The sequence below is a fragment of the Amia ocellicauda genome, chromosome 14 (assembly GCF_036373705.1).
Source record: "Amia ocellicauda isolate fAmiCal2 chromosome 14, fAmiCal2.hap1, whole genome shotgun sequence".
Taxonomy (NCBI): domain Eukaryota; kingdom Metazoa; phylum Chordata; class Actinopteri; order Amiiformes; family Amiidae; genus Amia; species Amia ocellicauda.
Window position 1 is genome coordinate 32,150,063 of NC_089863.1, and position 144,179 is coordinate 32,294,241.

Below are 144,179 nucleotides of genomic sequence, written 5' to 3' on the forward strand. Positions count from 1 at the left end.
TCTTACTGGGGATTTAAAGGACTGATATTACAATTACTGTCTGAAAAGATGTATCTTGAGTAAGCGCCGGAAGGAGGTAAAGGACTCTGCTGTTTTGACTTCGGTGGGAAGGTCGTTCCACCATTTAGGGGCCAGGGATGAGAAGGTGACTCCTAGATTTTTAGCGGAAGAAGAAGGAGAGAATGTAGTGGATTCCAAGGGGATCGAGGTGGAAAGATCAGGAGAAGGTGAGGAAGAGTGGGCGAAAAAGAGGAGATCCGATTTGGAGAAGTTGAGCTTGAGGTGGTGCAAGTGCATCCAGGCAGAGACAGCAGACAAACAGGAAGAGATGCAAGAAGAGATGAGAGGGTCAGAAGAGGCAAAAGACAAGAAGATCTGGGCATCATCTGCGTAGAAGTGGTAGGAGAAACCATGGGATGCGATGAGGGGGCCCAGGGAGCAAGTGTACAGAGAGAACAGGAGGGGGCCCAGGATGGAGCCTTGGGGAACACCTGTGAGGAGAGGTTGGGGGGTGTATGTGGAACCTCGCCATGTCACTTGGTAGGTCCGGTCGCTGAGGTAGGAGGAGAACCAGGTGAGAGCAGACCTAGAGATTCCAAGGTCAGCGAGGCATGAGAGGAGGATGGAGTGATCGACAGTGTCAAATGCTGCAGAGAGATCACAGAGGATGAGGACTGAGGAGAGGGAGGCCACTCGAGCACAGCTGAGGGAGTCAGTGACTGCCACGAGAGCCGTCTCAGTGGAGTGGGCTGTGCGGAAGCCGGATTGCAGAGGACCTAGGAGTGAGTGTTGGGACAGAAAAGCAGAGAGCTGACGGTGGACCACCTGCTTGAGAGTCTGAGAGGAAGGGAAGTAGGGAGACAGGGCAGTAGTTCTGAGGAGAGGTAGCATCAAGGGTTGGTTTCTTGAGGAGTAGAATGACAGCAGCTTGTTTAAATGCAGAGGGGAAACAGCCAGAGAGAAGTGAGGAGTTGAGGAAGGAGGAGATGAAGGGGAGTAGATCAGGAGCGGTTGCTTGGAGGAGAGAGGAAATTTCACAGTCCGAGAGAGGTGAGAATGAGGAAAAGGAAGCTTGGTCGGTGGGAGGTTTGGGTGTGATGGAGAGGAGGGGGGACTGTTGAAGAGCTTGTGGATGTCTGCAATCTTGGAGGAGAAGAAGGAGGCAAAATCATCAGCAGTGAGAGATGAGGGAGGAGGAGGGGGAGAGGGGAAAGGAGGGAGGAGAAGGTGGAGTAGAGTTTGCAGGGGTTGTTGACAGTGGATTCAAAGAGTGATTGGAAGTAAGATTTCTGGCTGAGGTGAGTGAGGAGGAGAATGTAGACAGTAGACAGCGGCAGAGGTTGAGGGCAGCTGGGAGTTTGGTCCTTTTCAACTTCTGTTCGGCGGCACGCAGACTAGTTCGGGTTGAGCAGAGAACAGAAGAGATACAAGGCTGAGGAGGGGAGGGACAGGCTGGACAAGATGTGAGAGGAGAGAGAGAGTCAAGGGAGGAGGTGAGTGAGGAGAACAAAGAGGAGGTAGCACAGTTGACAGATAGATGGGAAAAACAGTCAATGGAAGGTAAGAGGGTGAGGGCAGTGGAAGCAAGGGTGGAGGGGGAGGCAGAGCGGAGATTACGGTGGAAGGTGACAGAGGGAGTGGGTGGGGAGGGGAGAGAAAGGGAGAAGGAGATTAACTGTTGGTCTGAGATGTCCATGGATGTCACGGAGAGTGTTGAAGGGGAGCAGCCTCTAGAGAAGATGAGGTCTAGCTGGCGGCCTGCCTTGTGAGTGGGGGGAGACGGGGAGCGAGAGAAGTTAAAGGAGTGAAGGAGAGGAAGAAATCCGGCATGGTGGGAGGGGTTGGAGAGATGGACGTTGAAGTCTCCCAGGAGGATAGTAGGTTAGGACAGTGAGGGGAAGGAGGAGAGAAGAAAGTCAAGTTCATCCAGGAAAGAGGCGAGTGGACTGGGAGGATGGTAGAGAACTAGAAGGAAGAGGTGAGTGGGAGAGGTGAGTTCTACCATGTAGAATTCAAAGCTGTTAGTTGTGCTAGAGGAGAGAAAGGGGGGGACAAAGAAGAGGAGAGAAGGGGAGAGCAGGAGCCCTGTTCCTCCTCCCCGCCCGGTAAGATGAGGGGAGTGGGACAGGACAAATAGAGAGGATAAGGCAGCAGGGGTGGTTGAGTTGTCTGGGGAGATCCATGTCTCGGTGAGTGCGAGGAAATCCAGGGAGTGGTGGGAGGCGAAGGCAAAGATGAAGTTGGCCTTGTTGGAAGCTGAGTGGCAGTTCCACAGGCCTCCAGAGAGTGGAGTAGAGGGGAGGGAGGAGGAGGGGAGAGGCAGGGAGATGAGGTTAGAGGGATTATGGAAGCAATGGAGTGCAGGTGTACGCCGAGAAGACTGAGAGAGCAGGACGGGAATCGGACAGATCGTCATGGCTTATTGCTGTTGCTGTGGGCGTCTCCTCGCAGTCTTCTCCTTGTTGGAGTCCCGCAGCTATTCCCTTTGGAATTGGGGCCCTTCGGAAGGGGGGTGCTGACTTCTGGCACAGAGGTCCAGGGGGCTGTTAAATACTTCACCTGTAACTAATTAGGACAGTGCACACCTGCGTTGCATTGAATGACACAAGGCTGTCACGTAGGACTGCTAATAGCACCATTAATGGCTGCTTTATATCTGAATATAGACAAAGACCATGCTGGACACATGCAGTGTTGGGGTAAAATTGCCCCCTGTGTGTTGTAGGGTTGTGGGTTCAATCCCAGGTGGGGACACTGCTGTTGTACCCTTGAGCAAGGTACTTTACCTAGATTGAAATGCTGTATAAATGGGTAAAATGTAAAAAAATAACGTGATATCTTGTAACAATTATAAGTCATTATAAGGGTGTCTGCTAAGAAATTGAGTAATACAATAATAATAACACAAGAGAAAGTGATACTTACATGGCCAGTGTTCTGAGAGAGTGATGTAGATGTTCAGACTCCTGTTTTGTTCTTTTGTTTAGTTTAGAGATTGCAACAGCACCACCATAATGTTGTCCAGGTTTGAAATAAAGCACAATAATGGCCTTTGACAGTTTCATCTTTTTTAGGAAAAGTATTGAAAAGTATCAAGTATTGAAATTCATGAGGTACCAAACTTTTGGTATCGTGATGTAGCGTTATGTTGGGTGTATTTGGATAAGAGCATTTGGGCTCTGAGCTGAAGCACTGATCTAAAGAAGACCTCTCTCCCCCCAAAGTTATCAGATTTCCTTAGCTCATCAGCTTGGAACTGGTTTGCATCAAAGTGACAGTTTTGGGGAGGATGGCACCGAGAATGGGCCGAATGGTTTAGAGTCCTGCTGTGAAATGTCTGAAGAAAGGGGCCTGTAGGTGATAAAAACTCTTTGAAGTGGATGAGAGCCGAAATCCCGACATAGAGCTACGAACCCAGGCCAACCGGCATTTCCAAAAGATGGCATGGATTAACATCAGTCATAAATCAAGCCCCCCTCCAATAGGACACTGGGGGCTGAAACCGAAATCCAATCTCAAGAAATCAGGGACCAATCACCTATTGATCTGACAGACTATAAGGAACAGCGGACAGTCTTTCTCTCTCTCTCTCTCTCTCTCTCACCTGAACCAGAAATTCGCTGCCACACCTCAACCTGTAGCTCTGTTGCCAGAACCGGAACCAGAAACCAACCAAGTCTTTGCCGGCAACAGAAGAGTTAAACTGGGAGAAGGAGATTGAGCAGTACGAAGAATTCTTTTAAAGGACTTTATTAAATAAAGAACTTTACAGACTGCGCATGCCCGCCTGTGCCCACCTGATCAGTGGAGTTTTACAGCTGGACAATTGACTAAGTCGACTGTATACGAAAGTGTCAGTCATTTAAATAGCTATTTAAGTCTTAAGAAACTTGACCCTTGGAACGAACAGGGTCCTGCTTTCCTCAAAGACTTTGTCTTCAAATAAGTACGGTGAGAGACCCTGCTTGTCAAGAAGATTTTGTGCACAACCTTGGAGCCTTCAAACCAGTGGAAAATCTGTTTGGAAACGACTCTACTTTCGCGAAACCCCAACTTCCAGGTGCATCGACTGAGTGGAAGTTCTTGGACAAAGCCGAACCGGACTGCCTTTGTTCCAAACCACACGGACCTCGTGCCGTGTGCTGTTATCTGAGCCCGAAGACAGAGAGGCCTCTCTGCGACGAAGTTCAGATAAGTTTAACAGTTTGGAGTTCATGATTCATGACATTTGAGAAATCAATTAGAAATGTTAATCTGTGATTCATAACTCTAGAATGTGTAATATCATTTAGTTTTCTTAAATATAAATGTGTGTTGCATTAAACTGTTTTGTTGATAATTTTAGAAATAAAATCTGTCAACGCCGAGAAATATCTTCTCATTCCTGTTTAACTGTTTAGTCTGAAATTGACACAAGTTAATAGACAACAGATTATTGGTGGCCCTGCCTATCCTTAATCATTGAATAATAATCAGTTAAGGGAAATTGTGGTAACAAGTAATGATAGGATCTTTCTCGGCACCTAAACGTAAATGAGACTGATATATATATAACGAGAAGTTACCTGACATAAATACTAACCTGCGTAGGTATTTAATGTCTGACTAATAATACTAACGAGAGACTCACCTTCGTCTTACTAACCGGTATTGTAGTCAATGTGTTTATAACCTTTTTTGTTTAACGATTTGTGTTATCATATGCGATCCCATGGTCTTTGATTTGGTCACGGAAGTGATTTGTCTTTGATTTGTTGATCTAGAGTTGAATTTTAATTAGTTTTTCCCTTTTGTATAATTAGTGTAGTGCTACATTTAGTCTTTGTTTTGAATAAATTTGACAATTTATATCTTTGGAATTGGTGTCTGCGTCCAATTATTACAGAAATTGAGTTCTACAAGATTCCAGGATTCGTGATAAGGTGATACTATAAATTCACTTCTTTAATTGAAATTTTTAAGTGTACCTTACGCTACAGTGACAACACTTCCCCAGACTTGGGGAAATCTATGGGTAGATCCCAAACATGCCATCCATGCAAGATGACCTAAGAATATTTCTGAATTGGAAGCATCCTGCACGGAAGAGTGGGAAAAATTCCCAAATCAAGAATAGAAAGACTGTTAACTGGCTATAACAGGGGAGTCAAGTTTAAAAGAAGAGTTTAAAACCTGTATGCCTCATTTGTAAGGAGAGTTTAGCAGTGATGAAAGAATTCAATATATGGCAGCACTACGAGACTAAACACAAAGAGAAGTATGGGTGTTTGGAGAGAAAGAAAAGTCTACACAAAGTGGCTGAAATTAAAAAAAAGTATTGAACTATAGAAAACCATGTTCAAAAGGGCAAAAACAGAGAGCGATGCTGCCGTTAAAGCAAGTTACATCGTATCCCAATAAACTGCAAAAACGTCAATGTGTTTCCCTGAGGGTGCTTTTTAAAAGAACTGTATGCTTAAAGTCAGCGATGTAGTATCCAGACAAAAAGTATTTGTTTGCAAATGTCAGTCTCTCACGAAATATCATTGCCGAGAGAGTAGATGATTTAGCTGCTAATCTCAAAGACCAGCCAGATGAAAAAGCAAGTCATTTCATTGCACACTCGCCTAGTGTTGATGAGAGCACTGAAATAATGGACACAACCCATTTATCTATTTTTATTAGGGGGGTAAATTCAGATCTAAATGTTAATGAAGAGCTTCTGGATGTTGCAGCAATGCACGACACTACCACAACAAATTATATCTATCAGCAAGTTGAGAGATGCGTGAACCAAATAAAGTTGGCGTGGAAGAAATTAGTCGGTCTGGCTACAGACAGAGCACCTGCGATATGTGTGAAAAAACAGGTCTGGTTGCTAGGATGCAAAAGCTACGGGAGAAAAACTGTCCTGGGACACTGACAACTTATCACTGCATTCTACACCAGGAAGCCTTGTGTGGGAAGGTGCTGATTATGGATCATGTAATGCACACGGTAACAAAAACTGTAAATTAGATCATGGCTAGTGGTTTAAAGCACCGCTAATTCCAGGCATTCATTGAGGAGCTTAACGTTGAATGTGGCGATTTGCCTGATCACACAGAAGTCCGCTGGCTGAGTCAGGGCCTAGTACTGAAAGAGTTTTTTGAGCTATGGGAGAAATCAGATTTGCCCTGGAACACTCTTGGAGGGGGTGGGGAGGGAAGCCTGCATTTTATTGTTTGGAGGGACTGTTGTTCTGCTACTGCTACTGCCATTCAGTCTTGTGGTGTTTCTGCTTTCTACCTATCTATGTTGTTTTTTCCAAAGTCTTATATTCTCTGCACCAAGAATCCAGTACATCTCCTCTCCCGGCCCGGTGCATCAATCGCCCCCCCGTCATAGTTAGTCTCGCCTGACTGTGGGGGGATCTAATTGCATAGTTACCGTTGGAGCAGTGTTGGAGCAATGAACTCGCCAGCTTACTTTGGACGATACTAGTAACGCTCGCTCATTTAAAGAGCTAGCTAGCTAGAGTTAATGTCAGTTACTTTTACCTTAAATCCATTAGGGAATGTTGGAAAGACTATTCAGGTGTTTGGGGAATAACATAACCTATGATGTTTTGAAGGGCAGTGGAAATTGCTTTTGTAGTTACTCCCTTAACTTTACGTTTTTATACATTTTTGCTCCTTCGCCCGGTCCCTTAACAATTAGCCAATCGGTTTGAAATGAGTTTTGAAAATAAGTTTATCCTGGCGTTTTATATGTAGGTTGGTGCTGGACAAGTTATAGTTTAGGTCTACAAAATAGACAGTAATTGTTTATTATTGATATGATTGTGTGCGTGCAGCAAAATGTAAGTATACACGTTCGTTTCTGTTTGGTATAAATTATGGACGCTACATATTGAGAATAGCAATGCTAATCTGTTAGTTAGCCGAGTAATTATCTACTGCCACCATGCGGTCGTAATCCAAACTGCTTGATTTAGAATATATTATTATCGTTATCTATTGTTTACATGTTTATTGAATTGAAGACGGTGTATTATCGATATGTATAATGGTTATAAGTTTATAATGTTGCCTGGAGGATTTGTATTGAAGTCCTTCAGGTTAATTCATGTAACAGGGTTAACCTCCAGGGGGCGTTCTCCTTATTGTGTATAGTGTAAAAAACAGGAAAGAGAACTGACAAGTTCTGCTATGTATGTTTAGTTCCTTTTCCTGTATTCCAAAGGTAAGACCCATTGTAAATAGTCTGATACAATCCAATAAAAAACTTCACATTTATAAACCATCCAGTAATGATGATGATAAATATTGATGTGTAATATTTAAACTGTTGTTATCCAATGCATTTATTTGTGTTCTGTTGTGTTTAGTGTTGTATATATACACTCACCTAAAGGATTATTAGGAACACCTGTTCAATTTCTCATTAATGCAATTATCTAACCAACCAATCACATGGCAGTTGCTTCAATGCATTTAGGGGTGTGGTCCTGGTCAAGACAATCTCCTGAACTCCAAACTGAATGTCTGAATGGGAAAGAAAGGTGATTTAAGCAATTTTGAGCATGGCATGGTTGTTGGTGCCAGACGGGCCGGTCTGAGTATTTCACAATCTGCTCAGTTACTGGGATTTTCACGCACAACCATTTCTAGGGTTTACAAAGAATGGTGTGAAAAGGGAAAAACATCCAGTATGTGGCAGTCCTGTGGGCGAAAATGCCTTGTTGATGCTAGAGGTCAGAGGAGAATGGGCCGACTGATTCAAGCTGATAGAAGAGCAACTTTGACTGAAATAACCACTTGTTACAACCGAGGTATGCAGCAAAGCATTTGTGAAGCCACAACACGTACAACCTTGAGGCGGATGGGCTACAACAGCAGAAGACCCCACCGGGTACCACTCATCTCCACTACAAATAGGAAAAAGAGGCTACAATTTGCACAAGCTCACCAAAATTGGACAGTTGAAGACTGGAAAAATGTTGCCTGGTCTGATGAGTCTCCATTTCTGTTGAGACATTCAGATGGTAGAGTCAGAATTTGGCGTAAACAGAACGAGAACATGGATCCATCATGCCTTGTTACCACTGTGCAGGCTGGTGGTGGTGGTGTAATGGTGTGGGGGATGTTTTCTTGGCACACTTTAGGCCCCTTAGTGCCAATTGGGCATCGTTTAAATGCCACGGCCTACCTGAGCATTGTTTCTGACCATGTCCATCCCTTTATGACCACCATGTACCCATCCTCTGATGGCTACTTCCAGCAGGATAATGCACCATGTCACAAAGGTCGAATCATTTCAAATTGGTTTCTTGAACATGACAATGAGTTCACTGTACTAAACTGGCCCCCACAGTCACCAGATCTCAACCCAATAGAGCATCTTTGGGATGTGGTGGAACGGGAGCTTCGTGCCCTGGATGTGCATCCCACAAATCTCCATCAACTGCAAGATGCTATCCTATCAATATGGGCCAACATTTCTAAAGAATGCTTTCAGCACCTTGTTGAATCAATGCCACGTAGAATTAAGGCAGTTCTGAAGGCAAAAGGGGGTCAAACACAGTATTAGTATGGTGTTCCTAATAATCCTTTAGGTGAGTGTATATATATATGTAGAACCGTCTCGGAAATAAGTGGAGAAGTCGCGGAGACAAAGCAAACAGAACTTTAATCGGGCCGGCTCGGAAGCCCCACGTCAGAAATAATTCCTTCAGTGAGACTTAATGTTTACAAACATGAGTACAACTTTATAGGAAAAATGACGTAACATCTTATGGCCGTTCATCCAATCGGAAGATACAGGTCCGGGTCCGTTTACGATCTGTCCTCCCGTGAAGAGGTGATGGATACAAAAAGCAGATGTCCGTCTTTGATGTGCACTAGGAAGATGCGATCCCACGGTGGTCATTTACCTAGTGTCAATCGCTCATTAACAGAAACATTCCTGCCTATCTTGAGAAACGATTAAGTCATAAACAAATTCACAGCAGACATCTGTAGGCTATTTCAGCACTGTGTAATCTTTCATTACTGACAGGAGATTCTAACAAACCAACCTTGTTGACCCTTTACTTGTCCTGCTAAATCTAATCTGCTCAGTCTGTATACAAACTACTTCTAATGCTAGTATTAATATAAAACATTATATAATTATCACAAAACACTTTCTTCAACATCCTATACAGAGTCTTCAATATATATATATATATATATATATATATATAGAGAGAGAGAGAGAGAGAGAGAGAGAGAGAGAGAGATAGATAGATAGATAGATAACCGATGGTGTCCATGGGAGAAAAAACAAGACGTGGCATTGTTTACATTTTATATTTGAGGTTATTTTGTTTATTAATGCAATAGAAGGTGACAAATTACATTTAAAATATATTGAAATGCACTTAATTGGTGAAAGAAAACTGTTAAGCTTAATGTATTTGTTTTGATTTAATAAGATTGTGAACTGTGTATAAAATGAACAGAAATACTAAGAATTCCTGTTCCTGTATCCCAAAGTTGGAGACAATGATCACACTGAGGACACAAGAACAATAAAGCTTGTTGCTTTTCTTTTCTCCCACATACTGGAGCCTGGGTTGTTTTATTATTAATGGGATAAAATAAATAAATAAACGCAAAGTAAAAGAATATACATATACACAAACAATCTAGTTATTTAGCCTTACAATAAGATTTAACCTTGGTTAAGGTAATGTCTTAGCATCTGGCTGTAGTAAGATAGCATAGATCCATAGGTTTGCATTTATGCTGCATGTAAAGTCATTTGAGTATATTTCTGCTGTCAGAACTGTGTATATTTGTATTAATATTCTTTGTATGGTTATTGGCTATATTGATTATTATATGACTGATTTATGTTATTGTTATTTCTTTGTAGAACCACCCATACATATTAATCAAATTTAATATTACAATTACTGAAGACACCGTTTTGGATACAGTGCTAGTGCTGCAATAAAGGGACACTGTTTGGAATGAATGAGAATAAGTAAGAAAACATAAATCAGTTTTCTTACAGATGCCCTACAACGATCACACCTTTTGAACGATCAGCTATTTAACTCTTTCATCAACCTCCATTACCTACAACATAATTTTGAGAAATACAAGTTTTCTTTCAAGTGTGCTGCACGAACCATCCACTTATTTATACTTCGTTTTATGTCACTTGTTTGCTGCTAGAAAAGCAAGGCGAGTAAGGCTGTAGAACAATGCAACATTATGCGTATTTTTTATTTTGTTTGTTTTTAAAATAAAATCTCAAAGACATAAAGCTATCCAGTTTCTGTGTGAGTCTATGAACACAATAATTGGTGGTGGAATTGGCTACGATGCAAGGGGCACCAGCTAAAATCTTGCCTACGACACTAAATTGGTCAGGGCCGGCCCTGCCTGTGTGTCTTGTAAACAAGGTCACTGTCGCAAGTTCTTACTCTCATGGTACTGTTATAGATACCTAGAAGAACACAGTCTGATAAGAACCAGTTTTCACCCGGGATGTGGGCTTGATACATCCAACAAGGCCCCCTTATATTAAACATTATTTATGAATTACTTTTTCCCCGGTTTAGCCATATACGGGTCTTCCTATCCAGCTGTCAGGCAGAAACCGAGCTTCCACTCATCATGGGACAGACATGTGGGCCCTGTTATCTGTCTCTCCTGTCTGGTCTGCATAAAAGTGCCTGTAATGTGTAACTTCTCTAAGACACCTCCTAATTAAATTCCTCTTGATTGAAAATAAATCTCTCGATTATTTGGACTCTTCAGTGTATGTTTCAGATTAATAAAAACAGGAATTTGAGAGCCTACACAGCGTTATTATTTAATGCACTTAACACTCAGAAGTAAACAAAGGAAACTAATATTAATACATAAAATAAAAAACAGACATCTGATACTGGGATGAGAAAGGTACTGCTACTGGTTGACAGCACACACAGCCACTGTCTCAGCTAGGAGAGACCAAAGAGACCAGCACGGAACTCACACAGGGAGCAGGGGTCATCTGTGAGTGCGCTGGTGTGATTTAAGCGTTCTTTTCTGAGTGAAGCTCTTCCCACACAGGGTGCAGCAGAACGGTTTCTCTCCTGTGTGAGTGCACTGGTGACTATAAAGGTTTGATACATCACTGAAGCTCTTCCCACACAGGGTGCAGCAGTTCGGTTTCTCTCCTGTGTGAGTGCGCTGGTGACTATAAAGGTTTGATACATCATTAAAGCTTCTCCCACACTGGGCACAGCTGTACGGTTTCTCGCCTGTGTGAGTGCGTTGGTGTCTACAAAGGTTTCCTGCCTGAGTGAAACTCTTCCCACACTGGGCGCAGCAAAAAGGTTTCTCTCCTGTGTGAGTGCGCTGGTGGAGTTTAAGTGCTCCCGAATGAATAAAACTCTTCCCACACTCAGTGCAGCAGTACGGTCTCTCTCCTGTGTGAGTGCGCTGGTGGAGTTTAAGATATCCTGACTGACTGAAACTCTTCCCACACTGGAGGCAGCTGTACGGTCTCTTTTCTGTGCAAGATCGCGGATGTCTACTTAAGACTCCTGTGTGAGTATAGCTCCTCGCACTCTGATGCTGGTGAAGCCGTTTTCCATGCTGCAGTGGGAGAGGTGAGGAGGGGGAGCTGGAGGAGCTCTGTGGTCTAGGGGGTCTGGGACGCAGTTGTCTGTGCTTTGACGATGGGTTCTCCCCACTCACTGCACTGGTACTCCCCCCACTAAGGCCCGTCCTCAAAGCAGTGGACCCTAGGTCACACTGTCCAGCTACTGGGAGCTCAGGCCCCAGGTCACACTGTCCAGCTACAGGGAGCTCAGGCCCCAGGTCACACTGTCCAGCTACAGGGAGCTCAGGCCCTGGGTTATACTGTCCAGCTACAGGGAGCTCAGGCCACAGGTCACAGGCACTATCCGTAATATTGTCAATTTTTAGATCACCGAGTGCATCTCTGAAGGGAGTTGCTGTTCTCGGCTCCACCGTGTAAACAGACTCCAGTGTGTCGTACTCTGTTTTGATGTGATCAGGCATCAGACTGGGTCCCCACTCAGATCCCAGAGACTGGGTCCTGCAGAGATCCGCAGTGTGGGTGCAGTCCAGCTCAGGGTCGCTCTTTATGACCTTTGACCCTGTGGTGTCAGATGCCAGTGCCCCGAGTCCCTGTGTTGACCCCTCAGTGTGTGGCTCTGCCATGTTTCCAGACTCCTGTCCCCTGAGCTCCTCCTGACTCCGTCTGCCCCTGGGCTGCTCATTCAGCCCCTGGTTGCCTTCAGTAGCTGTGGGCTCTGTGTCCTGCCTCAGACTGGAGCCCCACTCCTGCTCCCAGTGCTGCTGCTCAATGGGAGCCCTTTCCCCAGAGTCAGGAAGAGCGCTGGCCTCTACAGCTCCTGGGGGAGAGACGACACAGGAGAATAGCACTTGAGAATAGCATCTCTGAAAACTCACACAAATAATGTCATTATATCAGAACATCATTCAGAAGTGCTAATGGTGTTCAGTCAGCATATAAACTAGGAGCATGTATGAAGTCAGACAGTAAAAGCACAGACTGGCACTCGTATGTGGGAAGTCAGTCAAAGGGATTTCAGGATATCTTGAAATATTTAATCTCTAAATACTGTACAGCTGTCTTGGTTTGATTTGTAGATCACTTGATTAGAATGCACATATGCCAAATGCCACTTTACACCCTTTGAATATCTCATGCTAGAATATGGTATTGCTGTATTTGATGAATTACATAATTTGAATCAAGATCTGGACTTGAGTGAGGTTGCTGAATGAAACTGAATAACCTAGTTCTTATGTAGGTCTACAGCAAGGGCTTTTTTGGATAGTGCTGATGCTTTATGGGATGTGTCCAGATAAAATTACTTATACTAGAAGGTCAAACAATATGATTATAACATTTGCTTTTTTGTGATAGGGCCATCATATTGAGGGCTCCTGGAGGTTCCAGTTATCTCTCAAACTCTGGTGGTTCTAGTTGTAGCGTGCCAGGGCGATACCACCTACATGCTAATGCTACATGCAGTATTTTAGGACAAACCATATGCGATTAGTCCTGTTGGGGACTAGTTCCTCTAGCATCTCAGCATAGGAATACCTTGACAGTAATTGTGGGAGGGTCCCTGCTAAATTAAGTCCCCATCATACATGTATGTTTTGGAGTTATTGGTTATCATGGGTGATCACGTAGGTGAACACGTGTGGAGAGGTGAGCTACCGGCAGGGGGGTTGATCCTATGATGTAGTCACACATAGTCGGGGTACATATCTGTGGCATCATCCAGTTGGTGCCCCCCCGTGAGTGGAGCTACACCCAGTCTTGTATCTGGGTTTAATAAAAAAACTGTTTAAGAAAGTGTCGTGAATTATTCCTTTTCCCAACTGCAACCTTACATAGTGATAACTGACAAGCAGCTATGTACATTTATTTCAAGGGATGTGCTTCCCTTTATTACCAATAGGTCTTATTGATTTCCTGTTCACAAGATCTGCCTCAGTTGGTCCTGAGAGTGCCTTGATGGGGATCTGACTGCAATCCACAGCAATGACATTGGGGAACTCTGCCTGATAATGTAGCCTACTTAATAAAAACAATAACGATGGGAATATCTATTCATTCAATTGCATACAACCTAGTAGCAGCAGCTGTGCCAATATTTTCATCATTAATAAACGGCAAAAAAAAGCAAAAAAGTGCACCCCCAGTATATAGTCTGTGTTACTGTCAAAGCATGGCTGCTCTGGGTGCTATGGGCACTGAATGGCTCAAGTTGATTATTCAGTATATTACACCTTACAAACCTAATCTATAGTACTCAAATAGAAAAACATCTGATTGATGCAAAGGACCTTGGTGATCTCTCAGTGCTCATTCCCTAAGAAAAGCTGATCTAATTAAAATTGCTCCTTGATCTATGGGATCTCTAAGGAAGGGTGCTGCCATTTTACAGGGCTATGTCAAGTGCTTTCATGGGTATAAGTTTTTACCAGTTGTTATGCACAGATCCGGCTAACTTTGTCTCTTTTCCACTGGTACATCCGACCCAGAACCAAACCTTAACCTAGATGAGCTGGCCTGGTATGGCCCAGTGTATCTCTACTGCAATACATGCATGATGCTGAAAGATGGTCTTTTCTCCAATGGAGGATTTCAAGAGTGTGTTCTCGTAATTTAGTTTTTTACTAAATTGAAATGAATACCAGATGGCCCATGATTTAATTTCTATAGTATCATATAGGTAGTCATTGTACCCTGATAATATAGGGTATTCCAGCATGCAGTGAAACAGTCAATGTATATAATACATCATATATGAGTCTAGAGTTGGACATTAGTACCAGTACCAGCAATACCTAAATGTAGTGGTTCTTACATTGTGGACTGGCCCAGGAGTGCCAGTATCACCGGGAGACGATCCTGCCATCATTCACTGCACGTGCAGTTTGAAAAACTGAAGCGACCAAATGTTCCTTAACTTGTAAAAAAACAACAAAGCAATGCTACCGATCTGATTTGGGATTATTTTGGTTTCTTGTACACTGAAGAATGCCAGGCAGGTGACCACAAAAAAGCCAAAATGCTGAAAATGTGCAAGATATTCAGGCAAAAGAAAGTAATACATTCAATTTGTTTAAACATTTGACAGATCGACGTTTGGACCTGTTCGCAGAAGTCAAATGGCAGGACTGTAAAATAGGATTAAGCTCTCCATTATTTAAATAACAATAAGAACTAATACACTATTTCCATAGATTTTATTAGAATAGATGGTGCTAGGTGAATAATGTTTTATTCTATAGATTACATACTGTACCACTAGCAGGATCTGGGAAGAAGTTTCAGGAAACAAACCGCCTCGATTATTATTGAAAGAACAGCGGCAACAGCAAGGACAAGATATACACATTAAAACACTACTGTTTTCTGTAGTTTAACTCTGAGCACAATATTAAATCACCTAATGAACCTGCAGCACACAGCACAAGAGCATGGTGTTCAGTTATACAGCACCGTAGCATTTGCAGGACAGAAGTACTACAGAAAAAGTGTTTAGGTTGAGTATACCTGAAAACTATGCAGTTGGAATGCAAAAGAAGCATTCAAATCCACCAAAACAAAAAATAAAGAAAACATAGAAATCCCCTTACAATTTCAGACCATATCAAAATCCCACATGCAGCCAGATTAAACAAAAATGTGAACATGCTCGTGTTTCTTTCAACAAAAAACATAACAAAAAAACTACCACTAGTGAAACAACTGGTGCCTATTTGATAACATTTTGTAAAATTATCTCTCATCTCTCTCATATACATATACACACACACATTTTCCCTTTGATTAAAAAAAAAAAAAAAATGTATAGTGTTTTCCCTTTTTATACATGTAGGGGGGTGATGTGCTAGCAGTAACGTGTGCCAGGGGGTGGAAGGGGGGGTACCAGTAGAAACCGAACAAGACAGAATTACATCACTTAAAAACTACCATTTCACCTACTTTCCATTATTTTTTGAGCAGCGCTTTTAACAAAATAACAAATGTGTATGGCTTCTCACTGCAAGATGATCTTGATTAACATTTAAAATAAGTATCCTAAATATTTTCCATTATTATTTCCCTGAAGGAGAATTCAACTGCATTCTAGTATTAAAAGTGCATGTTTGTGTTGCTCAGATCTGAGTGTATATAGCTATACGCGTTATTTTAATAGAAGTTGAGTATTTAACAATTCACTCCTTGAGAAACTGATTTCTCTACGGATTCCTGACAAATTGTAAGTTCTTTCCCAGGTCCAAGTATATTTAGCCTGGCCCAACGTGGTCTCGTTACATATTTGTACACCGGACCACATGCTTCAATATAAAACACTGGGTTTGGATTTCGAAAAAACAAAATATAATTAATAAGAATTTGGCTGATGCTTTTATCCAAAGCAACTTAAATAGGTACCCATTTATACAGCTGGGGGCATTTTATTGGAGCAATCTGAGTGAAGTACTTCAGTCAAGTGTACAACAGTGTGCCCCCCACCTGGGATTCAACTTGAACAGCAGCATGTGACCACAGGGAACAGTACAAAGAAGAGAGTACATTAATAAAAATACTATCAAAAAGGATTTCACAAGTATATAAAATAGTAAAAGTACAGACATAAGATAAGGCACAATGTAGGCCTACTGCAGGATACACATATTGTTGCTGATTTCCCTTATTGGTGAATCATTGGGGATTGTCGATTGTCATGAAATACACACATTTTTCCATAATCAGAACTGTACTTTCTAAATTGCTTTTGTATGAAGGATCATTTGTGCCAATGTTTGAAAATAGATACACAAATCATTATAACACTAAACTAATAGATACAAATATAAATGCATACAATTCATACCACAATAATGTGTGTGTAACAAGTCTATTTGGGGGAAAACACTGTTTTTATTGTGGCACAAAACTCTGAAGTCTTTCAACATTCAGAATGTGTTAAATTTAACATTAGTTCAAAGTAGTCATTATACTACCACGATGATATTACTGAATACAAAGTCAATTTTATGGGCATGTTCCCACAGATGTATTTTATTTACATTCAGTCAACACAATACAAAACATATCACAAATGTTAATATACATTATATACCATTAACCAAACTATATAGACCAAAATAAAATATATACACACACTGAAAATTTCCAATTTCCATAAATTACCAAATATTAAGTCAAGTCCAGAACACAACTTTATTGATACACAATGCAACTTCCAGTATAACATTACAAAAAGATACAAAATACAAATCCCAACAAGTCAGAGGGAAAACAATGAAATGGAAACAAATTAAATAGCAATAAGTTATACAAGCTCATGGAAGAGGAGAGCCATTAGCATGATTATGTTGGAGACACACAAGCTCACACACAACATTGCCACAACGTTGTACAATGTAAATTACGTAGCCTAGTAATTTAGTTCAGCGGCAGGTAAAATTTGTCAAATTTGCATTGGTTTCACAGGCAACTGGACGTCTCTGTGGACACCAGTGTTGCCAAGTCCGCTTATAATACGTGACTTTGGGCTTCTTTATTTGTTTAAGTCCCTTTATAAAATCACGGGTTGCATTTTTTTGGGCTTGTTTTAAAAATTATGGTTGCTTGTTAGGAAAATTTTAAAAATATTTTTTCCCAGCGCATTGATCGATACTGTCAGTGTCTGCTCACAGCTTCACAATAAAAACAGTGCTGCAGTGTAATTCACCCTCCCATACATCCCCACATGGACCTACCCCACCCCCTCCTGAGTCCTGTCCCTCATTGGAGAAAAATCACATTGAATCCAAGAGATGATGGTTAGCAGACATACAGTGAGGGGAAAAAAGTATTTGATCCCCTGCTGATTTTGTACGTTTGCCCACTGACAAAGAAATGATCAGTCTGTAATTTTAATGGTAGGTGTATTTTAACAGTGAGAGACAAAATAACAACAAACAAATCCAGAAAAACACATTTCAAAAAAGTTATAAATTGATTTGCATGTTAATGAGGGAAATAAGTATTTGACCCCTTCGATCTCAGGAGGGATTTTGTCCCACTCCTCTTTGCAGATCCTCTCCAAGTCATTAAGGTTTCGAGGCTGACGTTTGGCAACTCAAACCTTCAGCTCCCTCCACAGATTTTCTATGGGATTAAGGTCTGGAGACTGGCTAGGCCACTCCAGGACTTTAATGTGCTTCTTCTTGAGCCACTCCTTTGTTGCCTTGGCTGTGTGTTTTGAGTCATTGTCATGCTGGAATACCCATCCACAACCCATTTTCAATGTCCTGGCTGAGGGAAGGAGGTTCTCACCCAAGATTTGACAGTACATGGCCCCGTCCATCGTCCCTTTTATGCGGTGCAGTCCCCTTAGCAGAAAAACACCCACAAAGCATAATGTTTCCACCTCCATGTTTGACGGTGGGGATGGTGTTCTTGGGGTCATTCCTCCTTCTCCAAACACAGCGAGTTGAGTTGATGCCAAAGAGCTCGATTTTGGTCTCATCTGACCACCACACTTTCACCCAGTTCTCCTCTGAATCATTCAGATGTTCACTGTGAAATTCCAGACGGGCCTGTACATGTGCTTTCTTGAGCAGGGGGACCTTGCGGGCACTGCAGGATTTCAGTCCTTCATGGCGTAGTATGTTACCAATTGTTTTCTTGGTGACTATGGTTCCAGCTGCCTTGAGATCATTAACAAGATTCTCCCGTGTAGTTCTGGGTGGATTCCTCACTGTTCTCATGATCATTGAAACTCCACGAGATGAGATCTTGTATGGAGCCCCAGACTGAGGGAGACTGACAGTTATTTTTTGTTTCTACCATTTGCAAATAATCACACCAACTGCTGTCACCTTCTCACCAAGCTGCTTGGCGATGGTCTTGTAGCCCATTCCAACCTTGTGTAGGTCTACAATCTTGTCCCTGACATCCTTGGACAGCTCTTTGGTCTTTGGCCATGGTGGAGAGTTTGGAATCTGATTGATTGATTGCTTCTGTGGACAGGTGTCTTTTATACAGGTAACGAGCTGAGATTAGGAGCACTCCCTTTAAGAGAGTGCTCCTAATCTCAGCTCGTTACCTGTATAAAAGACACGTGGGAGCCAGAAAATTTGCTGATTGATAGGGGATCAAATACTTATTTCACTCAATAACATGCAAATCAATTTATAACTTTTTTGAAATGCGTTTTTCTGGATTTTTTTGTTGTTATTCTGTCTCTCACTGTTAAAATACACCTACCATTAAAATTATAGACTGATCATTTCTTTGTCAGTGGGCAAACGTACAAAATCAGCAGGGGATCAAATACTTTTTTCCCCCCTCACTGTAGATTGACATATGCACATTTTCACAAACAATGCCGCCAACGAAGTGGGCCAAGTATGGCAAAAAGTACAACAAAGACTGGGAACAGGAAAAAGAACTTAAATGGATAGGTGAAGTGGTCAGTGATCAAAGTAAAGCTATGTGCAGGTACTGTAAAGTGGAGATTTGCGCTCACCATGCAGACCTCCTGCAACATGTAAGCACAGACAAACATAAGAGAAATGCCAAGCCATTTTCCTCAGCACGTTTAACAGATGTCTGTTTTACTGTGTCAAAACTGTCGACCACCATTCAAAAGGCTAAGCTTCAGCTACCTAGCTATATTTCTTGCCACACAGCAGTTAGATCAGTGGATCACTTGGGTGAACCCAACCTTTGAAAAGGACTCGAAAATCCATCGGACAAAATGTACAGCACTTATCAACAACGTCATTGACCCCCGCATGTTCAAAGACTTGTTAAAAGATATCGGAGAGTCTCAGTATTCGCTGGTAATCGACGAGAGCACAGATGTTGCTGTAACAAAGCAGTTGTGCGCAGTAGTATGCTACTTCAGTGTCTCATTAAACAAAATAGTTTCAACATTTTTGGGCTTAGTGGATATGCAAGGAGAAACAGCAGAAACAACTGCAACAACACTGACACAGTTTCTCGACTCGGTTTATACTTACCTTCTCAAAAAGAATGAGAAACTAAAACTGCTTAAGTGCATGTGTCATTACATTTAACTTTGTGCCAGCAAACATTGCCTTGGAATCTCGAGTTTTTAATTTCACACTCGCACAACTGGTTTTCTCACAGTGCACTGAGGCACAGAGAATATGCCAAAATTTACCAATTAATCAATCCAGGTGAAATGCCACTATTGCTAGTGCAGCTTTCAGGCACTAGATGGCTCTCCATATATGACTGCTTTGTGCATGTACTAGGGCAGTGGGATGAGCTTAAGTTACATTTCCAGCTGTGCAAAGATGCAAAACAATGCTATGATGCAGATGTGCTCTATCAGATGTACTGTGATCACACTTTACCTGGAGTTTCTTACATGAGTTTTCTAGAATTAACAAGTTGTTCCAGCTCGAAACTGGCAATGGATTCAAAATGCTGGGACTGCCTACAGTCATTTCTTCGTTTTATCTCACAAGTAATCACACCCAGCATTCTTTCAAAAAACAAGGACCAAGTCTAAAGCAATGGTTTACAATTTTAGAAAAGCAAACCTTGACGGTATGAGGCGGCATTTAGAAGATGTAGACTGGAGCACACTGGATACAGATTCAGTTGAAAATGGATGAGTATATTTTAAGAATATACTACTTGAGGCTCAGGAGAAATCTGTATCTAAACTTAGCAAATTGAGGACCAGAAAACATTGGCCAAAATGTTCTAATAGAGGTATGCAAAAAAATATCAAGAGAAATAAAATGTTGTATAGCGCATACAAAAGGGATGGAGACGAATGCAAAGAGGGAAATAGAAAGAAACATAGCTCTTGGAGCTAAAGCTAATGCAAATAGCTTTCTTAAATATTACAACAGCAAGAGGTCAATAAAGGAGGAAGTGAAACGGATGAAGGGCAAAAACGGAAGTATCTTGGAAAACGAGCAAGATGTGGCAAATGTTCTAAATGAGTATTTCACAGGGGTGTTTACAAAAGAAAAGACCGATAACATGCCACAGGTTAACAATCAGTCCAGTCAAATCCTAAGAGAGATCAGGATAAATTAGGAGGATGTACTAAAGGGACTAGCAGAATTAAAAACAAACAAAACACCTGGGCAAGATGGTATATTTCCAACAGTACTTAAAGAAATTAGGGAAATGATTTATAGGCCGCTAACTCAAATACTCCAAATAACACTTAGAACAGGGGATGTGCCAACTGACTGGAAGACAGCAAATGTCATACCAATCCACAAGAAAGGGGACAAAACTGAGCCAGGAAATTACAGACCAATCAGTCTCACCTGCATGACTTGTAAAATGTTGGAAAAAATTATTACAGAAAATAGAGGAGCATCTTAATGAAAAATATATTCTTAAAGATAGTCAACATGGGTTTAGACGAGGCAGATCATGTCTTACTAATTTATTAGAATTTTTTGAACACGCAACTGCAGCTATAGATCAAGTGAAAGCATATGATATGATATACTTAAGATTTCCAGAAAGCTTTTGATAAGGTTACACACAAAAGACTGATCCTCAATTGGAAGCTGTAGGCATTCAGGGTAATATAAGTAGATGGATTATTAACTGGTTTATGTATAGAAAACAGAGGGTGTCGATTAAAGGAGTAGCTTCTAACTGGAGTGAGGTTGTTAGTGGAGTTCCACAGGGATCAGTACTAGGGCTTTTGCTTTTTCTAATCTATATTAATAATCTGGACTCTGGGATAGTTGGCAAACTTGTCAAATTTGCAGATGATACCAAAATTGGTGGCTCAGCAGATACAATCTCGGCAGCACAGGCTATTCAAAGGGATTTAGATAATATTCAGTTGTGGGCTGACACCTGGCAGATTAAATTCAATGTAGACAAGTGCAAGGTAATACATCCAGGTAACAGAAATGTCCACTATAATTGCACTATGGGAGGAATAGAACTAGACCTAGGAGTCTATGAGGACTCCTCACTTTCTCTATCCAAACAATGTGGGGAAGCAATAAAAAAGGCAAACAGAATGCTAGGGTATATTGTCAAAAGTGTAGAATTTAAAACAAGGGAAGTAATTTTCAGACTGTACAATGCACTAGTTAGACCTCATCTGGAATACTGTGTGCAGTTCTGGGCACCACACTTCAAGAAGGATATTGCTGGCAGTTCAGAGGAGAGCAACCAGACATATTCCAGGTCTGAAGGGAATGTCCTACTGAGAGACTGAGGGAACTGAACCTTTTCACCCTGGAACAGAGGAGACTACATTGGGACTTGATCCAGGTCTTCAAAATCACAAAGGGCATAGACCACATCAAACCAGAGGAGCTTTTCCAGATCAGCAGGGACACACGCACCCTGGGACACAAATGGAAATCCTGCGGTTTGTTTTTTAACTATCTTCATCCACATTGTAAACAGCGCTTTAATTCCTGCATCGTCCCAGTTGTTACCTCTAACGCTGGCATTTGTGATTGTACTGCTCAGCTCAATATAATCGCATTTCGGATTGGATAGTAAACAGCTGGTCTGGTATTAAAATGCACTGATTTGAATGGAAACCTGCTCCGATCAAGTTTATATCGTTTTAATGCAATATTCGGATAATTAATAAAGTTATGGTCCCGTTCACAATTTCATAATGCAATTTCCACGTGTAAAATGCATACCGTTACATTTCAGACTTCAATCATACTTAGTACAAGAAAAAAACAATAGCAAGTTTACCAGCTATACACTTTCATTTTAATAGACCGAGTAGTTTGAACTGTTTACATTATAACTCATTACTTAGCCTAGACTTTTATAATATATATATATAAAGATGTGAACTAGCGAAATGTAACTACATTTAAGAATACAGATCGATATGTCATTCAAAAAATATAGAGACAATACTGTGTGTCCTGCAGTGGTGTGAGCTGTTTCGGTGCCTGTGCTTATTCCACGTCTCTCAGACACGCAGTATCTGGGGGCGGGGCTTGAGTTGCGTCACACGATGACGGTTTCCACCGGCCCAGGGCCTGGTGCGTCACAGTTACATTTAGCGCTTTTCCAGCGACATGGTGCCGGTGCTGGAGCCGGAGCCGCTGCTCGGCCTGGGATCCAGCTGATCTTTTTGTGAACCGGCCCGCTTTTCCACCGGTTTTGGAAACCGAACGTTGACGTCACTGGATGTGGGCGTTCCCAAGCACGGAGTAGAAGTGGAGAAACACCGCAATAATAATCAGCACCGAGGCGACTGCGTCTTTAAACCACAATCACAATCAAACTCATTGCAAAAAGCAGAACAAAAAACGCGATATCACATGTAGACAAGCAGAAACGAAAATACAACTATACGAATATGCTAATAAGATCAGCCTTTTATTTTTTTATTAATGCATTAAGGGATTTTATCGCTATTTCAGACACTTTTACTGTATTGAATAAAATACAATATAGAGTTAACATGCATTCGTCACCGCGCACACAGTTCATTATGAATTTACTTTGTATGAGTGGATACATTTTCATTCATTTTGTGGTGTATTTTTACTTTTATTCTTGTTTAAAAAACAATAGGCTAGCCTATTGATTATGAATGCAGCTGATTTGAGGGTATTTGCGGCGCAGTCGTGGGTAGATCAATAAACTGTTGGACGATCTCAGGTGATGTTAATGGTTTTATGGGAAATTGTGCTTATTGATGAAGTCTGTGATGACGGTCCCAAATCACTGTTGGATTGTCCCTGTTGCCAGACACGCAGCAATGCTCTTATGTTTTGACGTCGCCCTGGATAAGAGCGTCTACTAACAAATACATATTATTATTAATAATAATAATAATTATCCATTGTCAGCACTGCTGGCGTGTGAGCACAAAGAGCATCAGTGTAACAGATCTTATTGTGTATTTGATCTTCTCTTACTGTAGAATATGTATGTTTTGTGTAATTCGCCTGTGCTAAGAAAATGAATTTTTTCATAAATTATTAATCATGCGCAAACCAACCCGGGACACATGACTCGTAGGGGCGCTGGATTCGGCGTAACACCGGACCATAGTATTGGGTAGCACAAAATGATAGGCCAAAACACCTTTTCAAAACATCCTACCTGCAGTATATCCTACATGCAGTGTTTATATAGACCTATCGCTAGTGCCTAGCAATATCGGTATAACTAAGACCTAAACGTGTACTGGTATGACCAAAATTTGGCTACTTGGACAACCCGAACCACAACAACTAAATAACAATGACATTAGTTAAATATCATGCTTTAACAATTATAAATATATGCTTTAAAAATTAAGTTTAAACATATTAACCGTTTAACAAAAACAAATGCAGCAAACCAATGCAGTCCAGGTAGCACGGATTTATGGGCGTTCTCCAAAATCCTAGAAAAAATTAAGTAAATACCATGTACGCATGCGCATTAGCATTAAGTAGGAAAACTTGACGAGTAGGATGTTTCGACTGAACACAGGCCCTGAACGGGGTCTTACTGCGCTAGTTTGTCGTTTATGTTGTCATGTAGAAAACTGTACATAAGCATTACCATATTACATGTAGTTCCCGATAATGGGGATTTACCGGTATAATTGAAATTTCGCTTCTTCATGCAGTTTAAACAAAAGTGTATTTTAACAAGTGAAAAACGTTTATCTCGCCGAATTCGACGAGTCTCAGAAGTAAGTATTCTAATACTAATGTTCCTTTGAATATTCACGCCCAACCCCAATAAATCTGTCCCAGTCGCGCAGAACTGCGGAAATCTGCGCTACGCGAACGCGACCAAAGAGCTCAGTTTACTGTGTTGTTGCGGCTTGTTTTCATTACCGACATTGTACAGCGCTCAGCCTTTCTCGTATAGAAGTAAAGACACGAATAAAGCGGCTCAATAATGAAAGGTTACCGGCGGCAGCTCCGCGGCTCTCTCTCTGCGCGCAGCTCCGCTCTGCCCTCCCGGCTCCTCGGCTCTTCACAGGCGGCCCGTCCGCTCCGGAGCTCCAGCCACACACAGCCGCCTCCCCCGCCGCCAGGAGCTCCTGCAGCCTCCGTCTCAGCGCCTCGTTTTCCGCGTCCCTGCGGGTTATCTCCGCTCGGTGCTCCGACACCGTCTCTCCCACCACCTTCCCGATCTCCCACAGGGCGGCTCTCATCAGCCCGGTCAGAGCCGAGGCCAGGCGGGCGTCCAGACACGCAGAGACGGACATTTTCAAATACCCTCTTTCTAACAAAGTCCGCCTATTTCACATGGGAACTTCCGTCTTACCCGAAACGGTGCATTGTGGGATTGTACGGAATTCCGGTGGCGCTTTTCTCCCACCCCAGTGTTGTACACAACCCCCCCAAATTCACCGAAATGCATCTTTAACACTGTACATCAGGGAGCCCCATTTAAACCATTAGCTAAACGTACTGCTCCACTGATAATTAGTTGAGATAACCAGAGCTAGCCAGAGTTACCATATCTGAACATTCAATAAAGAGGACACTCCACAATGTGGCAGTGGGGGCTGGAGGTGTAAACAACAAAGTGTTATGACCTCAAACCAATATTTACATGCAAGATTAATTAGTTTATTCATGTCTGAACACGTTATGAATGTAACGTTCAATCCCTGGAATTTAAATTCAAATAGACATAAAATAGTTAAAATTAAAAAAACACCACTTATTTGTTCAAATAGACATAAAATAGTTAAAATTAAAAAAACACCACTTATTTGTTCAATACATGGTTGTATTGATGAAAAAATGCTTTACCAAGAAAGGAAAAAAATGGTGTGCTAAAACATAACTTAAAACAAAAAAATGAATTGTTCATGGTATTTATTGTTTATGTTGATTGTTCCGTTAATAAATGAGTGTATAAAAAAATATTAACTTTTCAGAAACAACATGATTTGGTAATCTAATACTAACATGAGAACAAAATTTACAAATGAGAGGAGGCCATTTGACCTATTGTGCTCATTTGGTGTCCATTAATAACTATGAGATCCAAGGATCCTATCCAGTCTATTTTTAAATGGTCCCAAATGTTCAGCTTCAACCACATGGCTGGGGAGTTTGTTCCAGATTGTGACAACTCTCTGTGTGAAGAAGTGTCTCCTGTTTTCCATCTAGAATGCCTTGAAGCCCAAATTCCATTTGAGTCCCCGGGTCCGTGTGTTCCTGCTGATCTGGAAAAACCCCTCTGGTGTGATGTGGTCGATGCCTTTCATGATTTTGAAGTATTGAATCAAGTCCCCACATAGTCTCCTCTGTTCAAGAGTGAAAAGGTTCAGTTCCCTCAGTCTCTCCAAGTAGGACATCCCTTCAGACCTGGACTAAGTCTGGTTGCTCTACTCTGAACTGCCTCTAAAGCAGCAATATCTTTCTTGAAGTGTGGAGCCCAGAAGTGCACACAGTATTCCAGATGAGGTCTAAATAGTGCATTGTACAGTCTGAACATTACTTCCCTTATTCTAAATTCTACACTTTTGACAATATGCCCTAACATTCGGTTTGCTTTTTATAATTGCTTCCCCACATTGTTTGGATAGAGAAAGTGAGGAGTCCACATAGACTCCTAGGTCTTTCTCATGCATTACTTCATCTAGTTCTATTCCTCCCATAGTGCAATTATAGTGGACATTTCTGTTACCTGGATGTATTACCTTGCACTTGTCTACATTGAATTTCATCTGCCAGGTGTCAGCCCACAACTGAATATTATCTAAGTCCCTTTGAATAGCCTGTGCTGCCGAGATTGTATCTACTGAGCCACCAATTTTGGTATCATCTGCAAATTTGACAAGTTTGCCAACTATCCCAGAGTCCAGATTATTAATATAGATTAGAAAAAGCAAAGGCCCTAGTACTGATCCCTGTGGAACTCCTCTAACAACCTCACTACAGTTAGAAGCAGTTCCTTCTGACACCCTCTGTTTCCTATACATCAACCAGTTCATAGTCCATCTACTTACATTAACCTGAATGTCTACAGCTTCCAATTTGAGGATCAGTCTTTGGTGTGGAACCTTATCAAAAGCTTTTTGAAAATCTAAGTATATCATATCATATGCTTTCACATGATCTACAGCTGCAGTTGCATCTTCAAAAAATTCTAACAAATTAGTAAAACACAATCTGCCTCATGTAAACCCATGTTGACTATCTCCAAGAAAATGGTTTTCATTAAGATGCTCCTCTGTTTTTTGTATAATCATTTCTTTCACCTGCATTACTTGTAAAATGTTGGGACTGATTGGTCTGTAATTTCCAGGCTCAGATTTGACCCCTTTCTTGTGGATTGGTATGACATTTGCCGTCTTCCAGTCTTTTGGCACATCCCCTCTTCTATGTGTCACTTGGAATATTTTAGTTAGTGGCCTATAAATGATTTCCCTATTTTTTTGAAGTACTGTTAGAAATATACCATCTGGCCCATGTGATTTGTTTGTTTTGAATTCTGCTAGTCCCTGTAGTACCTCCTCCTCATTTATCCTGATCTCTCTTAGGGTTTGACTGGACTGGTTGTTAACCTGTGGCATGGTATCCGTAATTCTGATTGAACACCAACATTCTTGTACCAACGGAGCTCTCAATTACTTAATTGAACTATTTTTCCTAAATCAGAGCCTTTAAATTATTTTTAAGAGTAGGGGTTTTAGATTAAGTATAACATTGTATAAGGAAGTTATCTTATTAAGGAACCAACTTTTTATCAGTTACACAATTTAAAGATTAAAATGTAATAAAGTTACCTACATTAAGGGTTTCAATGCATCTAATGCCAATGCCAATAACCAATAAATACCTTTGGCAACTGCTCATTTAAAATGCTGTGACATTGTACAGATGTCTGATAGTGTGTACTTATTTAATACAAATAATTTGGAAATATATTGAATGCTTACATCATATCCCAGTTTTCTACTACTTTGGTAAATATATGAATTGATAGGTGCTGAAACATTCTTTCACTGAACTTTCTAATCATATAAATTATCATTATAGATTAAAATTATATTATGTATGCGACTCCACACAACATGAATATTACAAATAAATGTTCTTATTAAATAACTTAATAGCTACTTAACTGCCTACCTAGTAGCTATATTACATTTATATACACCTGCCACTGCCATATTTCTGCTGCCATGGTATCTTCTTCTAGTTGGGCTTCACCGCTGGCACTTCAGTTTTCTGCTTGCTACTCGCCATGGAGACGGCCAATCAAACACTTTCCTAGAGCTCTCTGAAGAACTCCCCATCAGTCTCCCCAAGCTTTTGGTACAGCATGAGGAATTTCAGCTACACCCACCCTCTCTCATTCTTAGAGGACCTCCACAATATAGCACCCTGCTGTCCCTCTCTTCTTGTTGCCTGTGGCAAATCAATACATTTTTTCTATGGGTAGCAGTGTGAATTGTATCCCACTTTTTTCACACCAATGTAGTATTATAGGCTTTATGCTACTGGAATTCACCACAAAACTAATAATAGGAGGGAGTCAAAGGTAAATACAACAGATTTATTAACAGAGCAGAACAGCTTTCCCACAAGCAAAACTATTCCTACATCTCTCTCTACTTCTGAACTACTTCTGCACAGCGGGAACAAGGGCACTTCTATACAAGTATTGCGCCCCCCATATCATGCGCCCCTCCTATTCCTGAATGGGGTTAACCCATGACCACAGAAACGCACAATTTTTCACCAACTAACAATAACATCCAACATGAACTACAACTTCAGTCTAACCCGCTATTTATTTTTATCTTAAAAAGCAACAAGTTAACAAGACTTTTGAAGGCTTATGACTAATACAGATAGATACTAAGAAACACAGATTGAGACAGAGACACATAGATGGACAATAAGGATCATGTTACTAAGACTTTCTTAAAAAGCCAAATAAAATAAAAACGAAAACCTGCCAACAGAACAAAATAATACCAATAATGACATATTTGACTTGTAACCTACAAAGTACTAATTTCTGATGACCCTATTTGGCTCTCCGTCCCTCCCCCACTGATGATGATTCCTATTGGGACCACTCTGGTGACTTTTTTCTATCACTACACAACTGCTTATATGCATAACCTTCATGTGAAAATTAGGGCAGGTACATTTTTGGGATGGGAAGTACAATTTCAAGGCACCTGCCCTGCTGGGCAACCAGAATAATTTTCTTTGTATTTGTGCTTCTCAGAAGTGGCCCATGGGATTGGGTTAAATCACTAAATGGCATGTTGCATTCATACAGATTCAAGTGCACCTGCACATCTGTTTTGTCATTCGCAGTTTCATGTCGAGTTGGCAGCAGCTGACCGGCTCCATGCAGAGGGATGCTGTAGTGAGAGACGCTGTACAGTGATATATACACTGGGATGAGAAAGGTGCTGCTACTGGTTGACAGCAAACACAGCCACGGAACTCACACAGGGACCAGGGTTCAGCAGTGAGTGCGCTGGTGTAAATTAAGGGTTCCTTTCTGTCTGAAACTCTTCCCACACTCAATGCAGTAGTAAGGTCTCTCTCCCGTGTGAATGCCCTGGTGACTACAAAGGTTTGATACCCTGGTGAAACTCTTTCCACACTGTGTGCAGCTGTAAGGTCTCTCTCCTGTGTGAGTGCGCTGGTGCATATAAAGGTTTGATACCCTAGTGAAACTCTTCCCACACTGGGTGCAGCAGTATGGTCTCTCTCCTGTGTGAGTGAGCTGGTGACTATAAAGGTTTGATACCCTAGTGAAACTCTTCCCACACTCAATGCAGCAGTACGGTTTCTCTCCTGTGTGAATACGCTGGTGGACTTTAAGATTTCCTGATTGACTGAAACTCTTCCCACACTGGGCACAGCTGTAGCGTTTCTCTCTTGAGTGAACATGCTGATGTCTTGCAAGATCTTTTGAGTTACTGAAACTCTTCCCACACTGGGTGCAGCAGTATGGTCTCTCTTCTGTGCAAGAGTGCGTATGTCTACTTAAGACGCCACTGTGAGAGTAGCTCCTCCCACCATGGAGCTGGCGATGCAGTTTTCCACTCAGTGGGAGAGGTAAGGGGGAGCTGGAGGAGCTCTGTGGTCTAGGTGGTGTGTGACGTAGCCGTCTGCGCTGTGATGGACTCTCCTCTCTCACTGCATTGTCACTCCCCACACTGAGCCCCATCCTCAAGTCAGCAGACTCTGGGTCACACTGTCCAGCTACAGGGAGCTCAGGCCCCAGATCACACTGTCCAGCTACAGGGGGCTCAGGCCACAGATCACAGGCACTGCTTGTAATCTCTGTTTTGAGATGACTGAGTGCATCTCTGAAGGGAGTCTGTGTTATCAGCTCCACTGTGTAAACAGACTCCAGTGTGTCATCCTCTGTTTTGATGTGATCAGACAGCAGACTGGGTCCACACTGTGTTCTGGTAGAGCCCGGCTCAGTACCAGCTGCACTGGGTCCATACTCAGATCCCAGAGACTGGATCCTGCAGAGATCCATGGTTTTGGTGCAGTCCAGTTCAGGGTCACTCTTTATGATCTTTGGCATGACCTTTGACCCTGTGGTGTCAGATCCCAGTCCCTGTGTCAACCCCTCAGTGTGTGGCTCTGCCATGTGGTCAGACTCCTGTCCCCTGAACTCCTCCTCACTCTGTCTGCTGCTGGGCTGCTCACTCAGACCCTGGTTGCCTTCAGTAGCTGTGGGCTCTGTGACCTGCCTCAGACTGGAACCCCACTCCTGCTCCCAGTGCTGCTGCTCAATGGGAGCCCTTTCCCCAGAGTCAGGGAGAGCGCTGGCCTCTACAGCTCCTGGGGGAGAGACAACACAGGAGAGCAGCACTGAGAACAGCAGCACTGAAAACTCACACAATTAATGTGATTCCTACACAAGTTATTATATCAGAACATCATTCGAAAGTGCTAATGAAGTGTCCAGTCAGCAATAAACTGGGAGCATGTATGAAGTCAGATAGTAAGAGCACAGACTGGGAAGTCAAAGGGATTTCAAAATATCTTTAAATATTTCATCTCTAAATACTGTTCACATCTGCAATTTAAACCAAGACAGTTGTTCAAATCATTTAATTAGAATGCACATCAAATACACATATTATTCAAATTCACATATTTCTTGAAAACATAAAATCAGCTGTAATTTAGCATTTTAAGTGCTGAATGCCACTTTGTAATTTGTAATACATTTAAAACCGGCTCAGTGAATTAAAGTGTTTTATTCTAGTAGTTGTGTCAGTTGTAGGGTGATTATTTTACATTTTGAGGCAGTGTAACTCAACACAGTTCAGGCGCGCTCTCCCGATTAGTTACAAGTGAACTATTTACCAGCCTACCAGGACCTCTGCGCCAGCAGTCAGGGCCACACTTATAAAGGGCAGGGACTCTAGCTGTGGGACTCCAGCGAGGAGATGCCGCACATCAACACTTAGGCAGCTATGACAATCACTCCAATTCCTATTTTCTAGGTCTAACACCTTGTTCCTTATACTCCTCCTGGCATTGAGTTACAAACATTTCAGGACTGTCCTAGAAGCAGTTTCCCTTAGTTTTCTTTCCTTAGTGGAACATCTCCCATTGTCAGAGCTTCAGTAGTTTCACAACACCGATATGCTTGGGGGCGGGCGAATGCGATTTTATTTGATTTGGCTTATTCTCCTGGCTACGGGAATCAACCCCAAATTTTACAGGGACTGAGCCAAGGAACCCAGTCCCTAGTTTAACAGATACTCAATTACCCTGCACACACGCTCTCCCAATTCATTAGCCCGCCTTCTGTTTAGATGTAGACTTTGATCTGCTATTAGTAGGAGGACTCTTCTGTTTTACTGTTCAATCAAATAGTAGAACTAGTTACTACACTCACAACTACAAAATAAAGGTAATTATTTATAAATACATAAGACGAAAATAATAAATATTTAAAAGAATGATGTGCAAATGACATTGCAAAATTATTATTTGTTATAAAGTTTCCGAGTTAAAATCCCGCCTCTGACACGGGTGGTTTCTTAAATTCTTAACATGGATCTAGTACCACTATTACTAGTCACTTTACTACTCAGTACATGTAGTTTAGTAGTTGAAAATTACACATGTAAACGGCATTAATCGCATATATCCTTAAATGCCCACATTATAGAAGTGCAAGATTTCGAGGTAAAGTAAGTTGGATGTTTCATCAACCTTGTATTTTATGCTAACAATAATGCACAAAGCTTTATCTCTATCTTGTGGGTCTGTTGTGCACTGTTAGGTACTTTACATCGTGTTGTAATCCTACCTTTAAAACACTTATATTCACGGCTTGCTGGCTTCATCAGTGACATGAAAAACCAGTCGGGTAAGATCATTAAAAGAAGTGACCTCCAGTAGTGTACGTAGTGGTAGAATAAAAAGGAGCGGGTACTGCACGCACAGTTTATATGTGAATTGTTACGTTAATAAACGGCCTTTATTACTTATTCTCAACATGTTATTTCAGACCGATAACGTTATTTCAAATACATCGAGCAAGGAAATATTTTTAATACATTAATAGTTTTAAATATTTATACTTGAGAAACCTTGGATTAAGAGTGCCGGCGCTCCGCCCGGCTCCACTACACCCCTGTCAGAGGCGGTTCCGTAACAGATAAAGTGCCGGTCGTAGCGGCACAGTGGTCTGGTGCGCTCCGACAGCATTACAGACCTGGTCACCTCTGTAACGATCACAACATCCATTCTCTCTCTAAAATAACATCTGGACCATACTGAACGAATGAGCAGACTGGATTCATGCATGTGCGTGTTGCAATCGGTACATATTTACAAATACAGAAATCAAGCTTCTTTCAGCCTGATATGCTCTTACAGTAAACGTAATGGCAATCTCTGTCATAGGTGAAGGCCTTAAATGTGTATTTCCAAAAAACATTACAATTCAGTCAAACTCTTGAAACCAAGTCAGTTTTGACCTGAAACAACTGCAACTATTGTGAACTTGTGTTTGTAGGCATGTGTAAAGCAGTTTTTAAGCCCTTTAAATTTAAGATATTGCATAACTATACAAATCAAGCTTCTTTCAGCCTGATATGCTCTTACAGCATACTTAATGGCAATGTCTATAATAGATCATGGCCTAACATGTGTATTTCCAAATAACATTACAATTCAGTCAAACTCTTGAAACCAAGAATAAAAAAAGTGCATCATACAATGAATACATAATTTAAATGTTGCAGTATTGATACAGTGCAGTAAAATGCATGAATCACATTCAATCACGCATTAAGTTTCAGGATTATAATGCTAAAGTACATTTAAAAACCCAATTAAAATCACAATCTATCCCCAAAACAAACTCCCACAGATTCTCCAACAGCCCTGCAGTTACGTACAAGAAGTAGAAGTTTGTTCAGTTGGCTGCATTAGTATCCCTTCCATATTGTTTTGTTTGCACTTGCACTCAATCATTACCAATGCCTTTTTTACAACGTATATTTACTTAATATCGCCTGTTTTTACATTTTGTAAAATAACTAAAACTGATAGATGAATATACATTGTGTGGCACTTATGTTTTTAGAAAAAAATAATGCACTATCAATCTAGCGTGAGTACGAGTGTGCACAAATGACATTTATTTGAGAATGTACAGCTTTCTTTTGCCAACTTTATGAAGTTTTTAAACTGTTGGAGTGTTAGTTTAGACAACTGATGGATGGGCTTGCAAAAACAAAACGCAGATAGTCGCTCACTTGCCTTGCCAACCCATATGTGTGCCACAGGTTCGCCATACCTGCTCTAATGTATAGAACATGAACATTTTTATATTTGAGTGAAATTGCTCATATACCTTGGTTTTTGTTATAATGTATAGAACATGCATACTTTAATTTTTCCTTTATTCTCCCTTGTTCTATTTTTTTAAATATACAATGTTTGATTTGTGGTTGTTATTTATGATGAAAATCAATGTAATCAAATCCTGAATTCAGTGCATATTTTTCTATTTTTCTGACAGGCAGAGATTTGAGGGATCCATGCTACAAAATGTCTGTTTTGGATACTAACAAAAAGGTAAATATCGGCAGATATATCGTCAATTGGGAAATTTATCTTCCCAATTATCTTTATCTGTCGGGCTTTATAAACAATTATTGCTTACAGTTAATATCCGAGTGTGTTGAAAACTTGCCGACCACGTAGTTAACAGGACCCCGGTGCAGTGCCGTGACATATTATAAAACATAAAATAAAATAATGGAGGACAATAATCGGAGCAGTAACAGACGATTTTATTAATTAATTATTTTTTATCAACAACAGGATGGTGTTTCAAGGTTGTGAACGGTGTGCAGGTCTATTGTACAACAGTTCCGCAGTGACCATGAAGGCAAACAACATTTAGTTAACGTGTGCCCATTTACTAGTTAAATGAATGAATACATAAATACAGCAGATCTGCGTTTCCCACTAAAACATTAAGGACTGCTTTCATAAATGCGTCCATAAATCCATAAACGTCATGACTGAAACGTGCACATTTAAAATTATAACCTGCTATATTGTATATGCTGTTACTGTATGATTAATCCTGCAACGTGTGCATTTTGTTTCAACTGCAGCAGACGCTCGTAACAGGGCAAGTAAGTAAATTAATAATATGGCAATAATGTTGTTTGCAGTTACCAATCTGTAGTAAGAGTAATAAGTTAATGCAGTCAAGTTGTGCCATTTAAAAGACTTATCTAGCACATATCTTGATGATTACAATAATACTAAATAGCAAATATTTATTTTTATTGTTGTATATGGAAAGGTTATCTTACGGTACGATAATGCTTCTCTGAATAAAATGTCAATATTGGTTAGCTACATTGATTAGTTCTTACCAGTATTTCTGTATAAACATGTATTTATTACACCAATCATGTAAAGCAGAAATAATAAGACGTCCACAAAAGTCCTTTAAGGTTAACATGTTTCATGAAAGTAAAATACATACTTTTTTTTTTTCGTTTGTAAAACAAAAAAACACATGATTCCTGTTCGAGATTTTAAACTACAAGGGGGAGTTTATTTCGTTAAATGGATAACCTGTAATAAATAAATACAGGATTGTCTTTTAAATCTATACACTAGTGGCCAGTGTGACGTTCAGGTTTGAACCTTCAAAGGTTCGGAACACTTTACCGAACGAAGGTAAAAATGTACCCTTCGGGGATATGACCTAAAAATAATATCTCGATATTTTTAGAAGTTTGGGCGATACACCATATATATCTTGATATTTCTTGTTTTTCTCCAAACAAGCTACAAAATAAGACCAAAGACATTCAAACAACAAGTTTTACATTCTTGGAGATAGTCAACATGGGTTTAGACGAGGCAGATCATGTCTTACTAATTTATTCTAATTTTTCAAACACGCAACTGGAGCTGTAAATCAGGTGAAAGCATATAATGATATGATACACTTAGATTTTCAAAAAGCTTTTGATAAGGTTCCATACCAAAGACTGATCATCAAATTGGAAGCTGTAGGCATTCAGGGTAATGTAAGTAGCAGGATTATGAACTGGTTGATGTATAGGAAACAGAGGGTGTCGATTAGAGGAGTCACTTCTAACTGGAGTGAGGTTGTTAGTGGTTTCTAATCTATTTTAATGAACTGGACTCTGGGATAGTTAGCAAACTTGTCAAATTTGCAGATGATACTAAAATAGGTGGCTCAGCAGATACAATCTCGGCAGCAGAGGCTATTCAAAGGGACTTAGATAACATTCAGTTGTGGACCGACACCTGGCAGATGAAATTCAATGTGGACATGTGCAAGGTAATACATGCAGGTAACAGAAATGTCCACTATAATTACACTATGGGAGGAATAGAACTAGATGACGTATTGCATGAGAAAGACCTAGGAGTCTACACTCAAAAAAGTGAACTTTGTGAGTTGTTGAAATTAATCAATGCACCTATACCCAATTTAATTAATATATATGTGTTAGCTTTTTAATCCTAATCCACTTGAGTAGGTTGAACTTAAAATGAAGACTTATTAATGCCACAAAAGCCACTTGATTTGATACAACGTAACAGTGCTGAGTGAAACGCACAATCAAAACGGAAGGTCCTAGATGAGTTACCGTAGGACAGACGTTGCGCATGCTCAGAAGTTGTGAGTGAGAGTGGCGGGAATCAAAGTGGTGCTTGAGCATTATTGGCGCAAGGACGTCTGTAGTGGAATCAATAATTGAGCGACATCCGAATAATTATCTTTGTAAGTATGTTTTTTCTAATCAGTCTGTGAAGTTGTCATATCAGCATGTGGTTAGAAAGTGATATTGACGGTGTTGATGTACATTATTCACAGAAATATATGGGCAAGATCTGCATGGTAATGTTATCTAGCTAGCAGGCTAGGCAATTAACATAGCACTAATGCTAGATCGCTAGAACTGTTGAACTAGAGTTTAGCGAGCTCCCCTGAAAGCAGCATTATTTGACTGAAGTGAATCACCACGCAGTTCCGAGTTGTGTGGCTTTTTTTTTGTGTTGTAAGTCCATCTGAAATGACAATTACCCCTGGGGATGATGGGAAATATAGTGGCGCGCTGTTAAGGAGGAAGCTAGTCGGTAATGTATCGGGTGTGATTGACTGTCAGCGGCCGGCGCCAGAGCTGTCTGTGGTGGGGTAAGACGGCCTTAACAAACTTGTGTTGGTAACTGTATCTTGCAAGTTAAAGGCAGGACGTTTTGATAGCAGTTATGTTGAAGAACAGTCTTGACAATTTGAGGCACTGTTTTAGCTGCAGTGTGAAGGCTAAAAGCTAAAAATAAACCGGCGGAGTGAGTGGGCGAGCGAGCGAGCGAGCGTGAGGGAGCGGCGGCGTGGCTGCTATTGGGTAGACAGAGGTGCTGATCGGCGCAGAGCTGAGTGAGCAGTATAAACTGTGAATGTACATGTATATTATAAGACACCTTTTGTGATAAAATACATTATGTAGTCTTTCCAGCAAATCAGAGTTCCTGAGTTTTATAGATATTGCCAGAGACGGTATAAGGCCACAGATGGCGCTTGTATGAAGCTTATCCCGATCCTCCCCCCAAAAAGCCAATCGTATGCTTTATTATAGCCAAACCGGGAAACATATCAAGAAAATCGTGTTGTTGCACTGACGCAAGCGCATGCATTCAGTATAACCTGTGGAGAATACAGTTTTTTCTTTGTCATGTTTTAATGTAATGAGAACTGTAAACCTAAACGTGTGCTTCTTGTGTAGCCTATATTTTCTAGTTCTAACTATTTTCTAACTAGAATTCTGGTAAATGTGTTATTACAGGACGTCTTGTCTGGAAGAACAGCTTGAAGGCTGGACGGTCTGCATTTATTTGTGGCTCTTTAGTAGTGGTAAGTACAATGGCCATCTTACTATTTAATGACTGATTTAATTTTTTAACATTATAATGAAAAGTCAAAGTTGATCCTACATATTAACACTAATGTGTGGTACATTAAAGTAGCAACTTATATATACAACTAATATATGAGATAATTAAACAAAACAAAACAAAAAATGACAATCAGTTACATGAATTTGGAAGTGTAAAGACTGCTGTAGAAGTAACTACAAGATATCAGTTATTGAAGCATTACAGGTTAAAAAATTTCAATTTTGGCCGCAGACACCCTTATCCATGCACATATTCTAATTGCCCATGCACATTTAAAACTTGGAATGCACTTAGAAGTCACCTATCTAGATCACATTTTGATCACACATCTCAAAGATCAGTAGATTGCACAACATTTAGCTGCCATCATTGTTCATGTAGTGACATTGCCTCATTGAGGGAATTTTTTACTCATATTAACAGCCATCTAAAAAGACATGAAACCATCTGTTGTATGTTTGATAATTGTTCCTTTCAAACAAATATTTATGGAACATATCAAACTCACAAAAACAGAAAGCACAAGACTTATACACTGAATGAATTCAAAGCTGGAATTGTGAGAAATGACACAGCAGATTCACTAAATTGTACTTTGGGAGATACATGTTTGACAGAGAGTGATGAGTTACTTGATGATGCTGAACTTGAAGATGGTGCACTGGTCCCAAAACCAGAGGACTTGCTAAAAGTTATAGAACAGAAATTGGCATTTGTTTTATTAAAACTGGAAAACTGTTTCCATGTGCCAAGTTCTGCTATTGATGAGCTGCTAAACGAGTTGCAGTATTTGATTAGTTCTGCCCTGGTGCCTGTATCTAACAACATTCTTGCTGATTTTTTCCAATAACCATAACCTGCAAGTTGGCCAATTGCTTATCAAAGAGTTAGGCTTTGCACTTTGTTCATCTAACCCTCTGTCAAAAGCTTTGGGAAAGGATGGACCATTAGCCACTGCTTTTACAAAGATCATGTCAATATTGTTGATCCAGTTCAGTATATACTTGATGCAAAGGCTAAAAGAAGTTTTCAGTATGTTCCTTTGCCAAAGATTTTACATCAGCTACTTAATCAAAAGGATGTGCTCAGCAAGGTTGTTGAAAAGAGAAGCAAGCAACAGATAGTGAGTGACCACCTACATTATAGATTGTTTGAAGATGGCCAATACTTCAAGAATAATGATTTTCTGTCAGGGGAGGAGTTCTGTCTGTCTATACGTAGATGACTTTGAAGTTTGCAACCCTCTTGGTACTTCGCGTAAAACACAAACTCTGTGCTGCCTATTGGATTTTGGGAAATTTGCCTCCTGGCAGCCATTCATCTTTGTCCTCAATATACCTGGCTGTTTTATGTAAAAGTGATGACGTGAAGACCTATGGCTATGGCAAAATATTTGAGCCACTACTCCAAGACCTTGTGACCCTGGAGCAGCAGGGTGTTTTTGTCACACAGCTTGGTACATTTGTGAAGGGGACACTTCAGTGTGTGGTTTCAGACAACCTCACGGCACATGGATTAGCCGGCTTTGTGGAAAGTTTCTCTGGCCAATATTTTTGTAGGTTTTGCACAGCTCAGCGGGCAGAAACTCAAGTGAATGAGGTAAAATCAGGTGCATTTACCCCTAGAAACAAAGAGCTTCATCAAGTCCATGTTAATACTGCGCAGGCAAAAGGATGTAATCTTTTTGGTGTGAAAAAAGCATGTATTTTCACAGAGAAACTTGCCCACTTCAGTGTCACATCAGGGTATCCCCCGGATGTTGTCCATGATCTTTTTGAGGGCATAGTCCCAGTTGAGCTTGCACAGTGCTTAGGTTTGCTAATTTCTAAGAAGTTGTTTACGCTTGACGACCTCAATAAGCTCATTAAAAACTTTAAATACAAGTGGGGTGACAAAAAAAAAAAAAAAAAAAATCGCCCTCATTTGGTGCCACATAATTTTGTATCTCGAAAAAGAATTGGTGGCAACGCGCATGAAAATTGGTGTTTGTTAAGGTTATTACCATTTATGATTGGGCAGTTGATCCCTGAAGATGAGCCAGCTTGGAAAGTGATTCTAGACTTGAAAGATATTGTAGAGCTGGTTGTTGCACCTATGCACTGTGTAAAATTTCAGAGCACAGACAGAGATACAAAGAAGTGTTTCCAGATCAGGGACTCCTGCCAAAACATCACTTTCTGGAGCATTATCCAGAAATGATAAAGCTGTTCGGCCCCATTGTGATGTTTTGGACCATGCGTTTTGAGGCCAAGCACAGTTTTTGCAAACAAGTTGTCAGACACACAAAGTGTTTCAAGAACATTACACTGTCCTTGGCGAATAAGCACCAGCTGATGATTGGCTATCACATGCACACAAGGAGTTATGAGAGATCAGCCTTTGATCCGACGCATGTCTCAACAATTCCAGTAGATGTTATGAAAGAGGACATAACACTTCACCTAAGTCAGAAATACCCTGATCTCACAACAGTTACACTAGCACAGAGTGTCTCTAGCAATGGCATAGAATATAAAAATTGAATGATTATTGTGCATGGATCAGTAGGTGGACTGCCTGAATTTGCAGAGGTACTTCAAATGTGTATATTAGAAAACACTTTGATCTTCATATGCATAAAATTGTCTTCATGGTACAGGGAGCACTACAGAGCATTTGAACTCCAGTCATCTTCAGCAAGAGAGATTGTGTTGGCCGAGTTAAGTGAACTGATTGACTACTATCCCCTGGTTGACTACAAGTGTGGAACCCTCCGAATGGTCACCCTTAAAAGATACATACACGTGTGGTAATTATTAATTATTTTACTTTGACTGAATGTCTTTATGGGAATGAGGGTAAAAATAACAATAACTATTAACTGATTTTACACACCAAAGTGAGTACAACTTCATATGTGACAAAAGTAGTATAAAGTATTTTGTGGCTCTTGGGGTAAGTGATGATGTCACTGATGTCACTTATGTCACTTGAGCCAGCGTCTGTTGGGACTGAAGACTACATGTTTGAAAATTAAATAAATCTGGGGGTGTGGAGTTCACACTAAACAGTGTTTTTAAGGCATATGATACTCGTACTGATGATGACTGGATACTGTCCACTCCAGTAGAAATGTATTACCTATTTCTGGTCTTTAATCATTTTCTTCTGCTTTTCTCCAGAATAACCTGTTGACCAATATGGCTACTTCAGCAGTGCTTCACATCATTCTAGGAGAAAATGACTCTTCAAAAGTAACCCTGCCTTTAGGAATACCAGACTCTGTTGAGGAACTTCAAAGTGAGATCAAGAGACAATGTGAGGTGTCAGGAGACTTTAGACTACAATACAAGGACATTAATTTTGATGAGTTTATAAACCTGACATCCACCTCAGACATTCAAAACAAGGCTACAATCAAAGTGATTTACCTCCCAAGTGTCTTATCTACAAATACCTCTTGCCTCTCTCCACGGGCATCCAGCCTTGACAATTCCATGTCATCTGTGGACACTGACATTCTCTCATCTTCCGAGTCATCGTCTTCGTCATCCCTCAGATGTGAGCCATGGCCAGACGTCTTTCCTGTGCCTGACTTTGTCTATGATGTAGAGATCCAACTCCAGCGTGCAAATAGTGACTTTCAAATTAATGGTACCCTCTTCAGTCCTAGTCCAAAAATGAAGTCTGACATTCAAGTGATACTGCATTGGTTTATAGTTCCGAATGACCCACACTACCTGCTTATGTACCACTCTTAACAAACTAGGAAGTAAGTAAAAAATACCATTTAATTGGTTGTATAATTCCATTCCAACAAAATATTCAAGACAATGATCTGGTCGATGGAGGACGTTTTTATTCAGACAGCTGTTTACACAGCTTCTTAAAAATACTTGATTACTTTAATTGGTGCACCTTAGGACACAATGACTACATGTCTTGTACATTTATTCTTGGTACTAAGTGCATTTCTACATGAAGTAGAGAACAATTATTTTATTTCCCACTATGAAAACAAATTTGAAATATGTAGCCTATACTGTATACCCTTTCTGCGGTATGGAATTTTAGACAAACTGTTTTGGCAATGCAAATTGACCTCATGTTACATCCTGATCAGTTTGTCTGTGAGTGAATGTTAAGATGATTGAGTCATCTTGATGACAGTTTGCTAATTTTGATGGGCACCCAATTAACACTCTAACATCACTAGCTAATCCTAGGATACAGCACTCCCCCCCAAAAATGTTTCAATTGGTAACTTTTTGAAACGGCTGGTTGGCTTTTTTTGGATTGCAGTCATTGTTACTTATTGCGCTGCATATGGATGTAATGAAAACATGCATATACTGTAAATATATTGCTAAGATTATCATTATCCTAGGTTTCCTTGAACACTGGTTAATATACTGTATCTTGCATTATAATATATTCCTACTAACAAATTACCACTAATTATAAAATGCTTACATTACGGGTGTTTCTTGTGGTATTAGAATATGTACCCCAAATTAATGCGCATTCCACCATGCCAAGATAAAATGTACCCAAACATTGCCTGTAAACTTAAAAAATGGCATAAGGAAGCAAGCATGGAGTTGCATGCTAAAAATTAGGAGCTTGAACAGTTTGCTTGTGCAGTGATGCATCTAGTGTTAATTACTGCACAATACAATAATATTATAACCCCTCTTACACATTTCCCTTGTTCTTTCCTGCAGAATGACACCATTGAAATAAGGAGAGCCTGCATACTGAAAGCACTAATTGTTTACCTCAACGAAGACCCTGAAAACCTCATAAGGGAGTACCTTGTAAGTGTTTTGGCTTCTGCTTTTCACAGAATTACTCTCCGGAGACTGAAAATGTGATCGCTGTTTGTACTTTTTGGAGCTGTTTCTAAACAAACTAACATGACAGAATGTTTCGCAATGAAGGAACATGTGACCCAGTGCAGCAGTGTGACTCATTGGCTTGTTCTTAATAGTTTTGGGACAACAACTGACTACAGCACAGAAGAATAAGATATATCAGGCTTTGGATACACACAAAATCCTTAGTAGTATTGTGTGTAGTAGATCAGTTCATTGATGGTTAGGATCCAACATGAGATTTGTTGACAATAAGAAAAATATAGATAATTGCCAGACATATCCTTTAACACAGCCATGCTTCCCTCAGCTCACACAGAAAGATAACAGCCATGCTTGCATAGTAAAAATCCTCTCACTAACATCAACAGCAGTTTGTGCACTGTTGTTTGAAGGTTGAATTTATGGATAGTGCGGTTTAGTTTCTCAAATGTAACTTTTTGTACAGCCTTTTTCATGTCCATGGTTGACAACAGATACCAAGATACTAACAGCAGATAATGTCAAAACTAGAAAAGATACACCAAATGTATTCTGGAGGGATGGTAATCTGGTGCTTAGATAGATGTCATTTAGAAAAGAGAAAATTGTAGAGTGTGTATGTTGTGGCTGAAATTTATTCTGTTTTTAAGGATGTTGAGGACAATCAGGAGACTATGGAGCAGACGATCCTGGGAATCTTCGCCATAAAGAAGGAAGGTGCAGAACCCACAGATGACCTGGAAGATGTTGGAATAATCATCGAAGGTGTGGAAGTGCTTCACAAACTTGGTAACATTGCAAATGCACTCGCCATTTTATTTGGCCTCGTGTACTCATTGGACTTGAGCTACCCAAAAAACCTCAAGTACACATTTGAAGTTCTACAAAAACTTGTGATGGAACTGGATGGCAACCACCTCTCAGCAAAGGCTCAAGTGCTAAAAAACAAACTGTTTGAAGGAACAATCTAGACAAGACTTTGCAAGAATTTATTTTATTCTTGATTTCATTTTGAAGTATTTCCTACATGGCATGACATAACATTGGTTCTCACTTTATATGTAGAATTTAAGAAATTCTAATAGAATTTTTTTGCAATGAAGATAACTTCAAATTAGGGTAAGCAGAAGAACAAGACTATTAGTTATTAAATCTGTCATTTTACAGTTTTCTTGTAATAGAAAATTTATTCAGATTTTAATATTGATTTCAATCATTTTCATTCTGCCCACTATTTGAAAGCTTCTCAATGTTGGGTTTGTGCAAGGTCCTGTAAGTTTCCATTAGATTTTTTGGTTAATTGGGCTTTTTTTTTATATATCCAGTGTTGGACTCTCAGATCAGTTCTAGGAGTTAATTGAAACTGTTAATCATATGTGTACCATTTAGAGTCAAACAAGTTCAAGGCTTAAGGTTTTAAACATTTGTGACAGCCCAGCTGATGGTTGAGTGAGGTAAGAGTGAATTAGGCCACATTTTCTGTTTATTTACTCTTTTATGAACACTGTAATACATTGTGAAGAAGAACGTTGATTGATAAGGTGATTATTTAAATTTTACATTATTTTAAACTCAGGCAGCTGACCAAGTGCTATACTGTGTTTCATTGGTAATAAAGTAACTTTTTCACAGAACCAAAGTATGATTTGAATTTACTTATACATAGTGTGCAAATTGTTGACTTAATCGGGTTTAGTAAGTCAGCTTAAAATGACTACTATTATAACAATGAAAACCAGTTAAGTAAAAAAAAAATCCATTGGTTGCCACACTTATTTAAGTCAGTTAAGTTGGAACTACACAGTACAGTTTAGTTGGTCTTACTAAATAAAGTTTATTAATGGCGGTCCAACAGTTAAGTCACATTTACATAAGTGAGTTAAGTCTGTATAATTAAATATCTTTGTTGGCTTTAATAAACAGTTTAGTAAAGCAAAAGAAACAGCATTTTGTTGAATGTATGTCAGTCAGTTTAGTTAACTGAACACTGGCCTATTAATGAAATCCAAGTTGACCAGATAATGTTGGAATTGCCTAATTCAGTCATGTTGTTTGCTCATAAGTCAGTTATTGCCATCTTAATAATATTATTAAATTATATCTAACAACTCAGTTTAGTGGAAATTATTGACATAACTGGATTAAGTAAATGCAACAAATTATTTTTTTTGAGTGTATGTGGACTCCTCACTTTCTCCATCCAAACAATGTGGGGAAGCAATAAAAAGACAAACAGAATGTTAGGGTATATTGTCAAAAGTGTAGAATTTAAAACAAGGGCAGTAATGTTAAGACTGTACAATGCAGTAGTTAGACCTCATATGGATACTGTGTACAGTTCTGGGCACCACACTTCAAGAAAGATATTGCTGCTTTAGAGGCAGTTCAGAGGAGATCAACCACACTTATTCCAGGTGTGAAGGGAATGTCCTACTGAGAGACTGAGAGAACTGAACCTTTTCACCCTGGAACAGAGGAGACTACGTGGGGACTTGATTCAAGTCTTCAACCACATCAAACCAAATGAGCTTTTCCAGATCAGCAGGGACACACACACCTGGGGACACAAATGGAAATTGGGCTTCAAGGCATTCAAAATGGAAAACAGGAGACATTTCTTCACACAGAGAGTAGTGACAATCTGGAACAAACTCCCCAGCGATGTGGTAGAAGCTGAAAATTTGGGAACATTTAAAGTCAGACTGGATAGGATCCTTGGACCACTCAGTTATCAATGGACACCAAACGAGCACGATCTAAAAATTAAATATGGTACACCACGGTCATGGTAAATATATTTGTTTTTACTGACTTACAGTACCTGAGTAGGTCTATATTAAATACATAAAAAATAACGAATTCAGAAATTCATATTATGCCTGTATAAACAATGCACAAAATAACAAATACTGGCTGTCAAACTACATTGTGACGAATAACGGAATACACTGAATGCTGCAGAATGCAACACATTACAGCGCATGTGTTGCATGATTACTATTACTTGTGTTGCTCTTATGTGATATATATAATTGTTGTGGGATATGACAATATATATCGTATGACGATAGAAAAACGTCTATCGTATCATATTATGCTATATCGTTTATATCGAGGTGTCGCAAACTGCAATCTTTACGGCAGTATTTGTCGTCATTAGGACGCTTTGCGTTCTTCCCGGTTCTTCCACACGTGTCGGATGCGGCAAGAAATGTGCATCAGAAACACATAGACATGGAGGACAGTAAACTGACACACAATAACCAAAACAACCAAGAGATACTTTAACGCGCAAGCGCACATGCTGCCCACCGCTCTCGTCGCCGGGCTAATTTCAATCTGCCAGCACCCCCCACCCCCGCTAATTTAGATTGATATAATTTGTATAAAATGAATAATAACGTTTGTTTGCATTTTAATAAATTGGAAAGCAATGCAAACACTTGCAGAAAGTATAGTTTTATTTTTATTAAGATGGTGAAGTGGTTCAACAGTTTTATTATTAGTATTATTACTATTATGACTATTTTGTATTAACACGTGCTGTAACGCGACAGTCTGAGGAGAAATGTCCCTTTCCAGCAGATGTTAAATGCGCCACTAAAAACCTGGATGTGGTAAATCTACCTGAATCTGTACCATTTTACAGCGCATGTGTTGCGTGATTACTATTACTTGTGTTATTGTTGTGATGTGACCGTAAATCATACTGTGTATATGTATGCGTGTATGTGCTCTGAGGAAGATAAGTCGAAACGCGTAGGCATTATGATGTTCACTTTTTCTCTAATAAATAATTTGAGACATCGGAGAATATGGACTGTTTTTAGACGGGAGCTGCTGTACCATCCTTCCTTGACCGGATAATTGTTCTATATAAAATCCCTGGGATAAGGCACCCCCCATTTAAGATTTATTAACGCCAGCTATTTATAAACTTATGTGTATGTGTGTGTGTGTGTGTGTGTGTGTGTGTGTGTATACAGTGAGGGAAAAAAGTATTTGATCCCCTGCTGATTTTGTACGTTTGCCCACTGAAAAAGAAATGATCAGTCTATAATTTTAATGGTAAGTGTGAGAGACAGAATAACAACCAAAAATTCCAGAAAAACGCATTTCAAAAAAGTTATACATTGATTTGCATGTTAATGAGGGAAATAAGTATTTGACCCCTTCAACTTAGTACTTGGTGGCAAAACCCTTGTTGGCAAGCACAGAGGTCAGACATTTCTTGTAGTTGGCCACCAGGTTTGCACACATCTCAGGAGGGATTTTGTCCCACTCCTCTTTGCAGATCCTCTCCAAGTCATTAAGGTTTCGAGGCTGACGTCTGGCAACTCGAACCTTCAGCTCCCTCCACAGATTTTCTATGGGATTAAGGTCTGGAGACTGGCTAGGCCACTCCAGGACCTTAATGTGCTTCTTCTTGAGCCACTCCTTTGTTGCCTTGGCTGTGTGTTTTGGGTCATTGTCATGCTGGAATACCCATCCACGACCCATTTTCAATGCCCTGGCTGAGGGAAGGAGGTTCTCACCCAAGATTTGACGGTACATGGCCCCGTCCATCGTCCCTTTGATGCGGTGCAGTTGTCCTGTCCCCTTAGCAGAAAAACACCCCCAAAGCATAATGTTTCCACTTCCATGTTTGACGGTGGGGATGGTGTTCTTGGGGTCATTCCTCCTCCTCCAAACACGGCGAGTTGAGTTGATGCCAAAGAGCTCGATTTTGGTCTCATCTGACCACAACACTTTCACCCAGTTCTCCTCTGAATCATTCAGATGTTCACTGGCAAACTTCAGATGGGCCTGTACATGTGCTTTCTTGAGCAGGGGGACCGTGTAGGGACCTATATATATATATATATATATATATATATATATATACACACACACACACACATACACACACACACACAATTATTTACCGTCACATTACAATAACACAAGTAATAGTAATCACGCAACACATGCGCTTTAAAATGGTGTAGATTTACCACACCCGGGTTTATAGTGGATATATAGTTATATAGTTTATAGTTTGTAAAATAAACATGCAACTTTATAAGCAGTTGCATCTCCTGATTAAGGACCTCAAAACAACTAATTTTCTAACATCAACGCAAATTATTCGATAGGAAACGGAGACACATTTGTTCCCTCCTCTTCATTCCTTCTCCCGCCTCACTTTATGAAGAAGGCAATTGGCCCAATAAAAAAATAGCGGTGTGTCTTCTGCAAGTGATTGGCCACAAAGATTGACAAACATTTCATGCAAAGCAATTGGCTGCATACATTAATTGTTACTCCTACCACATTCCATGGTTTCCAGGTCTGCAGCTATACATATTTCTCCCAAAATAATACATTGAGATATCGCAAAAACTCGATATACGACCTCCCAGCCCTACCATCGGGACAGACCTACTATTAACAAAACACTTAAATAGTATTCCTGATGAGGTTATACATTACAGCTTTACAGACAGTATGTTGTGAATTAGAAATGTTGTTCAACTATGATGTATTATACACAATGTATTGCATACTAGATGCATCTATTTCTCACATTGCAGTGATAACGGGGATTATTATGTCAGTGCTGTCAAGATGCTGCGTCCAAAACCGCATACTACCGTACTAAATAGTTTGTCAAAACAGTTCGCCACCATTTGTAGAATACATAAATATATTGTACACACAAACAAAATTAATTTCATTAGTATGTGAGTATTTAACCCTTAAGTGTCCCAACAATGAGTAGGACCAAAGATTTCTACTAATGAAAGATTAGTAAAGGGTCGTAAAACTACTTAATCTGATATGAACTGATTAAATAGCCCATTTTCTGATTACACTGTATAAGTATAAAGTATAAAGCTGGTGCAGCATTAACGTCTAAGAATAGGACTGAATTCTCTCAACACCGACTCCGACACTGTAGTTCAGTGGTTCCCTAATCGGTTCTGGGGGACCCCCTACCCTGCTGGTTTTTGTTCCAACCGAGCTCTCTAACTTAATTGAACCCTTAATTGAACTAATAATTTCCTAAATCAGAGACTTTTAATTAATTATTTTAAACAGTAGGTGTTTTAATTTAAGTACAGAATTATATTAAAAACGTATTGAAGAAACAACTATTTTCTTACACAATTTAAAAAGTAAAATTGTAAGATTGTTACTTCAATTAAGGTTCAATTAAATAATTGAGAGCTCGGTTGGAACAAAAACCAGCAGGGTAGGGGGTCCCCCAGGACCGGTTTGGGAACCAATGCTGTAGTTCCAATTCCAACGGTGTCCTCGATCCGTCTGCGCAGACCGTGACGTCACACGCAGACTACCGTCTGCAATCTAGCAGGATCACAATAGTTCCCGGCCATCAGGGGATAAATTGAACTTTCTTGGACACTAGCCCCTGTGTCTGGTAGAAGGAAAAATTTTACCATCCACTTGGTATTTTTACCAGCCAAGGCAAACATCACCAGAAATACATGAGGGTGTATAAATGTGTGGTGAACATGACATTTATTCAGGTAATTAATCAATCTCAATAACAAAAGCTAATCCCACACCTGTATAGCCTCTTATACAGGTGTGTATGAGGGAAAGGGATCTGGATAGAAAAGCCATGCTCCACACAGTTTCTACTTTCATACTCCTTTTCACCGCTGCTCCCTTCTCTGGGTTTCCGCACGGTCATTAAAAGTCATTACATTTCAAAGTATTTTCTTAAGGCCCTTCAAAATCATTCAAATTAATGTTATCACTAAAAGTCATTGTTTATAAACTACAATGTAAAAGTCGGGTTTTCTCTCTCTTTGCACTCTGACCACTGCTCTCACAGCAGTGCAAACCTGACACCTGCTTTATCAATTGAGAGTGCCAGGGCTGAGAGAGGTCCTTTGGATTGGATAAAAAATATATAATCTCTAGGAATTATGACAGACAGTAACGTCCTTTCCATTGGTCAATACCATGCACGCCAGCAAAGACGCAATGCAAACAAACCGCACGCTTCTCTTCAGCAGAATCTCCGCTATGCAGCAAAAAATGAATGTCTCCTTCGCAAATCGTTTGCCCATAAATGAATACGTTGTAACTGATTAATACTTATCTGACACAACAACTTTGTTAAATAAATGTCCATGTAAAAATGCATTAGAAGACGGATGGAAATAGCATAATAACAGCAGACCTGTCAACTCCCGTATTATTATTGTTGACGACATATCACAACTTTGTATTGTCCCAATCTCAAATTAACCATACAGGTTGTGACTATTTGTTTATAAAGGAATATTTTGCCATTACATCTCTAACTGACAGAGCAATGTGTTTTTCTTTTTAAATGTTTTATACATTTTCATTCATTTGCCAGTGTAGCAATGTGAGCTACAACGAAAATGCCTTAACAGTAGCGTCTTTGTGGCAATGTTTTCCGGTCATACAAAATGTACAAGACCTATCTAGCTAGCTAATTTATACAGTCTACTTGACTATACGATTGGCTTTTCCTCTCCACACCACACTCACACTGCCGCTCTGCATTGGGAAACATAACTGTGCGTTCGAGTTCCAGCGAATACAGAATAAAGAGCAATGGCTGGCTGTGTATGTATTAATGTGTTTGTTGCTCCTCTTTCCTTTTCTGTCATTGCTAGATTCGCAGAAGGTTGTTTGGCTTTAAGGTGGGTTAACAAATAAGCTGTAGATTATTGGTAGTTTAATTGCACTGGAAATTATTATACACTCATGTGCTTCTCTGTAGGGAAGCCATGGGGCGCGTTGTAGCCCAGATTTCCGCAGATATGCGCAGACATGCAGAACTGTGCGAATATGAACTTTATCAACGCAACTATTATAATTCGAAAACACTTTTTGAAAAATATCGACCAATACGTTATGAGGAATTAAAACAAGTTAAGTTACCGTACACTTGTCAAATGCGGGTAGATTTACTGGCCACCTGATAAATCTACCCGCATTTGCGGGTGTTAACTTTATTCCCTGCCAGACATACAAAACTTCCCACACCGCTTTCCGGTTCCGTCTCTTAGGTTTCTACGCAATGTTGCACATGCGTATTTTTAAACTCAAAGTCATATGAGAAAACTTAATTTCCAACGTCAACTGACCTCGAAACTCCGGGAATACTTTGGAATACTGGAAGGAAACTTATAATAATAGTACGTGTCAAAAATAATGTTGCACAGCGAAATAGAAGACAATTTTCACTGTGAGACTTTTCATATTTTTGTACTTTAGTGTGAAAATTACTTTTCCGAAATCTTTAATCCTATGTTCCTTAATAAAATCTCAAACAATTATGTAAATTTACAGCGGATCACTGATGATGCATTTAATTAATAAGTAATTCATATTAAGATGAATAGAGAGTCAATACTCAAAATACTGTAAAACGCTGTACTATTCCATGCAGTGATATGTGGACTTCATATAAAATACAGAAATTATAAAACTCGATCATTTGTACATACCTTTTAAAACAAAAACAAGGATTATGTTGCATAATACAGCATCAAAATTTATAGAAATGTGGCCAATGTAAAACAACCTTTAATCTATTAAATTAATGATAGTGATACATTTACATCGAGAACATCTGGATGATTTGAATTAAACACGTTCACACCATTAGTTACATGTATTAAATACAATAACATGTTCTATATCATTGCATGTATTACTGTACTTTAGTAATGAAAAGGGAGGCAGGGTGATTGCGTTATGTTGAGTGTACAATTCATTATATTATGGCTACAGACAGACATATGAAAAGTATGGGTAGATTCTATAACTTATTAATATTAAAGGTCACATTGTATGCGTACATTCAAATTTGCATTGACAAAATCTCAACAAATATTACTATTTTACACATCACATAACTTTAAATTAGAGTATTAAAAACAAACCCGTTAAGTAAATAATCTTACATCAATGTGTATTCGTTTTAAAAATACTCTCTCTCATTTAATAATCAACATCCACCATATGGCTGGGAAATAGTTATTCTACTTTAAAACGTAAGCGCAGTTTCCTTCCATTAATCTAATGTATTCCTGGAGTATCAAGGTCAATACGCAGTTGCCGCTAGGAAATTAAGTTTGCTCAGTTTTCGTGTTTAAAAATACGCATGGCTCAGTATTGCGTGTAAATCTAAGCGACGGAACCGAAAAAGGGACTGGGAACTTCTGTATGCCCGAGAACTACTGTATCCTACAGGAGTGTCGTGAACGTACCCAGTATGATTTTAACAGTATGCGAAATGTAGCTGGATGACTGGAAACTTTTCAATACCATAAGGCCATATGGCAAAAGGGACGTGCCTGATGTAGTCAGTTCATATCTGGGAAATTGGCGGATAACTCCGTTTTCAAGTGTAAGTAGCAAAAACAGTACAGATAGACTAGCTATGTTAAGAATGCTTGATATGAGTGTAAATAAACATCAGAAATGTTAAATGTACCGCGGTGTCTTTTGTTTACAGGAAGTCGTCATTAAACCGCGAAGTGAAAGTTCAACACGAATACATAATGCGTCCGAATTCGTAGTATTAATCTACAATCTTAAGGTACATACTTCAGTGTAACTTTTGTGTGTAATATGTGGTGTTTTGGACGCAGCCAGAGTGTTACAAGAGAGTGACAAACTTCTTGACGGTAGAGATATGAGAGAGCAGTCACATGTTAAGCATACATGGGGTTATTATTATGTCTTTTATTTACTAAGAGAACAGTAAAGACATGAATAAATCCGATAAATAACCGAAAGGTTACCGGCGGCAGCTCCGCGGCTCTCTCTCTGCGCGCAGCTCCGCTCTGCCCTCCCGGCTCCTCGGCTCTTCACAGGCGGCCCGTCCGCTCCGGAGCTCCAGCCACACACAGCCGCCTCCCCCGCCGCCAGGAGCTCCTGCAGCCTCCGTCTCAGCGCCTCGTTTTCCACGTCCCTGAGGGTTATCTCCGCTCGGTGCTCCGACACCGTCTCTCCCACCGCCTTCCCGATCTCCCACAGGGCGGCTCTCATCAGCCCGGTCAGAGCCGAGGCCAGGCGGGCATCCAGACACGCAGAGACGGACATTTTCAAAGACCCTCTTTCTAAACGAGACAGTCAATTTCACATGGGAACTTCCGTCTTACCAGAAACGGTGCATTGTGGGATTGCACGGAGGTCATGAATATTCATGAAGCCGATGAGATGCCGAATTCAGTCACCCCTAGGAATCAAAGGAATGGGGCGTGGTTATCTCACAGATTCAGACCAAAGCAACAGCACCAGAACAGCATTGAATCTATACGCAAGCTGTTGTGCGGACAATATGGAAGACATCGGCGGGGTCCCATATACCATGCTATTCACTCTAAAAACAAATGTTTAGTCTCAACAAGAAAAAAAATAACGCAACAGTTTGCATCAGTCTTTTTGAGTTATGACAACTTCTGTTGAAATTATATTGCACAAACAAACTACATTGAGTTTGGGGAATTAGCTTTAGCAATTTTTTATTACCACTTACTTAATTGTTGGTAGCTTAAAAACAAGTGTTTCAATTGATTACTCATAAAAATGAAGTTGCTCCAACTAGTTTTTCCACATTATTTAAATGTAATTTTTATGTGTTATGTACTTAATTACCATAATCATGAACACACGGTTTAAGCTGAAAACCATTGTAAATTTTTTTAGCTTTGTTATGTTTTTGTTCATGTAGTAGCTTTTAAGAAATAAATTAATTCAACAACATAACAAATACTCGCCTCTGTGTGAACATGACTTACAACAAGCTCAACTATGTCTTTGAGCACTAGAAGTACTTCCCACCCAGCTAACAGGGAACGTACTGGGAACTGGGAATGTTCTGTTTAGGTCCCAGAAGTAACGTTCTCTCTGGGACGTTTTTAAAACGTTCTGCAAACATACTGAATGTTATAAACAGGTACGCTTTAGGTCCTTACTTGACGTTACAAAGCGGACCTGCATAGGACATAAGGAGACATTCCCTTGTGGTCCCCCAGTGGTCAGAGCAGGACTTTCTGATTGCATGACATTTAGAAATGTTCCGATTTTGTCCCATTTTTGTTTCTGTTTTGACTTTACAATCCTGACATTCAGGATTTATGAAATTACTTTACGAAATGTCCCCTTTCGGTTCCCTATTGGTTATAGCAGAACGTTATAATCAGGACATTCAAAGGACATTAGGAATGTTCTATATTGGGACCCATTTTGTTGTTACGGGACATTTTAATCAGGACATTCACAGGACTTCATGAAATGTTGGTTTCCTACTGGTTATGGTGAGGGCTCCACTGGCACTTTATATGCTAATTGCCATTGGATACTCTGGTGGGTGGGGTGGTCACTCTGGAAGGTGGAGTTGGACAGCGGTTCAACTCATAAAAGCTGACTTGTCCATAAAGTCTTTGTATTAGTTTTGCCTTGCTGTACCTGGTATACTTGTATACCGTGATCTATATTCTGGACTCTGTAATAAATCACATTGACCCTGAACTATCTTAGTTCCAGTCACTTGTACAGGAGGTTCCATTTTCTTACAACATTCACAGGACTTTATGAAATGTCCCCTTATGGTTTCATATTGGTTATGGCAGGACATTATAGTAAGGACATTCACAGGACTTTAGGAAATGTTGGTTTCCTACTGGTTGTGGCAGGACGTTACAATCAGGACATTCACAGGACTTTAGCGTTGTTCTTGTTTGCTTTTAGTGGTAGGATGTTATCATTAGGAACATTTTAACAGGGTTTACAGTCAAACACAATAGAGGTGCAAGATAACAGAATGAAGTCTCAAACAATAATTAAAAAGCAGCACACTCTTAAATCACTATTACTAAATCACTATTTCAATTAGGCAAGAAATCTACCAACGTTTCGCCCAATAAGCCTTCATCAGGGTGTAGTGAATCTGAGATCATGCAGCAGATATACCTTATGTCAAATTAATTCAATGCGTAATAATGTTATTCAATTAGCTGACAGGAATGGGTTTATTGAGTTTTAGTTTTTCTATCATTAATTAGCAATCATCTAATTTCTTTAACTACAATTGACATTCCTCATTTATTTTAATTATCAATGTGAAGGAGCCCTCCCAGTTGCTCGATGGGGGAGAGACAATGTTGTGGGAACACAAAGGAGTTTTGCAAAAAAACATAAAAATGTATTCCAAAGTAGGGCAGTGTTCAAGCAGGGAACCAAAAATCACAGTCGGCAAAAATAATTCCAAACTATTAAAAAAATAAAAATAAAAATAAAAAATAAACTCAGGACACAACTGTAAAAAGGTAACTGAAACTGAAACTGAAACTGAAACTGGTATGTATCTTAAGTCTTAACAGAGACCAGGGTAGTATATGTACAAGGGGAAGTCTCTCTACTGAACCATCCAGCACCCTTATATTGGTGCTGGTAGGCTGACTCCTCCCACAGTTCAAACCAACAAAGAAAACTATGAAATCAAATTAATTTTATAAAATAAACCCATTTAAATTAATAAACGCACAACTTAACTTCGCATTTCCCATAAAAGTCCCCAAACAATAAAAAGTTTTTCAGTTCCGCCCCTAATAACCCAGATTCCACTGTTCATCAATATACTCCCCCATAGATGTGACCTCGACCACGTCCTTGCCTAGCCCTGATTTGCCACCTCCACAAGTTCTGCACCTGGATCCCCTTTTCCCGTGCCCTGCGGTCCTTGAGACCATGACAGTGAGGGACAAGAGGGGGAATCTTATGTTCTTAACCTCACCATTAATTGAAAAGAAGATTGGACAAGCAAAACAATGGGGAAAAAGTGCATCACATAATGTGACTTCCTAAAAAATTAAAAGGTAAAACAAATGTTTTTATTTTATTTTTTAAAGAAAACTATTGTGTGTATTTCAAAAAAATGGTATCCAATATCCTGCAGTAGTGCTAGGGCAACATTTAGGGAACCTGTAATACACATCCTCTAAAAGTATTTATTATTATTATTATTATTATTATTATTATTATTATTATTATTATTATTATTATTATTATTTCTTGGCAGATGCCCTTATCCAGGGCGACTTACAACATAAGTGCAAACAAAGTACAAGAGAAGTACAAGGCATCAATCATTACAAATTCAACTTAGCTAAAACATTGCAATTTAAAATAATACATTTTACAAATTCCAATTACAATTTACACAAGTACAGTAAGAGACTTCCTACATCCTGGACGGTGAAAGCTAAGTGCTGTCAAGATGTAGGGTTACAGACTAGGGCTACGGGAAAGGAAGCAAGGAGTAAAACAATCAAGAACGCAAGGAGCATAATAATACTATTTTATTGGATTTAGTATTTTCTTTTCATCAATAAAAACAATTCAATTTTTAATACTTATGATTAAAAACATTGACATATCAATCCTTAAAATCACTTAAAAATTTTAAAATCTTTGTGATTTTAACAAAACTAAAACAATTAACTTTTAAAATAAATGTGCTCAAATCAAATAAACAAAACGTGATAAAAGCAAAAACTGCACACCAACAAAAAAAGTCAAATACATTGAAAATAACTGAAAATGCATTAGACAAAATAAAGAAACAATTAAAAAGGAAAAAATAAAAAACAAACAAAAAAAGTCTAATGCATTTTAAATTAATCCCAAAACGGTGAATGTATTTGACAACAAAATATAACAAAACTATACCTAAAAAGCCCTAAACAATGTGATTTAAAAACAACTAAATCTTTAAAAACAATTAAGATTCGTTATTTAAAATCTTCTTTTAAAAACAATCATTCATAAAATCTTTAAAAGATCTTTAAAAGATCTTGGACTCGGGCTCCAGCAGGGGGAACTAACCGTCCCCGGAGGTGGGTCCCATCATGGGATCCTGAGCTCCCCCAGATCTTGTATGCGCCAGTTCTTAAAGGCTTCCTCCTTGCCCCTCTGATGGACCTCCAGATTGACGTAGTCTTTTACAAACACCATGCCCCTCCGCGCGATGACGATCGGGTCCAGCTCCTGCTTATTAAACAAACAGATGTTCCGTCCCTCCCACAGTGCCTGCTTCACTGCGCAGACGACACGCCACCAGCACCTCAAGGTAGATGTAGAGATTCCCTTGGCTGGACCGTATAGGATCTGCTGGGCGGTCGCCCGCGCAGGAACGGCGAACCTGTGGAGGAACGGAGAAAACAGGAGCCAGACCCTGTGGGCGGAGGGGCACTCACTAAAGATGTGAGCCTCCGTCTCCTTCCCCAAGCAACCCTTATAGGGGCAGGTGTCATAAGGAGCTATGCCCCTTCTGTGCATGAACACTCGGGTGGGGAGACACCGACTCACAGCCATCCAGGAGACATCTTTCTGCGTGTTCGTGAGGCAAACGTGCGTAGCGAAGCAGTGGAGTAGCGTGTGCGAATCGTGGCAGAGAGAATACCAGACGAGCCGCAGAGTTCTGGATGAGCTGGAGTGGCGGGTAGAAGATGCAGGCAGGCTGGCCAGCAGGGAGTTGCAGTAGTCCAAACGGGAGAGGACCAGTGACTGGATGAGTAGCTGAGTTGAGTAGTCGGTGAGGAAGGGATGGATCTGGCGTATGTTGCCCGGGAAGAATCTTCAGGTGCGCGGCAGCGTGGTGATGTGCTGGGAGTAGGAGAGCGCAGGATCGAGGGTGACTCCTAGATTTTTAGCGGAAGAAGGAGAGAGTGTGGTGGATTCCAAGGGGATCAAGATGGGGAGGTCAGCAGAAGGTGAGGAAGAGTGGGGGAAAAAGAGGAGATCTGATTTGGAGAGGTTGAGCTTGAGGTGGTGTGAGTGCATCCAGGTGGAAATGGCAGACAAGCAGGAAGAGATGCGTGAGGGGATGAGAGGGTCAGAAGAGGGAAAAGACAGGAAGATCTGGGCATCATCAGCGTAGAATTGGTAGGAGAAACCATGGGAAGTGATAAGGGGGCCCAGGGAGCGAGTGTAGAGAGAACAGGAGCAGGCCCAGGACGGAGCCTTGGGGAACGCCTGTGAGGAGAGGTTGGGGGGTGGATGAGGAGCCTCGCCATGTCACTTGGTAGGACCAGTCACTGAGGTAGGAGGAGAACCAGGTGAGAGCAGTCCCAGAGATCCCACCATCTCAGTGGAGTGAGCTGTGCGGAAGCTGGATTGCAGAGGATCAAGGAGTGAGTGTTGGGACAGAAAATCCGAGAGCTGACGGTGGACCGCCCGCTCGAGAGTCTTGGAGAGGAAGGGAAGTAGGGAGACAGGGCAGTAGTTCTGAGGAGAGGTGGCATCAAGGGTTGGTTTCTTGAGCAGTGGGATGACAGCAGCTTGTTTAAATGCAGAGGGGAAACAGCCAGAGAGGAGTGAGGAGTTGAGGAGGGAGGAGATGAAGGGGAGAAGATCAGGAGTGGTTGCTTGGAAGAGACAAGAAGGGAGAGGGTCCAGGTCGCATGTTGTGGGTTTGTGACATAGGAGGAGAGCAGAAACTTCAGCATCTGAGGTGCCTTCCTTGCCTGAGGTGAGCATGAAGAAAAGGAAGCTTGGTCGGTGGGAGGTTTCGGTGTGATGGGAGATGAGGGTGGAACATTAGAAGAGCCTGCGGATGTCTGCAATCTTGGAGGAGAAGAAGGAGGTGAAATCATCAGCAGTGAGAAATGGGGGAGGGGGGGCAAGGAGGGAGGAGAAGGTGGAGGAGAGTTTGTGAGGGTTGTTGACAGTGGATTCGAAGAGAGATTGGAAGTAAGACTTCTTGGCTGAGGTGAGAGAGGACGAGAATGTGGACAGTAGGAAGCGGTAGAGTTCGAGGGCGGCTGGGAGTTTGGTCCTTTTACAATTTTGTTCGGCGGCACGCAGACTAGTTCGGGTTGCACGGAGAACAGGAGAGCCAAGGCTGAGGAGGGGAGGGACAGGCAGGATGAGACGTGAGAGGACAGAGAGAGTCAAGGGAGGAGGTGAGGGAGGGGAACAAAGAGGAGGTAGCACAGTTGACAGATTTGAAAAACAATCGATGGAAGGCAAGAGAGTGAGGGCAGTGGAGGCAAGGGTGGAGGGGGAGACTGAGCGGAGATTACAGAGGTGACAGAGGGAGTGGGTGGAGAGGGGAGGGAGGGAAGGGGAAGGGAAAGGGAGAAGGAAATGAAGTGGTGGTCCGAGATGTCCATGGGTGTCACGGAGAGTATCGAAGGGGAGCAGCCTCTAGAGAAGATGAGGTCTAGCTGGCAGCCAGCCCTGTGAGTGGGGGGAGACGGGGAGAGAGAGAAGTTAAAGGAGTGAAGGAGAGGAAGAAATCTGGCACAGTGGGAAGCGTTGGAGAGGTGGATGTTGAAGTCTCCCAGGATGATGGTAGGTGAGGACAGCGAGGGGAGAGAGGAGAGAAGAAAGTCAAGTTCATCCAGGAAGGAGGTGAGTGGACCAGGTGGACGGTAGAAAACTAGAAGGAAGACGTGAGAGGGAGAGGTGATTTCCACTGTATGGAATTCAAAGCTGTGGGTTGAGATAGAGGAGAGAGAGGGGGGGACAGAGAAGAGGAGAGAAGGGGAGAGCAGGAGCCCTGTTCCTCCTCCCCGCCCAGTAAGACGAGGGGAGTGGGACAGGACAAAGAGAGAGGATAAGGCAGCAGGGGTGGTAGAGTTGTCTGGGGAGATCCATGTCTCGGTGAGAGCGAGGAAATCCAGAGACTGGTGGGTATTGGTAATAGCACAGGGATGTCATAGAAAGGACACAAAAGACGTCCCAATAAACATTTAGGAACCCTGCACAATAATGTCCTGGTAATGTTTACTTGTGACATTCTTTTATGGTCTTGGGAATGGTACAGGGATGTGCATAGGACATCATAGGAATGTCACAAAAGACGTCCTGCAAAACACTTAGGGAACCCTACAAAAATACTTTCTGGTAACATTAGTTTCTGACGTTCTTTTATGGTCTTGGGAACGGTATAGGGATGTTAATAGAACGTGATACGCTACAAGAGACATCCAGGGAACACTACAAAATAACGTCTTATTAATGTTCGCTTGTGACGTTCCTTTACGGTCTTGGGAATGGTAGCGGGACATTAATAGAATGTCATAGGAATGTCACAAAAAACGACCAGGGAACACTTAAATATAATGTCTTATTGTTTGCTTGTGACGTTCTTTTATGGTCTTGAGAATGGTAGCAGGATGTTCACAAAACGTCATACGAAAGTCACAAAAGACTTCCTGCAAAACACTTAAGGAACCCTACAAAAAAACATTCTGGTAACGTTCGTTTGCAATGTCTTTACAACTTCAGAGAACGTTTTGGGGACGTTGCGGGGACATGTTTTTGTTAGCTGGGTACATACACACATAAGAAACACACATCTTTGCGTACGTGAATTTCTCAATCATGTTGATTTGGTATATCATATATTCATTATTATGATTATTTACTGTATTAGATTTGCACCTGATAAAGCTCTCGTCTGATCTGCTCAGCGAGTTTCTATCCTGATCTCGTTGCAAACCCGGGTCTCTGGATCAATGCTTTGATCAGTCTGTTTGATCATGAATGTTAATTGTTCATTCAGTCCATGGAAAGCAAAGTACATTGTACCATTCGTCCAAAATTGCCAAGCACGAAATACGTGGGCATTTTGTGGGATAAAATGTGAATTATGTTCATGAAATGTGAATTATATTAACGAAATGTGCAGATCAAGGGACAAAATACTATTTATGTGCACAAATGCATTTCGTGGATGAGGAGATGCATTTTAAATACTTTCGTATGTCACCACATAATTTCTCTGACCTACAGCGAGATATTGTACACCAGTCGCCCCAACAATGAGCGATTGTCCGAGGCTCTTAGAATCTCCTGCTCAGCCAATCAGCGCTGGCTTGACGTGCAGGACGCAGAGACGCGTTGAGATTTCGGAGGAGTGCGCGTCAGCTCCTCTGCGAGCCTCTGTGTGCTGCGCTTACCCACAAACCCTTGATCTGTGTCGCTATGCAGAGACGCATACGCGTACCTACACAGAAGTGTAAATCGGCCTTTAAGAAGTAATGCATGAAAAAGACCTAGAAGTCTACGTGGACTCCTCACTTTCACCTATGGCGGCAGACAGCCGGGAAGGGAGAGACCACCCCCTCCCCCCCATTAGTAATAAGAACGACTAGAGGGGTCTATCCAGCTCTCTCCTCAGTTGTACACAAGGCCTCTGCTCTGCCATCTGCTCGTCGGGCCTCAGCTGCAAGGGAACCAGGGAGAACCTCCAGCACCACGGGCCCTGAGCCCAGTGGAGTTTTGCCAGCCTTACCGGGTGGTGGGAACCAAGCCCCTCCCATGGTCTTCCTAGAGGATCAAGCAGTGAGGCAAATGGTTGAAATGATGGGTGCGAGCACTAAGCTAGGTGAGGGAGAAGAGAGAAGTGGGGAAGAGGAAGGTTTCTTTACATGATTGTTACGGAGCGGGTAATTGCCCTCACTGCCATTATGACTTTAGTCATCATATCTATAAATGTGAGGAGCATCGCTGAGGTGAAAAAGAGGGCCGATGTTTTAAACTCTATGGCTGGAATGAAGGCAGATATCATCTGTTTACAGGAGTGCGGCATCCCGTTCCAAAAGGAATATAAAGATCTCCGGGACACTTGGACCCTAGGTGAATCTTCTTGGTCGGGTCCAATGTGTCCCGAGCAGACGGGATTGCTGTACTCCTGAAGAACCCCTTCATAGAGACTAAAAAATGTAGGGTGATAGAGGCGGGCAGGTTGGCCAGCCTCGACTTTAAATTACAAGGGGGCTGTATTGAGGCTGGTCAACATCTATGCCCCCACCAGCCAGAGAGAGAGAGAGAGTCCTCTTTTTCCCTCAGCTACGCCTGCTCCTGATCGGCACCTTACCAGTTATCATTTCAGGTGATTTCAACTGTGCTCTGAGGGATGTAGACTGGAGTAAGCCCCGCAATGATAGATCCAGCAGGGATCTCGCTGTGTTCGTGGAGGACTTTGAACTCTTTGAACAGGTTGGGACCTGGTCCCCTTGTTCACCTGGGTGAGTTCTTCTGGCTCCTCCTTCTCCAGGATAGATCTCGTCCTTCTCAGTAAGCCACTGGAGAGGACCGCCATATCTTCAGAGGCGGTCTTCTTTTCAAACCACAGGCTCCTGACGACAGAGGTGCTCATCCCGAGCACACGGGAGTCGGGGCCTGGGGTCTGGAAGGTCAACACCTCTCTGCTCAATGACCCTCATGTTATTAAGACCTTTAGCAGACGCCTCAAGGAGTGGAGGACCCTGAGGGGTCTTTTTGATTCTCCCACAGAGATGATGAAGAGAAGAACCAAGGGCTACTTCATTCAGCTGGGGAAATGGAAAGCTCGCGAGAGGCGGGCGAGATATTCCCATCTAAACGCCCGCCTCCAGCACCTGAGTCTTTTACAGCTCCGAGGCTTCGACCTAGCTGAGGATGTGGCCTGGGTCAAACTGAGTCTCTCCGCCCTCTATCAGGAGGAGCAAGAGAAGATCAAGGTCCTTCCCAGGGTCCGCATCATGGAGGACGATGAGAAGTGCAAGCCGCTTCTTCTTCAAGAAAACGAAGGAGAGGCAGCCTGCAATGTCCTCCATGATCGACTCCTCGAGCATTCGAGCATTCTCTCTCTCCTTCATAAGAAGGAAGATCCAAGAGATCTGAAGAACTGGCAGCCGGTCAGCCTCCTGTGCACCGACTACAAGATACTGGCCAAAGCACTGACGCTCCGGCTGCAGCAGCCACTACCTCAAGTCGTGGGTCCCAACCAGGTCTGCGGTCCCCGGGGGAGATCGGTGGCCGACAACGCCATGCTGCTCAGGGATGTCGTGGCCTACTCGAACTAGAGAAGGCTTCCCCTGGCCCTAATCAGCCTGGACCAGGAGAAAGCCTTCGATAGAGTGGGCCACGAATACCTGCAGCTAGTTATGGAGAGGATGGGCCTCGCTTTTGGCTTGAGGAGGTGGGTTAAGATCATCTGCAGCGGCCTAAGCAGCAGGGTCCTCGTGAACCACCACCTGACTGAACCATTTCCGGTCAGGTCGGGGTTCGACAGGGTTGTCCCCTGTCGGCCCTGCTGTACGTCCTCTGTTTGGAGCCATTCATGCAGGCGATCCGCCGGGACGTCCGGGTGACAGGTTTCCATCTCCCAGGTTCCAGCGGAGAGCAACTGAAAGCCCTGGCCTATATGGACGACGTGGCCATGGTCTGCACGGACGAGCCGTCCATGGCCAGGGTTGAGGAACTGCTGGATGGCTTCTGCAGGGCGAGGGTGGCCCCTGTCAATAAGGCCAAGAGCAAGGTCTACCTCTCCAAGGCATGGCCTGTTGGCCGGGGCTGATGGCCCCTGTGAAGCCGTCCATCAAGGTTCTGGGGATCACGAGCGACGGGACCAACACGGGCACCCGGAGCTGGGAGGAAGCCTTATCCAAGGTTCAAAGGAAGATCCACGGCTGGAGCACAAGGACCTTGACGATGGCTGGTAAGGTGCTGGTCGTAAAGGCCATCCTCTTCCCGATACTTCTCTACGTAGGTTTGATCTTCCCCCCAGACAAGGTCGTCTCAAAACTAGTGACCATAATTATATTTCGGTTTGTCTGGGGGAGCCAAATGGAGAGGCTGAAAAGAGTGCAGATGGTGAAGGGTACCCTGGATGGAGGCAGAGGGGTCCTGGACGTTGTGCAGCTTATAAAGGCGCAGGGGATGGCATCTGTGGTTAAGAACATCCAGGCTGCTGGCAAGAAAGTGAGTTTCATGAACCATTCAGCCTCTGTGCCATGGATAAAACCAGGCCACACTCGTGGGATCCCCCGCCGTTCTAAAGGGCACTCCAAGCCTTTGCGCTCGAAGTAGGCCTCCATAAAGTTAGTGCTGGCCTCCTGGGATTATAAGACCATCTGTAGTCAGATGAGATCTACCCAGGAGACCAGCCGGATAGAAGATTTCCCTCCCGAAACCTGCCGGTTTATCTGGGCTAACGCTACGCACGTTTGCCTCCCAAACACGCAGAAAGATGTCTCCTGGATGGCTGTGAGTCGGTGTCTCCCCACCCGAGTGTTCATGCACAGAAGGGGCATAGCTCCTTATGACACCTGCCCCTATAAGGGTTGCCTGGGGAAGGAGACGGAGGCTCACATCTTTAGAGAGTGCCCCTCCGCCTACAGGGTCTGGCTCCTGTTTTCTCCGTGAAACAGGCCCTGTGAGAGGGACGGAACATCTGTCTGTTCAATAAGCAGGAGCTGGACCCGATTGTCATCGCGCGGAGGGGCATGGTGCTAGTGAGAGACTACGTCAATCTGGAGGTCCATCAGAGGGGCAAGGAGGAAGCCTATAAGAACTGGCATATACAAGATCTGGGGGAGCTCAGGATCCCATGATGGGACCCACCTCCGGGGACGGTCAGTTCCCCCTGCTGGAGCCCGAGTCCAAGATCTTTTAACCATTTTATGGATGATTGTTTTTAAAATGACTTTTAAAATGAATTTTAACTGTTTTTAAAGATTTAGTTGGTTTTAAATCACTAATTGTTTAGGGTTTTTTTGGTTTAGTTTTGTTCTATTTTTTTTTGTCAAATACATTGTCCGTATTGGATTTAATTTTAAATGCATTGGACCTTATTTGTTTGTTTTTTATTTTTACCTTTTTAATTGTTTTTTTATTTTGTCCAATGCATTTTCAGTTATTTTCAATGTATTTGACTTATGTTGGTTAGCAGTTTTGCTTTAATCACGTTTGTTTTGTTGTTTTGTGCACTTGTTTATTTAAAGTTAAGTTTTTTGTTTTTGATTTTGTTAAATCACAAAGATTTTAAAAATTTTAAGTGATTTTAAGAATTGATTTTAAAAAGTTTTTAAAGTATTAAAAATTTGAATTGTTTTTATTTGAAAAATGTAAAATACTATAAACAATAAAACAGTATTTTTTTAAATGTAATCAAATGTAATAGTAAATGTACATATTTGTAATTATTTTGTTTCCCACTATTTAACAAATAAAAACAATGTTGAATGTTTATGTGTCTGGTTATCCATGCATTTCAATAACCACTTCATCAAATACAGGGTCACAGTGAGCTGGAGAAAATAGGCTGACCGGGCAGGACATCAGGGCAACACTTATGCATGTCTTATATAAACACTTATATAAATAAATTCCACTAAGGTTTAATATGAGGTATATTAAAGTGTATCTTATTACCCCAGACATATCAAAGGGATCATAAGGATATACACTCAACTAAAGGATTATTAGGAACACCATACTAATACTGTGTTTGACCCCCTTTCGCCTTCAGAACTGCCTTAATTCTACGTGGCATTGATTCAACAAGGTGCTGAAAGCATTCTTTAGAAATGTTGGCCCATATTGATAGGATAGCATCTTGCAGTTGATGGAGATTTGTGGGATGCACATCCAGGGCACGAAGCTCCCGTTCCACCACATCCCAAAGATGCTCTATTGGGTTGAGATCTGGTGACTGTGGGGGCCAGTTTAGTACAGTGAACTCATTGTCATGTTCAAGAAACCAATTTGAAATGATTCGACCTTTGTGACATGGTGCATTATCCTGCTGGAAGTAGCCATCAGAGGATGGGTACATGGTGGTCATAAAGGGATGGACATGGTCAGAAACAATGCTCAGGTAGGCTGTGGCATTTAAACGATGACCAATTGGCACTAAGGGGCCTAAAGTGTGCCAAGAAAACATCCCCCACACCATTACACTACCACCACCAGCCTGCACAGTGGTAACAAGGCATGATGGATTCATGTTCTCATTCTGTTTACGCCAAATTCTGTCTCTACCATCTGAATGTCTCAACAGAAATCGAGACTCATCAGACCAGGCAACATTTTTCCAGTCTTCAACTGTCCAATTTTGGTGAGCTTGTGCAAATTGTAGCCTTTTTTTCCTATTTGTAGTGGAGATGAGTGGTACCCGGTGGGGTCTTTTGCTGTTGTAGCCCATCCGCCTCAAGGTTGTATGTGTTGTGACTTCACAAATGCTTTGCTGCATACCTCGGTTGTAACGAGTGGTTATTTCAGTCAAAGTTGCTCTTCTATCAGCTTGAATCAGTCGGCCCATTCTCCTCTGACCTCTAGCATCAACAAGGCATTTTCGCCCACAGGACTGCCGCATACTGGATGTTTTTCCCTTTTCACACCATTCTTTGTAAACCCTAGAAATGGTTGTGCATGAAAATCCCAGTAACTGAGCAGATTGTGAAATACTCAGACCGGCCCGTCTGGCACCAACAACCATGCCACGCTCAAAATTGCTTAAATCACCTTTCTTTCCCATTCAGACATTCAGTTTGGAGTTCAGGAGATTGTCTTGACCAGGACCACACCCCTAAATGCATTGAAGCAACTGCCATGTGATTGGTTGGTTAGATAATTGCATTAATGAGAAATTGAACAGGTGTTCCTAATAATCCTTTAGGTGAGTGTAGATCCCCCAATGGTTCTATGCCATGCTACAGAAATGGCACCCTAAAGGGTCCCATTCAGAACCATTTGGGATCAGTAGAAAGAATGAATAAATAAGTACAGCAGATCTAGGTGTTCAGTCTAAAACAAGGACTGGTTTAATAAATGCGTCCATAAGTCCATAAACGCCATGACTGAGACGTACTAGTAATGTGCAGTTTGCGAATGATTCGTGCTTTTTGAACGAATCATTTTAGTAAATAATGGGAATCGGATCAGTGACGTATTGAATCGGCTCTTTTGATTCACTGTGAGCAGCAGCGTCACTCAGGAGCCGGAGACCGGCCTGTCGACTCTCGTTCAATGACTGACTCTCAGTCTGGCGGATTTGTTCGTCCTCACGAGTCCTTGAGTGTTTTGAAACTGAAGATCGTATGTCACATGTTGTTTCCAAATTCCTTCTAGCTGGATGATTAATCATGAAACGTGTGTATTTTGTTTCAACTGTAACTTGCCCTGGTGACGTCTGCTAAGTAAATTATAAATAATACTGCAAAAAGTATTGTTTGCAGTTACAAATCTGCAGAAAGAGTAATAAATTAAGGGAGTCACGCTGTGCCGTTTAAAATGCATATATGCTAGCACAAATGATGACGATAATAATAATAACAACAACACATATTTGATATTTAGTATTATTGTTGCACATGGAAACGTATTCTTATGGGGACGTGCTTGTCTGAATACAATGTTGTCTACACACGTTCAGCTCTTCCTGATATCTATTAACAGAAACGTGTGTTTATTACGCTGTTTACAATCATGTAAAGCAGAAATAATAAAATAGACACAAAAGTATTTTCCGCATCAGGCTGTATCGCTCGTAGTGTTGTTGTTCTTTTTTTTTTTTTTTTAACAAACACAATCGCGCTGCTCCTCCTCCTATGGGGATGGACTTCACAACGGCCTGGTTTTACAAAAAAAGCTCTGGGACTCCGGCATGGCACGGCACGGACACTTAAGCCAGTGGAACCGAGGCAATAGACAGAAAACAGACTTTTATGTCTATTTTATTCTTTATGCTTTACATGATTGTAAACAGCGTAATAAACACACGTTTCTGTTAAGAGATATCAGGAAGAGCTGAACGTGTATAGACAAGATTATATTCAGACAAGCACTACGTTAGCGTAAGAAAACGTTCCCATGTGCAACAATACAAAATATATATTTATTATTTATTGTTGTTATTGTTATTATTGTAATCATCATCAATATATGTGCTATTAGATACGCATTTTAAATGGTACAACTTGACTCCCTTAACTTATTACACTTACTTCAGATTTGTAACTGCAAATGACACTTTTTATTTTAAAATTTACTTAACAGACGTCCTTATCCAGGGCAAATTACAGTTGAAACAAAATACACACGTTTCACGATTAATCATCCAGATACAATATAGCAGGTTATAATTTAACTCATATGTGTGCACGTTTCAGTCATGGCGTTTATGGACTTATGGGCGTATTTATTAAACCAGGCCTTAATGTTAGAGGGAATCCCAGATCTGCTGTATTTATTTATTCATTTAATTTGTCAATGGACACACGTTAAATAATTCGTGTTCGCCTTCATACTGATTGCCTCTGCGGGGCTGTTATACAACAGACCTGCACACCATTCACAAAACACAGCCTGAAACACCGTCCAGTTAATAAAATATTAATAATATCAGCTGCTACCGCTGTTATTATTAGTCTGCATGTGAAAATATGCAGGGTCTTGTTCTCTTACAAAAGCTTTATTATTATTATTATTATTCCGTTCGTCCGGACTGCTACTCCTCCTGCAGTTCTTAACGTACAGACACCAGATTCACACAGAGGCTCATTGTGATGCCGGTCAGGTTGCTGGTGCTGTTTGTGCGGCTGGATCGATATTTATTGAGATCTGATCGATTAAAAACCCCAAAAATCTCATTGCCTTGAGGAAGGGATTCTCGCGCAGACAGACCAACTGACAGACCGGCAGCCAATCAGCGTCGAATATGCAAATTAAGGTACAGGCAGTAGCCAACCAACGGTCTCGATTCCCATCATTCGATTCCTCCTCTGTCTCTGGTATACCCTGCGCCTGCGCGCTGCACTGTGATTTACACTGCGGTCAGAGCTGTATTATTCATTTCTGTATTAAATACTGTATAATTATAATACTTATACCACTGCCACTACTAATAATAATTACACTACATTCAATGTGTGCATACGGGGCTTTAATACGGATTATTTGTCATGTTATTATTCCATATTATTCAGTCTTGTTAACTGCGCTACGAGACTTGGTTAGAAAAAGCCGACGTCTCAGTTCATTCCCTATAATAATACAGCATGTTCTCTATGGTTTTACCTGCTTTAAAGAAGCTTTAACCATCCGATATCCCCGTACAATACTGTATCATTACATTATATCAGTATAATACTGTTGTATATACTAATTTATTCACTGCTACTACTTACATACTAAATTACATTCGCTAACTGTTTTATATACTAATACGTATTCCACTTAGGTTACTACTAATAATAACAGCACATTAAACTCGTATATACGGGACTTTAGTACCCATTATTAGCGCACATGTGAGCGCGGTGCTGTTTAAAACTGCAGCCGATTCTACGTGTCTTTGTGAACCTACTAAGGTAACGAAACTGTTACACGATTAATTCCCATTATATCCCATTGCACTCTGTCTTAATATAGCTTAACATTGCATGTATGTGTTTAATATAACTTTAAATGCTTACTCGTTTGAATGTATACTGGTAGATACCGTTTTTTAAAATTCATATATACTTTCATACTCAATATAAGCAGATCGTAATCATACAGTTTGTCAGAGCATATCCATCCTTTATTTATAGTATTAGAAAGTGCCTATAACTGTGAATATACCCATAGTAATGGTATGTTAAAGGATGTCTCGAGATAAAGTTTATATAATTAGTGGAATTTATAAATTAATTACGGGAGTGAACAACTCTGACGTTATCACACTCGCTTCTGGTCAAAGCACATAAATACCCCGTCATCAACGCAGACCTCCAGCGCTTCATTCTCTTGCATCATTGAAGCGCGCTGCCCACACCCGGCAGCCCATCGCTCTGCTCACCTGCGTCGATCTTTCACTCTCCTGCCTTTCATCCGGACGATTGCTTACACCAATGCATTCTACACCATGGATTCGTCGCTTTTCTCTAACGGGAACCTGCGTTCCTCCATCTCCGTCTCGCCTTGACGTGCCCCCGGTCCTCTGCATATCTCTGCATTTGGATCCTTTGGCGCTACGATCCTCATTTCCTGGTTCTTCCCCGCTGTCCGGCCCCGGTCCCAGCTTCTTTCTCCTGCCCTCGGATTTCTGCTGTCCCCCTCCGACTTCTACCAGTCTGTCCCGACTGGTGTGCCACTTGGCATAGGCCACGTCCCATCCTAGGCCCCCGGTTTCCTTTTCCCTGTCCCCCGATGCCCCCGTCACTTGCCTTGTTCTGCGTGGTCGGCTCATGCCCTGCAGTGCTGGCAGGGGGCCACACCCTCCCAAACCCCTCTTTCGTGGGGCCCTCCCTCCAGCCTACACCCCTAGCCTCATTTGGTTGCCCCAGGCTCTCCCTCCAGCCCCGGGCGGCTGTTTCCCTGCCCCACCCCTAGCCTCGTTTGGCTGCCCCCCCTGCAGCCCTTGCGGCTCGTGCCCCTCCCCCAGTCCACCTCATGGTCACCCTGCAGCCACACGCGACTCCTTCCAGTCCCCCCTGCTGCACCGTATGTTACATCCCCTTTTCCCTCGCGACTCGTTCCAGTCCCCCTCGCTGCACCGTATGGTTACATCCCTGTCTTCCCCCGCAGCACTCCCTACAGCCCTGTGCGGCTTCTTCCTACCCCTCTACCCGCTGTAGCGTAAGGTACACTTATAAATTTCACTTAAAGAAGTGAATTTATAGTATCACCTTATCACGAATCCTGGAATCTTGTAGAACTCAATTTCTGTAATAATTGGACACAGACACCAATTCCAAAGATATAAATTGTCAAATTTATTCAAAAACAAAGACTAAATGTAGCACTACACTAATTATACAAAAGGGAAAAACTAATTAAAATTCAACTCTAGATCAACAAATCAAAGACAAATCACTTCCGTGACCAAATCAAAGACCATGGGATCACATATGATAACACACAAATCGTTAACCAAAAAAGGTTATAAACACATTGACTACAATACCGGTTAGTAAGACGAAGGTGAGTCTCTCGTTAGTATTATTAGTCAGACATTAAATAACTACGCAGGTTAGTATTTATGTCTGGTAACTTCTCGTTATATATATATCAGTCTCATTTACGTTTAGGTGCCGAGAAAGATCCTATCATTACTTGTTACCACAATTTCCCTTAACTGATTATTATTCAATGATTAAGGATAGGCAGGGCCACCAATAATCTAATGTCTATTAACTTGTGTCAATTTCAGACTAAACAGTTACACAGGAATGAGAAGATATTTCTCAGCGTTGACAGATTTTATTTCTAAAATTATCAACAAAACAGTTTAATGCAACACACATTTATATGTAAGAAAACTAAATGATATTACACATTCTAGAGTTATGAATCACAGATCAACATTTCTAATTGATTTCTCAAATGTCATGAATCATGAACTCCAAACTGTTAAACTTATCTGAACTTCGTCGCAGAGAGGCCTCTCCGTCTTCGGGCTCAGATAACAGCACACGGCACGAGGTCCATGTGGTTTGGAACAAAGGCAGTCCGGTTTGGCTTTGTCCAAGAACTTCCACTCAGTCGATGCACCTGGAAGTTGGGGTTTCGCGAAAGTAGAGTCGTTTCCAAACAGATTTTCCACTGGTTTGAAGGCTCCAAGGTTGTGCACAAAATCTTCTTGGCAAGCAGGGTCTCTCACCGTACTTATTTGAAGACAAAGTCTTTGAGGAAAGCAAGGCCCTGTTTGTTCCAAGGGTCAAGTTTCTTAAGACTCAAATAGCTATTTAAATGACTGACACTTTCATATACAGTCGACTTAGTCAATTGTCCAGCTGTAAAACTCCACTGATCAGGTGGGCACAGGCGGGCAGCGCAGTCTGTAAAGTTCTTTATTTAATAAAGTCCTTTAAAATAATTCTTCGTACGGCTCAATCTCCTTCTCCCAGTTTAACTGTTCTGTTGCCGGCAAAGACTTGGTTGGTTTCTGGTTCCGGTTCTGGCAACAGAGCTACAGGTTGAGCTGTGGCAGCGAGTTACTGGTTCAGGTGAGAGAGAGCGAGAGAAAGACTGTCCGCTGTTCCTTATAGTCTGTCAGATCAATAGGTGATTGGTCCCTGAGTTCTTGAGATTGGATTTCGGTTTCAGCCCCCAGTGTCCTATTGGAGGGGGGCTTGATTTATGACTGATGTCAATCCATGCCATCTTTTGGAAATGCCGGTTGGCCTGGGTTCGTAGCTCTATGTCGGGATTTCGGCTCTCATCCACTTATCACCTACAGGCCCATTTCTCCAGACATTTCACAGCAGGACTCTAAACCATTCGGCCCATTCTCGGTGCCATCCTCCCCAAAACTGTCACTTTGATGCAAACCAGTTCCAAGCTGATGAGCTAAGGAAATCTGATAACTTTGGGGGGGAGAGGTCTTCTTTAGATCAGTGCTTCAGCTCAGAGCCCAAATGCTCTTATCCAAATACACCCAACATAACGCTACACCCCCTACCCCCCCCCCCGTGCATTACATGATCACCATGCGGCCCTATCTCTCTCCTCCTCGCGGCAGCACCGTTTGGCTTCCTCGGTTCCCCTATGTCCCCACAGCCCCCTCCTCGCAGGTGCTCGAGCAACATAACGTCTGCTCTGGTCGTCTCAAACTGTGTGATCGCGCTACATGAGACTTTGTTTTCATGCTGCCCTCCTTCTCCTCTTTGACCTCCTCTGAGATGCCGATCTCTACCGCTTCCCTTGCAGGACCTCTTTGCAGCCAGCAGCGTGTTTTCTGCAGACCAGTCTAACCCTTCCTCCAATCAGTGTCCCCCCACCATGCGCCGCCGCAGTGCGGTCTCTGTGCTTTCTTCAGCAACCCTTGTCCTCCTCTATTCCTCCACTCCTTCATTCTTGCTAGGACCCAGGGCTGCTCTCTGCCTGCCCATCCGTCACGCCGCCTTTCATCCTGTCACTGGTCGTGTCCTCGCTCACGGCATCCTCGACCCCCAACCCCCGCCCTGTTCCAGATGCTACATTGCTCACGTCTCCAGGTCATGACGCATGTCCTTCTGCATCGCTCCCACCTACAGTGCTCTCTTTGGCCACCTTGTCACAGCTCCACCCCCTCCTCAGTTCTGCTTGGACCCAGGGCCACCCCTCTGTTCCATTCTACTGTAATTTTATTTCAACCCTTGGCTTCAAGCCTGGCTCAGTTTAGTCTCATACCTCCTTCTGCCCTCCATTGCATCCACTTTGCGCTGGCTGGGTCCATGCTTGCCGCCCTGACCCAGGTTCCCCTGAACTGCTCTCTTGTTCTTCTCTCCCTCATACTCCATGCTGCCCTGTGCTGCCCCTCGCGCTCATTACCTCAATGTGTAGTGCGGTCTTCTTTCACCATCTCGCTTTTTGGAGTTCTCGCAAAAACATTTACCAGCACAATTGGCAAGTATCATAAATCATCGCTCCGGCCACCTCACACTTCCATAAATGGACACCTTAACCAGTCTGCTACGCTTCATCTCACAATTGAGATACATCACCATCCACTCCGCAACTCTGCGCTTTACTCCATCATTACATACCAGTCTGTCCCGGGATGATGCCCTGGGTCGGTTATATGACCAGGTCGCAGTTGTGTACGGTTGCATAGTGAATGCACAGTTTCATATTGACAAAGACTTGTTATATAGAGTAACCAAAAATTGTGGGGGGAACCCGGTCACAAAACAATTGCTGGTACCACGTTTGTACAGGCGCTTTGTGTTTCTCTCTGCACACAAAGTACCTATGGCGGGTCACCTGGGTCGTGACAAGACCTTAAGCTGGATAACGGACCGATTCTTCTGGCCAGGCATCAAAAAGGAGGTAGAAAGGTGGTGTGCTGCCTATCCCGAGTGCCAGAAGACCAATACCAGTGCAGTACCGCTACCTCTCATGAAGATACCATTTGAGCGCATTGGGATGGATTTGATCGGTCCGTTAGAGAAAAGCTCCGCAGGGTATCGATTTGTGCTGGTCATAGTAGATTATGCCACTCGGTATCCAGAAGCGATTACTCTACGGACAATGTCAGCAACTAGGATCACTGTTTAAGGTCTTCAATAGGGTGGGGATCCCAAAGGAAATCCTGACAGATCAGGGCACTCCCTTCATGTCACGCATGATGTGAGACCTCTGTAGGCTGCTGGGGATAAAGTCCATCAGGACCTCAATCTATCATCCCCAGACCAACGGCCTAGTGGAGCGCTTTAATAAAACCCTAAAGAACATGATCTGTAAGTTTGTGAGCACAGACGCTCAGGACTGGGACAAGTTATTGCCGCCCCTGCTGTTCGCTGTACGCAAGGTTCCCCAGGCGTCCACCGGCTTCTCTCTCTTTGAGCGGTTATACGGGAGGCGGCCGAGGGGCATCCTTGATTTAATAAAGGAGAACTGGGATGCTACCGCCCCCTCCCGGACCTCTATGGTACAGCATGTCCTAGACCTGAGAGATCGACTATCGGCACTGGGGAAAATTGCACAGTCGAATCTCTTACAGGCCTAGGAGCAACAACAGCGCTTGTACAACAGGGGAGCCCGGTTATGATCCTTCACACCGGGGGACAAGGTATTGGTGTTACTCCCAACTTCAATGTCTAAGCTGCTGGCTAAGTGGCAGGGACCCTTTGTAGTCACATGCCGCTTAGGGGATGTCGATTATGAGGTGTGTCGCCCAGATCGTCGGAGAGAAAAGAAGATATACCATCTCAACATGCTGAAGAAGTGGCAAGAGAAGGAAGCTTTGTGTGCTCCTAGTTCCTCCCAAAATAAAGAGTCTGAAGCCGCTGTTTCTGAGGTTCGCATTGATCCCAATTTAACAGCAGGTTCGCTCTTTATTACGCAGCTTCCAGCATTTCTTTTCTCACCGACCCGGGCTCACACCTCTCATTGAACACCACATCCACAGGGCAACGGACACCTGCGTGTGTGTCAAACCCTATCGCACCCCCTATTACAAAAAGCAGGCTGTCAATGCAGAAGTGCAGAAGATGTTGGAGCTGGGAGTCATAGAGAAATCACAGACGGATTGGTATAGCGCTATAGTCTTAGTGCCAAAGCCTGATGGCAGCACTAGATTCTGTGTTGATTATAGGGAGCTCAACGTGGTGTCTAGGTTTGATGTCTATCTGATGCCTCGTGTGGACGAGTTGCTGTACCGGCTGGGCACTGCTCACTTTTTCACGACACTGGACTAAACCAATGGATACTGGCAGATCCCCCTCAGTCCAGCGTCCCGAGAGAAAACCGCTTTCTCCAGTCCTTGGGGTTTGTAACAATTCCGCACTATGCCTTTCGGGCTGCACGGAGCCCCAGCCACTTTCCAAAGGCTGATGGACTGTGTGCTCCGACCCAACCAACCATATGCCTCTGCTTACTTGGACGATGTGGTGATTTTCAGTAAAGACTGGAATTGCCACCTTGTCCATGTATCAGCTGTGCTCCGGTCCCTTCAGCAGGCAGGGCTCACGGCAAACCTGGGCAAGTGCGCAGTTGGGAGGAGTAAGTCCAAAAAGGAAGTTCGGAAGTTCTTGGGGTTTGCCAGTTATTATCGCCGGTTTCTACTGGACTTTGCCACCCTGGCTTATTCCTTGACCGAACTGACACGAAAAGGTGCTCCAGATACGGTCCAGTGGACGGAGCAGTGCCAAGTGGCTTTCCAGGCTATTAAGGACCGCCTCTGCCAGCACCATGTTGAAATGCCCTGACTTCTCTCTCCCCTACAGACTGACGCCTCGGAAGTTGGAGTGGGCGCGGCCCTTTCCCAGGATTTTGGGGGTCAGGAGCACCCGATCATTTATCTCAGTAAAAAAACTATCGTCCCAGGAGCGTAAGTATAGCACGATTGAGAAGGAGTGTCTCACTATAAAGTGGGCTGTCGAGACGCTCCGCTACTACCTCCTGGGGCACCCCTTCACCCTGGAAACGGACCACGCTCCCCTGCAGTGGCTGCACCGCATGAAGGACTCCAACCACTGCATCACCCGCTGGTATCTTGCCCTGCAGGACATCAACTTCCGAGTGCATCACTGCCCCGGCCCTCAGCACCTCAATGCCGACTTCCTCTCCCGTCCCTTTCCCTCTCCTTCCCTTGTCCCTTCCTTTTCTCCCTCCCTTCTCTCTCCCGGCCCGCATGTCAGGCGGCCCTTTTCTGGGGGGTGTGATAGGCTGCTGTTTACGCTCGCTGATTAGGTGCTCATGTGCCGCAGCTGTGTTGTCCGCTGCCTTGCAAACAGGCTGCAGACTCACGGCTGTGGGCAATGAGCACCGTGGTGATTGTGACGTCAGCTGCAGCTGTGCCCTGTCTATTTAAACCCTCTCCTTCCCCGACGTAGACAGCTAACCGCCGAGAAGGAGGACTGAGTCCAAAACCCCTGTCTGCCCGGAGCACCCCGATTGTGGACACTTGTGTGTTTGTTTTGCTTTTGTTCTTTTGTTTTTGTGTCTCCCCCTGTGTGTTGCCAAACCTGAAGTTAATAAAGCCCGGACACAACTGGAACCGGAGACTCTCTCTCACTCCCCATTATTTGTGTCGTTATTTGTGAAAGACACCCCATAACATTTCACATCATTTTATAATTGTCAGTAATAAATGCAACCTAAACATATGAATGATAGTATACTGTAGTACCTTGTTTAATAGTATAACAAAAACTACAGTACTGCAGTTCTACAACAAATACTATAGTAGTATCTTATACTATAGTATACTGTACCTTGTGATGTATTAATTACTACAGTAGTACAACACATACTGTATTATACTTTATTATACCATAATACACTATTATACTACAGTATACTGTAGTAGCTTGTGAGTACAGTATCGTACTTCTATTACTATTAATAATACTACTATTAATACTAATAGCAACAACTGACATTTACTTATACTAACTTACATACTATGACTAAAAATATGAACGTACCTGCCATATACAATTACTAAGCTGCATACTTTTACATACTATTCATGATGCTCCTATTCCAAATTATTATACTTCTGCTGTGTGGTTATAATCATATTAACCTGCATACTATTACACATTTTTGACATACTTACAAAGGCCAAAATAATAATACTGTTTATTTGGTTGAGTATTTCACATTTTACATAAATAAAAACAATTCCAATTTTAATACTTATGATTAAAATCATTTAAAATATCAGTTCTTAAAATCACTTAAAAATTTTTAAAATCTTGTGATTTTTAACAAAACTAAAACAATTAACTTTAAAATAAACGTGCTCAAATCAAATAAACAAAACGTGATAAAAGCAAAAACTGCACACCAACAAAAAAGTCAAATACATTGAAAATAACTGAAAATGCATTAGACAAAATAAAGAAACAATTAAAAAGGAAAAAATAAAAAACAAACAAAAAAAGTCTAATGCATTTTAAATTAAACCCAAAACGGTCAATGTATTTGACAACAAAATATACAAAACTATACCTAAAAAGCCCTAAACAATGTGATTTAAAAACAACTAAATCTTTAAAAACAATTAAGATTCGTTATTTATAATCTTCTTTTAAAAACAATCATTCATAAAATCTTTAAAAGATCTTTAAAAGATCTTGGACTCGGGCTCCAGCAGGGGGAACTAACCGTCCCCGGAGGTGGGTCCCATCATGGGATCCTGAGCTCCCCCAGATCTTGTATGCGCCAGTTCTTAAAGGCTTCCTCCTTGCCCCTCTGATGGACCTCCAGATTGACGTAGTCTTTTACAAACACCATGCCCCTCCGCGCGATGACGATCGGGTCCAGCTCCTGCTTATTGAACAAACAGATGTTCCGTCCCTCCCACAGTGCCTGCTTCACTGCGCAGACGACACGCCACCAGCACCTCAAGGTAGATGTAGAGATTCCCTTGGCTGGACCGTATAGGATCTGCTGGGCGGTCGCCCGCGCAGGAACGGCGAACCTGTGGAGGAACGGAGAAAACAGGAGCCAGACCCTGTGGGCGGAGGGGCACTCACTAAAGATGTGAGCCTCCGTCTCCTTCCCCAAGCAACCCTTATAGGGGCAGGTGTCATAAGGAGCTATGCCCCTTCTGTGCATGAACACTCGGGTGGGGAGACACCGACTCACAGCCATCCAGGAGACATCTTTCTGCGTGTTCGTGAGGCAAACGTGCGTAGCGTTAGCCCAGATAAACCGGCAGGTTTCGGGAGGGAAATCTTCTATCCGGCTGGTCTCCTGGGCAGATCTCATCTGACTACAGATGGTCTTGTAATCCCAGGAGGCCAGCACGACTTTATGGAGGCCTACTTCGAGCGCAAAGGCTCGGAGCGCCCTGTAGAACGGCGGGGGATCCCACGAGTGCGGCCTGGTGTTATCCATGGCGCAGAGGCCGAATGGTCTCAGGCTGCTGGCAAAATAAAAGCGGTTCATGAAACTCACTTTCTTGCCAGCAGCCTGGATGTTCTTGACCACATAGGCCAGCCCCTGCGCCTTTATCAGCCGCACAACGTCCGGGACCCCCCTGCCTCCATCCAGGGTACCCTTCACCATCTGCACTCTTTTCAGCCTCTCCATTTTGCTCCCCCAGACAAACCGAAATATAATTCGGGTCACTAGTTTTGCGATAACCTTGTCTGGGGGGAAGATCATTCCTACGTAGAGGAGTATCGGGAAGAGGATGGCCTTTACGACCAGCACCTTACCAGCCATCGTCAAGGTCCTTGTGCTCCAGCCGTGGATCTTCCTTTGGACCTTTGCTATGGCCTCCTCCCAGCTCCGGGTGCCCGTGTTGGTCCCGTCGATCGTGATCCCCAGAACCTTGATAAACGGCTTCACAGGGAACACGGTCGGCGGGCCCCGGCCGACAGGCCATGCCCTGGAGAGGTAGACCTCGCTCTTGGCCTTGTTCACAGCGGCCCCCGTCGCCCTGCAGAAGCCGTCCAGCAGTTCCTCGACCCTGGCCACGGACGGAGCGTCCGTGCAAACCACGGCCACGTCGTCCATATAGGCCAGGGCCTTCAGTTGCTCTCCGCCGGAACCCGGGAGATGGAAACCTGTCACCCGGACGTCCCGGCGGATCGCCTGCATGAATGGCTCCAAGCAGAGGACGTACAGCAGGGCCGACAGGGGGCAACCCTGCCGGACCCCCGACCTGACCGGAAATGGTTCGGTCAGGTGGCGGTTCACAAGGACCCTGCTGCTTAGGCCGCTGTAGATGATCTTGACCCACTTCCTCAGGCCAAGAGCGAGACCCATCCTCTCCATAACAAGCTGCAGGTATTCGTGGCCCACTCTGTCGAAGGCTTTCTCCTGGTCCAAGCTGATTAGGACCAGGGGAAGCCCTCTCTCGTTCGAGTAGGCCACGACATCCCTGAGCAGCATGGCGTTGTCGGCCGCCGATCTCCCCCGGGCACCACAGACCTGGTCGGGACCCACGACTTGAGGGAGTGGCCGCTGCAGCCGGAGCGTCAGTGCTTTGGCCAGTATCTTGTAGTCGGTGCACAGGAGGCTGACTGGCCGCCAGTTCCTCAGATCTTTCGGGTCTCCCTTCTTGTGAAGAAGGGAGAGGATACTCTTCTTCATCGAAGGGGCCAATCTGCCCTCTCTGTACATCGACCCCAGGACCTGGCCCAGATCTTCCTTAAGCACCTCCCAAAAGATCTTATAGAACTCAGCAGGGATCCCGTCGGGACCCGGTGTCCTTCCAGAGTTAAGACTCTTTATCACCTGGGAGAGTTCAGTGGTGGTGATCTCTGGATCCTCCTCCTCCTCCTCGTCCCCCTCATTGCGGGACTCCAACAGGGACAGAAAGTGATGGATCAGATTTTGATCCACCACCTTCTGGTCGTACAACTCCCTGTAGAAATCCCGCACCACTGTCTCAACAGCCTCTCTGCCTTCCACCTCTTGCCCCGAGGAGTCGATCATGGAGGACATTGCAGGCCGCCTCTCCTTCGTTTTCTTGAAGAAGAAGCGGCTGCATTTCTCATCGTCCTCCATGATGCGGACCCTGGAAAGGACCTTGATCTTTTCTTGCTCCTCCCGATAGAGGGCGGAGAGACTCAGTTTGACCCGGGCCACCTCCTCAGCTAGGTCGAAGCCTCTGAGCTGTAAAAGACTCAGGCGCTGGAGGCGGGCGTTTAGATGGGAATATCTCGCCCGCCTCTCGCGAGCTTTCCGTTTCCCCAGCTGAATGAAGTAGCCCTTGGTTCTTTTCTTCATCATCTCCCACCACTCTATGGGAGAATCAAAAAGGTCCTTCAGGGTCCTCCACTCCTCGAGGCGTCTGCTAAAGGTCTTAATCACACGAGGGTCATCGAGCAGAGAGGTGTTGAGTTTCCAGACCCCAGGCCCCGACTCCCGTGTGCTCGGAATGAGCACCTCTGTCGTCAGGAGCCTGTGGTCTGAAAAGAAGACCGCCTCCGAAGACATGGCGGTCCTCTCCAGTGGCTTGCTGAGGAGGACGAGATCTATCCTGGAGAAGGAGGAGCCAGAAGAACTCACCCAGGTGAACAAGGGGACCAGGTCCCGACCTGCGTCGCAGAGTTCAAAGTCCTCCACGAACGCAGCGAGGTCCCTGCTGCATCTATCGTTGCGGGGCTTACTCCGGTCTACATCCCTCAGAGCACAGTTGAAATCACCTAAAACGATAACTGGCAAGGTGCCGATCAGGAGCGGGCGTAGCTGAGGGAGAAAGAGGACTCTCTCTCTCTGGCTGGTGGGGGCATAGACATTGACCAGCCTCAATACAGCCCCCTTGTATTTAAAATCGAGGCTGGCCAGTCTGCCCGCCTCTATAACCTTAAATGTTTTAACTGTTAAGAAGGGGTTTTTCAGGAGTACGGCAATCCCGTCCGCTCGGGACACATTGGACCCCGACCAGAAGGATTCTCCTAGGGTCCAAGTGTCCCGGAGATCTTTGTATTCTTTTTGGAACGGGATGCCGCACTCCTGCAAACAGATAATATCCGCCTTCATTCCAGCCAGAGAGTTTAAAACATCGGTCCTCTTTTTCACCTCAGCAATGCTCCTCACATTAATTGAAATAATGGTTAATGCCATAATGGCTGTGAGGGCAATTACCCGCTCCGTAACAATCATGTAAAGAAACCTTTCTCTTCCCCACTCCTCTCTTCTCCCTCACCTAGCTTAGCGCTAGCACCCATCATTTCAATCATTTGCCTCACCGCTTGATCCTCTAGGAAGACTATGGGGGGGGCTCGGCTCCCGCCACCCGGTAAGGCGGGCAAAACTCCACTGGGCTCAGGGCCCGTGGTGCTGGAGGTTCTCCCTGGTTCCTTTGAGGCCGAGGCCCGACGAACAGATGGCAGGGCAGAGGCTTTATGTACAACTGGGGAGAAAACTGTGTAGACCCCGCTAGTTGTTCTTTTAACTAATGGTGGGGGAGGGGGTGGTCTCTCCCTTCCCGGCTGTCTGCCGCCGCAGGCCTCCTCCCCCAGCGCCAGTGACCTTGCCATCACGTCCCTGATGTCTTTCTGGGAAAGGACACTGGCGCCGACTCTTGTCTCCTGAGGACCTGCGGCTCTCCCACTACTGCCGGGAGGGCATACCTGACCCCTCCCCTGGGAGAGTCTCAGTTGTGGGGCAGGAGGAATGTTATTTCTAGGGGGCCTCTCATCTACCAGGCTGCACACTCGGGGCAGTGGAGAAGGCCCACCACTCTCCTCTCCGGAGTCAGAGTGGGGCGTATAGAAATTTGAGGGAGGGGACTCTGGAGCGGGGGAGGAGCCGGCAGGGGGGGGAGAATCTGCAGAATGAATCCTTTTTTTCATCATACCCCCCTTACCCATGCTCCTCTTCTCAGCCCTCCTTCTCTTCCCCGCTACCACTGTCCACTCTCCCTCTGCCTCCACTTCTGACCCAGAGTCAGAGAGGGAGCCTATGAGGCTCCTGAGGATTGTTTCCTCTCTACCCCCATCTTGGGATATCACCTTTGGAGGAGCCTCCGCTTGATTTTCTCTCTCTCCACCACCCCCGAGGGCCCGCGCCCTATTTGCATAGGAGGAGGGACAATTCCTAAAGAGGTGCCCTCCCCCACCGCACAGGTTGCAGGCCCTCTCCTGCTTGCAGGCCCTGGTCTGATGTTCCCCGCCGCAGACCTTGCACTTAACAACGGTACAGGCTGCGGCTAAATGACCCAGGGCCCCGCAGTTCCTACATAATTTGGGCATGCCATGATAAAAGACAAGCCCCCTATTTGCTCCTAAAACCACGGTGCTTGGTAGATGGCGTACTCCGCCGATGGCGGCCACTTCCACCTGCAGGCGCACCTGCCACCGCCGAGCACCGGTCCAGACCCCATCCTCATCATTAACTCTCCTGCTTTCAGACAGGATCTCACAGTGTCTCCTCAGCCATACTTCTACGTCGTACTCTGCCACTGCTTCGTTGTAAAACTGAATAGTTACAATTTTAATCTCTCTATCTGTCAGGGCGTCGACCACAAAGTCATTCAGGGGCATGCTGTCTTTTTTTTCCCTATACAGGTTCCAAAAACTCTCCAGCACTTGAGGGTTCTTAAAGCTCACCTCGAACACGTCCCTAGGTCCAGGCAGTTTTACCACACAGTTCAGCTCAGAAGGGGCAAAGCCCAGGCCCCTCTGCAGCACGGACCTGCTGAACTCCAGCCGGGTGAGGGCCGCGGTCTCGGCTCCAGCCTCGCGGCTGAAGCGCACCGCATTATGGCGCCTCACACCGGCGGTTCGCTGGGCCATGCTGCACTTTCCTACCTTGGAGAAGGGTCGGGAGGCTCTCAATCCGGAGGTCGGGGCAAGTCCACCTGGCTGGGGAGCAGCTTCCACCTCCGGGGCTCTTGCAGGGAGCGGGCCTTGCGGGGAGAAGTCCGGGCCCTGGCTGCAGGAGGCCTCCCTCAGGGACGTTGCCGATCGGCCTGGTCGGTCCCTGGAATCCGAGGCCTCTCCTGGATCCTGGCTGGTGACGTCAGCGGGGAGCAGTCCTGGTCAGGCCGGGCTCCGGGTAGATGGTCGGCCGGGCTTCTGGATGGGACCCACTCCGTGAGGAGTCCTCCGACCCCTCTGGCTAGGTCCCCTGTCGCTCCCGGTCCGTCCCAATCTCCACTCGCCTCGGCCTCCGGACCGCTCCAAGGACCCAGGACTCTGCAGCTCTGTCAACCGGCACCTCCCCGTCTCGTCTGGTCTGGCCTGATGGATCAGCTCCCTGCAAGGAAAAAAGAAAGACTGTCAAATACAGCTCTAAAAGCCCCCTGCTGGACAAAGGTTTCTCTCACTATTGGAGGGAAACCCGAGTCCAAAATAATAATAATATTAATAATAATTAAAAAATCACGGGCGGCACGGTGGTTAGCACTACTGCCTCACAGCTCCAGGGGTCCTGGGTTTGAGTCCCAGGTCAGGGGGCCTGTCTGTGTGGAGTTTGCATGTTCTGCCCGTGTCCACATGGGTTTCCACAGGGCACTCCGGTTTCCTCCCACTGTCCAAACACATGCGGGTTAGGTTGATTGGTCACACTAAATTGCCCTGTGTGTGTTGCCCAGCGATGGACTGGTGTCCTGTCCTGGGTGTGTTCCTGCCTTTCGCCCTATGCCTGCTGGGATTGGCTCCAGCTTCCCCACGACCCTCATCAGGATAAGTGGTTTTGAAGATGGATGGATGGAACAACAACTTACATTTACTTATACTAACTTACATACTATGACTAATAATATGAATGTACCTGCCATATACAATTACTAAGCTGCATACTTTTACATACTATTCAAGATGCTCCTATTCCAAATTATTATACTTCTGCTGTGTGGTTACAATTATATGAAACTGCATAGTATTACATATTTTTAAATACGTTTTTGTCATACTTACAAAAGCCAACTTAATAATAATTACAATTAACTATACAACTTTATATAGCGCACCCATAACATTTCACAATATATTTTTCTCATTGTCAATAATAAATGCAACCTAAACAAATGACTGATAGTATACTGTAGTACCTTGTCATGTACTACAGTATAGTATAACAAATAGTACAGTTCAACAACAAATACTATGATAGTGTTGTATACTATATTATTACCTGTATTACCTTGTGATGCATTATATATATATATATATATATATATATATATATATATATATATATATATATATATTACTACAGTAGTACAACACATACTGTAGTACATTATTATATCATAATACACTATTATACTACACTATACTGTAGTGGCTTGTAATATACTACAGGACACGTTTATACAGTAGTATACTAAGATATACTACACCACACTTTTGTACTGTAGTATACTGTGATATACTATAGGACACTATTGAATACTGTAGTACCTTGTAATATACTACAGTACTACAGTTCTACAACATATACTATGGTACAGCGCTGTATACTATAATATACTGTGTTTCTTTGTGATGTATTATCGTTATTACTACACTACAACAAATACTATAAAACACTACTTTATACCATATTACAATTTTATACTATAGTATACTGTAGTATCTTGTACTTACTACAGTTCTACATGTACAGTGAAACATACTGCTTACTATACTCAAACATACTTTCAGACAAAGTTTCTCCAGGAACTTTAGCATTATAATCCTTCATTTTATTTTTAACTAGTCACTGCACCAGGTCCTGTGAAATCCACGTTTTTAATACACTCGGATATTAACTGTAAGCAGTAATTGTTTCTGTACGTGGTTTTCACTCCATGCTGCTAATAAAACTGTAATTTCTTCGTGATCCCACACGGCACTTGAAATTATATCTTCCAACATAATATAGCTGATCTCTTCACTGTCTGTCTGCAAGTCTGAAAGCGAAGTATTTCCTTAGTGGGCATCCCGTCTGGCACCAGATAGTTAAACCGTCCACACGTCCAGATGCTTTGCAAGTGGAAATGGGGTAATAAACAAGCAGTGTGCGCGCTGAGAGGAGCATTCTCTTAGTTAAAACAAATGTTCTGATAAGAATATTATAGACACTCCTGCTTAACATACACACGTCATTATTTCAACGAACAGAGTTTTCACCTGGTCTGACGAGCGCTTTATCGCAGAAGTGCTGTCTGGAGTAGCCGGCTTCATGAATATTCAAGAACTCAATGCAATCCCACAATGCACCGTTTCGGGTAAGACGGAAGTTCCCATGTGAAATTGACTGTCTCGTTTAGAAAGAGGGTCTTTGAAAATGTCTGTCTCTGCGTGTCTGGATGCCCGCCTGGCCTCGGCTCTGACCGGGCTGATGAGAGCCGCACTGTGGGAGATCGGGAAGGCGGTGGGAGAGACGGTGTCGGAGCACCGAGCGGAGATAACCCGCAGGGACGCGGAAAACGAGGCGCTGAGACGGAGGCTGCAGGAGCTCCTGGCGACGGGGGAGGCGGCTGTGTGTGGCTGGAGCTCCGGAGCGGACGGGCCGCCTGTGAAGAGCCGAGGAGCCGGGAGGGCAGAGCGGAGCTGCGCGCAGAGAGAGAGCCGCGGAGCTGCCGCCGGTAACCTTTCATTATTGAGCCGCTTTATTCATGTCTTTACTTCTATACGAGACAGGCTGAGCGCTTTACAATGTCGGTAATGAAAACAAGCCGCAACAACACAGTAAACTGAGCTCATTGGTCGCGTCCGTGTAGCGCAGGTTTCCGCAGGTTTCCGCAGTTCTGCGCAGTTCTGCAGAGATGCTCGTTCATCGCAAGTATGTATGACTGCAGACTCGCAGCCAGCGGCTGAGACGGACCCTCACAGGCAGCTTCCCCTCAGTCTGAAATAATATGATGGGAATAGGTAATAAGCCCGCTTGTTAAAGTAACAATTCATTAAAGTGCGCGGAGCACCCGCTCCTTTTTATTCTACCACTGCACTGAGGTGAAACTGTAATTGCACGAAAGTAAAGTCCGTTGTTGTGGTGGAAAATGAACCAGTTTCGACTACCTGTCCTTGAAAGACAGGCTGATGTTCGTCTTTCTGTGCCACACAAGGGAATGTGTTTTCAGTGCTGGTGGCATCAATGGGGAGTTCACTTGCGTGTTTAAACCTCACTCTGTAAATTAGCTTTAGTGCAGCTGTCGTGCTGTTTTTGCAGGGAAATGCCAGAAAGGCTGGTTTGCATGTGTGTGAATAATACTTGCACACTTCCATCACGGAATCCATGGCTGTCCGGTGACAACATGTTCAAATCAAACCGGCACAGCTGTGAATTGCGGCTTTAATACTTTGTACTAGTGTTTTAAAGGTAGTTTTAAATGTTTATAACACGATGTAAAGTATCTAACAGTGCACAACAGACCCAGAAGATTAAAAAGCATAATGATAATAGGAGAAAACAAAATCAGCTTTGCGCATTATTATTAACATAACATTATTCATTATTAACATTGCTAACAATGAAACGTCCATTAGCAACTTACTTTACCTTGAAATCATGCACATCTATAATGGGGTCATTGAAGGATATACAAGATTAATACTGTTTATATTTGGAATGGGTGTGCTTTTTCATTTTTCCTCATTTGTCCATCATTTACTGGAGTATTTGTGGTTGACCCTGTCCTTCTTTGGGCCGTTTTTCTTGACCACATAACTGATGCCCAACGTGCCAGCACATCACCTCACAGTTAAAACCCCTGCATGTCAACTCCCCCTGTGATGCTCATCACAGCACCTACTGCCTAACCAAGCAGCGCGGCGCCATGATCCTTTGCATCATTCAGATGTTTTTCTATTTTAGCGCCATTGATTCATTGGCAAGGTATAATGTACCTATTAAAACTACTGGAGCTGTGCATTGCCCATAGCACCCGGAGCACCCATGCTGTGACAGTAACACTGACAATATGCATAGGGCTGTGCTTTTTTGCTAGTGGCACATTCAGTTAGTGATGCTGAAAATATAATATAATATGCAATTGAATGAATTGGTATTCCCATAGTCAGGGCCATTTCTAGCCTTTTGGGGGCCCCCTTCACTTTTTTTTCCTGATCCCATTTTTTACAATGTCGTGTTTAGTTATTTACAATTTTTTGCCCCAGGCTCAGTCAAAGTCAAAGTCAGCAGCACCCCATCATGTGTATCTGAAGTCTGTCAGTCAGCAAAGGTCCTGATTGATATTTATTACACACTTTGCAGGTTTAAGTAAGTCTATCTAGACCAGCGGTTCTCAAACTTTATCAGAATGAACTACCATGAGAAATGACAAAAAATGACTGTGCCTCCTTACTAAAACAAGACAACAATATGTTGCAAAATCATGAATAACAAAGTGGGGATTTGATCAATACAGTATGAGTTGCAGAAGTAGGCTTTACATTTTTAGATCAAAAACAATGGAAACAGCGAAACTACATTACAACCATTTAAGATACATGGCACAAACCAATTAAAGATAAATTCTGTATAATATTCATTATTCCTACCTTATCAGTGAGAGGGGTGTGTTTGTTTCCTCAATGCCCAAAGTAATGGGATTCGGGGTTGCAATTTAGACACACAAGCCATCTTCCAAAGAAATTCGGAGTTGATATTTTGTTTGAATTGCAGTTAATGATGAGAAGCCGCTCCATGTAAAGTCCAGTTTTAAATAAGTTTAGTCATATTTTCGACTTCTGCATTTTGCTGGAACCTCCGCCGCTGCCCTCACTTCGGCTTTTCTCCCTTCTCATAAAATGATCAGATTCTCTGAAAGCACGCTGCAGAATTTACTTATATACTTATATGTTATTATATAACGTAAATATTACATTACATTATTTGTCATTTAGCAGACGCTCTAAATATATATAATAATGTATTTAGGAGCCCCTTTCAGGGTACCCCAGGACACTGTACAAAAACTTAAGCAAAAGCTTTATTTATTTTTATAGTTTTTAGAATATTTTAGAATTATAATGTTTAATATACAGCTTGATTGAGACCACTCCAAGTTCAGAAATCAGTGTTAAGTGGTCTCATTTTTTTTCCAGAGCTGTATATATTGATATTTAAATTTTCTACATGTTCTTTTCAACTGTAACTAGCTCTAGCCTTCCTTGACACACTCCTGCACCCCCCTTGGAAGGCGCAACGCAGAGTTTGACCTAGACCAAGCTACAATTGCCAATTCCTAATGCAGATGTGGAAGAAACTCAGTCTTCAATCAGGTTGGAACGTTTGTTGCATTGCCTTTATTTCACGCAGCGTGGAGAGGAACAGTGAATCAAGGAGATTCCAGAGTTGCTCTGACTCCATGCTAAAAGTCAGAGCTTTTATATACACACAGAAGTCAAAGATCTGGTTATAATGAACAAGTAATTACTTACAAGTTGTTATCTTAATAGCTAGCTAAGCAGAATATATATCATTAGAGGACAGAGTTCATGGGTCAATACTAGGATTAGGGAGCAGACACTCAAATCATACTGTTTGGCATTTTCTCCAAGATGATCATCGTGAATAACAAACAGAGGTCAAACTACCTTCTGGCCTGACCTTTTAGCTTGACCTTATCTTTCTTAAGTATATATGAAGAAAACATGTGTGAGAGAGGAATTTCTAACTTTCCTCCCACACAGATTTTAACTAACTAGCTAATTGGCTAACTCTATAATTGATGCTGCGGAACTAGGTTGCAGTGTTAGTGCTAGGCAGAAAAAATAACAAACCTCTTGCAGATCCTATTCAAGGTAAAACTTGCAACAGATACAAATACACAGCCACCATGTAATAATAAAACACTATTTGATGGCAGGTAAGGTGAACTTGGACTGTCCAGTTAAAGTAACAAGAAAAAACAGCTAGGTATAGCTACACATAAATGTAATTGTCATTGAAACAGTATGCAAGCAAGCTACTGCAATACAAATGAATAACATTACAATACCTTTCTCTTGGTCTTGGTCTTTTTTCTGCCATTATAATTTGGTTTCCCTTTATTCTACTACACCCAACACATACCAAAACCAGATTGATAAATTTCTAGAGCATAACTTATGTTTGATTCAAACATGAAATCCAATCTGAAACTGATCACTGTGATCAATATATAAAATAATTTAAACTATATTCAATTTATTAATTACTCATTTTTGCTAGGGGCCCTAAGCGGTCGCTTATGTCACTTATGCTTAGAAATGGCTCTGCCCATAGTTATTTAATGAAATTAAATTGATGTCCGTAGCTGCTGTCACTGCTGGAGTTCTAGTAATCGCTAGAACCTCAGAGTCTTCAATTTGATGGCCCTCTTACACACAATGCAAATATTATAACGGAAGGTCAAACAATATGATTATAAGTTGTAGTTTTATCTGGACACGTCCCATTAAGCATCTACACTATCCAAATAAAAAAAAGCTTTTGAACCTTCTGGATGTCTTAGCCATAGACTCATATTTAATAACTGCTGACATATTAAAAAATAAACATATTTAATAATAGCTGAAAATGGAACCGTCCTGATCTCGATTCAGATTATGGAAGACGTCAAATATTTTCATATTCAATTTTACATTATACTTTTTTTAGTTCATATACCTTTATTTATGTTGCATGTTTGCACAGTTTTACCACAGACAAAAAACATGCACAATAAAATAAAATAAATAAAAACAACTTTTCTTGTTCAATGCCTAACCCTTTTATGTTTTATTAGGTTAAAAGCAATATTTTGTATATTTATTATTAATAATATTATTATTATTTGAATACCTCATAAAAAATAAAATGGGAGGGGGAAAAAAACTGGTATTAAAGATAAATAAAATCTCACTGCAGTGATAAACAAATTGGCAACCAGAAGTAGCCCCGATCAGCTCCATTTTTAATTGGTGTCACACTGACAAGTGACAGGGTCACAGATGTGAGTGTTTAGGACCCTTTTTAGATACTACAGATGATTTGAACACTTCTGCAACTCAAACCGAAACCTTATTAATATCAGTATTTAGAGATTAACTATTTAATGTTAAGAGATTCATTTTCAGAAATCTGTGATAATCTGGCTTTCTTTATACAAGAGCTCTGACACTGACTTCATACATGCTCCCAATTTATATGCTGACTGGACACTTTATTAGCTGTTCTGATATAATGACTCGTGTAGGAATTGCATGAACTGTGTGAGTTTTCAGAGCTGCTGTTCTCAGTGCTGTTCTCCTGTGTCGTCTCTCCCCCAGGAGCTGTAGAGGCCAGCGGTCTTTCTGAATCTGGGGAAAGGGCTCCCATTGAGCAGCAGCACTGGGAGCAGGAGTGTGACTCCAGTCTGAGGCAGGACACAGAGCCCACAGCTACTGAAGGCAACCAGGGGCTGAATGAGCAGCCCAGGGGCAGATGGAGTCAGGAGGAGCTCAGGGGACAGGAGTCTGGCCACATGGCAGAGCCACACACTGAGGGGTTAACACAGGGACTCGGGACACTGGGATCTGAGACCGCAGGGTCAAAGGTCATAAAGAGCGACCCTGAACTGGACTGCACCCACAATGTGGATCTCTGCAGGACCCAGTATCTGGGATCTGAGTGTGGACCCAGTGCAGCTGGTGCTGAGCTGGGCTCTACCAGAACACTCTGTGGACCCAGTCTGCTGTGTGATCACATCAAAACAGAGGACGACACACTGGAGTCTGTTTACACAGTGGAGCAGAAACCACAGACTCCTTTCAGAGAGACGTTCAGTCATCTCAAAACTGAGAATATTGCAGACAATGCCTGTGACCTAGGGCCTGAGCTCCCTGTAGCTGGACAGTGTGACGCAGTGTCAGCTACCTTGAGGACGGGGCTCAGTAGGGGGAGTGACAATGCAGTGAGTGGGGAGAGCCCATCATCACAGCGCAGACAGCAGTGTCCCAGACCCTCTAGACAACCTCCCTCCTCCAGCTCCCCCTCCTCACCTCTCCCATTACGGCGTGGAAAACAGCTTCCCCAGCCCCAAGGTAGGAGGAGCTACACTCACATTGGAGTCTTAAGTAGACATTCGCGATCTCGCACAGAAGAGAGACTGTACAGCTGTGCCCAGTGTGGGAAGGTTTTCCGTGTGGAATCAGTCCTTAAAATACACCAGCGCACTCACACAGGAGAGAGACCATACAGCTGTGCACAGTGTGGGAAGGGTTTCAGTCAATCAGGAGATCTTAAACTCCACCAGCGCATTCACACAGGAGAGAGACTATACTGCTGCACAGAGTGTGGGAAGAGTTTCACTAGGGTATCACATCTTTATACTCACCGGCGCACTCATACAGGAGAGAGACCGTACAGGTGCTCTGAGTGTGGGAAGAGCTTCACTACAGTATCAAACCTCCATACACACCGGCGCATTCACACTGGGGAGAAACCATACTACTGCAGCCAGTGTGGGAAGAGTTTCTCTCAGGCAGCACACCTCAATACACACCAGCGCACTCATAGCTGAAAAGCTGCTCCCTATGCGAGTTCCCCGCTGGTCTCTCCCAGCTGAGACGGTGGCTGTGTGTACCTTTCTCAACTTAGTGTATGTAAGGATTTTTATATAATATATTCATGTACTAACTGTTGGGGATAATTGAGTTTGGTGGGCATACTGATTATTTAACCTACTGTAACCATGTAACTCATTGTATTGTATTCTTATTGTAGGATTAGCCTTTAACAGAAGTTGCAGAGTTAACATTGTTAAAATATCTCACTGGAGGAAATGTTGCCGTGGCAAGGGGGGCTGAAATTTGTCATTGTTGCAGAAATAATATCATAAATAACATACTCGAGCATAACTATTTCTGTGAAGGTCTAGACAATTGAACTCATGGCCTTCTTGACTCTATCTTGGAAATGTCAAACCGCAAAACTCCCTATATTTAGATTATATTTTGAGGAACAGCTCAGAGCTAATAACATAAACAATATACATGCTGCTCTTCAGACAAACCAGAAATAAGATCTCCCACGTCATCTACTACTAGGCAAACCATGCAGCTGTGTCAACTGAAACTCTTGAGTGTGTTATGAATGTTATGACTTATGAGATCGAACACATTTCATGTCTGCCTAGCAACTAGATCTGTAATATGTTTGTAATATCTGTATGTACCTGCCCCGGAACTCTTGGCAATCAGATTTCTGACATGTATAAAAGTGTGTGTTGTTGCAAAAATAATCTGAAGACAAACGATCTGGCATTGTGTCGGTGACTTTACTTCCCAGGCTCGTAATGCACTGAAGGGTTCCTACTGTTGCTGTGATAAACTTGGGAAGCGATCCACATGTACCTGAAGGGTTTTGACTGGCAGTCAAGTTGTACCTTAACAATTGGGGGCTCGTCCGGGATTATACAAACTGGTGAGTAGTCTCTTTACTGTTTTGCCTATGTGCTGAAACCTAAGAACTGCTCCCTGATTGTATCAGTAATCGTGGGTCAGGATTATTATATTTTAGTTCACATCACATGCAGTAGTCGGGACCTGAAAGTATTATATATTGTGTGTCTTTATCTGTTATTGGGTGAGTAGGAAGAACAGATGGGAGGCTTGGAAAGCACACCTGCTCCGAGACCTGGGGAAACGCCAGGTGCGTGGGTGTCACGGGTATCTGCGGGTTATTATGTTACACCGTTTGTTGATGATCTGGCTGGATGGTCAGAGGGCACGAGTCCTCAGGTTATGCCATATCCGAGGAAAGGTAGTTTTGAGGATCTTAATGTCAAGGAGATGCATTGTATGATTTTTGAAGGTTGAGGAGACCCGCACTGGGATTATGATTATATGACAAAATGTTGTCTTGAATGGGAACGACTGAGACCATTGTGGCTTCATGAATGGGCACTTAAATCTAAGATATCCACGGCTGACATGGCAAAAATAAAACCCTGCACGACCAAAATTACCACGGGGACCGCAAAAGCAGGTTGCTAAGGCTTTGCTGCCACCCTATTGTTCTGATTCAAGGGGTATAGCCACAGCATCAAGCAAGGGAATAAAACAAGACAGAGTAAGTGACATGAGGGAGAGAGAAAAAGGGGATCCTTTTCAGGGGATTTTTCAAGTAACTTCTCGTGATGTGAGGGTGTTTCCTCCCACTCTGCAGGATTTGTCACTTATAATTAAAACCCTGCCGTCGCCTTTTCCTAATCCCATGCACTATGTGGACATGTTGATCAGATTAAGCCGGCATAGCAATCTTGCGGGTGCGGACTATCGCTTTATTTTGGCACAAACTCTTTGCGAACGTTATGACGAAGATGAGGTGGTTCAAGACGTGGCCGTTTTGGACCCACTGTATGATAACCCTAAGGAGGTAGAGGATGAAGACAAGGATGGGGAACCTAGTCTTAAGGTTGATACTGAGGACCCACCTGCAGCATTAGGAAAGAGAGGGAAAAGGGGTAAAGGAAAAATTAAGATTAAATGTGCATGGAAAGAGCCTGAAACTATGGATGTATTGCGAAAGCAACTTACCAAATACTTACTCAAGATAGCCGGTAAGAAACAGGATATTACAGGCGCTGTTGGCTGTAAACAGGGAACAGAGGAGCGCACGCCCCTGTTTTATGCCCGTTTTTATAAAACATGGACAGAGGAGTGTCTGCTCCCAATTGACGATGATCAGACTAAAATGACATTTGTCAACACTTTTTTTTGACAAATTGTAGACCACAAGTGGCCTCTGTCATCAGACTCCACGTACAGGATAAATATATCGAGACTCGGAAGGAATGGAAATTACGGAATTAGAGGACGCAGGTGCTTTTCTGATAGGAAAAGGCAAAACAGCATGTCAGATGTTTCAGCAAGCTGGAACACAATGACAAACCGGGCAGAGTGGCAGCACTAGGAAGCCTGGAAAATGTTATTATTGTGGGAAAGATGGACATTGGTCGCGTGAGTGCAGGCAGAGACAAAGGGATCGGAAAAATTGTCAGAATAATCCAGTGTACAGAGGACAAAACTCACGGAATAGATCACAGGATGGGGTGCCAGGATATACTCCTCCTATTGACCAGAGTACCCTTCCCCAATAGGGGTGCCCACAGAGCATCGAGCTATCTCTATCTCTACTGCAACTGCCAATGCCTGTACAATCAGTGTATGATTTGCCTTTATTGAATTTGGAGTTAGAAAGTGTAATCACTGCCTTCTTAGTAGACACAGGGGCTACTCTTTCCTCCTTATGTAACGGATATTCTGGACAATTGTTAACTAGCTCCCACTGCTCTGTGGGAATAATGGGGGTCTCCTCTGAATGTTATGAAACTCCGACTTTAACTGTAACTTGTAGTTTAGACCCTGCAATTAGATTTGAACATGCATTTGTGGTGCTGCCTCAATGTCCCTATAATCTGTTGGGAAGAGATCTGTTAATCAAAATGGGTCTCTCGGTCTGTTTTGATGGACCTAGAATTTCTCATACTACTAAGCATATTTCTATGTTTTTCACCACTCCTGTATCCACTGCCACTCGATCATGGATGAGCAGAATCCCTGAAAATGTATGGGCACAGCACAAAGATGAAGTAGGATTAGTGGATGTGGAACCGTACAAAGCTATACTGAAAACCCAAGAGCCAGTGTACGTAAAGCAGTATCCCATGTCGCAGGAAAAGGTTAAGGCTATAGACGGTCTACTGTCCTCCCTTATGCAACAGGGAGTGATTGTGCCAACCGTTTCACGGTACAACACGCCGGTGAACCTAGTTAAGAAAGCCTCAGGTGGTTGGTGCTTTACTCAGGACTTAAGGCGAATTAATGAATTGGTTTCACCTGTGGCGCCTGTGGTCCCCGATGTGCCGTCACTGATTACTTCCATACCACATAACCACACACATTTTTCAGTCATAGACTTATGCTCTGCCTTCTTCTCAGTGCCGGTGCACCCTGATACGCGGCCACTGTTTGCGTTCACACACAGGGGTAAACAATATACCTGGACACGTTTGTCTCAGGGGTACGTGGACTCTTCTGCCCTAAAAGACTTGTTGCTACCTGATGGCAGTGTGATTTTACAATACGCTGATGATTTGTTGGTCTCGGGTGAATCTGAAGAGACTTGCGTAGATGCCTCCGTTGCACTGCTTAAACATCTGGAGAAAAAGGGTTTCAAGGTTGCTAAAGTGAAAATGCAGTTTGCACAGGAAACTGTGAACTATCTGGGTTTTGTACTATCACAGGGAAAAAGAGCCTTGGCCCCCTCCCGCATGCACGCTGTGGAGACATTGATGTTTCCCAGGACCGTGACTCAGCTGTTGTCCTTCTTGGGATTAATTAACTATTGCAGACACTGGATTCCTGATTGTTCCACATATAACAAAATTCTGAGGAAATGTATTGACTCTGAACATAACACTGTGCTTCCCACACCCGATGGAGAGGCAGCTTTTTGTAATCTCAAACAGGCAATCTCTTCGGCACCAGCACTGGGTCTTCCGAACTACCAACTCTCGTTCCACCTGTACGTTACCGAAGGAGGAGGAACTGCCGCTGCTGTACTTGCTCAAGACCACTGTGGCCTAATGAGATCCTGTGCCTTCCTGTCCAAAACCTTGGATGCTGTTGCCTGCGGACTACCCCGGTGTTTGCGTGCGGTGGCTGCCAGCTCGTTGATGGTGATTGATGCTGAGAAGCTGGTCCTATCACACCCACTCATTCTACACACACCACATCAAGTAACAGACATTCTGACAAACATGCAGACACAACACATGACAGCACAAAGGCGATCAGGGTATGAAATGATCTTGTGTTCCACTGAAAATCTGGAAATTAAACCTTCCACCTCTCTGAGTTCCCCTGCACATTTCTTGCATAAATTGCTACATGGAACAGAATTCGACCCAGCAGGGGTTTGCGAGGGCCATGATTGTACATGGGAGATTGCCCGTACTACTGGAATTAGGTCCGATTTGCAAGAAACCCCACTCTCACAGGGGAGGGTGCTGTATGTGGATGGGTCCTGCTCTAAACCCAGTGACAGTGTGACGCTTTGTGGTTATGCTGTTTGTACATTACAGGAGGTGGTGGAAGCGTATGCTCTCCCTTTCAGTTCTGCTCAAGCAGCTGAGCTATTCGCTCTGATGAGCGACTATCTACACCGATAGTCGATATGCTTTTGGGGTTGCACATGATTTCGGCAGGATCTGGCAGACGAGGGGTTTCACTGCAGCTAATGGTAAGGGGATAGCTAACGCTTCCCTGGTTGAATCTTTAATTCAAGCCTGCAGTAAACCACAAAAACTTGCTATAGTCAAAACCAAAGGTCATAGCACATTAGACACTGAGGACGCACAGGGAAACGAGAGGGCTGACGACGCCGCTAAAGCAGCGGCCGTCACACAAAGTTTTTTTCCCTCCTTTACAGTCAAACACACAGGTGGTTTCTTCTTGCCTCTTTGCCTCTGCCTTGCTGCCACGAGATATTGATTTGTTTCATATGCAACAATGCGCGGGGGAAAAGGACTTAGCTTTTTGGAAAGCTGCGGGGTGTAGATCCGATGACAATGGTTTGTTGCATGATCAAGAGGGCCGACTGGCTCTCCCTACTTCTGTGTTACCATTTTTGGTTCATGATCTGCATGGAATAACGCACAGGGACAGGAGATCAGTTGAACAGGAAATACAGACTAAATATTGCATATATCATTCGCAAGATATCACCAGGCAATTGTTGCAGAGTTGTTTTACGTGTGCAAGACATAATCCTCAGGGCTCTAAGGATACTCATCAGGCGTTGGTTTATCCAGATGCTACTTTTTTGCAGTGGCAGGTTGACTTTACCCACATGGAGCCTCGAGGGCCTTTGAAGTACTTATTAGTACTGGTGGACCCTTTCAGTAAATGTGTTGAGGCTTTCCCTTGCTCCAAGGAAAACGCCCAGACAGTGGTAAAGATTTTGGCAAAATAAATTATTCCCCGTTATGGCATCCCTGTAGGTATAGACAGTGATCCCCCTTTCACCTCCAAGGTGACCTCTGCACTGATGAAATATTTGATTGGAAATTCCACATTCCTTACCACCCTCAGTCTTCTGGGGTCGTGGAAAGAATGAACCAAACCATCAAGAAAAAACTAACTAAGGCAATGGCTGAAAAAGCAACAAAGGATTGGGTCGCGCTTCTGCCCATGGTGTTGGCTGAAATACGCCTTTCTCCCAGTAGAACTACTGGAGTCTCAACGTTTGAGGCGGTGTTTGGTGTTCCCTTCCCCACCCCGTGGGTAAGGAAGCAGGGACGGGGCCCCGCGCCTAACCCTGATCTCTCTGTGTTACGGGCAGAATATGCGTTCTTGCTAGCTGACAAATTGGCAGCGATACATGAAAAAATCCCTCACACTTTACCAGGAAATAGTGGTCTTCCTACTCATCCATATGTGGTTGGGGATAAAGTGCTAATTAAAACCTTGAATCCTAGGAAGCTGGGGGATGCGGCTTACAGTCCACCCTGCGAGGTGATGGCTGTGACTCGAACTGCTGTTTTAACTGATCTTTTCCCACAATGGATACATGCATCCAGGGTGAAACGTGCGCCTGATAATTTTTTCTGAAGTTTTCTCCTTCCAGATACAATGATGTGGCATATCCTGTTCCTCCTGATCTGCTGCCTGAGCTACAGATTTGATGGCTTACCCACAACTTCACCTTCTCGTGCCCAGCTGGAGGAACTCTTCCCTTTTCACAAGAGTAACTTATTCTGGAAATATGCTCATGACATCGCGAGACAGACTGCAGGAGACGTCCCATGTTATGTGTGCGCTTTAATGCCACATGGCGCCAATTTACCTTTTACATTTAACGTCTTGGCATCAGATGAAAATGAGATGTATTGTTTAATGTTGGCTAGTATTTTGGATCCTGGTAGTCTTTTTAATTCTTTATGTGCTTCCTACCACATTGATATAAGTGACTCCGGTCCTAGGCTGTTTGTACAACCTGTTCAGCTTCCTCCATCATCCCCTGGTAAACCTTTCTTCTCACTCTGCTGGTCCAGAACAGATGCTTGGGGTATCAATAATGGTCTTGGTAACTTACCCCCAGCTATGTGTAAACACACGCACACACCCCCTTCACCCCGTAACATCTCTCTGATTCATAAAACGCCTAGCCTTCATAAGCATAGTGAACTAACCTGTGATGATAGAAAACCATCCTGTAACATATCCTTTCCACTCTGGGGTACATTCATGGTGAAAAATTTGTATTGGGTTTGTGGTAATAAAGCTTATTCCCACTTACCCTACGATTGTGTCGGATCCTGTGCCTTCACATGGCTGACTGACGGGCTCTATATTTTGGTTAAGGGTCAGCTCCCCTACATAAGGAGACAAAAACGAGAGTCAACCCTCCTTAATGAGCAAAGCAGACTCCTCTATTCCGGAAGAGCACAGAATAACCTCCAGAGCGCAACGTTTCTGGACTGCTATGATTTCCCCCGTTGGTGTGGCTCAGCAGTGGAATGTTATTGAACACGTACATTATAGACTTGCACAGTTTACCAATGAAACAATCATGGCACTAGAAGCCGTCAGGGTTGAGCTAACGGCAACACGACTCATGACCACCCAGAATCGATTAGTGCTTGACATGTTACTAGCCAAGGAGGGGGGTGTCTGCACTCTCATTAGAAAACACTGCTGTACCTTTATCCCACCGAATGATGCGAATGAAGGAAATATTAGCAAAGCTTTACAGGATATGAGAGACGTTGCCAAGCAGCTTCGAAAAGATGAAGTGGGAGAGGAAAGTTGGGGATGGTGGTGGACGATGTTTGGGAGGTTAGCACCTTATGTATGCATGGCTTTACCTTGTATAATCATTATTGTATTGTTGGTGTGTTTTGTTCCATGCATCTGTATGTGTATTCAAAATTGTTTAACTAACATGATGACTTCAATGATGGAATCTGTGGATCCTAAAAGGCTTGGTGCCCACCGGGCCCAGCTAATGAAAGCTAAGGATCATGCTGGAACCAAGTATTAATGTAACTGTCGCTATGCTCCATATTACATTAAAGAGGGCAACTGTAAGGATTTTTATATAACATATTCATATACTAACTGTTGGGGATAATTGAGTTTGGTGGGCATACTGATTATTTAACCTACTGTAACCATGTAACTCATTGTATTGTATTCTTATTGTAGGATTAGCCTTTAACAGAAGTTGCAGAGTTAACATTGTTAAAATATCTCACTGGAGGAAATGTTGCCGTGGCAAGGGGGGCTGAAATTTGTCATTGTTGCAGAAATAATATCATAAATAACATACTCGAGCATAACTATTTCTGTGAAGGTCTAGACAATTGAACTCATGGCCTTCTTGACTCTATCTTGGAAATGTCAAACCGCAAAACTCCCTATATTTAGATTATATTTTGAGGAACAGCTCAGAGCTAATAACATAAACAATATACATGCTGCTCTTCAGACAAACCAGAAATAAGATCTGTAATCCCACGTCATCTACTACTAGGCAAACCATGCAGCTGTGTCAACTGAAACTCTTGAGTGTGTTATGAATGTTATGACTTATGAGATCGAACACATTTCATGTCTGCCTAGCAACTAGATCTGTAATATGTTTGTAATATCTGTATGTACCTGCCCCGGAACTCTTGGCAATCAGATTTCTGACATGTATAAAAGTGTGTGTTGTTGCAAAAATAAACTGAAGACAAACGATCTGGCATTGTGTCGGTGACTTTACTTCCCGGGCTCGTAATGCACTGAAGGGTTCCTACTGTTGCTGTGATAAACTTGGGAAGCGATCCACATGTACCTGAAGGGTTTTGACTGGCAGTCAAGTTGTACCTTAACAGTGTATGCATCAGATTGTCTGGCTTTTTAAACATTATGTATTAACCCTTCGTGGTCCTATGTCAGATTCTATCTGGCATTTCTAAAAATTCTAAAAACAGCCCTGTTAAAGAGATATCTGACACAGGACCAGAACTGAATTTAACTTCTTCAGCAATGGTTTAAATTCAGCATACACTTGGAATAATACTGCTTTTTTGTTTTTTTGCAAATAGTTATTTCAACTTGAACAACACATGGTCTGAAATGTTATTATCTTCACAAAATTAAACTGGACCTGAGCAGCCTGATTACTGCAAAATAATTGGACTTCAAAGGGTTAAAAGTTTCCTTTGTTTACTTCTGACTGTTAATTGTATTAAATTATAACACTGAGTAGAGCTATTGCGATGATCGTGTAATCGTGATTATAGAACCAGACCGTGGTCAATTCATATAATTTAATTCCACAATCATGGATTTATTTACAACAATTTGGGGGAGAAATACCAGTTCAAATAAATAGATCCCCAGGATAACACTATCTTACTTTAGAAGGGTACACCTTTCTTCTATCAATTGGACCTAAAATTATTTTGGGGCCATTCTTCTAAATGAGAGAAAGCCAGCATCGGAACGCGCACAATGCACTTAAATATATGACATTGTGGCATGGGGTCACCAGTTTGGGGGTCTATTCCCAGTTCCAGAAATAGTTCCCTAGCATGAAACTATTATAGCACTATTGTACTTACATGCCACTATTACTGTTACAATTTCTGTTCAGTTGAACAAATTGTAGAAAATGTGTATTCATTATTATTATTGTTGTTGTTGCTGTTATTAATATTAAAGTTAATAATATTTAATATTATTTACACTATGTAATACAATATTTTGAATAAAAACTCAAGTTTCAATTTCAAGTTTCAAGCATTTTTCAATTTTGAATGTCTTTGTAAATCTTTCCAATGTTTCGGCGTTCCCCCACATCCTCAGCTTGAAACTTGGTTACACAAACAAACACCATGGAACAATTATATGTAAAATATGCAAAGTAGGATAATTAACTACATATTTACTATTGGACACATATAGGAAACCATAAGTGTGCTGTCTAAAAATGTCCTTCATTTTGACCTTTGACCTTTTGTTGGAGGTCAAATTCTCATTTTGACTGATTTTTGTGCTATTAATACCTAATAGAGAGGAGATACAGTGAGTGAAAAAAGTATTTGATCCCCTGCTGATTTTGTACGTTTGCCCACTGACAAAGAAATGATCAGTCTATAATTTTAATGGTAGGTGTATTTTAACAGTGAGACAGAATAACAAAAAAATCCAGAAAAACGCATTTCAAAAATTGATTTGCATGTTAATGAAGGAAATAAGTATTTGATCCCCTATCAATCAGCAAGATTTCTGGCTCCCAGGTATCTTTTATACAGGTAATGAGCTGAGGACATTGGCCCGTTCTGATCATGAGTGGTTGGACCGATGTTGGAAGACAATGTCATCATGCCCACATTGGCTCGATGTTCAAAACGATGACGGCCCGACAGCAGTCCATCCCCGTTTTGATCTACAAATGTTAATGTGCAGTAGCCACAAGGAGAATTACAGATCCCCAGATCAAAACACAACAGAAAGACAAGTAAGATCGTATATTCAAATCATTCAGCAGAGGCATTATTAAGGAATAACAAGCACCAATTTTATTCACAAATAGATTAAACATTTAAAAGCATAAATGACAAACGTCTTATCTTGCTTCTCAGTGATCGAGTTCCTGAATCCTCTGGGCACGTCTGGCTCAATTCTAGATAAACAACAAATAACTAAACTATAAGGCATTCAATAACCATATTCATTCTTATAACTGTAATCTTAATTGTCAGTATTGACCACTTTTTAAATAGTTATGTGAAAGTTCCCTTCTGTCCTGCAGACATTAAGTTACATGTGTGGCTAATTCAGTGTCCTCTTAGAAATACAAACACATGAACAACTCGTTTCTGTAGCATCTTCACACACTATGCCTGTACTTAATGAAATATTTTAGTAATAGTCGTGAACTTACTTTCCAGCGCACTCTTTAGTCTGAAGTCATCTGAGGAGACGCCTCTTCTCTATAGTCTCAAGGAAGAGCGCGCGAGCGCTTTCAAATAATTAAGCTGTGAACATTTGTGAAAGTATCAAATATATTTACTATGATTATTATTCAATGATATTTTAAAGTTGTAAAGGTGTTACCGGACTGACACTTTAAAGCAGTACAGACTGGTTAGGGGGGCATGGTTTAATTAGGAAGTGAAAAGCAGGCCAGACGGGTGGGGTTTTTAATTCGCTTTATATATACAGTGCATCCGGAAAGTATTCACAGTGCTTCACTTTTTCCACATTTTGTTATGTTACAGCCTTATTCCAAAATTGATTAAATTCATTATTTTCCTGAAAATTCTACAAACAATACCCCATAATAACAACGTGAAAGAAGTTTGTTTTGAAATCTTTGCAAATGTATTAAACAGAAAAAACAGAAAAAGCACAAAAAGTATTCACAGCCTTTGCCATGACACTCAAAATTGAGCTCAAGTGCATCCTGTTTCCACTGATCATCCTTTGTTTGTTTCTACAACTTGATTGGAGTCCACCTGTGGTAAATTCAGTTGATTGGACATGATTTGGAAAGGCACACACCTGTCTATATAAGGTCTCACAGTTAACAGTGCACGTCAGAGCACAAACCAAGCCATGAAGTCCAAGGAATTGTCTGCAGACCTCCGGGACAGGATTGTATCGAGGCAAAGATCTGGGGAAGGGTACAGAAACATTTCTGCAGCATTGAAGATCCCAATGAGCACAGTGGCCTCCATCATCTCTAAATGGAAGAAGTTTGGAACCACCAGGACTCTTCCTAGAGCTGGGCGCCCGGCCAAACTGAGGGACTGGGGGAGAAGGGCCTTAGTCAGGGAGGTGGCCAAGAACCTGATGGTCACTCTGACAGAGCTCCAGCGTGTCTCTGTAGGGGGGGGAACCTTCCAGAAGAACAACCATCTCTGCAGCACTCCACCAATCAGGCCTGTATGGTAGAGTGGCCAGATGGAAGCCACTCCTCAGTAAAAGGCACATGACAGCCTGTCTCTAGTTTGCCAAAATGCACCTGAAGTACTCTTAGACTATGAGAAACAAAATTTTCTGGTCTGATGAAACAAAGATTGAACTCTTTGGCCTGAATGGTAAGCATTATGTCTGGAGGAAACCAGGCCGCTTTATTCGTGTCTTTACTTCTATACGAGAGGGGCTGAGCGCTTTACAATGTCGGTAAATGAAAACAAGCAGCAACAACTCAGTAAACTGAACTCCTTGGTCGCGTTCGCAGAGTGCAGATTTCCACAGTTCTGTGCAGAAATGCAGAGATCACTAAGCCCAACCCGCAAATGTGTGCAGAATCGCCGCTGTGAAAAGTTGTTGAGCTGTGGATGCAATACAGTTTCCAGCCCCCTTTCCTGTGCGTCTCTTAGCGGAATACTAGTGACGTCAGACTCGTAATACTGATTCGAATCTGCACCGAATCATGTGAAGCACAACGTTTTGACACATTGCTCCGGATGCCACTTGACTAGGATGAATGCGGCGTTATTACGTCAATAGGTTTTGAAACTTTGTTGAAGTGTTTGCAATTCTTATCCTCGTTTATACCAGGTTGATAGAGCTTATTATAAAGAAAATAAACAGCAACAACAACAAGAAAAGGTTGGACATTGATTGTATTTCAGATACAGTCCTCTTGTGAGTATTTTCCCCTCTCAAGTGACCGTGTTTAAGAATGTAATTACATTCTCATTTGACAGAACCATTATTAGATTTAAATTAAATAAGTTAACGCTGGCTTAGAAATAAGCACCTGTAATCGTGTCAGTAAATCTCAGGATACACCGATGAAAACGTATCAAGTTTATTATACAGAACATAAATACAGGTTAACCCGGAGCTCTCCTCTCACATGAAGAGAGGAGAACTAGAGATGAGAGCTGGAAGAAGCCCCTCTGTATCTTTGATAGACAGTAGGTTACAGCAAATGCAGCTCAATCCAGCTGTATGAGTCCAATTTACTTTATGCATACTGATAGTTGTTAATCAGGTAGTCAAAAGACAATAGCTGTAGGCCTATATATTCAAGAAACGACAAGCCTTAAGGCAGATGCAGAGTGACTTGAAGACAATTGTTTTGTATACAGTCCAAGAAACAATTAAACTTGAGGGAGAGGCAGGGTGCCATGACTTTGGTAGAGGGGTAAATACAAACAAATTTATTGTTTTAGTTTTGTCTATGAAGCAATGAATACTATAACAGCATGAAACCATATAGAAATAATATACAGAACATAATCCAAGTAAATTGTCCCACTACACATCCATGTAAGTTATGTTATTCAAATGAAACATACAATGAATATATTGCAACTGTAAAATGCATCCCAGTCAATCAGGTTTAAGCCCATTTGAAGACAGTCACCGGGTGGGTGGTCAGGAGAGGTGATAAAGGCTATTATATTACACTGTCTTTATATGTTTCAATAATTTCAAGCCCTTTGGTTGACTGCAAAACATTATAAAGCATTGTTTAAAATATATATATAGACTACAATAGCACATTAAATACTAACAATTTGGATTATAGAGCTATGATCACCTCTGGTCATCTGTGTTTCACTAGGTTTTCCAGTGTCTCTGAGTGTATTTTGCACATATGAATCAACAATAAATTAGGCTCTATTTTCCTATTTTAATCAGGACAGATGCAAAGCTGTAAGTAAAAGTAGGCGAGACCTATTTTCAATTCTAGGTGAAATAATATTGTGTGTACAAATGGACATGGTTTAGCTCTTCACTTCAACATGAATCTGTCAATGTTTAAATAGACAGAGTGCGCTTGTGACATCCTGCCTGTCACAAACACTCTCCTCACAATTTTATGATTGTAATAATACAAATCTTTCAACACACTTACAAATCAAATCAAACATCAGATTATAAATTCAGACCCAACACAATGTAATGACATTGTTTTTGTTGATGAGTATGTTTTTCCTAGCTATATGAAGTTAGTTTACTGGGAAATTATTTATTAATAGGCTGTTTCACAATTGCTTTGATTGAATAATCAATAATTTGTGATGTACAGGTCTGATCTGACCGTATAGCTTAGTATCTGATGGTAGTGATGGTCTGCAACACTGTCTGGTGTCATAACGAACCTGAGCTACGTCTTTTCTCATTGTTTTTCATAGTTCAATGATTACAAATGTATACTTGTATTGCATTCTCATTTAAAAGGTGTCACACCAAAGGACACAACTGTTGGACACCGAGGGTAATGCTAGTAAATTGTAATAGTGTAATACAGTTTTGATTTAAAATAAAAGATAAATAAAAAAAAAAGCAAAAAAAAAAAACTCACCCTATGGCCACACCATATGCTGCAGTGATGTCTACACTTCCCGAATGAGGAAAGACCCTCTTCTCTGTTATTGTGTTCAAGTAAATGCATGTTTTAAAATCACATTATGGTGTCATGCCACGGGATGTCCTCTTTGCGGACAACACAATCTATTATGAAAACTATTTCAACTATTTAAAAATGTAATGTATAGACTTGAGGAATATCATTCTTAAAACTACAACTTCTGTGTTGACATGCCAGGAATTTAAGATTGGACATTCTTAAAACGATCATTTTTTTTCAATTTTGCAGCCATTCATAAGTCACACTAGTGGACGATGTTTAGTTCAAAATTCCCCCCCAAATTATTGTGCATTTTGCAACTTTTCATATAGATTAGATTACATACAAAGCTTTTTACTATATGAAACAGTTTTAATCAAAATAAAATGAAGTCATAATTGTTTTTATAAATTCAGTGTTTACAGGCTTTTCTACATCAAATAGCTTCCACGGCAGTCCAATACTGGACTGTGGAGGTAGATTTTGTTTTCCTGAAATGAGAGACGATACGAGTATGCATAGTAGCACAATATTTAAATGTACATGCACACTGGGTGATGCATACGATCACAACTTGCGTGAAAATAGAAAAACACGAGTGTGATCATATTCCCTTTCCCACCTCGCACACAGACTGAAACGAGCTGGATTTGATCTAAAAATGACATCGACCAATGAAACAGAAGAGGAAGACGTGGATTGGAAAAGTTTATAATCTGCGTGTCTAACCACGGATAACTATACAGCAGAGCAAATAAATATAGACCGACAATATATGACAAGTTATCGCGGAGGAGCCGGGCAGGAAAAGTACCGACTGTCTGATGTACAGTGAGGGGAAAAAAGTATTTGATCCCCTGCTGATTTTGTACGTTTGCCCACTGACAAAGAAATGATCAGTCTATAATTTTAATGGTAGGTGTATTTTAACAGTGAGCGACAGAATAACAACAAAAAAATCCAGAAAAACGCATTTCAAAAAAGTTATAAATTGATTTGCATGTTAATGAGGGAAATAAGTATTTGATCCCCTATCAATCAGCAAGATTTCTGGCTCCCAGGTGTCTTTTATACAGGTAACGAGCTGAGATTAGGAGCACTCTCTTAAAGGGAGTGCTCCTAAACTCAGCTCGTTACCTGTATAAAAGACACCTGTCCACAGAAGCAATCAATCAATCAGATTCCAAACTCTCCACCATGACCAAGACCAAAGAGCTGTCCAAGGAAGTCAGGGACAAGATTGTAGACCTACACAAGGCTGGAATGGGCTACAAGACCATCGCCAAGCAGCTTGGTGAGAAGGTGACAACTGTTGGTGCGATTATTCGCAAATGGAAGAAACACAAAATAACTGTCAATCTCCCTCGGTCTGGGGCTTCATGCAAGATCTCACCTCTGAAGGACTGAAATCCTGCAGCGCCCGCAAGGTCCCCCTGCTCAAGAAAGCACATGTACAGGCCCATCTGAAGTTTGCCAACATCTGAATGATTCAGAGGAGAACTGGGTGAAAGTGTTGTGGTCAAATGAGACCAAAATCGAGCTCTTTGGCATCAACTCAACTCGCCGTGTTTGGAGGAGGAGGAATGACCCCAAGAACACTATCCCTACCGTCAAACATGGAGGTGGAAACATAATGCTTTGGGGGTGTTTTTCTGCTAAGGGGACAGGACAACTGCACCGCATCAAAGGGACGATGGACAGGGCCATATACCGTCAAATCTTGGGTGAGAACCTCCTTCCCTCAGCCAGGGCATTGAAAATGGGAAGTGGATGGGTATTCCAGCATGACCATGACCCAAAACCCACAGCCAAGGCAACAAAGGAGTGGCTCAAGAAGAAGCACATTAAGGTCCTGGAGTCTCCAGACCTTAATCCCATAGAAAATCTGTGGAGGGAGCTTAAGGTTCGAGTTGCCAAACGTCAGCCTCGAAACCTTAATGACTTGGAGAGGATCTGCAAAGAGGAGTGGGACAAAATCCTTCCTGAGATATGTGCAAACCTGGTGGCCAACTACAAGAAACGTCTGACCTCTGTGCTTGCCAACAAGGGTTTTGCCACCAAGTACTAAGTCGAAGGGGTCAAATACTTATTTCCCTCTGTAGCGTTATGTTGGGTGTATTTTGAGAAGAACATGTTGGGCTCTGAGCTGAAGCACTGATCTAAAGAACTTTGGGGGGGGGAGAGGTCTTATCAGATTTCCTTAGCTCATCAGCTTGGAACTGGTTTGCATCAAAGTGACAGTTTTGGGGAGGATGGCACCGAGAAGAGGCCAAATAGTTTGGAATTCTGCTATGAGATGTCTGGAGAAAGGGGCCTGTAGGTGATAAAAACTCTTTGAAGTGGACGAGAGCCGAAATCCCGACATAGAGCTACGAACCCAGGCCAACCGGCATTTCCAAAAGATGGCATGGATTGACATCAGTCATAAATCAAGCCCCCCTCCAATAGGACACTGGGGGCTGAAACCGAAATCCAATCTCAAGTACTCAGGAACCAATCACCTATTGATCTGACAGACTATAAGGAACAGCGGACGGTCTTTCTCTCTCTCTCTCTCTCTCACCTGAACCAGTAACTCGCTGCCACAGCTCAACCTGTAGCTCTGTTGCCAGAACCGGAACCAGAAACCAACCAAGTCTTTGCCGGCAACAGAAGAGTTAAACTGGGAGAAGGAGATTGAGCCGTACGAAGAATTATTTTAAAGGACTTTATTAAATAAAGAACTTTACAGACTGCGCATGCCCGCCTGTGCCCACCTGATCAGTGGAGTTTTACAGCTGGACAATTGACTAAGTCGACTGAATACGAAAGTGTCAGTCATTTAAATAGCTATTTGAGTCTTAAGAAACTTGACCCTTGGAACAAACAGGGCCCTGCTTTCCTCAAAGACTTTGTCTTCAAATAAGTACGGTGAGAGACCCTGCTTGTCAAGAAGATTTTGTGCACAACCTTGGAGCCTTCAAACCAGTGGAAAATCTGTTTGGAAACGACTCTACTTCCGCGAAACCCCAACTTCCAGGTGCATCGACTGAGTGGAAGTTCTTGGACAAAACCGAACCGGACTGCCTTTGTTCCAAACCACACGGACCTCGTGCCGTGTGCTGTTATCTGAGCCCGAAGTTCAGATAAGTTTAACAGTTTGGAGATCATGATTCATGACATTTGAGAAATCAATTAGAAATGTTAATCTGTGATTCATAACTCTAGAATGTGTAATATCATTTAGTTTTCTTAAATATAAATGTGTGTTGCATTAAACTGTTTTGTTGATAATTTTAGAATAAAAATCTGTCAACCCCGAGAAATGTCTTCTCATTCCTGTTTAACTGTTTAGTCTGAAATTGACACAAGTTAATAGACATTAGATTATTGGTGGCCCTGCCTATCCTTAATCATTGAATGATAATCAGTTAAGAGAAATTGTGGTAACAAGTAATGATAGGATCTTTCTCGGCACCTAAACGTAAATGAGACTGATATATATATATAACGAGAAGTTACCAGACATAAATACTAACCTGCGTAGTTATTTAATGTGTGACTAACTACTAATGAGAGACTCACCTTCGTCTTACTAACCGGTATTGTAGTCAATGTGTTTATAACCTTTTTTTTGTTTAACGATTTGTGTGTTATCATATGCGATCCCATGGTCTGTGATTTGGTCACGGAAGTGATTTGTCTTTGATTTGTTGATCTAGAGTTGAATTTTAATTAGTTTTTCCCTTTTGTATAATTAGTGTAGTGCTACATTTAGTCTTTGTTTTGAATAAATTTGACAATTTATATCTTTGGAATTGGTGTCTGCGTCCAGTTATTACAGAAATTGAGTTCTACAAGATTCCAGGATTCGTGATAAGGTGATACTATAAATTCACTTCTTTAATTGAAATTTATAAGTGTACCTTACGCTACACCTCATTAACATGCAAATCAATGTATACCTTTTTTGAAATGCGTTTTTCAGGATTTTGTTGTTGTTATTCTGTCTCTCACTGTTAAAATACACCTACCATTAAAATTATAGACTTATCATTTCTATGTCAGTGGGCAAACGTACAAAATCAGCAGGGGATCAAATACTTTTTTCCCTCACTGTAGCTGGAATTCTACAAAGTGGTTAAGCACAGATAAGCAACAACACATTAAATGTAAAATATTATTTTAATAGTAAAATAGTATTTTAAATAAATAGTTTAACGTTGAAACATGCACTCTGCTTTTGTGTCTTTATGGTGAGATGTAGTTTATGTGCGATATTTGTAACATATTTCGTAAAAATTATGTAAAAGATAATAATTTTTTCAGTAGCCCCGTTGCAAACTCAAAACGAAACTCAAACGGTTTCCATTTGTTTTTTCGTTTACGATATATATTTATATTTTGAATTCAATATTTACTAATTTGATCATGCAGTCCGAGTCTTCTGTAGCGCTGCGCTGAGGCTGTAAAACGCACTTCCAGAGGCTGTGCGCAGCGCCGCTACACATGAAGAAATGTCTTACAAAATATCCTTTTAAATACGTTTTTAAGGATCTCTGTTAGTTGCAACTTTTAAAATCCTCTTAGGCTTTTTTTCTTGCTTATTTGTCTTTTCACTGTGTCTGTTTTAACGCTTGAGTGTAGTGCGGGTATAAGATTGTGTTATAAATAAAATGTATAATATGAACATTAATAATAATGTAGTTGAGGAGGTAAAGAAACATACGTAGCTTGGTTGATACATACCAGTTCAAGAAACGCAAAGGCTGTGTACAGTTTTTACGGGTAAAAAGTGTAATAATAATAATAATAATACAAAGTGCCATGTCCTTGACTGACAGCTTTTCGGATGTCAGACTAAATGCCATGTCGGATTCAGTGCCACTGCCTGTACCAGCTGAGCTCTTCCTCCCCGTCCTCACGGCTCCAGTGTTTTCTCTTCAGTGCTCATGCTAGATGTCCTCACGGGTCCAAAAATGTGTCCCCGAACCCAAAGAGACCCAGAAATGTGCTATCTGGAACTGACCCAGACCCATCTATTATTTGAAAGTTTGGACCCGGACCCGTGCAAACTGAGAAATGCCGTAAATGTGCTACCCGGACCCGACTCGGGACTGTCTATTATTTGAAATCTGGACCCGGACCCGATTGAACCCGATCGGCACAGATCCCACAGCTAATTGCGATTAACAAGTTAATTTACAAGTTGTGAAAATAAAACTTTGTGTCTTACCTAATGTAACGTCAGTAGCCTTCTCTCGTGTAGCTGACCGTGACGCGCACAGTCCATCCTTCTTGCCAGGAAAGCTGGTAAAATAACATCCATGTTGTTCCTCTCTTGCTGATTGAAGCGCGTGTATAATCCACTCATTATTTCAGTTCAAAAGTCCACTTGCTGTCACGGTGATGGATGACAAACGCGACTTTGCAGCTTTGCAGTTTTTTGTATCTCGCATAATACGACAACTTCCACTGTTTGCCCTTTTGAACTATAATAATGACTGCTGGTTCAGTGCCATTGCCGCTGACGTTAGCATTACTAATGTGCTGTCATTGTGCTCTGAGATGCGTCTGCCATAGATCTAGATTTACACAGCAAACAAACTCCAACCACAATATCTCAAAAATCACGCCGACGCCAATAATGCACTTTACTTATTGGTAAAGTCATCTCGTCACTCGGGTATTACACACAATGTTAAACAGACCCGGTACCCGAAGTACGAGAATGGGACTCTGGAGTGTAGAGTTGTGGGTTCAATCCCAGATGGGGGACACTGCTGTTGTATCTTTGAGCAAATATTTTCATATTCAATTTTACTTTATAATTTTTTTATTCATATACCTTTATTTATGTTGCATTTTGCACAGTTTTACCACAGACAAAAAACAGGCACAATAAAAAAACAATCTTTTAGTGTATATAGTATGTCCTCACCCTTTTATATTTTATTAGGTTAAAAGCAAAATTGAAGGGGGGGGGGGGAGCTGGTATTGAGGATAAATAAAATCTCACCGCAGTGATAAACAAATTGGCGACCAGAAGCAGCCACGACCAGCTCCATTTTTAATTGGTGTCACACTGACAAGTGACAAGGTCACAGATGTGAGTGTTTAGGACTCTGATACATGCTCCCAGTTTAAATACTGGCTGGACAGTTTATTAGCACTTCTGAATGATGTTCTGATATAATGACTTATGTAGTAATCGCATTAACTGTGTGAGTTTTAAGAGTTGCTGTTCTCAGTGCTGCTCTTCTGTGTCGTCTCTTCCCAGGAGCTGTAGAGGCCAGCGCTGTCCCTGACTCTGGGGAAAGGGCTCCCATTGAGCAGCAGCACTGGGAGCAGGAGTGGGGCTCCAGTCTGAGGCAGGTCACAGAGCCCACAGCTACTGAAGGCAACCAGGGTCTGAGTGAGCAGCCCAGCAGCAGACAGAGTGAGGAGGAGCTCAGGGGACAGGAGTCTGGCCACATGGCAGAGGCATGCACTGAGGGGTCAACTCAGGGACTCGGGGCACTGGCATCTGACACCTCAGGGTCAAAGGTCATAAAGAGCGACCCTGAGCTGGACTGCACCCACACTGCGGATCTCTGCAGGACCCAGTCTTTGGGATCTGAGTGTGGACCCAGTGCAGCTGGTGCTAAGCCGGGCTCTACCAGAACACAGTATAGACCCAGTCTGCTGTCTGATCACATCAAAACAGAGGACAACACACTGGAGTCTGTTTACACGGTGGAGCCCAGAACAGCGACTACCTTCAGAGACGCAATCAGTCTTCTCAAAACTGAGACTATTACAGACAGTGCCTGGGACCCGGGGCCTGAGCCCCCTGTAGCTGGACAGTGTGACCCGGGGCCTGAGCCCCCTGTAGCTGGACAGTGTGACCCGGGGCCTGAGCTCCCTGTAGCTGGACAGTGTGACCCGGGGCCTGAGCTCCCTGTAGCTGGACAGTGTGACCCGGGGCCTGAGCTCCCTGTAGCTGGACAGTGTGACCCAGAGTTTGCTGCCTTGAGGACGGGGCTCAGTGGGGGGAGTGACAGTGCAGTGAGTGGGGAGAACCCATCGTCACAGCGCAGAAAGCTGCGTCCCAGACCCCCTAGACCACAGAGTTCCTTCAGCTCCCCCTCCTCACCTCTCCCACTGCAGCATGGAAAATGGCTTCACCAGCCTAAGAGTGGGAGGAGCTACACTCACACAGGAGTCTTAAGTAGACATCTGCGATCTCGCACAGAAGAGAGACCGTACAGCTGCCTCCAGTGTGGGAAGAGTTTCAGTCAATCAGGAGACCTTAAACTCCACCAGCGCACTCAAACAGGAGAGAGAACATACTGCTGCACAGAGTGTGGGAAGAGTTTCACTAGGGTATCACACCTTTATACTCACCGGCGCACTCATACAGGAGAGAAACCGTACAGGTGCTCTGAGTGTGGCAAGGGCGTCACTATGTTATCAAACCTCCATACACACCAGTGCAATCACACTGTGTCCAGTGTGGGAAGAGTTTCAGTGTGGAATCACTCCTTTATAGACACCAGCACATTCACACTGGAGAGAAACCACACTGCTGTGGCCAGTGTGGGAAGAGCTTCACTAGGGCAGCATACCTTTGTATTCACCAACACATTCACACTGGAGAAAGACCATACTGCTGCGGCCAGTGTGGGAAGAGTTTCTCTCAGGCAGCACACCTTAGAACACACCAGTGGACTCATAGCTGAACCCTGCTCCCTGTGCAAGTTCCCCGCTGGTCTCTCCCAGCTGAGACGGTGGCTGTGTGTGCTGTCAACCAGGAGCAGTACCTTTCTCATCCCAGTGTATGCGTCAGATTTCTGGCTTTTTAAAAGGTATGCATTAACCCTTTGCGGTAGTTTATAAGACTCCATCCAACATTTGTAAAAATGTGTAAACGTTTTTATTCTATTCAGGAATGGGTTATAATTTATTAGAATTGTTGCGGAAGTAGATGTACCATCCTGGTCTGTTAATAAACACCTTGTTGTTTTAGAACATTGTTTGTCTGCATTTAATTATTTTAAGTAATCAAACCCACCCCGGGGGTCGTTACAATAATAAACAAAGTGATTGTTGTTTTACTATAGTTATGTTGTAAAAAGTTTTTGATTTATGTTTTTTAAACAAACTGTGTTTGTTTATAAGGTTATTTTACTAATTTTAATTTGCTCTATCCAAATAGCATATTTTGTTTTAAAGAATGGAATATTCTCCATTGATAGATAGAAGTTTGATGCAATTCTTGTTTTACAAGATGCAGGCTCTAACTCCATGCATCTACAGTAAGGTAACAAATAAAGGTCTGGGTGGTGTCCCCCTTTGGATGTCCAGGGGCCAGGCCCCTAAGGGACAATTAATAATATGTGAATTTGAATAATACATGTGCTTTCAAATCAAATGGTTTTAACACATCTGCAATTAAAACCAAGACAGTTGTTACAGATTAAATCTTTCAAGACATCTTGAAATCCCTTTGACGTCCCATGTACAAGTCTGTGCTCTTACTGTCTGACTTCATACATGCTCCCAGTTTATATGCTGACTGGACACTTTATTAGCACTTCTGAATAATATTCTGATATAATGATTAATGTTTTATTATTATTGTAGAACCGTCTCGGAAATAAGTGGAGAAGTCGCGGAGATAAAGCAAATAGAACTTTAATCAAGCCGGCTCCGAAGCTCCACGTCAGGAATAATTCCTTCAGTGAGGACTTAATGTTTACAAACATGAGTGCAGCTTTATAGGAAAATGACGTAACATCTTATGGCCGTTCATCCAATCTGAAGATACAGGTCCGGGTCCGTTTTACGATCTGTCCTCCCGTGAAGAGGTGATGGATCCAAAGCAGATGTCCGTCTTTGATGTGCACTAGGAAGATGCGTTCCCACGGTCGTCATTTACCTAGTGTCAATCGCTCAGTAACAGAAACAATTTCTGCCTATCTAAGTCATAAACAAATTCACTGCAGACATCTGTGTAGGCTATTTCGGCACTGTGTAATCTTTCATTACTGACAGGAGTTTCTAACAAATCAACCTTGTTGACCCTTTACTTGTCCTGCTAAATCTAATCTGCTCAGTCTGTATACAAACTACTTCTAATGCTAGTATTAATATAAAACATTATACAATTATCACAAAACACTTTCTTCAACTTCCTATACAGAGTCTTCATTCCTTCCTTTTTGGTGTAGCGTTATGTTGGGTGTATTTTGATAAGAGCATTTTGGCTCTGAGCTGAAGCACTGATCTAAAGAAGACCTCTCCCCCCCCAAAGTTATCAGATTTCCTTAGCTCATCAGCTTGGAACTGGTTTGCATCAGAGTGACAGTTTTGGGGAGGATGGCATCGAGAATGGGCCGAATGGTTTGGAGTCCTGCTGTGAAATGTCTGAAGAAAGGGGCCTGTAGGTGATAAAAACTCTTTGAAGTGGACGAGAGCCGAAATCCCGACATAGAGCTACGAACCCGGGCCAACCGGCATTTCCAAGAGATGGCATGGATTGACATCAGTCATAAATCAAGCCCCCCTCCAATAGGACACTGGGGGCTGAAACCGAAATCCAATCTCAAAAATTCAAGAACCAATCACCTATTGATCTGACAGACTATAAGGAACAGCGCATGGCCTTTTTCTCTCTCTCTCTCACCTGAACCAGAAACTCGCTGCCACAGCTCAAGCTGTAGCTCTGTTGCCAGAACCGGAACCAGAAACCAAACAAGTCTTTGCCGGCAACAGAAGAGTTAAACTGGGAGAAGGAGATTGAGCCGTACGAAGAATTCTTTTAAAGGACTTTATTAAATAAAGAACTTTACAAACTGCGCATGCCCGCCTGTGCCCACCTGATCAGTGGAGTTTTACAGCTGGACAATTGACTAAGTCGACTGAATATGAAAGTGTCAGTCATTTAAATAGCTATTTGAGTCTTAAGAATCTTGACCCTTGGAACAAACAGGGCCCTGCTTTCCTCAAAGACTTTGTCTTCAAGTAACTATGGTGGAACCCTGCTTACAAAGAAGATTTTGTGCACAACCTTGGAGCCTTCAAACCAGTGGAAAATCTGTTTGGAAAAGACTCTACATTCGCGAAACCCCAACTTCCAGGTGCATCGACTGAGTGGAAGTTCTTGGACAAAGCCGAACTGGACTGCCTTTGTTCCAAACCACACGGACCTCGTGCCGTGTGCTGTTATCTGAGCCCGAAGCCAGAAAGGCCTCTCTGCGACGAAGTTCAGATAAGTTTAACAGTTTGGAGTTCATGATTCATGACATTTGAGAAATCAATTAGAAATGTTAATCTGTGATTCATAACTCTAGAATGTGTAATATCATTTAGTTTTCTTAAATATAAATGTGTGTTGCATTAAACTGTTTTGTTGATAATTTTAGAAATAAAATTTGTCAACGCTGAGAAATATCTTCTCATTCCTGTTTAACTGTTTAGTCTGAAATTGACACAAGTTAATAGACATTAGATTATTGGTGGCCCTGCCTATCCTTAATCATTGAATAATAATCAGTTAAGGGAAATTGTGGTAACAAGTAATGATAGGATCTTTCTCGGCACCTAAACGTAAATGAGACTGATATATATATATATATATATATATATATATATATATATATATATATATAACGAGAAGTTACCTGACATTAAATACTAACCTGCGTAGTTATTTAATGTGTGACTAACAATACTAAGGAGAGACTCACCTTCGTCTTACTAACCGGTATTGTAGTCAATGTGTTTATAACCTTTTTTTTGTTTAACGATTTGTGTGTTATCATATGCGATCCCATGGTCTGTGATTTGGTCACGGAAGTGATTTGTCTTTGATTTGTTGATCTAGAGTTGAATTTTAATTAGTTTTTCCCTTTTGTATAATTAGTGTAGTGCTACATTTAGTCTTTGTTTTTGAATAAATTTGACAATTTATATCTTTGGAATTGGTGTCTGCGTCCAATTATTACAGTAATTGAGTTCTACAAGATTCCAGGATTCGTGATAAGGTGATACTATAAATTCACTTCTTTAATTGAATTTTATAAGTGTACCTTACGCTACATTGGCAATAGAGCGAAACGAAAAGAAGCCAAAAGAATCGTGTTTGTCAGTTACAATAATTTCTTCCTCCTGAGGGGCAGGTGGTATAGTGCTGCGTTTTTAGCTTCCATCCATCCCAACCTGCCACCTACGAGGTGTGTATGTATGTACGGCGAGGTATTCAAATAATCAGGTGATAGGAATGTCTTTTTCTTTGCCTGGTCAGGCAAACAATTATATCATAACTACACCTTATTGAATATTGAGCTCTCTTATGGAAATTGCAGTGGCCACCTACAATTTCCTGGAGCTTTACTGTGTATCTCAAATTATATTTCATCCTGCCCCAGGTCATAAAGGTCAATACCCAGTTACATAATACATACATTGTTTTTGCTTCTAAGGGAATACAAAAGTCAGAAAATATTATGTTTACAAATTCAGTTATTCACATATATTTCTGTTGCATTTTAATTTATAAACATTGTACATTCCATACATCTCAAGAGAAGGGCAATGGACTTACTCTTACTTCATGACTCTTATTCTATTCATTTGAGTAATTTGACATCTCCACCAAAAGTACATTATAAATTAACTACCAATACAAGAATATATGCTACTGCGGATGTCATTTGAGCTGTTTTCACAATGTATTGCAGATTCCTATAATCTGGACAACCTTTAGTTTCAGTATTTTAACTTATTTCTCCATTAAGTCAAGCATCACTTCAGCGTTGTGGACCTCAACATTGGTCTGTCTAGATGCTGTGAGGCTGTCTTTAAAGCCGTGCCCTCGGCCTACTGTGTCTCAAGGAGAACACCAGCGTCTTCTCCATATGCACCTCTGCCACCACAGGTCAGACATCGGTTCCTTCAAGACACGTTTCATAATGTGCATATCTGCCATGTGAAATAGATCGGTCATCTGAAGACACAATGTGTGGTTCGCACAACATCAGAGATCCTCCTTATAAAAGGCATCTCTATCACATGGACAGTAGTTGACATTCACACAATCTATAAGGTTTCCAGTAAAGGGACAATTCAAAATAATAATCTTGATCCCAATTTATCACAGATTATTTCAGTACAGCACTCAGCTGTCGTCAGCAGCATCATATCTCCTGTGTTACTGAATCAACTTTACTTCCTAGTGTAAATAATCTGTTTTTGTGTGGAGCTGTCAAATTTTCAAAACAATGTGCTTATCTCTTTCCTTTTTATCTAACTTAAATATCTGAGACTATTTTAAGAATTATTACAGCAGCTATTTCAACAACATAGTTAATAGTTGTTAGGTAAATGATGGCAGTTCTTAATCTTTTTCCCAGTTCATTCTTTACAAATTAACCATCATTTGAAATTATTTCCATAGTTTCATTAGGAACAACTCCTATTATTCCTATTTTCCTATTATTTCTCTAATATTTCCTACCAACATTGCCAGTGTCTTGATTTGTATTTTACCCCTTAATGGACATTCATTGTCTCAATATATAAATTTACTTTGAATAAACCTTCATCTTTAAGAATAGATTATATAATTCCTTGTATACTTCCATCCTTATTCTACTAAACCTTGTAATGACTGCTGTACACATCTTTGCATAATCATTATCATTATATTTCCCAAAAGTTAGAACCAAATTGGCACTGCTCTAAAGCCAATTCTATCGCCCAATAGACTTATTATGCAATAAAACCTTTTTTAACTAGAGCAAATATGTATTATTTGTTCATTACAAAGCATTGGCTTTGTTATCACATACATTTTTAGAACTAGTTTTTCACTCAATTCCCATATACAATAATACAATACACCATAGTAGCATTATTCAGTGTGTATCCACTTACATCACTTTGGAACATCACATATCATTTCACATTTCAGTCACACATCCAAACCGCACAATTCTTTCAATCCAGTAGTCACTCTATTAAACTATGGAAAGGATAGTTCATGAAATGCCCATAGACCAACCAGACTCTGTATCCTTCAATTGTGCTTAGATTTAAAAGAGGTTGGAGTTGTATGACTATTCATGTTTCTTTTCAATCTATTTCCATATTGTTTCTTCAGGCCTTTCTCCAACTTTTCCTGAAAGATAATTTTATGTTATTTTCAGCACCTGAAATCAATCAGAAATGAATTGTTAATAATCTGTCCACCTATTCCTGGACATCGCCACCCTTCTGTTGTCAATTGGAATCAGCAGAGTTAGTTAGTTTATCACTTTCTCAATATTATGGTAAGCATCGTATGCTTCCACCATCCCCCTCCCTCCTGTCCATCCTCACACACTGGCATCAGTGGCCATGAGGACGGATTATGGGCCGCAGCAGTTAGAGCGGAGGCCAGTGTGAGAGGGGAGACTGCACTGATGTGTCATGGCATGTGAGTAGGGAACCTGTGGACTAAATGTGAGGGAAATTCATTGTTGCTGGTTCCTGTGAAGACAGATAAGAGCAGTTATTTTTCTATTCATCTGTATCAACATCAGTATTATCAGCATTAGAAATGTAACTATTCTCAATTTCCCAGGACATTACTGTCTGTCGACAATGTTGCTTGGTTTGTAGTAGTACATTTGTATTTAGTTACAAGTTATCGCTCTCAGTGGGGAGCTGACCTCACAGACACTTTCACAGACACTTTCACTGCCCTAAACCTCCCCTTTTTTTTGTTTTGTTTGTTTTGGGGGGGTGAATCCCTTCCTGATTAATAGGGTATTTCTGCTTGGGAAAGCAGTATTTCCATACAGTTTCAAGACTTTAGATTTTAAACTATATCTCATTCAATGATTTATTTATTTTACATTAAGTTATACCTTAAGCAACTTCCTTATTTTCCCTTATATTCCATTCAATCGCCATCAGAACTCTTGTGGAGAAAGTGGCAGCACATTTCTTTCACACATACCAAACTCCCTTTTTACAGCTTCCCAAGCCTCATCAACTCTTAAACCCCTTGTCAACTTCCTCAACCTTCATCAACATTGCTCAGACCCTCTTAAAACATCACTCTGCATCCTAACAGCTATTCTTTCTCCTTTTCCTAATTTCTTACTAGACAATTCAAGTTATATTGATTGACATGTATTATTACTATTTATACACATATTTCGCTCCATTATTTGAGTTAATAAATTTAGATATTTTCCAAATAAAATATATTTTAGAAAATAAGCATTTTAATTGATTTCAATAATGATTCCCAGATACCTCAGGAAAACACATTTTCAAAAGATGTGTTCAGTCAATGATTTCCCCAATGAAGAGCCCTTAGACTGTCCGCCTGCGTGGCTCATATATGTCTTTATTGTGTCATTTCCTCCTATTGAATTCCAATCTACACTGATACAGGTTCAGAAGAACTGTTCCCAAAGTCAGATTGAACTGATCAATAGTTAATTTCTTACCTACACCTTGTATTTATGGATCTTATATCTGGGGATTTCAAAAACTCTTCATTTTGGAACTCACAGCTACCAAATGACCACACCTTTAATTTCCTGGAGTATCTGGTTATCTATGTATTCATATTTTCACCAAATTTCACTGTTTCCTCAGATTCCCATTTCAAAAATTAGCTCTAATTCAATTTTCAACATTTATTTTTTTATTTCTGGTTCGTAAAACTCATTCTAATAGTATTTTTATGTTTTATTTTCTCCTTCAAAATGTATGCAATACTAATTTTAGCTCACTTATTCAATGCTCATAATTTTATATTTCTATAGTATCCTTAAAATTCTTACCCTTGGACTAATTCACTCATCTTAAATCCAAGGTATAATTTTAACTTTTATTTCAGGTATTTTATGCTATGCACCAATAACCAAATATTTTCTAAAATAGTATATATATATATATATATATATATATATATATATATAATATGTCACTATACTGTTTACATTCTCCTGCTATGGATTTTACATCAGGCTGTCACTCAGGGCTGCACCAGAGTGCTGCTCCTGTGGATTCCAGCCTTTCATTTTCCTTTAATTTGACTTTACAGAATTTGTCCATAATATGATTTTTTAACAAACAAATTCTTGTCCTTCTGAGTCTTAGAGGACACCATGACTATTTATTTATTTTATTATTAATATTAATCTATGTATTTCATGTATTTCATATATATATAACACACAAAGCACATACAGATTGAAATCCAAAGATAATTCAGATATTAGATTAGTGGCATGTTTTGTTGACCCTGCAGTGTCTCAAACAGCCCTTAGCATATATTTATTTATTATATTGTTATTATTAAAAATCAGATGTAAAATAATCTTTGAATTACACTACTTTGGTGTTTTCTTGATCTATTATGATCAATTTCTTCTCTAAATTCTTATTATTCAGACAAAGAATTATAGAAACGGTCGTTTTTTTTATCTTGTCTTTACCATTTTAAGTTTAACATTTTTAAACTTCTAGGAATTCACATACAGACACGTATTTTAACGCCTTTATGCCAATCCTATCTTTGCCAACGATGGAGCTATATCGCTGGACTTATGTACCTCAGGTTCCGTCTGGCTTTGACTGCCACTGACTGTCTCAGCGTACAAGGGTTTCCTTGCTTAACTTGGAGCTCAGTACGGCTCGTCGTACCTTTAGGTTCCCTTGGCATCTCTCCCCGCAGATCTGTTATACCTGGAGTTCACCCTACTGTGGACCTCCGCTGTACAGTCCACCTTTCTATTTGTTTTACCTCTACCTCTCCACAGGTTCTCTTTAAATTACAATCTGAGAGCCTCACACAATCCCGAGATCAAATCTAAATATACAGGGTGGTCATTTTTAAAGCTACTCACCCATATTTTGGTCCTGGGAGTGGAGGCAAGTTCAGATCCTGTTCGTGATGCAAAGTTGTAGAACCGTCTCGGAAATAAGTGGAGAAGTCACGGAGATAAAGCAAATAGAACTTTAATCAAGCCGGCTTGGAAGCTCCACGTCAGGAATAATTCCTTCAGTGAAAAAGGTAGTTTCCTTAATGTTTACAAACATGAGTGCAGCTTTATAGGAAAATGACGTAACATCTTATGGCCGTTCATCCAATCAGAAGATACAGGTCCGGGTCCGTTTTACGATCTGTCCTCCCGTGAAGAGGTGATGGATCCAAAGCAGATGTCTGTCTTTGATGTGCACTAGGAAGATGCGATCCCATGGTCGTCATTTACCTAGTGTCAATCGCTCAGTAACAGAAACAATTTCTGCCTATTTGGAGAAACGATTAAGTCATAAACAAATTCACTGCAGACATCTGTAGGCTATTTCGGCACTGTGTAATCTTTCATTACTGACGGGAGTTTCTAACAAATCAACCTTGTTGACCCTTTACTTGTCCTGCTAAATCTAATCTGCTCAGTCTGTATACAAACTACTTCTAATGCTAGTATTAATATAAAACATTATACAATTATCACAAAACACTTTCTTCAACTTCCTATACAGAGTCTTCAATTATTATCATTGTTTTTATTATTATATTTATTTCTTAGCAGATGCCCTTATCCTGGGCGACATACAAAATGTAAGAGCAATACAAAAGTGCAATAATATAGAATTACAGATCAAAGATCAAAATTACACAAGTGCATCACAATAAAAAGCATGAGCACCAGCAATGTAAAAGCAAGTAGTGTGATGAAATTTAATTTAAACGCTTTTATTCCATCTCCTTAGGAACAGCCACAAGGCATTGTGGTCGTAAGTGTAAACGTTATCCAGGTGACATTTTTCTAACAGAAAAGAGTGCAATGCCTAAACGTCAGCCTGCTGACGCTTCTCTCGTGAGACTGGGTTGTGTCGAGTCTCCGTGGTCTGAGTCCCAGGCCTTGATTTGAGGTTCAGATCTAAAGCTGAATTGAATTTATGAATAATACTTACGATTCAGAGAAAGCCCAAATTACACAGATTAAAGTTTAGGTGGTCTGTTTTTCCATTTCTCTTTGTTTATGTTTCTTAACAGTAAACAGTAAGTAAATAAAAACCTGAACTCTGTAAGAGACCATTTCCACTGTCAGTTGTCCTAATGATGTGCTTAACACTAGTAAGTCATCAAAAGTACTGTAACATTTGGTGTGTTAAAAATGCTAATACTGATAACTGTGTTGGTCTGGGAGAGTGAATTGTAGACTGTTAACCAGCGCTGATGTTTCCGGGATGAATGTTTTGAGGGGCGCATAGTTCCGCTGTCAGTGTTGTGTAGTGTGTGTTCCCCCAGCTGTAGCGATTGTGTTGAGTCAGAGCTACAGAGCTCAGTATTTCTGGACCCTACAAATAATAAATATCCTGTAAGGACATGTCTGAAGTGTGTGAGTTTGCATTGAACCCTATACTTTAACAATATAAGTTGTGATCAGAGGCCACTTGCAGGACTGGATGCACATGTGAAAGACGCCTGTTGTTCCCAGCTTTTCTCCAGTCTTTCTCCTGCAACATTGGCATTCAGTGCTTGATTTCAACAATGCTGCATTTTACATTCACTGTTAATTGACCTGAGCTCTAAGGGGCTGGTCTGATCTGGGACCTGGAGGGAATACAGGGGCCCTCGATCACCAGGGGTCGAGCAGAGCCACAGGGCTGGGACTTGCAGACGCCTTCCTCACAGACGAGTTGTCCTCTATTCTATGGTGAGATTTTTGTGTCATGTATTTGCATTTTAAGCCCCAGAGGACTAGCGGGTCTGCCAGGGTCATAGCTAGAGGACTACAGGGAAGATTTTCATTCCAACCTTCCACCCCCTTTTTAGTCTTAAAAGGGTTTTTATTGGACAAATCCGAATAGCAACTAATTGTTTTAACCAATAGCAGAGATGTTTATTGTGAGAATTAACCATTCAAAAACCTTTTAAAACAAACATGTTTTTAATTGGTAAAAAATAAAAAACCTGTCTCTTAGAGAAGACGGGAAAAGATGGTGGCACACTGAAAATGCTCACTACGTGAGAGCGCTTTTAAATGAGTCAAATGGGGGATGTTTTGAACATACACTGATCAGCCATAACATTATGACCTCTGACAGGTGAAGTGAATAACACTGATAATCTCGTTATCATGGCACCTGTCAGTGGGTGGGATATATTAGGCAGCAAGTGAACATTTTGTCCTCAAAGTTGATGTGTTAGAAGCAGGAAAAATGGGCAAGCGTAAGGATCTGAGCGACTTTGACAAGGGCCAAATTGTGATGGCTATACGACTGGGTCAGAGCATCTCCAAAACTGCAGCTCTTGTGGGGTGTTCCTGGTCTGCAGTGGTCAGTACCTATCAAAAGTGGTCCAAGGAAGGAAAAGTGATGCACGTGGGCAACCAAGGCTGGCCTGTGTGGTCCGATCCAACAGATGAGCTACTGTAGCTCAAATTGCTGAAAAAGTGAATGCTGGTTCCGATAGAAAGGTGACAGAACACAGTGCAACGCAGTTTGTTGCGTATGGGGTTGCGTAGCTGCAGACCAGTCAGGGTGCCCATGCTGACCCCTGTCCACTGCCGAAAGCGCCTACAATGGGCATGTGAGCATCAGAACTGGACCACGGAGCAATGGAAGAAGGTGGCCTGGTCTGATGAAAGGTGTTGACTTGGCCTCCAAATTCCCCAGATCTCAATCCAATCGAGCATCTGTGGGATGTGCTGGCCAAACAAGTCTAATCCATGGAGGCCCCACCTCGCAACTTACAGGACTTAAAGGATCTGCTGCTAATGTCTTGGTGCCAGATACCACAGCACACCTTCAGAGGTCTAGTGGAGTCCATGCCTCAACGGGTCAGGGCTGTTTTGATGGCAAAAGGGGGACCTACACAATATTAGGCAGCTGGTCATTTCTGCTGTTTATTTCCGCTAGTTTATTTCCGCTGGTCAACCTCAATGTCAGAATCACCCTTTCAACACAAATAACAGATAACAGACAAATTGACACAAAAGAGAGCCGCTAAGATTAATACATTAAAAAGTAGTAATAGTCCGAGATGTATTTCAACACGGCAACTGCGACTAGCTGATTTCTCCGCAAAGGAGAAATCTGCCCCAAGCCGAACACACGCGGTTACAATCAATGTAAAGTAAGCAAAGTACATTTATTATTATTATGATTATTATTGTTGTTGTTATTATTATTAAATATTACTGGTAGTAATAATGACAACAATGACAACACTAATCTGTACATTTTTAAGATGTTTGTATATATATATACACACAGCACAAGCTGACCGGCCGATTAGTTTCATTTTTGTTGTTTTGCGGTGTAATTCTGACTAGTTTCTAGACAGGTGCGCTCCTTGCAAAACTTATTATATCTCTTGAACAAGTATTTGTAAACATCTGTGTTTTTTTGTATTTTAAAAACAACATGCTGGGGATTCGTATGTATATGTTGTTCTAAGTGTTTATAAGCCAGGTTAATTCTGAAAACTGGGTTGTTTTGAAAATAAAAATGGCGTCTGTATAAGTTTTGTTTCTTTGCCAATGTACATTTCTGTATGAAAAACATGTGTCTTAAGTTTCTTGTGATATATAGGTTTCATATAATGCTTATATGTATTTATGTAAAATTAAGTAATTTGCTGCGGTATGTTAAGCACTGTGATTTTTTTTTTATAGCGCTCTAGGCCTGACGGGTTGAGCACCCCCTGTGGGCCTAGTAATCTGAGTGTTAATAATATAAGTGTACCTGTATTATTATATGATTTAATAGATCATTGCATTTGTGTGTGATTGACTTTGCGTTGCCTGTGTGAATGAGGAGATGATTGTTGGAGTGAGTCAGTTAGTCCTGGGACCCAGACTGTGTGTGAGTCGCAGTGCTCTGAGTTGAGGAGGAAGGGAGGACAAGCCTTCTTCACCTCTGCGCACAACATGTCCAATCAAACAGCCCTGTAGACTCTGCTCCTTCTTCACACACTGGGCTGTGAAGCTGTGTGGCTCAGGGCTTCATCTCCATGGTGGTCTCTTCACTGCTGGCTCCAGTCCTCCACCATTAGAACTCCACTCACATTGATAACACTTGACCAATTCATCAATGGGTTTCACACTACTGTAGCATATTACTGATATAAATCGTAAGGTGGAAATGTCTGTTCTTCAGTTTTCTATTGTCAACAGCCTGTTTGGGTTCCAATGACACCGTTTCCATGGTAAGATTATTAGCACACTCATTAATCAGTAATTCAGTATTTTATAATGTCTGCTTCTTCTGTCAATTACATTATAATTTCTGCATCGTGAGGTTTTTATTCTAAGTGCTTCACACTAAAGTTAGTCCATTATAGTCTGTGTGAGAAAGAGTGTGTGACAAAGACTGTTCTCTGAAGACCCAGAGCCACGTTACTTCCTGAGAGTGAACGAGCAGGTACAGTTGAACATTGTCTGCTCTTTCTCTTCAAGGACAATGTAATTGACAACAGTAGCAACAAAGGGTCTCATTTCTTTCACTTCATTTGCACTGCATTATTTTTACTGTATTGTTGGTGTACATGGACAACAAACCTCAACAGCAGACTCAGTCATCAGGATAACTGTCTTCAGGTCCCACAGCGTGACTCCTTATTGTGTTTATAGGTGCAGGACATTGAAGACAAATATCTTTGTATTTATAGTTAATATATTTTATATATCTCTATTGACCACATCATGGGCGGAGGCAGAGTATTTTTTTTGGCCAAACTACGGTGGGGCTAATCCATACAGTGGTGGGGCTCAAATCAACGTCTGAATTTCAATGTGAAATCACACACAATGGAATAGCACCCTTCCCAGTAGCTCGGTAGCTAGAAATACCATGCATTAGGCTGCTATGGGTTAGATCAGGGGTTCCCAAACTGTTGACCCCAGGGACCCCTTTGGCGCCCAGATTTTGGCAGGGTACCACCACCGAATGGGGGGGGGTGGGGTGATGAGGGTGAGATCGGGGGATGGGGGTTTGTTGGAATACCAGACCGCATTTTTGGATACACGTACCACAATTTGAAAACCGATACTGGGTTAGATGATTGCACTGACTCCTTTTTTCACACGCAAAATTACATCGAGAGCAACAGATGTGGACAGTCACTACTACTGAGTTTAGGCAATATTATTTGTGCTATTTCAACTCGTTCACGTTGTCTGGCAAACCTGTCCGCTACAAACCCAATGCATTGTACATCACGCGTCACACTCCTCACATACACACAGACTCGCACAGAAAGTAAGAGAGAGCGACAGTAGATTACGGAGCACAAAAGGTGGCCGCCGAGGCCACACAAAACGTGACAAAGTCAGCACAGTTTCAAAATCAACCCTATTATTTAAAATATATTCAAACTCACCATTTACATTTTCAAAGGAGCACAATCTGCCAGTTGTTGTGGTTGGATCGATCCATAATAATGTTAGCAATGTTACAATTTCCCAAATTACTTAGCTAGCTAGCATTAGCTAAAGTTAACTAATGCTAACACCCACCAATTTCACGCAGCAATGACGCAGTGATGCAAATGGAACTGGCTGGTGCTTATTCTGCTTGGTGATATTCTTGGTTGTTCCATTGTGGGGCTAAGGTGGGGCTAACACGATTCTTGTCTGTAGCCCAACCAAGCCATACCCTGCCGCTGCCCCTGGACCACATTGTTTTAAAATAGCAGATGCAGTGGGGCAGTACTAAGAGGGTAAATAGTTGTAACAATTGGCCAAAGTTGGCCAACACTTATAAGTTAATTGTCATTAAAATATAAAATAGTTAATTGAACTGTGTTTGACCCCAGTTGTTTTCTGAGAGGTATGGGTATTGCTGCAGTAGGGCATTGCTGCAGACCTGGAGACATTGGAATGTGGGAGGAGTAACTGACAATAATTTTGTATGCAGCCAATCTCTTTGCAGAAAATGCTTGTCAATCACTTTTTATGCGGCCAATCACCTGCAGAAGATACTTGCCACTCATTTTTGATGTGGACAATCACCTTCTTCATTTCTCTGTAAGCGCTTCAAGGAGGAGGGAGATGCACAATCTTCCTTGTGTCAGATCAAATTACATGTTTACACTGAAGTTAATGTCAGTTGCCAGTGATGTACGTAACTTCACAATATTTGGTTAATATATAATTTAATATGATATGCAATTATGATAAAGATGCACATTACATGACACTCACTTTTTAAAATTCCTTGGGGTGGGAGGTGGAGGGCAGAGAAGGTGTTGAGACAGTGGTGTGGGACTTCTACAGGGAGTTGTATGATCAGAAGGTGGTGGATCAAAATCTGATCCATCACTTTCTGTCCCTGTTGGAGTCCCACAAAGAGGGGGATGATGAGGAGGAGGAGGATCCAGAGATCACCAGCACTGAACTCTCCCAGCTGATAACTCTGGAAGGACACCGGGTCCCAATGGGATCCCTGCTGAATTCTATAAGATCTTTTGGGAGGTGCTGGAGGTGATCTGGCACAGGTCTTGGGGTCGGTGTACAGAGAGGGTAGACTGGCTTCCTTCTATGGAGAGGAGTATTCCTCTCCATAAGAAGGGTAATCCTAAGGATCTGAAGAACTGGCAGCCGGTCAGCCTCCTGTGCACCGACTACAAGATACTGGCCAATACACTTATGCTCCGGCTGCAGCGGCCACTCCCTCAAGTCGTGGGTCCCGACCAGGTCTGTGGTGCCCAGGGGAGATCGGCGGCCGACAACGCCATGCTGCTCAGGGATGTCGTGGCCTACTTGAACGAGAGAAGGCTTCCACTGGCCCTGATCAGCTTGGACCAAGAGAAGGCCTTCGACAGAGTGGGCCACGAATACCTGCAGCTTGTCATGGAGAGGATGGGTCTCGCTTGAGGAGATGGGTCAAGATCATTTACAGCAGCCTAAGCAGCAGGGTCCTCGTTAACCGCCACCTGACCGAACCAGGTCAGGTTGGGGGTTTGACGGGGTTGTCCCCTGTTGGCCCTGCTATTTGTCTTCTGTTTGGAGCCATTCATGCAGGCCTGGGGGGAGCTCAGGATCCCATGATGGTACCCCATCTCCGGGGACCGATACTCCTCCTGCTGGAGCCCGAGTCCAAGTGCTTTTATTCTATAATGATGGTGATGGTTTTTTTAAAGGGGTCATGAACTGAGAAATCAAAATTCCCTTGATCTTTTGACATATAAGAGGTCATTGTACTATAAAAACATCCTGTAAGTTTCAGAACTCAAAACTTTCTCGTTAGTCTAAAAACAGCTTATATTGAAGCCAATCTGCAAAAACGACAGGATTTGGAATGTGCCACTTTATTACGTAATAGTGTGGCTAAACCCCGCCTCCGCAGAAGAAGATCAATGCCTGCTTCTACATTACTGCCTGCTTAGCCCCACCCACCGATTAACGCATATAGTAGGTAAATAACGAGAGAGCTGAACATTTTTAAATATGCAAAACTGTTAGCCAATCATACCAGTGGGTGTTTACAGTGAGGGAAAAAAGTATTTGATCCCCTGCTGATTTTGTACGTTTTCCCACTGACAAAGAAATGATCAGTCTATAATTTTAATGGTAGGTGTATTTTAACAGTGAGTGACAGAATATCAACAAAAAAATCCAGAAAAGTGCATTTCAAAAAAGTTATTAATTGATTTGCATGTTAATGAGGGAAATAAGTATTTGACCCCTTCGACTTAGTACTTGGTGGGAAAACCCTTGTTGGCAATCACAGAGGTCAGATGTTTCTTGTAGTTGGCCACCAGGTTTGCACACATCTCAGGAGGGATTTTGTTCCACTCCTCTTTGCAGATCCTCTCCAAGTCATTAAGGTTTCGAGGCTGACGTTTGGCAACTCGAACCTTCAGCTCCCTCCACAGATTTTCTATGGGATTAATGTCTGGAGACTGGCTAGGCCACTCCAGGACCTTAATGTGCTTCTTCTTGAGCCACTCCTTTGTTGCCTTGGCTGTGTGTTTTGGGTCATTGTCATGCTGGAATACCCATCCACGACCCATTTTCAATGCCCTGGCTGAGGGAAGGAGGTTCTCACCCAAGATTTGACGGTACATGGCCCCGTCTATTGTCCCTTTGATGCGGTGCAGTTGTCCTGTCCCCTTAGCAGAAAAACACCCCCAAAGCATAATGTTTCCACCTCCATGTTTGACGGTGGGGATGGTGTTCTTGGGGTCATAGGCAGCATTCCTCCTCCTCCAAACACGGCGAGTTGAGCTCGATTTTGGTCTCATCTGACCACAACACTTTTACCCAGTTCTCCTCTGAATCATTCAGATGTTCATTGGCAAACTTCAGATGGGCCTGTACATGTGCTTTCTTGAGCAGGGGGACCTTGCGGGCGCTGCAGGATATCAGTCCTTCACGGCGTAGTGTGTTACCAATTGTTTTCTTGATGACTATGGTTCCAGCTGCCTTGAGATCATTAACAAGATCCTCCCATGTAGTTCTGGGCTGATTCCTCACCGTTCTCATGATCATTGAAACTCCATGTGGTGAGATCTTGCATGGAGCCCCAGAGCGAGGGAGACTGACAGTTATTTTGTGTTTCTTCCATTTGCGAATAATCGCACCAACTGTTGTCACCTTCTCACCAAGCTGCTTGGCGATGGTCTTGTAGCCCATTCCAGCCTTGTGTAGGTTTACAATCTTGTCCCTGACATCCTAGGACAGCTCTTTGGTCTTGGCCATGGTGGAGAGTTTGGAATCTGATTGATTGATTGCTTCTGTGGACAGGTGTCTTTTATACAGGTAATGAGCTGAGATTAGGAGCACTCTCTTAAAAGGAGTGCTCCTAATCTCAGCTCGTTACCAGTATAAAAGATACCTGGGAGCCAGAAATCTTGCTGATTGATAGGGTATCAAATACTTATTTCCCTCATTAACATGCAAATCAATTTATAACTTTTTTGAAATGCGTTTTTCTGGATTGTTTTGTTGTTATTCTGTCTCTCACTGTTAAAATACACCTACCATTAAAATTATAGACTGATCATTTCTTTGTCAAATGGGCAAATGTACAAAATCAGCAGGGGATCAAATACTTTTTTCCCTCACTGTACTTCCGAGTCTACAATCCGCCACACCTATTCAAACGGTGTGTTCCGATGAGGGGGCTCAAAACAGGACAAAAAATAGCCTATTACTTCTAAATTATTATGTTTTTTGATATAAAATTTTTGATATCATTATAAGTGGACAGTAGTCATAATGGTTCTTTATGTCAAAGTGACAGCCGGAAGTCCCACCCTCCCTACGTACCATAGACCGGAAGGCCCACCTCACATTCCGTGACCCTCCCTGTCAGCCACCTTGGATGGCAGCCATTTGTAAGGTCATAGGTCATCTTGGATGGCAGCGGCCATCTTGTAAGGTCATAGGTCATCTGGTAAGATGGCAGCCATCTTGGATGGCGGTCATTTGTAAGGTCATAGGGCATCTGGTAAGATGGTAGCCATCTTGCTAGGGTGACATCCATCGTGGTGAGGGTCCGAGGGTACCTCACCCTGCTGGTGTGGAGGTGTAATGTTTAATAACATAAACAGTGTTTTTAAGGTTATATTGTTTTATGATACGGTTTTAGTAAATTAAAAGAGAATACAAAATGTTTTAAATACACACATATATTATTTTAGGTTATATTGTTTTATGATACTGTTTTAGTAAATTAAAAGAGAATACAAAATGTTTTAAATACACACATATATTATTTTAGGTTATATTGTTTTATGATACTGTTTTAGTAAATAAAAAAACAAGACTCAGTAAAATATGTGTCAATGACAGTCTTTTTATTGTGACCAATCTAAACATGACAACATAGTATCAGGTCAGAAGTAAACAGTGAGCTTAGATACTGACACGTGTGACCAGTGATCTCCCATGCCCAACTCCTACAGCAGCCAGGAAGAAACAGCTGAACTGCACTGCACTAGCAACACCCTCTACCTGTTTACTGGCAAGGGCAGCGACACAGATCATTGCTATTTTGTCTAGCACAGTGTAGAAATTGGACTTGGTCATGATAGGGATGGTGTTTCCAAAGGAACTCTGGAGAACTTTTTGAACAGCTGTAAAAGCCGGTACACCAGGCCGTGGATCTTTATACAGCATTCTCTTCAGCATGTTGGGGAGGGCATCCACAGTTTTCACAATATCCTCAACTAACAAGGTCACATTAGGATTACCAGTATCATACAAATCACCAAACTTGTGAGCTATTAGAGTGAGGATGGTATCTTCAAGAAGAGATTCCTCAAACATACGTATACGTAAACCCACGGCAGCAGTTTTCTTTCTCTGAAAAAAAAATATATAATGGCTTATTGCACAAAAAATGTACAGCACACACAAACAGTATTTTATGCATGTTTGTAAAACATCTTATTAGGCTTGTTATTTATAACCTTCTCAACTAATTGTATCACTAGCTCATCTACACTTTCCAACAAGTCACTGAACCATCTCGAAGGTAGAGTGCATGTTTCTAAGCTATGCAAAAGAGATTTCACTTCTTTCTCAGTCCGTCTGGTGATGCATAGCCCACATAGGGCACGTGCAACACATAACACAACATTTAGCAAGCGGGTGACACTTATTTTGTCACATATAAGAGCTACACTACTCCAGACACTCCCTTGCTCATGATTTAAAGTTAGACAGAGATGCTGTGCTTGACTGGGGTCGCCTATCAGACAGGCCTCACACTTATCAACTAATTCACGGCCTATACAATGTTGTAACACTAATGCAACGCTCCCCTTTATGGTGTGAGTCATAACTAGTGTTACATGATCATCATAGGTTTTACAATTATATCTCACAACTTCCCTGTCTGAATCAAAACTCTTGTGGGCTCTAGCAAGGCAAGAACAGAAGCATGCAATGTTCAATCTTGTTCGAGGTCTTAAAGAGTTGACAGAGGAATCAATATCACTGGTGTCAGGTACTCCATTATTCTATGAAGAGAAAAGAAGAAGACTGTTGGTAAGTAAAGAAGTACACGACTATACACAGATGTCAGACCTCTATATTTACCTCTCTTTTCATTGATGGACCGGCTCCAGCATCAGTGTCTGAGGTTTTATCCTCACTGCCATGTTCATGGTCCTTGTCAGCATCTTCAGACTCATCACCGGCGTTGACACCTTCGTCTTCATCAGACATTGGTAGAGGATCCCTGGGGCTTGGAGGAGGAGCATTGACACCACTCTTTTGATAAACATACAAAGAAAAAAGCATTTAGATTAACTTTTCATTGAAATTCATATATACACACATACACACTAACAGCCTGTAAACACTAGCATAAGTTTAAAACTAATATTTTAAACACATTTTAAAGTAAAATAAAATGTTACCTCTTTTGGTTCCCTATCTCCCGCCTGTCTTGATTTTGTGTTAGACCCCCCTGCGTCTTCAACAACGGTGCTAACTCCTTCATCTTCATCTTCAGGGCAGCTTCACCAGGACTCAGGGGAGGAATTCCAACACATATCTATTGATAAACATACAAAGAAGAAAACATGCATTTAGATTAACTTTTCATTGAAATTCATATATACGCACATACACCCTAACAGCATTATTCTAAAATTATTCTAAACATATTTTTAAGTAAAATAAAATGTTACCTCGTTTGGATCCATGTCTTCCATCCGTCTTAATTTTGTGTTAGGGGCCCCCGCATCTTTATCAGCGGCGTGGTCGCTAGGGGGTGTCTTCTTAGCTGGTGTAGCCATAGTGCGCTATGGGGTTTCCACCGGTTACCGCAGGCCTGTTCTGTCCCGAACGGGTGACATGTTTTCTGTGTTTACCAGCGGGGTCTTTATACTGTAAATGGGGGGAGTGGCTTAGCAGAGGAGGAGGAGTGTGGGCGGAGTTGGGTGTGTGTATGGGGCCACGTGGGGACAACCAGCAACTGTCCCCGTTAGGCTTGTGTCCAGAACAAATATGTGATAACATTTTATCTCTCCAAACGGTCACCTCACCCAGTGTGTACACGTTGTTTTGAACGTGAGACCATGACCATAACACGCTTAGATGCAGATGTCTGTGGGTGACTTTTATCAGAGTGAAATATACACCACCAACATATACGGCCCCCAACTGAATTCTGTAATAAGAACAACATTTTTGGCGGTTTCCTGGTATGTTATGTGGAATACAATTTTGTGTGATTCTTAGAAAAATGATGAAATACCATTTTGCCCCCCCCCCATAAATAAACGGCTCCAAGCAGTTAATTTCACACATCCGATATAATATATGAAGGGGTACCGTCTTCATAATGGCATCAGACTGGGGAACATTTGATGAGGACGAGCTAGTAAATGCGTTATCATGTATTGATGGTAAGAATGTTTTTTATAGTAATAGAGTTGGGTTTAAAGTGTTAGTATGTCATGCATAGTTCATGGTTTGTATAATTTAAGGTGAAACACCGGCCCTGGAGAGAACCGAGATATTACAGCACAGAATAACAGACCCGAGACTGTCAGGCCGAGCACCCCGCGGGGCACCACGGAGAGTGGAACTCACAACCCCCAACGCCTACGTCCCGAACAGCGCCTTCCAAACCGCAGGAGACACGTGTGCTGAAGGTGGGCCAAAGCAATGTGTTTTATTCAGATTTAATGGTATGCCATAGAACAAGTTGTTACATATTATGAATTAATTACATCTTCTAAAACATAATAACATGTAAATGTATGGGTCCAATGTTTGTTTTTTGATTTGACAGTTGTCAACGAGCCTGTGTTTAACCCACATAACTACGCACTCCCCCATCCACTCCAAGTCACAGAGCGAACTTTGAATGGAGGTGTGTAACATTCACCGTTATTTTACCAATTATATTTTTTTATTTTTCGAAATGTAGTGAAAAGTCACTGGATAAAGTGTAATTGACATGTTTGTTTTATTATAGCTAAAAATGTGACCTGCATTGCCCTGCTTGAGAGGTGTGTCAAGAGGTAAACAGCTGAAGAGACCCGATCGTGCTGATAAGGGGAGGTCCGTTCTACAGCGGGGCAGGCAGCCACCAGCCACACAAAGGGGAAACACAGTGCCCAGAAAAGCCCTGAGTAAGACAAACCGGGTGGCACACGACACCACCGATTTGGGGGTGCAATGTGTGAAAGTGAACCGACCGAGCTCCGCTACTGTAAAAAGGGGTAAAAACATGGTTAAAGCCACCACTAGGGGATACAGAGATGAAATGTGATCAATCACCCTGTGTTGACATACAGACCCCTGGTGATTCTAGGGCCCTGGTGTTTAACAAAATATGCAATCGGCTTGTGGAGGCGTTAAACACCGCTCAGTGCAAAATAAATGTTTTGACAAATTTGTTAAAACAAATAGGGAATTGCCCCATTTCTGATGAGAGTTTGATGAATGGTGACACTGTGAATTAATCAGTCTCTCTACAAGATATAGAAGTGTTGTCACAAAAAACAACCAATTCTGAAAACAACAATTGACAAACAATGAAAAAGGAGAAACACAAAAACGGTCAGTCTGCTTGTGTAATTAGGGGGGTGATGAGAAATAAAATTAATGCTGCAAAAAGAATACTGCATAGGCTTAAATTTAGAAGAAATGTGTCACAATTAGCACGGTCACAGACACTGTTGCACACTCTCCAGACGGGAGGTCACCCGGTAAACTTGGAAATTCAGGAATATATAGATCAAGATGTATCTAACGAACTAGGAATAGGTGCTAATAATAATGATCAGCCAGACTTGGAAATTCAGGAATATATAGATCAGGATGTATCTAACGAACCAGGGCTAGGTGCTAATAATAATGATAATCAGATCGGGGGTGGTGGTGCGGCAATGTTAGAGATGAATAATGAAAATGATGAACAAATGCCCGAGGGTGGGGTTGGTGGGAGCCCTCCTCGGGTGTTTTTAGAGATTATTCGTCGCTATGACCGAGAAATTAATAGGTTTCGGGGTATGGAGTTTTATGAAGAACCTGGATCTGGTGGAATCTTATACGGATGCTGTCCGTATTGTGCATGGAGCTGTGCAAGGGTCGTTAAATGAAATATCACACAATGTGGGTCCTAATGATTTTGTACAGCTTAGACTGAGCTCGGGGTCATTAAATAATCCTTTCTATTCGAGGAGGCGAAATTTGGGGGAGCTGGACGCTGCAGATTTCTTAGAGAGCATAGCTACTTTACTACAAAGTCACACCGAAATTCTAACAGATGGGAGTTTGCGAATAACTGTAACCGTGATTAGAAATATGCAAGGTGGTGTTTTAGTAAAATAATAGACAAAAAAATGGCTTGTCTCATTGATTTCAAAAACCAAGGTAACAATTTATGTTTTGCTGCCAGTGTGTACCGGTTGTGGAAGGGTAAAGAATGTACAGATTCCGAAATGTTAGATGGTGTCAAACGATTGCACAGTCAGCTTGGGTTTTCAATTCAGAAAAAAAAACGTTTTTCAGATATTCAGGCATTTGAAAACTATTGGGGGTCGTTATCAAAGTACTGTACCATGAAAACGGATGGGAATATTTTACTACAGGGCCGACACCTATAAATTCTAAAGTCCTGTTTGTGTTACTTCACGAGCAGCATTACTATGGGGTTTTAAACATCAGATCATTTATAGGCGCTAGCTATTTCTGTGATTATTGCCATGCGGTATATGGGCATAAAAATAGACACAGCTGCCGGAGCCAGTGCAGAGCGTGTTTAGACCCCCACTGTTTTAAGGTTAAAGAGACCATCACCAGATGCAGTGTATATAAAATATTCTGCAGGGGTAGTGCATGTCTCAGGAGACACAAGGCTAAAGCAGCGACCAAAGAGGTCACTTGTGTTCAACACTTTTACTGTACAGAGTGCCGGACTTTTCTCCCAATAACACATACTTGTGAAGAAAAGCTGTGTCCGCGCTGTAAAACTGTTATCCAGACACCGGACTTACATTTATGCTATATGAATGTAATAAACACCCCCAAACAATCAAAAAAATACATATTCTTTGATTTTGAATGCATGCAAGAAACAGGGACACACATCCCAAATTATGTTTATGCCTCACACATAAACAACGAACGCTCATGGGAGTTTTATGGGGATTCTTGCTTATCTGACTTTGTGAATTGTTTCATCGACACACGTTTTAAAAACTACACTTTTATTTCACACAATGGTAAAGGCTATGATAACTACTTGGTCATTAGAGAGCTCATACGTGAAAAGATGGATATAAACTTAATCACACAAGGAGGTAAAATGATGTGTATGACAGTGACCGCTCTGAACATTAGGTTCATTGATTCATTAAATTTCCTGCCTATGAAACTGAGCAATATGCCAAAAGCAATGGGGTTTGAGGGTGCGAAAGGACATTTCCCACACTTTTTTAATACTGTTGCAAACCAAAATTATGTAGGCCCCTTACCTGCTGAACAATTTTACGGGGTAGACTACATGATGGGTGCTGATAAAGCAGAGTTTCAGGAATGGTATGATGGGCACAAACACTCTGAATTTAATTTCCAAGATGAATTGAAACGCTACTGTAAACAGGATGTGGACATACTGAGACAAGCTTGCACGATATTTAGGGATGAGATCTTAAGTATGACAGAGCAGATACGTCTGAAGTGTCCGTCTGACCCTGATTCAGACCTGACTAAAGTCAGCCTTGACCCGTTTCAGTACATCACCATCGCTTCAGTGTGTATGACGATGTACCAGTACATGTTTCTCAGACCGGAGACCATAGCATTAGTCCCGCATGAGAATTATCACTGCCAGAAAAAGCGCTTCTCGACTCCCGCTATTCAGTGGCTCCTGTATACTGAACACACAGACAACATCAGTATACAACACGCACTAAAGCCGGGTGGGGAGCGTCAATATGGCCCGTACTATCTAGACTGTTTCGCAGTAATAAATGGAGTGAACACGGCATTTGAGTACCACGGTTGTTTTTTTCACGGCTGTGATAGATGTTATAGTGAAAATGACTTTAACAGCATCACACACACAACATTTGGTTGGTTATATCAAAAGACAATGTATAAAACCGAATTCTTAAAATTACACGGGTTTGATGTCAAAATTATGTGGGAACACGATTGGTTGGCAATGCAGAATGAAAATCTGGATGTTAGCGCTTTTATTTCTGAAGTCCAGTTACCGGCACCTTTAGACCCCAGAGAGTCTCTGTTCGGTGGTAGGACTAATGCCGTAACCGTGTATTATCAGCCAAAGCCTGGTGAGGAGGTCCGATACTACGATTTTACCAGTCTCTACCCTTTCATGAATAAAACCAAATTGTACCCTGTTGGTCACCCAGATATAATATCCGAGGGCTTTGAAGATTTACCAAATTACTTTGGGCTCGCAAAAGTCAAAGTTTACCCCCCAAGGCGCTTGTTTTTCCCGGTGTTACCGACCAGAGTTGGTAAAAAACTGTTCTTTACGCTCTGTCGGACGTGCGCTGACACCCAGCAGGGCCCCCCCTGCACACACAGCGAGGAGCAGAGAGCGCTTACTGGTGTCTGGTGCATGGCCGAACTGCTGGCGGCTGTAGATAAGGGCTACAGAATAGCTGAAATATACGAGATCTGGCACTTTAAACACTCATCCAACACGCTGTTTAGTGGCTATATTAAAATGCATTTAAAAGGCAAACAAGAGGCCTCAGGCTATCCAGAGTGGTGCAAAAATGACACAGACCGTGAACGCTACATCAGAGTACACTTAGATTATTTCAACATCACTAAGAATCCGGCCAAAAGACAGATTTCAAAACTGTTTTTGAATTCTTTATGGGGAAAATTTGGACAGCGAACCGATTTACAAAACACCAGTATTGTGCGAGACCCCAACGAATTATTTAAATACGTGTTTGCCCCATACCACGAGGTCTCGTCTTGTGATTTTATTGACGATGACTGTGCCTGTGTCACCTGGAAACACACAAAAGGGCACCACACACAGCTTTCAAATGTAAATATTTTTATCGCCAGTTTCACCACCGCCTATGCTAGGTTAGAACTGTACTCTCTTCTGGATGCATTACAAGATCGCTGTTTGTATTATGACACTGATTCAATCATTTATGTAAGCAGGCCAGGACAGTGGGACCCCGAGTTAGGAGATTATCTGGGTCAACTGACAAGTGAGCTGCATCCAGACCAGCATATTACAGAGTTTGTTGCTACAGGACCTAAATCCTATGGATATAAGCTCTCTGGAGGGAAAGCCTGTATCAAGGTAAAGGGTATCACATTAAACGCGGCTAATAGTGAGAAAATTAATTTCGATAGCCTAAAAGATTTGATACTCGACTATACGTTTAAGGAGGCTGGTGCAAATGGTGAAATAAAAGACATTACACTGCGGCAACCGGGGATAGTACGTGTTAAGCGAGACTGGCACTTAGAGACGAGAACACTGCAAAAGACCCTGAAGGTCGTGTATGATAAGCGTGTCCTGGGACCAGACCTTACATCCTTGCCCTACGGGTATTGAACAATGGATTTTAGACTGCAGCACCCGTTTTCATGTATTCTGTCAGGGCCCTCAAACTGCGGCAAGAGTTTCTTTATAAGACAGTTATTAGACAATGCTAGCCATATATTATCATGTATGCCTAATAATATTGTTTGGTGTTATAGTTGCATGCAGCCGCTCTATAAAGAACTGAAGTTAAAATACCCTTTTATTAAATTTATAGAGGGGTTTCCTGAAACATTTAATGACGATGAATTACTACCATGTGATAAAGTAAACATGTTGATTATTGATGATCTTATGGAAAGGGCCTGTGAAAGCGATGAGATTGATAAAGCCTTCACTAAATACGTACACCACAGAAACCTCAGTATTTTATATATTGTACAGAATGTGTTTTGTCAGGGACGTAAAAGTAGAACTATTACTTTAAACACCAAATATATGGTTCTTTTCAAAAACCCGAGAGATAAATTACAGATCACCACATTAGCGCGACAGATGTATCCAGGCAAATCTCAATATTTTTTGGAAGCTTTTGAAGATGCCACCAAGAAGTCTTTCGGATACTTATTTGTCGATCTCATGTCAAAGACCCCTGATGAATACCGTTTAAGGATGGGTCTTTTTCCCCCTGACACCCTGGTGGTTTATGTGTATAAAAAACAAAGAAAGTAAAAGACTCTGGTTTTCCAGCTTTGAGCGAATTTGCAGTCTGTGACTGGCTGTCAGTATGTCACCGCGCATGAAGAGAAACCTGGTTGTCCTGCAGCTGCTGCTTAAAGCCACCCCGCAACAGAGGAAGGCCATTCTGTGCGATGCGGGGAGCGACCTGGTGCAGGCCGTGTCAGAAATCGCGCTAAATACACTGAAAGGAAACATCCGCTTGAGCGCTAAACAATTTCGGAAACTCAAGAAAAGCGGGGGCATTATAAAAACGCTTAGTAAAAAGACCGTGTCTGTCAAGAGAAAGAGAAATCTATTGAACCAGTCTGGGGGGTTTATCGGCAATTTGCTAAGTATCGCCCTCCCTCTCATCACTAGCTTACTGACCAAGTAAAAAATGCAGTTTACAGAAAAAATGTATTTAGTTCCGCAGAAACAGATGGAAAGGATTAAAGAGGACTTTCCAGTTGAGCACGACATCCGAAAAATAGCCACGTATAAATTGGGTGGGGAAATGAAAGATATTCTTCAAAGCTCTCATTTGGGAGAATATGAAAAAGCTAAACGCTATGCACAAGTGTTGCAGAGGTACTTGACCTTGACGCGTCAGGCGGAATCAGAAAAGGCCGTGTTAACTTTGCAGATGCCTGACACGGACACCCCGGGTGAAATAACACCTACAGAGCCTGTTTTTGATGATATTTTAGAGGCTATACCACAGAGGCAAAAGAAAAATGCCGAAATATTACTTAAGAGAATGGTGTCCAACAATGCTGTAACTTCATGGAACAAGAATGGGGAGTTTGTGTACAAGGGGGCTCCTATCCGCGGGTCTCATGTCATAGATCTGGTCAGGGCTGTCACACAGCAGCACACACGGGCCTCAGGCAGGACACCAAAAGGTTGGGGGAGTTTTATGACCGCTATGGCCGAAATGAATATCCCCGGCTCTGTTTTGTCCAACAGAGTTAACCGGGAGTTATTAGAGAAACTAAAAATGGCCCCTACTAGAGATAGATATCCTATTTCTCCTGATCCAGAGTTTATCTCACTGGAGGGGGCTGTTGCCGTTTAGTGAAAGGTACAAATCAATAGTTTTTTTCCTTTTCAGCTGTAGTCATAAAGGACTTGGCGTCTCATGTTAATTTCAACAATGTTGTCAAAAACAGCATACACTATCATGTTCACGGTGGTTGGTAATGGCTGGGCAAAACGAATTTCTGCTCTCAGGTTCCCTGTTTTTATGAGTGAATAGTGTCCGGTGCACTCTTGATCTGGGCTCAGGTTGAATGCAAGCAGTGTGTTACCTCCTTACGGTCCACTACCAGAGGCTTGTCTTTGAGACGCTTTCCGGCTGTTTCCACCAGGTTAAAGTACTCCCGGACACAGTTATCATTTGCGAAATCGGGTTGTAGTGGATTAGTAGGGATCTGTTCGCCATCCGCATACAGGGCCAGGAAATTAATATCACAATGTTTAAAGTTGAAGGGGTTTTGTGTAACGGGGGGCATTGTCAGAGAGCGCTGTGAGGGGGGGCACCTCCACATAGAAGCTCTTTTCGATGCTGGTCTGTGTGGGCACAAGCTGAGCCTCTCACAACCCCGGGGCTATGTCTTTCACCTCCGAAGCTTTAATCCAACTATTAAATTTAACTCCCCACCCCAACCATTTGACTAAAACTTGTTTATTTTTACCACGACCTCTCGAGTCTAAAATGTTTTGTATACGATATACTCGGTCAACATTCGGGTTTATCTTTTGTAACTCTTCTGTGTAAAACTAGCCTTTTATCTCATCACCCGCATAATCTTTTAGTTTGTAAATGGGTGTAAATCTCGGGATACATTCTTTGACTATGAAAATCTCATCAGTGAATGTCTGCTCATACCCCTTTTCAAATCGCGCTTTTACCCTTGATACTCTCATATGATCACCTTGTTTAAACTTTAATATTGAAGGTTTGCTTTTTAAAAATGATCCATACACTGTCCTCCATACCCTCAGGGCATTGTCAGGGGTGACTTCTACTGGACGTTCCTTGACAGTTCTATGGAATGTGTGATTGTAACTGCGTACCAGGTCTGGTAAGACATCCACATATCTAAAAGTGTTCACGGCTGTAAAGTACTTCCACATTTTCGATTTTATAGTCCTATTGAACCTCTCTACCACGCTGGCTTTCACTTTACTGTTTGTCACAAAATGCACAATTTGGTGTTGCTTGAGAAGACTTTGAAAACCATGGTTGAGGAATTCTTTCCCCTGATCTGTCTGCAGTTTCTTTGGAACGCGTGCTTGGGTGAATATTCTTTTAAAGGCTGTGCATACTTGCTGACCTGTTTTGTTTTTTAATGGTACTACCCAGGCATATTTGGACAACACGTCAATGCAGGTTAAAATGTATTTCATACCGTTATTGAACTTTGAGAACTGCCCCATTTCCACCAGGTCTGCCTGCCATTGCCAGTCAATGTCTTGTACCAGTGTCAAGTTCCTCTTAAACCTAACCCGCACTGGTTTGTGCACTGAATATGTGTATTGATCCGATAACCATTGTGAAACACGTTCTCTTTTTACATTGACACCCTTTGCTCTGGCACTTCTCAGTTGTGTATCGAATCCTCCAAAACTTCCTGCTTCACCGGGTGTATAATATATCTTTTTTAATCTCTTTTCATAACTCATCCTCTAATGACTAAAAGATCTACACTGTGCTAGACAAAATAGCAATGATCTGTGTCGCTGCCCTTGCCAGTAAACAGGTAGAGGGTGTTGCTAGTGCAGTGCAGTTCAGCTGTTTCTTCCTGGCCTCTGTAGGAGTTGGGCATGGGAGATCACTGGTCACACGTGTCAGTATCTAAGCTCACTGTTTACTTCTGACCTGATACTATGTTGTCATGTTTAGATTGGTCACAATAAAAAGACTGTCATTGACACATATTTTACTGAGTCTTGTTTTTTTATTTACTAAAACAGTATCATAAAACAATATAACCTAAAATAATAAATGTGTGTATTTAAAACATTTTGTATTCTCTTTTAATTTACTAAAACAGTATCATAAAACAATATAACCTAAAATAATATGTGTGTATTTAAAACATTTTGTATTCTCTTTTAATTTACTAAAACAGTATCATAAAACAATATAACCTTAAAAATGTATATGTGTTTAAAACTTGTATTTTTTAATTTACTAAAACCGTATCATAAAACAATATAACCTTAAAAACACCGTTTATGTTATTAAACATTACACCTCCACACCAGCAGGGTGAGGTACCCTCGGACCCTCACCACGATGGATGTCACCCTAGCAAGATGGCTACCATCTTACCAGATGACCTATGACCTTACAAGATGGCCTTTAATAGTTTTTTTTTGTGTGTATAATTTGTCTAATGCATTTTCCATCTAATTTGACAATGTATTAATATGGTTAAAATGACAAAAAAAATTGCAATTAATATGCAATTGGCCATATTAAGTTTAGCTCAGGTGTCGGATTCATTTTACACATACAGTATTATGTGAACTGTAATGTTTTAATCATCAGCTAATAAAAGTATGATGTTCTTCATTAATGTGAAATCAGTCCTCTTATTTCTGTGTTAACATTGGCCATCTGGGTTTATAGTTTGCAAAAACTATTTTCTATTGTAAGAGAATTTTGAATGCTTGGTTTTTCAGTCAATCTAAATAAATAGTTGAACTGAAAACTCATAGGTCAATTGGTTTCTCTTTTAAGATTCTTTTTAGAGGGAAGATGCGGTCAAGTCACAGATGTGCAATAATCATTTATTTTGACAAAAATAGGAAACTAATATCATTCAATTATATTACTGAAAATAAGTAATATTAAGCTTTGGCTGGATTACAGAAAGAAACAGATAATACCCATTTTCTTCTTTCTCCTCACAGTACAGCTTATAGGCCAGTCTGGTCATGTAGGCAGCGGTGTGTCTCTCTCTCTCTCTCCCTCCAGCCCTCTCTTGTTGTGTCTCATTGCAGGATGAAGAAGTTAAGAGAACTAAAATTCTCTTTGTTTTCCCTTTTATAAGGTTTCCTTCCAACCAATAGCATTTTGCCACCACCATGACTTGGGTGCCTTATGCTAAAGTAATTTAGAAGAGGACAGGTCCCTTTTGGTCTTCTGGACATACAGACATACAGCAGGGTTACCAGGGGCTACCAGGCTACCAGTGGCTACCAGATAAAAGGGAGGAAGTCTGTTTCCTCTACCAAACCAGATGGTATAAAATTTCCCGTAGAAAAATATATTCTAACAAATAATATCTTACAGTCCCCACCTTGGGAGGGAAAAAACATTCAACAGATGTTTGACCTTTCAGTAAATAATACAATTATATATATAATACAAATACAAAACAAAATAAGAAAAATAAAAACATAGAAATTACAAAATACAAATAAACATTTAGTCAATGCACCTATTATATGTAGTTGTGAGGTAGATTGGATTTACCAAGCTTATTACGTGAAACTAATGTCTCACGCTGAATGGTGATAACATCACTATAATAAGTACATATTAGAGGACATAGGTAATAAAACATACACATAGTAACAATTAACACAGATAAGAAAGTAGCACCTTTAAAAGCAAAATCCCACCAAGAATGTTTGTAAGTGATCTCCATATTTCCATCAGAAATCAAATGTTGTACCCCCTGTTGAACTGTTTTGTGATTGATTTTTTTTTTAGTTTGAGAAGAATTATATCAGAAAGTTTCTATAAATTAATAAGTCCTTCGGCATCAACAGGTTTCAGGATCTCTGCAAACATAGCCGGCAACGTGGGTGCAAAATTTAAGTCTTGTGGAATATAAGGCAAGGTCAGATCACCAATCTTAATTGCACTTCTGGTTTGAACACAGAAATTGGAGTTAGTTATTCGACATTCCAAATTATTGTACAAATAATAACGGTTTAAATGAGGATAACACAAATGGATACTATTACAGCAGTTTCTACATCTAAGTCAGATTATCAACATTCAGAACAAAGTTTAGGCTTGCAATTCCCATAATGGAGTCTCATGGTTGTTTGTAAACTTATCGCAGCATCAATGACAACCCCCAGGAAACCAACGAGGAACAGCATCATGGTCTCCATTTTCTCTCAGGAACACCTGAAAGATCAGGGGTAGCAGTGATCACTTAACAGTTTTTATCTGATTGATGTGAAACCATTTAAGAGTATCTTTGCCTTTTTCCTGAATTTTGACTTTGTACACTGCTGGACTTAATTTGTCCACAATGAGGAATGGTCCATACCAATCGGCTTCTAAGTTATGGCGTTTGTGTTTGTAATTTCGAACCATACATCTGTCACCAATTTGCAGTTCTTCTTCATGAACTTTGGAATCAAAATATTTCTTAATTTGTCTCTGTTTGTGGCCTAATTGTTTAGCTACAAAGCGTTGCATTTGATTTATAGACGCTAGGCAGTTTCGTAACCAAGTCACATTAGCAGCTTGCAAAAGAACAGGTTGTTCTTCTAAAGGAAGCAAACAATGTCCTGGGATATGCATAAGATGTCCAGTCATCGCTTGATGTGGTGTAATTTGGTAGTGGAGTGTGGTGTTGACTGCATTGCCATTAGACACAGAGGTAAAGCCTCGGCCCACCTTTTTGGATTGTCTTGACACATTTTTTTCAAAAGTGTTTTTAGAGTGCGGTTTCCACGCTCGACTACTCCTGACGATTGAGGGTGGAATTCAATGTGTAATTTCTGAGTGATGCCTAATGCTTGACACATAACTTTCACTACACTGCTTGTGAAATGTGTTCCTCGATCACTATCAATCACCTTCGGTAGTCCCCACCTAGTGAACACATTTTGTATGCGAGTTTTTGCCACAGTGGCAGCAGTGGCACGCCTGCAAGGAAAAGCCTCAATCCACTTTGTGAATTTGTCAAGGATAACTAAAATATACTGGTTACCCTGTGATGTTTTGGCTAAAGGACCAATGAAATCAATTTGAATATGAGTCCAGGGACCTCCCGGCGGAGTTGATAGTCTGAGTTTGGATTTGTGTGTGAAAGGTGCAGGATTCACCTGTAAGCAGACAAGACAGTGGTTACATGCAGTGTTCATGTCAGCTTTTATCGTCCGCCACCAGTAGTACTGTGTAATCTTCTCTAGTGTATTTTCTACAGAAAAATGACCTCCTACTGGTGAGTTGTGAAATAGGTCAAAAATATCTGGAGTTAATTGTGAGGGAATACAGAGTTCAGTGGAGTATGTGGTATGTGCAGCA

At 42.0% G+C, this 144,179-nt stretch overlaps 3 protein-coding genes across 8 annotated transcripts; 1 reads left to right on the top strand and 2 right to left on the bottom strand.

Annotated features, from left to right (window-relative positions):
• Positions 1-8,632: 8,632 nt before the first annotated feature.
• On the bottom strand, positions 8,633-24,797 carry LOC136767687 (uncharacterized). Its single transcript, XM_066721632.1, has 2 exons — positions 24,427-24,797; positions 8,633-12,382 (listed from the first exon to the last, which is right to left on the bottom strand). The coding sequence occupies exons 1-2, from the start codon at positions 24,725-24,727 to the stop codon at positions 11,007-11,009; spliced, it is 1,677 nt and encodes a 558-aa protein (XP_066577729.1). The 5' UTR covers positions 24,728-24,797; the 3' UTR covers positions 8,633-11,006.
• A 3,227-nt stretch (positions 24,798-28,024) lies between these two features.
• LOC136767688 (uncharacterized) lies at positions 28,025-81,317 on the bottom strand. Of its 2 annotated transcripts, none has more exons than XM_066721633.1 (3): positions 81,247-81,317; positions 51,586-52,022; positions 28,025-30,308 (listed from the first exon to the last, which is right to left on the bottom strand). In XM_066721633.1, exons 2-3 carry the CDS (start codon positions 51,884-51,886, stop codon positions 28,966-28,968), a joined length of 1,644 nt encoding a protein of 547 aa, XP_066577730.1. In that variant the 5' UTR covers positions 51,887-52,022; positions 81,247-81,317; the 3' UTR covers positions 28,025-28,965. The 2 variants fall into 2 exon arrangements, with proteins under 2 accessions (XP_066577730.1, XP_066577731.1); XM_066721634.1 differs by lacking the exon at positions 28,025-30,308 and adding an exon at positions 44,037-44,345.
• Positions 81,318-83,614: 2,297 nt separating this feature from the next.
• Positions 83,615-98,118, top strand: LOC136767689 (zinc finger protein 397). Of its 5 annotated transcripts, XR_010821863.1 has the most exons (4): positions 83,702-84,011; positions 86,527-86,649; positions 88,660-89,969; positions 90,659-98,118. XR_010821863.1 is itself a non-coding variant. In XM_066721638.1 (3 exons), exons 1-3 carry the CDS (start codon positions 83,711-83,713, stop codon positions 90,664-90,666), a joined length of 1,062 nt encoding a protein of 353 aa, XP_066577735.1. In that variant the 5' UTR covers positions 83,615-83,710; the 3' UTR covers positions 90,667-98,118. The 5 variants fall into 5 exon arrangements, 3 of the variants coding, with proteins under 3 accessions (XP_066577735.1, XP_066577732.1, XP_066577734.1); XR_010821862.1 differs by lacking the exon at positions 86,527-86,649 and having other exon boundaries at positions 83,615-84,011; positions 88,660-90,793; positions 96,002-98,118; XM_066721638.1 differs by lacking the exon at positions 86,527-86,649 and having other exon boundaries at positions 83,615-84,011; positions 88,660-89,412.
• Positions 98,119-144,179: the final 46,061 nt, after the last annotated feature.

Bases quoted from the DNA above. Each gene is read 5' to 3' on its own strand.
- LOC136767687 (XM_066721632.1), bottom strand. From the start codon at position 24,727: ATGTCCGTCTCTGCGTGTCTGGACGCCCGCCTGGCCTCGGCTCTGACC. The intron at 12,383-24,426 runs GTAACCTTTCAT...TCTCTCCCCCAG, and splicing joins GAGCCGCGGAGCTGCCGCCG to GAGCTGTAGAGGCCAGCGCT.
- LOC136767688 (XM_066721633.1), bottom strand. From the start codon at position 51,886: ATGTCCGTCTCTGCGTGTCTGGATGCCCGCCTGGCCTCGGCTCTGACC. The intron at 30,309-51,585 runs GTAACCTTTCGG...TCTCTCCCCCAG, and splicing joins GAGCCGCGGAGCTGCCGCCG to GAGCTGTAGAGGCCAGCGCT.
- LOC136767689 (XM_066721635.1), top strand. From the start codon at position 83,711: ATGTCTGTCTCTGCGTGTCTGGATGCCCGCCTGGCCTCGGCTCTGACC. The intron at 84,012-88,659 runs GTAACCTTTCAT...TCTCTCCCCCAG, and splicing joins GAGCCGCGGAGCTGCCGCCG to GAGCTGTAGAGGCCAGCGGT.